This window comes from Oncorhynchus keta, chromosome 6, assembly GCF_023373465.1.
Source record: "Oncorhynchus keta strain PuntledgeMale-10-30-2019 chromosome 6, Oket_V2, whole genome shotgun sequence".
Lineage (NCBI taxonomy): Eukaryota > Metazoa > Chordata > Actinopteri > Salmoniformes > Salmonidae > Oncorhynchus > Oncorhynchus keta.
The window spans coordinates 19,504,277-19,633,064 of NC_068426.1; the positions used below are offsets into that span (position 1 = coordinate 19,504,277).

Sequence of the window (128,788 nt, forward strand, 5' to 3'; positions counted from 1 at the left end):
AATGGTATGAAAGAGCTAAATATTATGACAGAGGAGGGAAATGGTATTGAAGTTTAGAGTCAGAGTGTGGCCCTCACGAAATACCTGAGATGAGAGGAAGACTTGAAGACAGAGGGGTGAACGTGAGAGAGAAAGCTAAAGAGGCTTAAGGAACGCTTGGTTTTTACTGCTGCTGAAACTACAATTGAAACCAGTTACAGATGTGTGATAATAAATGTTAAAGAGGACAGCTAGAGAGCCTGGAGTCACCTATTTTATTACTTGGCCCCACCCACCCACCCTCCTCTTCTTCCCATCTCTCTTTCCATTTCTCACTCTCTCATTCCACCATCTATCTTTCCTCTTCTCTCTCTCGCTCTCTCTGCATAAACTGAGGAATTAATCATTTAACTTGCAACGGGAATGCAAAGGGACTACCAGAATTCCCCCTAGCCTTGATTTACTTCAGCTTCTCATTCCATTCCCTTCCTCTCATCTCTACCCATCCCACATCTACAGTTCTCATTCATACAGTATGTTCCTATGTGATGCATCTCACAGTAACTATAACACAGCTTGCATCATACATTTGTAAAGTGCATTCAGCTGCATGAACAGGTGGTACAGTATAATCTGTGGTCAGAGTTCGGGACTTTGTCCCTCTGCCCCCCCTCTCTATCTTTCTCCCCCTCTCTCTCTTTCCCTCTCCCTCTCTCTCATTGGCTTAAGATGGTATTGATCACTCAGGCCATTACTGGGTGATATTCACTTAAATTCTCAGAGATTTACTGACCCATTGACAAACACACTAATTGACAAGCGAGGATGCAGTAGCTGAGAGAGCTCCACATAACACTCAATTCATATTGACATGCCTTGGAGAGGAAACCTTAGCACTTATTGTAATACTGCATTAGACCAGTGGGTGTCAGTCCATCTGGGGCAGTGATCTGCTTCCTGCGCAACATATCCACAGGATGAGGGGCTGACACTGGTGGGACAGGTTGGAAAAGACTCTGCATCAAAAGATACACCCTGACAATATTCACACAAGGTATTTCCAACCAATGTGGAATTTCTACATTTTTTTGAGATATCCCTCTCCCACTCTTCACAAACTAATTTTCCCAAAGCAGAATTGAGTTCCAGAGAAAGAGAAAAGGGCCAGAGGCTTTTCATAATTGTATCGACAGGAAAATGAATATGATGAATGGCGTTCATTCAGCACCTCCTTGATTTATTGTCTTTTCCTCCAGGCGTTAATCGCTATGAGAGAGAGAGAGGGAGGGAGAAATAAAGGAAGAGAGGAAAGAGAAGGAGAGAGAGAAAGGAGAGTGTGAGTAGGAGAGACTACCTCTACAACCACACACACACACATTTTTTTATTTTTTTATTTTTTATTTTATTTATTTTTTTACCTTTATTTAACCAGGCAAGTCAGTTAAGAACATATTCTTATTTTCAATGACGGCCTGGGAACAGTGGGTTAACTGCCTGTTCAGGGGCAGAACGACAGATTTGTACCTTGTTAGATTGGGGGTTTGAACTCGCAACCTTCCGGTTACTAGTCCAACGCTCTAACCACTAGGCTACGCTGCCACCCCAACACATACACAAACACACACACGCACGTTCATTGAATCAGCAGCGGACTACAAGACCCAGGTTTCTCGGGTCCTTTGTAACCAACACTAACTGAGGTTTTATTGCCTGTTCGAGCCTCTGAGACCCTGTGTGGCGGAGACTAGATTAAACTTTGTTCTGGTAAAGTTAAGTGGCTCATATAATGAGGAGTCAAGCAGGACATGTTACACACAGCCTCTGACACACCAGGGAAATGGATAGTCTCAGTATATTAAGTGCGTCTTTAGGATTGCATTTTGATTCATGCAGCCAGGTCGCTCATCATCCATTGCGAAATTTGACATCCATCCAGGTAAGAAGGACATTGGGAGAATACTGCAAAGACCAGCCACTATGGGTTTGCTAGGGTGTTGTGGAGCGGCTCTGAGGGTCACGTTTTCAATCCCAGTTTTTTTCTTCCCTATCCCGAACCTTAACCTTTACCTTAACCGTTCAGAATTAATGCCTAAACTTAAACTTTGTGACGTTTAGGACAAATGTCGGATGCTGCAGTGAGACTGTGAGAGCTTGTTGATGTATGAGGCCAAAATTCATATGTTTTTCTTTCTGCATTTTCGTGAACTTTAGTTTACCTAATTGTGATTCTGTATTAAATCCACTAATCTTTCAGGTCATTCCTTAAATCCTTACTCCTCCATTCACTGCTACATCCCTCTCCCTCCCTCTATCAGAGTGCTCTGACTCCAAATGAATCCAGAGCTCATAAAGTGTGTGTTTGAGACCCATCCATCATGGTTGTGTGAAAGAGGAGAGGAGAGGAGAGTGAAACAGGACTGAAACAGGAGTGCGTGTGTGTGTGTGTGTGTGTGTGTGTGTGTGTGTGTGTGTGTGTGTGTGTGTGTGTGTGTGTGTGTGTGTGTGTGTGTGTGTGTGTGTGTGTGTGTGTGTGCGTGCGTGCGTGCGTGCGTGCGTGCGTGCGTGCGTGCGTGCGTGCGTGCGTGCGTGCGTGCGTGCGTGCGTGCGTGCGTGCGTGTGTGTACACGTATCTGCTTGCGTGTGTGATGAGGGGTGGGGGTCCTCTCCATTCCTGATATGCAAGTGTGTGTGTTCTAGAAATAGCAGCGTGTAAGTATGACAGTATGGTTGTGTGTGCCTTCAAACACAAAAAGCAGGTGATACCAGGTGATATCCTGCATTTACAAAAAAATATCAATGGAGTTCATGGCTGATCACACATATACATATAAACACACACACACACAAAATGCATAGTGTTTGGATGGACTGACAGTACCTTGCTTCTATCAGATATATTATCCATCCCTCCGTGGGGTATTTCAAGCTAAGATGAAAATTGGAGAGTTATGAGAGAGGAAAATGGAGAGAAAGAGATGGATGAGTGATATAGACAAACAAAGTGCTAAAAAAGGGTGAAATAAAGAGAGCATTTATGAGTTGGAATGAGTAGATGGAGGATGAGAGCGAAAGACATGAGAGAGATGGATGGATGAGGGAGTTGGTAGGATGCTGGTCACCCCAGGCGTGGTACTCAGATAGTGGATGGAGGCAGGAGAGACAGAGGGCAGGGCTCTCGGCTCAGTGGGCTGCTGCCCCCAGGCAGGGCAGGTGGGACAGCAGGGGGAGACTGGTGGCTCAACAGCTTGCTCCACCCTGAGGGCCCAGCAGGCCAGGAGTAAGCAGGGGGCTGGAGTAACGTCGCTGCCAAGGAGAGGGAGGCCGCTGCTGGTGGCAGCTGGTCCTGGCTCCCCCCTCCCACCAGCAGGCAGCAGGCAGGGTGAGAAGGTCAAAAGCCAGTTGTTAGGAGGACAAAGGGAGGCACAGCGACAAGAAGGGATAATCGTCTTTTATTGAGTGCCGTTGACAAGGCACACAGCGCTGGCAACACTGATACCACACACACAAACATACCATGCCCGGTGGGCGGGTGTGAGCAAAACACACACACACACAATAACACACACACACACACTAATGCACACGCACGCAAGCACACACAAAGTAACACACATTATTGGTCCATATCTGTCAGTATGACCCTTCCCCCCCTTTTGCTTTTCAACACCGCACCCCACCCCGACCCACGACCTCTCATCCCTTCTTCCTTTTTTTTCATTAGCATGGTAAGCAGCCACGCGTTCAGCCATCAAGTGAGCGGTTCTGCACTCCACAGCACTTAACATCAGAGATCTGCACCATGTCCTTCACTAACCTGTCATCTAGAACTCCCTAAATCTAACTCCCTACTTTTTATTCGATCCAGATCTAGATATACGAAAACTAATCATGAAAATGAAATCTGCATTTTCATGGAAAGCCTTTCCTTAAAAACATATGAGCTAAGAATGTATTTTCATGTCAACACTGTACATCTCACATGGTGCCTCTCATCATTCTCACTGTTTTGCTATACCATGCCTTACAGCCCTAAAACACCCCTCCCTTCTCTCCTCCATGTTCTACTGTGTTCTAGAGCTCAGAGACACTCAAACATGAAATCCCGATCTGAGACACAACCAACCCTGCATTGCTGTCATCAGTCTGCAGAGTGACGTGCTAAGCTCTCTCAGGCGACCAGGCCATTCAGCGAAACCAAAGCCATGTACCACTGTGTTAAGTAAGGTTACAGACACACGAGCAGCCATGAGGGAGACACAGAGATCGCTTCCGATTGCAGCTCGACTCCACAGAGCGTGGCGTGCTAAACTGGGCTCAATGGAGCATGGCTCTGCTGATGGGGACAAAGGGGGTTCAGCTTGGCAATGTGATGTACACACACAAACACTCAGCCCTGTAAACATGACTCACCTGTTGGTCTGTCTGCCTGTCATTCTCCACTCCACCAACCCTCGTACCCTGCCGCAACACAGAGAGAGAGAGAGAGAGAGAGAGAGAGAGAGAGAGAGAGAGAGAGAGAGAGAGAGAGAGAGAGAGAGAGAGAGAGAGAGAGAGAGAGAGAGAGAGAGAGAGAGAGAGAGAGAGAGAGAGAGAGAGAGAGAGAGAGAGAGAGAGAGAGATGCAGGGGATCTCTCCAGGGGGTAGTGGGACAGAGAGGGTGTCCATTCCCTCCCTCAGGCAGATCCTCTTTCTGCTCTTTGTTCCTTAAATACTCCCAACGAGCAGGTTACTCTGAAGCATGGCCCATTGTCTTAAACAGCTGTCAGTCACACTACCATTTATCTGTCTCCCTTCCACTGTGTAGCGATTACTTTTTTTCTTCCAGCCTCCATCATCAAGTGCAGCAGGCATTTCTGCAACACTAACAGTCAGACTGAACAAATGCTGAGGTCTGCATCCTCTTATTCCCTCTTCCTCCTCTCCCTTTGCTGTGGGGTGGTTAGAAGACTGTTAGAGGAAGACTGCATTATTACGATGTACATTAACCAGTTTTTGTCCATTGAACCATCACAGTCACTGTAATTGAATTACTCTGTAAACTTCCAGGGTAATGGTCAGCATTGTTCCTTTTCTTAACCCCGGTGACAACAGACTTGTTGCTAATCAAAATCACATTTCTGCTTTCTTGAGAAAGTTTAATTTTAGGTTCATCATTTCAGGATAAACTTCAATTTGATAACATTGGGAAACGCACTGCAGTTTTACATGACCTTTATATTCCAATTTCCCTGAGTAATTGTGGTCAAAAACATTATTTTTCATTTTATTTTCATTTAACTTTTATTACAATCAAATAACTATACACAAACAATAACATGGCACTATGTCCCTATTTGACCAAATTAGTTTGAGTACTGTCCAATGTCTACTATCAACGGGTAATCAGACTGACATGACAGCTGTAAAACAAAACAACTGGTGTTTATATTTAAAGCCTTCCCTTTGCTTTACAGCCATTCTATTTGTATTATATTTGATTAATCATACAATTAACTTAATGAATGTTTCAAAACACAAATGTAAGTATTGTTGCTGGCTACAGTGCATTCGTAAAGTATTCAGACCCTTTGACTTTTTCCACATATTGTTACATTACAGCCTTATTCTAAAATATATATATATATATTTAAATCCCTCATCAATCTGCACACAATACCGCATAATGACAAGCAAAAACAGGTTTTTAGAAATTTGTGCAGATTTATTAAAAATAAACAACTGAAATATTATATTTACTTAGGTATTCAGAACCTTTACTCAGTACTTTGTTGAAGCACCTTTGGCAGCGATTACAGCATTGAGTCTGTATTTGGGGAGTTTCTCCCATTCTTCTCTGCAGATCCTCTCAAGCTCTGTCAGGTTGGATGGGGAGCGTCGCTGCACAGCTATTTTCAGGTCTCTCCAGATATGTTAGATCGGGTTCATGTCCGGGCTCTGGCTAAGCCACTCAAGGGCATTCAGAGACTTGTCCCGAAGCCACTCCTGCGTTGTCGTGGCAGTGTGCTTAGGGTCATTGTCCTGTTGGAAGGTGAACCTTTGCCCCAGTCTGAGGTCCTGAGCACTCTGGAGCAGGTTTTCATCAAGGATCCCTTTGTACTTTTCTCCATGAATCTTTGCCTCGATCCTGACTAGTCTCCCAGTTCCTGACACTGAAAAACATCCCCACAGGATGATGCTGCCACCACCATGCTTAACCATAGGTATGGTGCCAGGTTTCCTCCAGACATGACGCTTGGAATTCAGGCCAAATAGCCCGATCTTGGTTTCATCAGACCAGACAATCTTGTTTGTAATGGTCTGAAGGTCTTTAGGTGCTTTATGGCAAACTCCAAGCAGGCTGTCATGTGCCTTTTACTGAGGAGTGGCTTCCATCTGGCCACTCTACCATAAAGGCTTGATTGGTGGAGTGCTGCAGAGATGGTTGTCCTTCCGGAAGGTTCTCCCATCTCCCCAGAGGAACTCTAGAGTTCTGTCAGAGTGACCATCGGGTTCTTGGTCACCTCCCTGACCAAGGCCCTTCTCCCCCGATTGCTCAGTTTGGCCAGGCGGCCAGCTCTGGGAAGAGTGTTGGTGGTTTCAAACTTCTTCCATTTATGAATGATGGAGGCCACTGTGTTTTTGGGGACCTTCAATACTGCAGAAATGTTTTGGTATCCTTCACCAGATATGTGCCTCGACACAATCCTGTCTCAGAGCTCTACGGACAATTCCTTTGACCTCATGGCTTGGTTTTTGCTCTGACATGCACTGTCAACTGTGAGACCAGGTGGGTACAAAATCACGTCCAATCAATTGAATTTACCACAGGTGGACTCCAATCAAGTTGTAAAAACATCTCAAGGATGATCAATGGAAACAGGATGCAACTGAGCTCAATTTTGAGTCTTATAGCAAAGGATCTGAATACTTATGTAAATAAGGTATTTCTGTTTTTTAAAACAATGTAATACTTTTTAGAACAAGGCTGTAATGTAACAAATGAAAGAAACAGTTAAAAGGTCTGAATACTTTCCGAAGGCACTGTGTAACTAGACTGCATATGCATTGGAGAAATTATTGGTGTGAACATTTCTGAGTTCCTCCATAAACTCACCTCTTCGATTGGTTTTACTCTCAGAATCTCAGGCAGATGAACAAAACATGCGTAAATGTTTGTTTTGGTTAGTTTGCATGTTGTTTGTAGTCCATTAATAAGGAATGGATGCATCATTTTTAGAGCAGATGCTGTTTGAACAACTGTGTGTGTGTGTGTGTGTGTGTGTGTGTGTGTGTGTGTGTGTGTGTGTGTGTGTGTGTGTGTGTGTGTGTGTGTGTGTGTGTGTGTGTGTGTGTGTGTGTGTGTGTGTGTGTGTGTGTGTGTGTGTGTGTGTGTGTGTGTGTGTGTGTGTGTGTGTGTGTGTGTGTGTGTGTGTGTGTGTGTGTGTGCCCATAACAGGAGTTAATTGACCACAACTTTCATTCATTACATTTACTCTTGACATTTTAGAGCGACTTAGAGTCAGCATAAGCAGCAACTGTCAACCTAATCAGTTCTCTATGTCCTTTCTCATCTGCTGACTGCAAGGAAAAGTATAGCTCTGTTCAATCCATTTCTACATTTAATTATATTGTGGTATTGACACTTGCCACCAATGGAACAATCTAACACAAGCTGTGGTAAAAAAAGGGGGGGGGGGCAATATTCACATACACACAGACACAGAAAGAAACAGAGAGATTTTTCGGTTTAATAATGTTAACATTACAGAACTGCACGTCAATGTGTTGGGTGGTAATGTATGTAATGAGTTCAAGCCAAACACACATTAATGTACATTATTATAACACATGTTGATGTCACCTCATACTGTACCTCCAGCATGCCAAACTGTGTAACCATGGGTGCACGTGTGAGACACTTATTTTCCCTTCATAGTCTCAACATATTTTGAAACCCACTGACTAATCGGGGATCAAACCGATGGATTGACCAAAATAAATTAAAAAGCATGAAATCAATCCATCTTTCAAAAAACAAATAAAAGAATAGGTGCATTCAAGATGTTAGAATAGCCTAATTACTGCGATTTGCATATGAGGGTGCGCGTGCAAGACCGCCCCTGGTGCTGTTTTTATTGCGTGTGCCTGCCTTTATCAATTTTCTCCAAGCATGGGTAATGGGAAGTCTGGCAGGCGTGCAGCTAAAGCGCAGCAGACAAGTATGCAGAAAGACTACGCTACTTTTGAATAATAAATGATGCGCTTTTATAGCGCCTCTAAAACGCCGGTGATGGTACAATATGAAAAGGCTACGATAAGTAATAGTGCATTTAGAAAGGATCTAGTATGTTTTTATTACAACGTTTTAAAAAAGCACAGAACGAGGGAGACGGAGCGCGGGAAATGGGTTGAATGAGGTGGGGTTGGAGTGAGAGATATGAGTGAGAGATATCAGTATGAATGCAATAAAAGGAATGGACGAGAAAAGAGCCGAAATTCCCTCCCAGCGAAATAACCTGCTTAATGAAAGTTTACCGTCTCTCGCTATTTTTCTGCGGCGCTCTTGTTTCCTCTTATGAAATATTAACTAGGTTTGTATATAATGCCATTTCTTAGGTTTCGGTTGACTTGGGTTTTCTTGTTGTTCTCTACCATATTATTTTCTGGCCTTTAATGGAGCAGCTTGTCATTTCGTTTACATTGTGCGTCCTGTGTGTCTTCTGCTGTGTGCAGTCAGATTGTCAAATAGTACATTTTAATGAGGGATTTGAGGTTAACGGCCGAGTATACAGAATGTGGCATGCTTTCCACTCGTATATAGAATGTGGCATGCTTTCCCCTCGTATATAGAATGTGGCATGCTTTCCACTCTGTGGCATGCTTTCCCCTCGTATATAGAATATGGCATGCTTTCCACTCGTATATAGAATGTGGCATGCTTTCCACTCGTATATAGAATGTGGCATGCTTTCCACTCGTATATAGAATGTGGCATGCTTTCCACTCCTATATAGAATGTGGCATGCTTTCCCCTCGTATATAGAATGTGTCATGCTTTCCCCTCGTATACAGAATGTGGCATGCTTTCCCCTCCTATATAGAATGTGGCATGCTTTCCCCTCGTATACAGAATGTGGCATGCTTTCCCCACCTATATAGAATGTGGCATGCTTTCCCCTCGTATATAGCATGTGGCATGCTTTCCCCTTGTATACAGAATGTGGCATGCTTTCCCCTCCTATATAGAATGTGGCATGCTTTCCCCTCGTATACAGAATGTGGCATGCTTTCCCCTCCTATATAGAATGTGGCATGCTTTCCCCTCATATACAGAATGTGGCATGCTTTCCCCTCGTATATAGAATGTGGCATGCTTTCCACTTGTATATAGAATGTGGCATGCTTTCCCCTCGTATATAGAATGTGGCATGCTTTTCCCTCGTATATAGAATGTGGCATGCATTCCCCTCGTATACAGAATGTGGCATGCTTTCCCCTCGTATACAGAATGTGGCAGGCTTTCCCCTTGTATATAGAATGTGGCATGCTTTCCCCTTGTATATAGAATGTGGCATGCTTTCCCCTCGTACATAGGACGTGGCATGCTTTCCCCTCCTATACAGAATGTGGCATGCTTTTCCCTCGTATATAGAATGTGGCATGCTTTCCCCTCGTACATAGAACGCGGCATGCTTTTCCCTCCTATACAGAATCAGAATGTGGCATGCTTTCCCCTCGTACATAGAACGTGGCATGCTTTTCCCTCCTATACAGAATCAGAATGTGGCATGCTTTCCCCTCGTACATAGGACGTGGCATGCTTTTCCCTCCTATACAGAATCAGAATGTGGCATGCTTTCCCCTCGTACATAGGACGTGGCATGCTTTTCCCTCCTATACAGAATCAGAATGTGGCATGCTTTCCCCTCGTACATAGAACGTGGCATGCTTTTCCCTCCTATACAGAATCAGAATGTGGCATGCTTTCCCCTCGTACATAGGACGTGGCATGCTTTTCCCTCCTATACAGAATCAGAATGTGGTATGCTTTCCCCTCGTACATAGGACGTGGCATGCTTTTCCCTCCTATACAGAATCAGAATGTGGCATGCTTTCCCCTCGTACATAGGACGTGGCATGCTTTTCCCTCCTATACAGAATCAGAATGTGGTATGCTTTCCCCTCGTACATAGGACGTGGCATGCTTTTCCCTCCTATACAGAATCAGAATGTGGCATGCTTTCCCCTCGTACATAGGACGTGGCATGCTTTTCCCTCCTATACAGAATCAGAATGTGGTATGCTTTCCCCTCGTACATAGGACGTGGCATGCTTTTCCCTCCTATACAGAATCAGAATGTGGCATGCTTTCCCCTCGTACATAGGACGTGGCATGCTTTCCCCTCGTACATAGGACGTGGCATGCTTTTCCCTCTTCCTTCAGTTGTTCCCCCTATTTATTCCAAGGCATTTTCAATGCCCTACATAGAAGGAACCGACTAGGTGACATATCTGTCGATGTGCCCTTGAGCAAGACCCTTAAATCCTAAATGCTCCTGTAAATCGCTATACATAATACATTAAACTAAGATTGGAGGTTTATGCAATATGCATTGGAAACAATAAATGGAAATTCTTAAAATATGCACATAAAGCAAGGGTCAGGGAGGGCTCTGGACTGGCCATGAAGGGTTATCCATGTCAACCACTAAACGCCACGGGTTGACATCAGCACTTACTAATAATCTTTAAAATATCAACTACTTCAAAGTAAACTGATTTTTCCTCGGCCAGCTCCAATCCCCTGAAGCTAATTAAACCCCACAGAGCATAATCGCAGCAGCTAGGCCCAAGGAGCATAAACGCCACGGCCAGGCCCAAGGAGCATAATCGCCGCGGCCAGGCCCAAGGAGCATAATCGCCGCGGCCAGGCCCAAGGAGCATAATCGCCACGGCTAGGCCCAAGGAGAATAATCGCTTTTACTCGGCAGATTACAAGGAGCCACTTAGAGTTTATGTCAGCAGATCTGGTGTCCTGTGCTCCCCATTCAGTTGGCGCGTGGAGTGGAAATAAAGTGTCCCACTGCCACTCTTGACCAGACGCACAAAGTAAAGCCACGAAATCTTTAAAAAATAAACAAACATGAGCTTCATTTAAAATGAATTCGCATAACGAACGAATCATTAGGATACATTGCAATATTTCTCTATGAATCAAATAGACCAAACACCAGGCCTAATTCTAACATATAGCCTAACCTAAAACATTGGCATAATAAACGGTTGCGATGCATGTCATTTTTAATAGTCTAGTTATTTTCAAACTAAAAGAAGCCATGGCTTTTACGCACAAAGCCATAGTCTACGTGCCTATCATTTTGTACATATCAGGGTTAATACAAGTTACAGGCTATCATATGCCTTCTTCATGCGTAGCCTAATATTTAGCATTGAAACGACAAGCCGCTTCGTTGGAGTGGAATTGAAACTTCATCAGCAGCCTATCAACGACTATAACTGATGCGTACATTGCCCAAATTCGACTTGCGAGTTCAAAGCTCAAATTCGCTGTTGATATATGAATCTGATCGAATCCCCGAGCTGACAAGGTAAAAAATATTTCGTTCTGCCCCTGAACAAGACAGTTAACGCACTGTTCCTCGATAGGCCGTCATTGTAAATTATGGTTTGTTCTTAAATTAACGGATTTGCCTAGTTAAATAAATAAACAATAATCAAGATAATCGCTGCCCCAGTGAAAAGCCAACGCGCAAGGTTTGTAAATAAATTCATTTAGCCTATGTTGTGTCCAATCCACGACTAGTGGCGAGTGATAATCAATTCTGCAGCCCTCAGTTGCCTCTGTATCGATGTTTCTCAATTAAGCATAACCCCGCATTCTTATTTTGCTTGCAGTGACCAATCGGAATTGACCATCGTCACCATGCCACCACCAGTGGTGTGTGGGACGATGCCAATATGATGCTTCCTTTATAGGTTTGCTGGCATGAAAGCGTTTTGTTATTGTCATTTTGTGTAGGCTTCCACTTCATTGTAATTAATAGTCCTACATTATTTTCGATCCAAAGCAAATGCATAACGTTTGTAAAATATAACCTATAAACCTATCAAAACACAAAATAGGCTATGAACTTTTAAAGTAGAAACTCAAATGATACAAATCAGAATTTGGATAAACCACTCATGTAGAACTAGTCTAATTAGGAATGCATGCATAATCATTATGCAGTGCCATTAAATCTCCTTTTATAAACCGTGTTTATGATACGATACACTATAACAACGCATCATTGAGAGTCGACTATACAGACAATAAATATATTAATGAATCCGCTACAATGTTCCCCTTTTAAGAAAGTATGTCACTTGGGAATGTTCCCATAGATCGCATTAAATTGAAAAAATTAAAGTTAATAGTTCAACCAATGATGTGGCGGAAAAGCTCCTCCAACCAATAGGAAGAGGGAAAGAGGAAACGTTATTGCGGCGGGGGTGTGGGCAGAGGACAATTGTCCCAAGCAGCGATTGCCCTGCACAGCAAAATCGAATTTAAAACTTAAAACTTCTTCAAATTTCAGATGGACGGATCCTTCAGAGCCGCGAAGGATGGTGGAAAACTCGCTGCCATAGAAGGCCATAGAAAGCATACTCCAAAACGAGCTTTAAAAGGGAAAGAGCTAGATGCTTAACCCGATATAAGCTAATTTTTAATTGTACACGTTGTTCCCTTTGCATCATCGGCTCTGACCGAGGACTGCATAAAGGGGCTGGAAAGGTTCTGGGAGCGAGAATGGAACGGGCGCCAAGCACAAGCCCCAGTGGCGTAAATCAGCCCCCACAACCTGCCCAGCATGAACCTATTAGTTTCGGCATTGACCAGATTCTTAGTGGTACCGACCAGGAAGAATCACAGAATACAACCCGGAGTGGTTCGGATACTGGCAACTCCACAAGTGGAGGAGGTTACCACCTCGATAGTCCAACTGGAGCCAGTGCAGCGCCCTTCACTTCGCTTTCCGGTTCTTTTCATGGCCTTGCATCATCATACGAGGAATCAAGTGCATACGGAGTGAACTTGACTTTCAACCCAGGAGGGGTGATACGCGTCCCGGCGCACAGGCCGCTGGCCGCGGCAGTGCCTCCTTCTATAGCCAGCGCGGTACCAGGGCTAGGGAGCATCAGCTTCCCCTGGATGGAGAGCAGCCAAAGATTCGCAAAGGAAAGATTCGCAGGTAAACTATCTCCATTCAAAGTGTATCTTACTCCAGGAGTAGCTAGGCTTAATGTCTGGGAAAACGGCCATAAAAGCACATTGGCTAGTTGGGATATAGGTCAGTAGGTCGGCCTATTGACCAGGATGTGGTCATTTCCATTTTAAATCGGTAAATTCAGGGTTTTCGTATGCTAGACTATTCTTTTTCAAAGATGCATTTTCATTTCACCCATGGAGTTGAAACGGAATGGAACTGGGACATAAATAAAGTATACTGGGCTCGTCTAAACAGTTCACCAGATGAACTTGCATTTTAGTCTAATTCTGAAACCTCTATTTTGAGGGAAAATATGTAGGCCTGGGCTACATGTTCACATAAATAAAATCAACAATAGCATCATAAAAACAAATATTTGATTGAAAAACAGATAAATAATTAAACATTTAATTATTCATCATATTATGTAATATTTCAAAGTAAGGTTTACCTCAAAGGATAAAGCCTCCACCTACATGTATATATAACCTCAATTACCTCGACTAACCGACACATTGACTCTGTACCGGTACCCCCTGTATGTAGCCTCACTATTGTTATTTTACTGCTGCTCTGTAATTATTTGTTACGTTTATTTTTTACTTATCTATTTTTTAATTAACCCGTATTTTTCTTAAAACTGCATTGTTGGTTAAGGGCTTGTAGGTAAGCATTTCACTGCAAGGTCTACTACACCTGTTGTATTCGGCGCATGTGACGAATACAATTTGATTTGACATAAAACGATACAAATACTTTTAAATGTGGAGTAGGCCTGTAGAAATACTCGCCGAATTAGGGTTGTTCTCGGTACATTTGGCACAAGTTACAATACTTGCCATTTGCACCATTAAACTAAGACACAACTTTCTTACAGGTTTACCACAAAATATAACATGCAAATATAAACTGATCACAAATATCAAATTGCAACCAGTGTAATTCGAAGAAATAAACACACATTGTAGACTCGCATTGAACAATAATTATTTCGCTTCTATTTCGATTGATTAAATCGATAGGAGGGATGCGCTTTTATCGAAATTGCTACGATACATTGCACAAGTGTTTCAGACATCTTTATATTGGCTATTAGCTACACCACTTGTCTCCCGCAACTAAACCTAATTAGTGAAGGAACAGTTGCGTGTGTGTGTGTGTGTGTGTCTGTGTGTCTGTGTGTCTGTGTGTGTGTGTGTCTGTGTGTGTCTGTGTGCGTGCGTGTGTCTGTGTGCGTGCGTGTATTTGTATTCATTAAGGATCACCATTAGCTCCAGCAGCTACTCTTCCTGGAGTGCAGCAACATTAAGGCAGTTATATACAATTTAAAATATTACATTGTTACATTTCATAACACTTTTCATAACACATTAAGCGTGTTCCCTCAGGCCACTGCTCTACTAATCACATATCTACAATACAAAATCTGTGTGTAGGTGTGTGTAGAGTGCGTGTGTTAGCGTGTGTATGCGACTGTCTGTGCCTGTGTGTGTTTCTTCATAGTCCCCGTTATTAGTGTGCGTGTTTTGCTAAATAGGAAATATTACAATTATAAGTGTATTATTATTATATAATGGGGTATAGACTAACACAATGTGCATTTATTAATTAATTAATCCATTTGCTTTTTGGATTTCTGTTTCTATTTTTTTAACTAAACGTTTACATGGAACATCTAGAGTAACTGAGAGTAGATTATTCTTATTAATAAGTTACAACTACTTATTATTTTCAACAGAAATGAATTCTAAACACATAATTGGCCAATATGGTAGCCTACTGTTTGCCTTATCCGTTATTTTATTGTCAAGTTGTAATAACATAATCGGGACACTCCAAAAAATAAAAAGAGGAGAACCTCTTCATCTGAAACATAAATGTTTCCCATTCTGTGTTCCAGTGGGTGGCCTGTAATATTTTTCAGCACCTTTGTCGACTTCTGGGGGGGAACTATGACGATGTAAAGTGTCATTAATATTGCAGGGGGGTTATATATGATTCTTTGTCCGCATTTTGTGACAAAAGCAAGAAGCTCTCCACACCAGAAATGAATTGTGAAAACATTCACCTCTTTTCATCGACATCCTCAGCATAATTAACTGTCAATGTGTAGGCCTATAAATATTCAGAATATTATGCCACTGCTACAGCAATCTGTCTGCTACTATGAACTACTATAAAAACCCATTGTATAAGAGGAAATGAAAGATCTGGATTTTGACTTGTATTTAACCATGGACTTAGACAGAATGTATCATTTTGTTCGAAAAAAAATGCTAACAGTTAAAAATATGTTGAACATGGATTTTGTTTGGATAAGAATAGCATTATCCAATGGGGAAAAATAGGCCTCTAAAGACCCATAAAACACTCAAACATTCCAGCTCTATGACAGAGAGGAGGGGGGTATATTAGTAGGTCAAACCAATGAGCTGTGAATTTATTTAGATTTTAGATCACATGTAGATATTGCAATGCGGAATGTAATGTCCTTCAACAAACTGAACACAACACAAGATCCTGTTAACCTGTGCATGACCTGCTCTCTTTGTTTGTCCAATGTCCCTTCCTCACACACCTACACACACATAGCTGCACTGACACCATTCACAGTGGCCCGGCGAATCGGTCACCCCTACCAGAACCGCACCCCTCCGAAGAGGAAGAAGCCGCGGACATCCTTCTCCCGGGTGCAGATCTGTGAGCTGGAGAAACGCTTCCACAGACAGAAGTACCTAGCCAGCGCTGAGCGGGCTGCTCTCGCCAAGACCCTCAAGATGACCGACGCACAGGTCAAGACCTGGTTCCAGAACCGCAGGACCAAGTGGAGGTGAGACACTGAGCTGGAGAAGGAGAGGGGAGGAAGAGAGATGAGGATGAGTGGTTTTATGAGTGGTTTCTCTGGAGAAAGAGGACGATCTAGTCTGGGTTTACTCTCTGTCAGTGGCTAACACAACATCAGGTACCACTTTCTAATGTCAGTTTCCAATTTTGAGAATTATAGTTTGAATAAAACTGCAATATCACCAGTAACTTAGATTTCTAATACCCGTTATAGAGGTGTGCTAAGGCCCTAGATAACTGTTTATCAATGCTAATGGTGTAACGGCATTCCTCTTCCTCTTCTGAGGAGGAGTAGAGAGAAGGATCGGAGGACAAATGCGCAGCTTGGTAAGTGTCCATAACGTTTATTTAAAGACAAACTGAAAACTACAAAACAATAAACGTGAAACGAACGAAACCGAAACAGTACCGTGTGGCAAAAAACACACACGGAAAACAAACACCCACGAAACACAGGTGGAAAAAAGGCTACCTAAGTATGATTCTCAATCAGAGACAACTAACGACACCTGCCTCTGATTGAGAACCATACTAGGCCGAACACAGAAACCAAACATAGAAAAACAAACAGACTGCCCACCCCAACTCACGCCCTGACCATAGAAACAAAGACAAAACAAAGGAACTGAGGTCAGAACGTGTCAAATGGAGACCCAATAATTCATGTGCACTCAACCTAACTGGAATATTCACACCCTTTTTGTCACTTATAACTCAGCCTCACCAACCCAACCTGTCTTTACCTTCCTTAACTGTCTACAGTCAGAACAGAAGGCTGGGGACAGTCCATGGATTGTACTTTCCCAAACACCTTTCATTCAGCTCTATAGAGTGACATTGATATTGGACTAAGTGTTTGGATCAAAGAGTTTGTGGTATATGGAAAATATCTCTTGACAGTGTTGGCGATAAAACATTCACATTTAATAACTTATCAAATATGAACTGGATCACTTGCACAAACACACTGCAGGGCAGGCTACACAATAACATGTAATGTAGGCAACACAATAAAATGTGATGTTATATCGGGGAAAGAGCATTTTTGGAACAAATGCAATAAACCAGAATACAATAAACAATGTTAAGAGAGTTAGTTTGATAGGGCTAGGTTTATGAGTTTCGTCAACTATTGTCATGGCTCTAGTTTCATCTGTTTGATTTGTTGAGTAAGTAAGATGTACTGCAGTTGGCCAACCAATTGACTCATGCCAAAACACGTTTTGCCTATAGTCTATCTTATGTTGGGTGAGGACTCCTCTATGTATGTTATGTGGCAAGAAAATGTATGTGAACCCTTTGGAATTGCCTGGATTTCTACATAAATTGGTCATCAAATTTGATCTGATCTTCGTCTAAGTCACACCAATAGACAAACATAGTGTGCTTAAACTAATAACACACACATTATTGTATTTTTTTGTCTATATTGAATACATCATTTAAACATTCACAGTGTAGGTTGGGGAAAGTATGTGAACCCCGAGGCTAATGACTTCTCCAAAAGCTAATTGGAGTCAGGAGTCAGCTAACCAGGAGTTCAATCAATGAGACCAGATTGGAGATGTTGGTTAGAGCTGCCTTGCTCTATAAAAAACACTCACAAAATTTGAATTTGCTATTCAGAAGAAGTATTGCCTGATGTGAACCATGCCTCGAGCAAAAGAGATCTCAGAAGACCTAAGTTTAAGAATTGTAGACTTGCATAAAGCTGGAAAGGGTTACAAGAATATCTCTAAAAGCCTTGATGTTCATCAGTCCACAGTGAGACAAATTGTCTATAAATGGAGAAAGTTCAGCACTGTTGCTACTCTCCCTAGAAGTGGCCATTCTGCAAAGATGACTGCAAGAGCACAGCGCAGAATGCTCAATGAGGTTCCTCACTAGGGGACGTGGGACGGTAGCGTCCCACCTGGCCAACATCCAGTGAAATTGCAGAGCGCCAAATACAAAAACAGAAATACTCATTATAAAAATTCATGAAGCATACAAGTGTTATACATCAGTTTAAAGATTAACTTCTTGTTAATCCAACCACGGTGTCAGATTTAAAGAAGTCTTTACGGCGAAAGCATACCATGCGATTATCTGAGAACAACGCCCAGCAGACAAATCATTACAAACAGTAACCAGCCAAGTAGAGGAGTAACACAAGTCAGAAATAGTGATAAAATGTATCACTTACCTTTGATGATCTTCATATGGTTGCACTCAGGAGATTCCCATTTACTCAATAAATGTTAGTTTTGTTCAATAAAGTACATGTTTATATCCAAAACCTCAGTTTTGTTCGCATGTTTTGTTCAGTAATCCACAGGCTCAAACGCAGTCACAACAGGCAGACAAAAATCCAAATAGTATCCGTAAAGTTCGTAGAAACATGTCAAATGATGTTTATAATCAATCGGACAATAACGTAGTCAATATAAAAGGTAAACAAGAAAGGCGCGCTCTCGGTCCCGCGCATGAAAAAGCTCTGGGCCACTGCAGTGTTCACTCATTCAGAGTCCTCTTACTCCCTCATTTATCAGAATACAAGCCTAAAACAATTTCTATAGACTGTTGACATCTAGTGGAAGCTATAGGAAGTGCACTTTGAGTTCTAAGTCAATGGATACTGTAATGGCTTTCAATACAAAAATACAAAAATAAAAATAAATCCCACTTCCTGGATGGACTTTTTTTGCCTGACATATCAGTTCTGTTATACTCACAGACATTATTTTAACAGTTTTGGAAACTTTAGAGTGTTTTCTTATCCAAATCTACCAATTAGATGCACATCCTAACTTCTGGGCCTGAGTAGCAGGCAGTTTACTTTGGGCACGCTTTTCAGCCGGAAGTGAAAATAGTGCCCCCTACCCTAGTGAAGTTAAGAAGAATCCTAGAGTGTCAGCTAAAGTCTTACAGAAATCTCTGGTAACATGCGAACATCTCTGTTGACGAGTCTATGATGCGTAGAACAAGAATGGTGTTCATGGGAGGACATACAAAATACGCCTTCTGGAGTGGCCTAGTCAGAGTCCTGACCTCAACCTGATTGAAATGCTGTGGCATGACCTCAAGAAAGCAGTTCACACCAGACATCCCAATAATATTGCTGAACTGAAACAGTTTTGTAAAGTGGAATGGTCCAAAATTCCTCCTGACCGTTGTGCAGGTCTGATCCGCAACTATATAAAACGTTTGGTTGAGGTTTTTGCTGCCGAAGGAAGGTCAACCAGTTATTCAATTCAAGGGTTCATATACTTTTCCCACCCTGCACTGTGAATGTTTACACTGTGTGTTCAATAAAGACATGAAAATGTATACTTGTCTGTGTGTTATTAGTTTAAACAGACTGTGTTTGTCTATTGTTGTGACCTAGATGAAGATCAGACAAATGTTATGACCAATTTATGCAGAAATCCAGGTATTTCCCAAAGGGTTCACATACTTTTTCTTGCCACTGTATCTGCATTATTATTTCTATTCGACAAAGAAAACCATAGGTTATATAGCCAACAAGTGTAACAAGCCTATTTTATGGTAATATCATTATGAAACGTAGTTTAACATATCCTAACCTAGCATTTAAGTTGTAGGCGTATTATGAAACAATTTGCAGCTAGATTTATTGGACTGAAAAACACCAACCATTCTTATATTTTTGGAAACAAGTGATTATTAATGCGATGATACTGTAGCCTAGTCCAGCTACTTTACTGACACCAGGTTGCTGTTGGAACGTGTCAAAGGTCAAACAACAAATTATAAATTAGGCCTACCAATTTGATGTTTGCAAATTTACCTAAAAATAAGGATAACACCAATATGTTACATTTTTGATAGTGCTTTCTACAAAGTATAACATATTCACTGAAAAGTTCTTGTTACAAATATTATCTGCAAGATTGTCTGCAAGAGTGGCTCCATCCTGAGTGCAATCATGTGCAATCTGGTTTTGTTTGGCAACATTGGTTAGTGTCCTCTCTGGTTCCTCCCATGTGTCATTATGGCTCATGCCAGTGTGGTGTCTCTCCTGCTGTACTGTACCAACCATGTGATAGCTGCTGACAGGTGGTTGTCATCAGTGTCCCTATTCTGATGTCTCTGGGAGCCTCACATTTTCTCTCTGTATAGCCAAGCCCTCTAACAGTGAATCTTAATAAGTGTCCTGTCTGCGTCTGTCCCTATCCTCTACCTACCCGCCCTGTCTTCGTTGCCAGGCGACAGACGGCTGAGGAGAGGGAAGCGGAGCGTCAGCAGGCCAATCGGCTGATTATCCAGCTGCAGCATGATGCCTTTCAGAAGTCCCTGAGCGACTCAGTTCCATCCGATCCACTCTGCATCCACAACTCCTCCCTGTTCGCACTGCAGAACCTGCAGCCGTGGGCTTCTGATGAAGCAGCAAAGATGGGCCGTGTCACTGCACTAGTGTGACAGGGACCCTGGACATTACACACTCTGACTTGCCCAAAAGCTTACTGACTGATATCTAAGAAACTGCACCAAGGTGACTGACCTGTGAGCAAAGTGAATTGAGTGATTTATTATTTTCCTTCCAGAACATAGCCAAAGTGAGTCTGAAGATGAAACAAAAACTCTGTAGTTTCCTACCCTGATATGATCTGGCCATACAGAACGTACGCTGCATTGGCCCTTGTGTCCGATAAGTCATGGTTGGTAGCTTATGACCTGTGGCGATGTATGCGACACACATCACTGAGCCAGCCCCACAATTCCAAATGGACATATTGACTGACTGACGCAGCACAGATTGGAACATTTCTTCCTCCCACGTCCCATCTGTTCATTCACCACTAATTACACTACCAGCTCTGTGCCCTTGCATCTAAAAGCTGACCAGTCTGCTGAGAAAATTGATGGGAAATGGAGAGAGTGAGAATACACTAATATTTTGAGAAGATATAAACATTTGTTGTTGCATGGAATCAATCTAATCATCCTCCTTTTCCATCTTGAAATAAATCTAATTGTGTCCTCTCTGGCCTGCTAGTAAGAAGGATTTTTGTATTGGCGGACATAGGCAACACTGATCCTAGAATGCCACTGAATGTAGGTACACGTACAGGCTTCAATTCCAATTTATTATCACTCTAAAACTCAATTAGGGGTCATGCAGTGGTTACATTTAAATAAGAAGGGAAACTATGAAACCAGATATCTACAAGTGAGATTTTGTAGGATCGACTGCTTACTGTTCTATTGGGGTAGTGTTTAGTTTTGTCTGGGCATCCAAAACTAGATAACCCCTACCTTCTTAAACAGGATAGACCTGGAACACTAGCAATACATATACAGTGGGGAGAACAAGTATTTGATACACTGCTGATTTTGCATGTTTTCCTACTTACAAAGCATGTAGAGGTCTGTAATTTTTATCATAGGTACACTTCAACTGTGAGAGACGGAATCTAAAACAAAAATCCAGAAAATCACATTGTATGATTTTTAAGTCATTAATTTGCATTTTATTGCATGACATACGTATTTGATCACCTACCAACCAGTAAGAATTCCGGCTCTCACAGACCTGTTAGTTTTTCTTTAAGAATCCCTCCTGTTCTCCACTCATTACCTGTATTAACTGCACCTGTTTGAACTCATTACCTGTATAAAAGACACCTGTCCGCACACTCAATCAAACAGACTCCAACCTCTCCACAATGGCCAAGACCAGATAGCTGTGTAAGGACATCAGGGATAAAATTGTAGACCTGCACAAGGCTGGGATGGGCTACAGGACAATAGGCAAGCAGCTTGGTGAGAAGGCAACAACTGTTGGTGCAATTATTAGAAAATGGAATAAGTTCAAGATGACGGTCAATCACCTGGGGCTCCATGCAAGATCTCACCTCGTGGGGCATCAATGATCACGAGGAAGGTGAGGGATCAGCCCAGAACTACACGGCAGGACCTGGTCAATGACCTGAAGAGAGCTGGGACCACAGTCTCAAAGAAAATCATTAGTAACACACTACGCCGTCATGGACTAAAATCCTGCAGCGCACGCAAGGTCCCCCTGCTCAAGCCAGCGCATGGCCAGGCCCGTCTGAAGTTTGCCAATGACCATCTGGATGATCCAGAGGAGGAATGGGAGAAGGTCATGTGGTCTGATGAGACAAAAATAGAGCTTTTTGGTCTAAACTCCACTGGGCGTGTTTGGAGGAAGAAGAAGGATGAGTACAACCCCAAGAACACCATCCCAACTGTGAAGCATGGAGGTGGAAACATCATTCTTTGGGGATGATTTTCTGCAAAGGGGACAGGACGACTGCACCGTATTGAGGGGAGGATGGATGGGGCCATGTATCGCGAGATCTTGGCCAATAACCGGGACGGGCATGAGAGTGGCATACTCGACCTGAGTCCTATGAGACATCTGGGAATGTTTGAGGCAACAGATGGATGATAACAGGATGCCTCCCGATGTATTATACTTTGTATTTGATAAATATGTAAACAACTAACTAAAACCTAATGACAAAAAAGTATTATCTTGTTTTTGCTTTGAATCACTCTCTTTATGTGTGTCATTCTATTGGTCTCCATAGCTACTGTGTTTACATATACAATGTAATATCTGCACAACATGGTCATTACACACTTCAATGCAAACTGAACTGCACCATAAAGATCCATATCACTAACGCTCTCTTGGAGACAACACATTGACCAGGGCAGATTTAGCCTATTCGACAGATCTAAGGCACTTACAGGGGGTGAGGAGATCCACAGAGACCATAAAAAGACTCTCTCCATCATAGCCCCTCTCCCTGAGTGCTGCTGACTCACATTCAGCTGACTTGTGTGAGATGGATAGGTCTGAGTTTTGTGTCCATTATGAATGTGATCCAAACAAAATGATAACATACAGTACCAGTCAAAAGTTTGGGCACACCTATTCAATCCAGGATCTTTCTTTATTTTTACTATTTTCTACATTGAAGAATAATAGTGAAGACATAAAAACTATGAAATAACAAATACGGAATCATGTAGTTACCAAAAAAGTGTTAAACAAATCAAAATATATTTTATAGTAGACACCCTTTGCCTTGATGACAACTTTGCACACTCTGACAGCAACATTCTCTCAACTATTCTCTTTGGGCTCCCAATTGGCACAGTGGTCTAAGGCACTGCATCTCAGTGCAAGAGGAGTCACTACAGTACATGGTTCAAATCCAGGCAGCATCACATCCTGCCATGATTGGGAGTCCCATAGGACGGTGCACAATTGGCCCAGTGTTGCCGGGGTAGGCTGTCATTGTAAATAAGAATTTGTTCTTAACTGACTTGCCTAGTTAAATAAAGGTGAAAGGTAGTCACCTGGAATGCATTTCAATTAACAGGTGTACCTTTATAATTTGTGGAATTTCTTTCCTTCTTAATGTATTTGAGCCAAGCAGTTGTGTTGTGATAAAGGAGGGGTGATATACAGAAGATAGCCCTAATTGGTAAAAGACCACATCCATATTATGGCAAGAACAGCTCAAATAAGAAGAGAATTTCAAGAACTTTGAATGTTTCATCAAGTGCTTTTTCAAAAACCATCAAGCCTTATGATTAAACAGGCTCTCAGGAGGACAGGGAAGGAAGACCCAGAGTTACAGTTGAAGTCAGAAGTTTACATACACCTCAGGCAAATACATTCACAATTCCTGACATTAAATCCTGGTAAAAAATCCCCCTTAGGTCAGTTAGGATCACCGCTTCATTTTAAGAATGTGAAATGTCAGAATAATAGTAGAGAGAATGATTTATTTCAGCTTATATTTCTTTCATCACATTCCCAGTGGGTCAGAAGTTTACATACACGCAATTAGTATTTGGTAGCATTGACTTTAAATTGTTTAACTTGGGTCCAACGTTTCGGAAAGCCTTCCACAAGCTTCCCACAATAAGTTAGGTGAATTTTGGCCCATTCCTCCTGACAGAGCTGGTGTAACGGAGTCAGGTTTGTAGGCCTCCTTGCTCACACACACTTTTTCAGTTCTGCCCACAAATGTTCTACATGACTGAGGTCAGGGCTTTGTAATGGCCACTCCAATACCTTGACTTTGTTGTCCTTTTAAGCCATTTGCCACAATGGCAAAGTCTGCTTGGGGTCATTGTCCATTTGGAAGACCCATTTGCGATCAAGCTTTGACTTCTTCGGGCTAGGGGGCAGTATTCAGAAGTTTGGATGAATGAGGTGCCCAAAGTAAACTGCCTGTTACTAAGGCCCAGAAGCTAGGATATGCCTATAACTGTTCGTATTGGATAGAAAACACTCCACAGTTTCCAAAACTGTTACAATAATGTATGTGAGTATAACAGAACCGATATGGCAGGTGAAAACCCGAGGACAATCCATCCAGAATTTGTTTTTCAGCTCACCACTGATAACAATGGCTGGGAATGGGGGAAAAAAGGAAGACCTCCCAGATTGCAGTTCCTATGGCTTCCAATAGATGTCAGTCTTTAGAAAGCTTCGGGTTCGTTTTTTGATTGAAGAATGAGCTAGAATGTGGTTTTTCTAAGTGGCTCCCATTTTTACATTTACATTTAAGTCATTTAGCAGACGCTCTTATCCAGAGCGACTTACAAATTGGCTGTAGTGTTTGTTGCGCGTTCCAGTGAGGGTGTGCACTTAAGTTATTTATCTCCGGTAATGGTCTCCGGTATTCTGTCTAAATTGTTATCTTTTCTTTACATATTAGGGTACCTGAGGTTTGAATAGGGACGTTGTTTGATATTGGAAGAAGTTTATTGGTAATTTAAGGGTTTCATTTGTATGCATTTTGAACGAGGGAACTGGATGGATTAGTCAAGCACGCCAATGAAACTGACTTTTTGGGATATAAAGGACTTTATCAAACAAAAGGACCATTTATGTAGATTGGACCCTTGTGATTACAACCAGATGAAGATCTTTAAGGGTAAGTTATTTATTTTATCGCTATTTCTGACTTTTGTGATACCTCTGCTTGGTTGGAAATGTAATGCTTTCTTTGTGCGGGGCGCTGTCCTCAGATAATCACATGGGGTGCTTTCGCAATAAAGCCTTTTTGAAATCTGACAAAGCAGCTGGATTAACAAGTAAAAATTTTAACTGATGTATAACACTTGTAATTTCATTGTTTAATATTACAATTTTTGCACACTGCAATTTCCCCAGATGTTGGCAAGGTGGGACAGTAGCTTCCCAATGATACACAAGAAGTTAACTTCCTGACTGATGTCTTGAGATGTTGCTTCATTCTGTCCACATAATTTTTCTGCCTCATGATGCAGAAAAATCAATTGTCTTGTAGTTTCTGGTCAGACAATGCCCCTTTTCATGTCTGAATGAGTATTAGAGTAGGCCAATAGTTTATCAACCATAAGGTATTTTGTAATGCAGACTAAGTCTGTATTATGGTATTAATTAAACTGGAACACCATCCACATCATTAATCCTTATGCTCATTAACAGCCATGCAGATAGAGGGGTCACAATTATATTGTACCATGTAGCCATCAATAAAAGGCAAGTGTTCCCCCATTTTATTTTATTGCAGATCACAATATTCCTGTGGCTAGAGAGCTGTTAATTTTACATTGTATAGCAACTCAATAGAACAGAAGTTACAAGGTCACAAAGCAAGTATGATACAATATAATTATTTATTAACTTTCAGATGACATCTTTGACACCGGTGCGTTAGCTGCTTCACTCTACCCTTACAGCAAAATATAAAACTGTGAGCATGACTTAAAACCTGATTGGACCAGTTAACATATTGTCTTATATTAAGTGTTCAATGTTAACATCTCAGACCCTGAGGAACCTACCCTCCGGAAGGGATGGACAGGAGCATCCAGACCCGACAGCTTATAGATGACATGAACAGCCATCAAGTCACTTGACCCATTTACAAACATACCCCCCAAAAAGAACACGCATGAACAGATACCTTCCAAAATGCTAGAGGGACAGGACAGTCCTTCAAAACCAACTGACCAGAATTTAAAAATGCTACATTCAAACAGTAGCAAGTATGTATTTTACACATTTACAAAATGTTATGTTCCAAGTGGGTTTTCCCAGGTCTACCCACATGAAAGCTGGAATAGTATCACCCCTCCCACCCTCTGAGAGGGTCGTGGTGCTGGTAGGGTCAGGGGCTCAGTCATTAGTTCCATATTAGTTGGTGTGCCACAGCAGTAAACCGGGGACTGGACGGGCTGCAGAAGTTTGATTGACATGGGAAGGGCCAGGAGAGGCCAGAGCAGGTCAAGGAGAAGGGTTGAAAAATAAATCAAAAAAGGTATACCAAAATATTTATTTTTTGTCTTCCACAGTCTGTCTCCACTTCCACAGTTCAGCCATTGCCTGAAAAAAGATGGGAAAAACATTTACCAAAGCATAAATCATAATGTCATAGTGAGAGCTCAGAACTTTAGAGGTACTGGCGTTTCTCACTGCTGATCAAAACCAAGTAGTCTTCATTGCTCTTCCAGGATGTTTTCCAACAGCACTATGGTTGTCATTTCACAAACTTCCAATTGAACCACATTATGTTCCAGACAGACAGGTCAAATTTCACAACGTTCCTGGGGAGCATTACCATACCTTGGTGTCTGTGACTCTGAAGCTGTTCTTCACAAAGCTCTCGAACTTGGGCTGGAGTTTAGGCAGGTTCACTCCCTGAAATAATATGACATTACTACAGGTATTCAGATGTGTCCCTTTAATCTTGTGTTCGGTCGGTCAGTCTTTTGGTTAACAGTTCTTTAACATACATCAGCTAGATCAGTTCATCCTATCTCCATTTTAGGCAAGTGTATTTCCAGATAGTATATACATCAAGACAGAACACATACACCCACCTTCTCCATAGTCGCCTTCATCTTGGCCTTCAGCTCAGGGATGGTGAGGACTGGTTTGGAGGTCTGAGGTGTTTTAGGGGTTGCTTTGGGGGTCTGGCCATTTTTGTCACCAGGCATATTTGACTGAAAAACAGAGAACTTGTTAGACAAGACATGTAACATGACTAACATGCATCAATCACTACAATACTCAGATACAGGAGTGGTCATCTTCAGTCTCAGTCTTTTGGTAAGCAGTGTTGAAAATGCATCATTAAATCAGCTCAACAAATATCATCTTTGACTAGAAACAATGTGATGGTAGGGCAGAAGATGTGTGAAGAGGACTACCTGTTTGCCAGCTGGTGTGTTGGCTTTAGGGCCCTTTCCATTCTGGGCAGGAGTCTGAGGTTTGGATGGAGTCTTCTTAACCTGAGTAAAACAGAGGTTTCTTGTGTCATTTTCAAAGGTAGAATGAAAATAGGCTAAACTAAATATTACAGGTGGACAAATAAATGCACTCACCTTAACAGGAGTTTCTTCAGCCTCACTCTCCTCCTCATCATCATCATCATCATCATCCCTAAAGAGATGTTACAAATCAACTCTAGATTAAACCTCACCATGGTCATCATGGAACATTGGTTAGTCAGTCAAACACTACACTTACTCCTCATAGTCATCCATCTTCATCTTCTTCTGTGAAGAGAAAGGGAAGGATATGGTAAGTGTCATGAGGTGAGGATGTGACGCAAGAGTAAAGAGTGGATAACATTCAGAAATGGGAATGACCCTCTTCAGTCTCAGTCTTTTGGTAAGCAGTGTTGAAAATGCATCAGTAAATCAGCTCAACAAATATCATCTTTGACTAGGGAGGCCATGCGATATTAGGGCACCAGATATATACATTTTGTAACGCAAGTTATTTCCCTGTTGTCGTGTTGGATTAAGGGCCAGTATCCGGGACCAACCTGAGATTTAAGTGCTGGTACTGATGCAGCCCTTTTCTTGGGCGTTTGTACCCCTTCCTCTTCATCATCGTCCTCGTCGAAAGTTTGGTCTCCTCCCATCACTAGTGAAAAAACAACAAGTTAACTTTGAGTAGATAGAATATGACAACTAACTTCTCTAGGATTAGGGGACAGCATTTGGAATTTTGAATGAAAAGCATACCCAAATTCAACTGCCTGCTACTCAACCCCAGAAGATAAGATATTAGTAGATTTGGATAGAAAACTCTGAAGTTTCTAAAACTGTTTGAATCATGTCTGAGTATAACAGAATGTATTTAGCAGGCGAAACCAGAGGACAAACATTCAGATTCTTTATTTTTAGGTCCCTCTTTTCAATGGGTATGCAGATTTCCAAGGGACCTTCTTGCAGTTCCTACCACTTCCACTGGAAGTCGGTCTTTAGAAACTGGTACAGGTTTTTCCTTTGTGTAATGAAGGAACTGTTCAGAATGAAGCTCGAGTGAAGAGGACTGTTAGAGGCGCGACCTGAAAGCTAGCTACAGTTTGTTTTCCTCCTGTATTGAACAGATCATCCAGCCTTCAATTTTATCTAATATTTACATTAAAAAATACCTAAAGTTGTATTACAAAAGTAGTTTGAAATGCTTTGGCAAAGTTTACAGGTAACTTTTGAGATATTTTGTAGTCACATTGCACAAGTTGGTACCGGTGTTTTTCTGGATCAAACGCACCAAATAAAGGGACATTTTGGATATATATCTACAGAATTAATCGAACAAAAGGACCATTTGCGATGTTCATGGGACATATTGGAGTGCCAAAAAAAAGCTCAAAGGCAAGGCATGAATTATATCTTTATTTCTGCATTTTGTGTCGCTCCAGGAGGGTTGAAATATGCTTGTCAGTGTTTGCTTACTATGGTGCTATCCTCAGATAGCCTCGTCTGCTTTCGAAGAAAAGCCTTTTTGAAATCTGAAGCGTTGGCTGGATTCACAACGTGGCTTTAATTTGGTATCTTGCATTTGTGATTTCAGGTTAGATTTTTACAGTAATTTATTTGAATTTGTCGCTCTGCATTTTCACAGGCTTTTGGCCAGGTGGATGCTACCGTCCCACATATCCCAGAGAGGTTAAGATTATATGAGAACATTGCCCAGCAGACAAATCATTACAAACAGTAACCAGCCAAGTAGAAGAGTTACACAAGTCAGAAATAGAGCAAATGAATCACGCGCCTTTGATGACCTTCATATGGTTGCACTCAGAAGAGATTAATTTACTCAATAAATGTTCCTTTTGTTCGATAAAGTCTCTCTTCATATCCAAAAACCTGTTTTGTTAGTGCGTTTTCTTCAGTAATCCACAGGCTCAAACGCAGTCACAACAGGCAGACAAATTCCAAATTGTATCCGTAAAGTTCAGAAACATGTCAAACGATGTTTTTATTCAATCCTCAGGTTGTTGTTAGCCTAAATAAAAGGTAAAGACACTCGGTCGCGCGCATGAAAAAGCTCTGACAGCAGGGTCCAGTCATTGACTGCTCTTACTCCCCCATTTTTCAGAATACAAGCCTGAAACAATAGCTAAAGACTTGACATCTGGTGGAAGGCATAGGAACTGCAATTTGAGTCCTAAGGAAATGGATACTGTAATGGCACTGAATAGAAAACTACAACAAAAGAATCCTACTTCCTGAATGGATTTCGCTCAGGTTTTCACCTGCCAAATCAATTCTGTTATACTCAAGACACTATTTTAACAGTTTTGGAAACTTTAGTGTTTTCTATCAAAATCTACCAATTATATGCATATCCTATCTTCTGGGCCTGAGTAGCATGCAGAATTCCAAATGCTACCCCCTACCCTAGAGGAGTTAATAAAGATACATTAAAACAAACCAAATCATTCTCTGTATTTGATATTTCAGTCTTTTGGTATGCAGTGTCGAAACCATGGCAGCACCAAAGATACCATGGGAGTAACACAGTCCTGAGATAAGCAATACTCACTGACAAGGTGCTGGCCACTGATGTGGATTGGACCAGAACCAGCCTTGAGACGGAAAACTGCTGGGGATGTGATTGCGAACCCACTAAGACACACCTGCAACACACAATTAACTGCTCAATAGGCATGAACTCCACACAAGGCCATACAACCACCATCTCCCACTCAGGGATAGAATAGAAGTGTTGACGACTGACTACTCACACTTGGCAAGGTGGAGGGTTTGAGCGCAGCTAGCACAGCCTTCACCTTCTCACCCTCTGCGTCCTGTCCTTCCACCTCCACAACATGCAGCTCATCCTTGGTGCTGGGGTCCACACACACCTAAGACCAATCAACAGGAGACAAAGTTCATAAATAGTCTATCATACCTATAACAAGAAATGGTTAAACAGAAATATTGCCATCAATTCATATTATATAAAATAAGCACCAGTAAGTAACCCTCACCATCCTTAAGTCCAGTTGGTGCTCAAAGTCATCCTCTTCTGGGTTGAAGACAACATCCTTCCCAGATTTCAACTCGCACCCTATTGAAAAAAAGTGTCAATTACATGAGGAAATACTACATTGTACCCCTTTCCCTTAGTTGATGGCGATGTTGGGCTGGGCAATTTCTTATCCTGTAATAAAAATGGTGGGTCTTCAGGCGTTTTTCCAGCCAGTAAAACGGCTGATGCAACTAATAACGACTCAATTGAAGACTATGCCATGTTGAATCACTTGCGTTCCTGGAAAAGGAAAAACCCAAACCGTTAACTTGTGGATAAGGTTGCCCATTACTAGACATCTCCCAGTTTGAGGTGACTGAGGTGAGGCCAAAATATGGGTCACATACTCACGTGGTTGGAAGAGTTGTGAGCCCTGACAAAGGGAACGTGTTCAATGCAACTAACTAGCTCTTAGACATGCTGCTATGAACATTATGCGAGTCAAACTATTTACAAAAACCACCACATGTACAATTTGGAATTCGCGTTTTATTTTAATTGTCCAATCACCATTTCAATCTGGGAGTTAATGCCACGTCTTTAACAATAACATGCCCATAACTTAATGAAAGTGGATAAATTATCACAGGTAACTAGTTAAAACAGCTTTAGCCAAAACTAGCAACTTAGGCAATGTTAACATCTTGCTGCACTGCATGAGCACGTTTCTAGACGGCCTTGTGCGCCATCTTTAAAACACGTGTTCAGACGCATGGAGGGCCAACGAGCTAGCCCGGTAGTTTGTGGAACATCGCATGTAATGTCAAATTTGTCCAGCAATGTGAACTTATCAGTCCGGCCCAACTACCACAACAAATTAAATCAACCAGGGAACCAATATGATGAAAGCATTACCCAATTTAGCGAACTACTAAAAAAAAGGTCTCAAGATGGTTTGCAAGCTAACTACTATAACACCGCCCATGTCTCGTGGATATCTACCAAGCTGACAACTGGGTACATTATTTCCATTCCCAAGCATTGCAACTAATGACATTGTATTCAGAAATCGTAACGTTATTGAACCATACATTGACGAAACTCACATCGCCCAATTAATTTTAGCTAACGAACATTAGTTACTGTAGCTAGCCATTGAGCTGGCTGTGTAGCTACCTCGTGCGATGTTGGCGTCTGATGAACAGCTCTTTTTCTTGCTAACTAGTTGACATGGATTTGAAACTATACTGAAACCACCTAATTATGTTTTTAAAAACCCATCTTACCATAGAGAAAGGTCTGTGGCCCCATTTGTTCCTCGTCCATCCCGTTCAATGTGATTACTTACAGCGGGCTCTTCCGAAATGAACTGAAATACCTCTTTCAACGCAGGCATACCCTACACGGACTCAATGGCCACACCTCCTTTCTAGATTGATGGAAGATTTTCTTTGGTATAGCCCAATCATCACAGTTATTTACTGAAAGAGGCGTATTTATAAATATTCATGATCATTAGAGACAAAGTGGAGTCGCAATTCAACCGCTGACCAGACCGCTGACGTGCGTCCGCCATCCTGCTTCTTGATTTTGTCTACCAACACCAGACAAGATCAGGACTCACAGGTTGAAATGTCAAAACGAACTCTGAACCAACTATATTAATTTGGGGACAGCTTAAAAAAAACATGTATGGCAATTTAGCTAGCTGCTTGCTGTTGTTAGCTAATTTGTCCTGGGATATTAACATCAGGTTGTTATTTTACCTGAAATGCACAAGGTCCTCCACTCCTCTACGATTAATCCCACAGTTAATTTCCAGTAATCTCTCCTCCTTCGGGCTTCTTATTTTTTGGCCTTTATATGGCGGTTGGCAGCCAGTTTTAAGGTGCACTACCAACAGGACTGGATTGTGGACCTCAGTTCATCTTCAATCACCCACATGGGTATATGCTCCTAAAAACCAACAAGGAGATGGGAGAGGCGGGACTTGCGTGTCAAGCACAACAAATAGAACAAAGTTATATTTTAGAGCCTGGCTACGCAGACACTCGCGAGCAGTGTTGGAGCAATGATTGGATAACATGTATGTGTACATTTATTTTACAAAGCTCGTACACGCTACGCAAGCGGTGTGGTCAGCATGTCAGACACTAGACATATGTGGCAGGGTCTACGGACTACAAAGGGAAAACCAGCCACATCACGGACACCAATGTCTTGCTTCCAGACAAGCTAGACACCTTCTTCACCCACTGTCAGGAAAATGCAACCAACGCAGCCCGCTACCAAGGACTGTGGGCTCTCCTTCTCCATGGCCGACATGAGTAAGACATTTAAGGGTGTTAACCCTTGCAAGGCTGCCGGCCCGGACATATTAATCTATCCCTATCCCAGTCTGCTGTCCCCACTTGCTTCAAAGTGTCCACCATTGTTCCTGTACCCAAGAAAGAAATGGTAACTGAACTAAATGACTATCGCCCCGTAGCACTCACTTCTGTCATCATGAAGTGCTTTGAGAGGCTAGTTAAGGATCATATCACCTTTACCCCTACCTGACACCCTAGACCCACTTCAATTTGATTGCCGCCCCAATAGGTCCACAGACGATGCAATCACTGTCATACTGCCCTATCCCTTCTGGACAAGAGGAATACCTATGTAAGAATGCTGTTCATTGACTATAGCTCAGCATTCAACACCATACTTCCCGACGGGCCGCCCCCAGGTGATGAAGGTAGGAAACAACAACACGACTTCGCTGATCCTCAACACTGTGGCCCCACAAGGGGCCCCTGTTCACCCATGACTGCGTGGCCATGCACGCCTCCAACTCAATCCTCAAGTTTGCAGACGTCACAACAGTAGTAGAACTGATTACCAACAATGACGAGAAAGCCTACAGTGAGGAGGTGAGGGCCTTGGGAGAGTGATGCCAGGAAAATAACATGTCACTCAACGTTAACAAAACTAAAGGAGCTGATCGTGGACTTCAGGAAACAGCAGAGGGAGCACGCCCCTGTCCACATCAACGGGACCGCAGTGGAGAAGGTGGAAAGCTTCAAGTTCCTCTGCGTACACATCACTGACGATCAGAAGTGGTCTACCCACACAAACAGTGTGATGAAGAAGGCGCAACAGTGCCACTTCAAACTCAGGATGCTGAAAAAAATTGTCTTGCCCCTAAAACCCTCACAAACATTATCACTGCCTGGTATCACCGCCTGGTATGGCAACTGTACCGCCCGCAACCGCAGGGCTCTCCAGAGGGTGGTGTGGTCTGCCCAACGCATCCCCGCGGGCAAACTGTTTATCTATGCATGGTAACTTTACAAATTACCTTGACTAACCTGTACTCCCGCACATTGACTCGGTACCGGTACCCCCGTATATAGCCTCGTTATTGTTATTTAATTTTCTTGTTACTTTGTTTTATAAAATGTCTTCCCTTTATTTAGTAAATATTTTCTTAACTCTATTTCTTGAACTGCATTGTTGGTTAAGGGCTTGTAAGTAATCATTTCACGGTAAGGTCTACCTACACCTGTTAAATTCGGCATATGTGACAAATAAAATGATTTGATACTACCTGTCCTCCAGGACACCAACAGCACCCGATTTCACAGGAAGGCCAAAAAGATAGTCAAGGACATCAACCACCTGAGCCATGGCCTGTTCACCCCGCTATCATCCAGAAGGCAAGGTCAGTACAGGTGCATCAAAGCTGGGACCGAGAGACTGAAAAACAGCCTCCATCTCAAGGCTGTCAGACTGTTTAATAGCCATTACTAGCGGGCTTCCACCTGGTTACGCAACACTGCACCTTAGAGCCTGCTGCCCTATATACATAGTCTTAGAATCACTGACCACTTTAATAATGTTTACATACCGCTTTACTCATCTCATATGTATATACTATATTCTATTCTACTGTATTTTAGTCAATGCCACTCCGACATTGCTCGATCTAATATTTATATATTTCTTAATATTATTATTTTACTTTTAGAGTTGTGTGTTTTGTTAGATACTACTGTGCTGTTGGAGCTAGGAACACAAGCATTTTGCCACACCCGCAATAACATCTGCTAAATATGTGTATGTAACCAATAAAATGTAATTTCATTTGACTGACTAACTTCATATTTTATTTAATCCAGAGATCCCTCTTTCTCTCCTCTCCCTCTGTGCACACACACACACATATTTTCTCAAAACATTTTATTGGTAGCATTTGCAATGTACAACAGAACATGAAAGCTTAAGCTCTCTCCTATCTGTCTCAGTCAAAGATAGAGTTTTGTATGAGGTGAACCTCTTTGTTACATTTTATATTCAGATTGTTTTAAGCGCTGATTATCATTCATCATTAATTACCCCTTTGACACCTGAGGCAAAAATAATTGCAACATAATCAATATATATCTATAGTGCATTTGTAAAATAGTCAAGACAACTTCACTTTTTCCTCTTTTCAAACGTTACAAACTCAACTATTCATGGGTATGATGCTACAAGCTTGGCACACCTGTATTTGGGGAGTTTCTCCCATTCTTCTCTGCAGATCCTCTCAAGTTCTGTCAGGTTGGATGGGGAGCGTCGCTGCACAGCTATTTTCAGGTTTCTCCAGAGATGTTAGATTGGGTTCAAGTCCAGGCTCTGGCTGGGCCACTTAAGGACATTCAGAGACTTGTCCCGAAGCCACTCCTGCATTCTCTTGGCTGTGTGCTTATGGTCATTGTCCTGATGGAAGGTGAACCTTCGCTCCAGTCTGAGGTCCTGATGACTGCCACCAACATGCATCACTGTAAGGATGGTGCCAAGTTTCTTCCAGGCGTGACACTTTGCATTCAGGCTAAAGAGTTCCATCTTGGTTTCATAAAACCAGAGAATCTTTTTTCTCATGGTCTCAGAGTTGTTAGGTGCCTTAAGGCAAACTCCAAGCAGGCTGTCATGTGCATTTGACTGAGGAGTGGCTTCTGCCTGGCCACTCTACCATAAAGGCCTGATTGGTGGAGTTCTGAGAGATGGTTGTCCTCAATTGAATTTACCACAGGTGGACTCCAATCAAGTTGTAGAAACAGCTCAAGGATGATCAATGGAAACATGATGCACCTTAGCTCAATTTCGAGTCTCATAGCAAAGGGTCTGAATACCTATGTAAATAAAGGTATTTCTGTTTTTTATATTTAATAAATTAGAAAACATTTCTAGAAACCTATTTTTGCTTTGTCATTATGGGGTATTGTGTGTAGATTGACGAGACAAATACATAATTTAATTAATTTTAGAATAAGGCTGTAACACAAGAAAATGTGGAAAAGGGGAAGGGGTCTGAATACTTTCCGAATGCACTGTATCTATTTGCCATAATGTACACTGAGGAGGAACTGACAAAGTCAGCACAAATTAGTAATTCGTTGAAGAAAAATTATAGTTGTTTCACATTAGAAGAATGTTGGTTTTGTCCTGTGATGAGTTTGGGGTTTTAGCTTAACTCCTGTGTCCCTCACTACACACTTCAACAGACAAGTCAAAACACCACTGACCAACACCTTTCACGTTGCGTTACACAGATGTTCATCTTCTATCATTAGTTTGATCCAGCCATCATACAAGAGGAGGTATCATCAGTCATAAACCAAGTCTATTAGGTGTATTTGTAAGCATACAGTAGAACAGGCATCAGTCAGGGACAGACACAATTACAAGGATAGACAGGAGTGCGACAGCCAAGCCAACAGAGGTACAGAGGTCACCACGACAACAGTGAAACAGAAACAACACTTAAAACAAACAAATAATGCATTAGGACAACCTCATATTTTTCTAGCATAAACACATTAATAAATAAGCAGATATGTAGATCATAGCTATCGATAAATCAATCACTGAATGAATGAGTTTAAAGGTCCAAGTCCTGGACAAACAAATGGTTGGTAGGGCGCATAGACGTAGAATCATGATTCTATTTCTATGGTAGGGAGGGAGGAATCCCTCTGGCTCAAGCATGCATCTATTTTGGCAAAAAGAACGGAGTCAAAAGAACCCAAAGTATCCCGGTGTAGTTTCAGTGTTTGACAGGTAGGGGTCAGGAGTCTTTCAGGAGTTTCCACATAGGCCTAATCGGGGAGCAGCGTATGGGTTTGAGTTTTCTCAGCTGTATCGCACTGCAGTCTATATTGTATGATCATCTGATTTACAAACCTTTACGTCACATAAAAAGGCAGAAAGCATTTTCCAGGTAATTCGTTTGCATACTCCCAGGCTCAGCAATATGACTAGCAAGTCCAGGGTTCTCTCAGCGGTTCTGGCTTCATCTGATCCATACCCAGGCAGGTAGCCAGGCAGAGACATTATTTGGCAAACACATGAATGCTGACAAGTTAGATGAGAGAGATAGATATACATCCACATTCATCCACTCTGACAGACATGCACGGATAAAGAAACATGTGTGGACACACGCACATGCGCACATGAACTCACACGAATGCACTGAAACACACACACACAATCTCTCTCATTATCGAATTCTCTCCTTCCTTCCATCGGCTCCTTTTTTACATCACATTTTCAAAGAGCTGCATGGATCTCATCATCATTTCATCCTGAGGGGAGAAGAGGAGAAAGATGGTAAGACAGAATGTTGCAGCTCGGATGGTTGAGGGGCAGCTCTCTGAGAACTGCTGGAGGATCTTGGATGGTTGGTGGCCTGGTGGTTGGGAGCTTGGGCCGGAGGCCGATAGGTCGCTGGTTCGGGTCCCCATTTTGACTTGGTGGGAGACGTACCCTTGGGTGATGTGCTTGACCCTGGTTGCTCTTGTGGGTCGCTCTGGACAAGAGCCGGTTAGATGACTGATTGTAATGTAAATTTTGAGCAGCTTCACTGCACATAGATTGTATGTTTTAATAATATTCAATAATAAAAAAAAATATTAAAATATATATATATTTAATAAATTAGCTAAAATCTATAAAAGCCTATTTTCACTTTATCATTATGGGTTATTGTGTGTAGATTTATGATAATTTGTTTTATTTAATTCATTTTCGAATAAGTCTGTAATGTAACAAAATGTGGAAAAAGGGAAGGGGTCTGAATACTTCCCGAATGCACTGTGGACACCAACAGCAATATAAAATGTATAAACATGCATGTTCTATACATACCTCCTGGCATGCGACAATGAACTCTTCTAAAGTCACAACTCCAGCTTTGTTTTTATCCATTTTCTGTGGGAAGGGAAAAAGTGAGTGAAATGTACATTTTTAGGTAAGTATGAAATTATGTGGTTTAAACTGTTGTGCCCTACTAAGGGGTAGAGTATGCATGTGCTTTATTAATATTACATTATACTCTAGGATATCAAGTCACCTGGAAAAAAGCATCCACATGCTGTTTAGGGACATCTCCCTTGAGTGCAGGGTAGGTATATTTCCCCATCATATCGTAAATGGCCCTCACAATCTCAGTCATCTCCTGAAACACATAAATACAAATGGTATTAAAACAAGATGACTTCATATGTGAATCTTTCAATACATAACTGACATGTAAATACAAACAGAGACCTCTCTGTTAATGTATCCATCGTTGTTGATGTCGTAAAGATGAAAAGTCCACTCCAGCTTCTCTCTCATAGTGCCCCGCAGCAGTGTAGACAGTCCCATTACAAACTCCTGAGAGAGTCACCACATGAGCGAGATTAAAGATAAAATACTTAGTAAAGACTGAGTGAATAAGATAGACATAATTCTACATATTCCTTCATTTAAAGCAGGGGTTGGCAACAGGTGTCCCACGAGTGATTTCTTTTGGCGCCCAAAAGTTTTTAGTAAAGAAAAAAAAAACATGTTTCTTTTTTGGGAGATTTTATTTTTTTTAATTTGGGAAAATAAAATGTTGAATTTAGGAAATCTGTTCCAAAGTATTCCCACGAATAAAAAAAAATATACATTATATGATTGTATCTCAATGTAATCAAGGAATGAATGTATTTTTATTTTCAAATACAATCTCTTTTTGGGCTTAGTTGTGGTCAATTTGCAGTGTACAAATTATTATAAATATGTCCTGGTCCCCCGTCCATCGGCTCCAACAAAAATCATTCCACGGCTGAATCTAGTTGCCTCCCCTGATTTAAACTGTCCACTGAGTAATAGTGATGGTGTTTGGTTTTTACCTCAAACTTTATCGATCCATTGTTTGTTGTGTCAAATGCATTGAAGAGATAATGAGCGTAAGTGCTGGCATCTGCAACACAACCAGATACAGGCATGAGGTTTATAATCCCATAGTAGTGCTAGTAAATGAGTCCCAAACAAGTAAGGAAGGGCATTTTATGTGTCTAAATGAGAGGTATCTGGCTGTACTGTACCTCCATGGGGGAAGAACTGGGCGTAGATGTGTTTAAATGTTTCTTCATTCACCACTCCACTCGGACACTCCTGTGGAAACCATGTGAAAACACTATTTCAAGCTAAAATAATGCAGCTTCTTCTGGGTACCGGCCAGATCAACCAATCATTTACACTCGAATGGCACCACCCATGGTTACAGAGAATTAGCGTCAATCAAATCTGACAGCTAATTAACTGGAAATTAACTAGCAATTTCCATATAACTTGTATGTGGGTGTATGTCAATGTGTGGGTGGGTATTTGAGCATTTGTGTATGTAGAGAATATATGTTTATATATATTTTATTTAAAAAATGTTTGGTTTATATGGGTAATGCAGCATGTAATTGTTGCTATGGTGTATGATAGGCTTAGTTGTTCTGGCTGCAGGCCGTACAATCTGATTAGCACCATATGAAGTGATGAAGGCGCGAAGCTAAAATCATTTACATATTGGAGTCGCATTTGAAAGAGAACAGAGCTTTGACAAACACGTGTGAAGAAGAGAATCAACATAAGCAGGAGTATACATACGTGGCAAGGAGAGAGATAGAGTAAAGACAGGCAGAAAGAGAGAGGAAAAGAAGACAAAGATAGACAGACAGTAAAGAAAGGGAGAAGGCTGTGCGTACATTCTTGAAGCCGCGGTAGAGGATCTGTAGCTCTCTCTTGGTGAAGTTGGTCTGGGCCTCCAACTGCTCCAGACCCTCAGGCCTGTGACACACCATGGTCATCTCCAACTCATCATCAATCTTGTCTAGATAGATAGAGAGATTCGTTGTGTGTTTATATAAGGGACAGATCAAATTCTTCATATTCCTTCATTCCTTCAAAATGTATTGTGGGGAGGGGCTGTTCCAACTTATGTGTCATAAAAAAATGCCCCCCCCAATGCAAAATATATTTTCATAAGACCCTCCCCTTGTACAGTAAAATAAACGGAACACCCTCCCCCCATAGAATTAATTACAGATAATGTTTACGATCACAAAAACAATAACTGTAGAAACCCTATGTTCATAAACGCAGATATCAACTTCACCACTTCAGCAAGCTTTTGTGGCACAGTTGATCCCACACAGGGCTACAGGCCAGAAGGTTGGGGGTTCGCCAACCACCAGAGATGAGCTCACTCTCTTTGCCTGTTTCTTTACACTACGATCAGAACTGGCTGCCGACAATGATCAGCTAAGGGGAAATCAGATTTTCAACATAATTATATAAAATATATTCAACACATTTTCTGACAACAGGTTGCTATGCCAATGCACCACACAACCAATAAACAAAGCATACCGATTTCGGCACTTCAATATCATGGCACTTCAAAAGTTTGGAAACACCTACTCATTCCAGGGTTTTTCTTTATTTTTACTATTTTCTACATTGTAGAATAATAGTGAAGACATCAAAACTATGACATAACACATATGCAATCATGTAGTAACCAAAAAAGTATTAAACAAATCAAAATATATTTTATTTGAGATTCTTCAAAGTAGCCGACCTTTGCCTTGATGACAGCTTTGCTTACTCTTGGCATTCTCACAACCAGCTTCACCTGGAATGCTTTTCCAACAGTCTTGAAGGAGTTCCCACATATGCTGAGCACGTCTTGGCTGCCTATTCTGTCCTCACAGGCACCTGTGAGGCCCAAATGGCATAAATGTTCCATCCTAACAGGCACCTGAGTCTGTGTAGGGATGTGATTTGAATGTGACTGAAGGAGTGGGATGGTTGTTTTGATTTATTTTTCTATTTTGTCCACCTATGGTAAATTCAATTGATTGGACATGATTTGGATAGGCATACAGCTGTTTATATGAGGTCCCATAGTTGACAGTGTATGTCAGAGCAAAAACCAAGCCGTGAGGTCGAAGGAATTGTCCGACGCAGGATTGTGTTGAGGCACAGATCTGGGGAAGGGTACCAAAACATTTCTGCAGCATTGAAGGTCCCCACGAACACAATGGCCTCCATCATTCTTAATTGGAAGAAGATTGGAACCACCATGACTTTTCCTTGAGCTGGCTGCCCAACCAAACTGAGCAATCGGGGGAGAAGGGCCTTGGTCAGGGAAGTGACCAAGAACCTGATGGTCACTCTGACAGAACTCCAGAGTTCCTCTGTGGAGATGGGAGAACCTTCCAGAAGGACAACCATCTCTGCAGCACTCCACCAATCAGGCCTTTATGGTAGAGCGGCCAGACGGAAGCCACTCCTCAGTAAAATGCACATGACAGCCCGCTTGGTTTGCCAAAAGACGCCTAAAGGACTGTCAGACCATGAGAAATAAGATTCTCTGGTCTGATGGACCAAAGATGGAACTCTTTGGCCTGAATGCCAAGTGTCACGTCTGGAGGAAACCTGGCACAATCCCAATGGTGAATTATGGTGGTGGCAGCTACATGCTGTGGGGATGTTTTTTAGCAGCAGGGATTGGGAAACTAGTCAGGATAGAGGGAAAGATGAACGGGACAAAGTGGGCCGAAGGTTCACCTTCCAACAGGACAACGACCCTAAGTACAGTGGCTTCGGGTCAAGTCTCTGGGTGTTCTTGAGTGGCCCAGCCAGAGCCCAGACATGAACCCGATCAAACATCTCTGGAGAGACCTGAAAATAGCTGTGCAGATACACTCCCCATCCAACCTGACAGAGCTTGAGAGGATCTGTAGAGAAGAATGGGAGAAACTAGAGGTGTGCCAAACTTGTAGTGTCATACCCATGAATAATTGAGGCCGTAATTGCTGCCAAAGGTGCTTCAACAAAGTACTGAGTAAAGGTTCTGAATACTTATGTAAATGTGATATTTCCATTTTTTTTATTTGCATACATTTGCAAAAATGTCTCAAAATCCATTTTTGCCTTGTCATTATGGGGTATTGTGTGTAGATGGATGAGGGAAAAAAAGGTTTTAATCAATTTTACAATAAGACTGTATCGTAACAAAATGTGGAAAAAGTCAAGGGGTCTGAATACTTTCCGATTGCACTTGCATGTCTTCAATCATTTCCAATGTCTTTGCGAGTGATGTGTCAAGGACTGTGTCTGCAGCTCTTTTCTCCCTTCTTCTCACACCCCTGCTACCACTGCTGATGCTCTGTGGCATCGGTGAGGAGCAAGCTAGTGAAGTACGTCTTTGAGGTGGGCTCAGGATAGAGATTCCCAGGTCCTGCATGGAGACTGTTTCTAATTTTGCACTGCAAATCTGTGCAGGATATGGACTGGGGGCTGATCACCAGACAGCACTGATGGCAGAGGTAGTGCTTGGGGCCAGTGAAAAGGCAATGCTGGGGAGCAGAGAACAAACCAGGTGCTGTCTCCATTCACTGGTGTTTGAGCGTTGAAAAAGAAAAGGGCTATTTAGTACACATCCAAAACATTAATGAACATTGAATATCATTAACCGAGACTACAATAGACTATATGTTGTTGCAAACAGCCTAGCTACTCAACTTTGCTCAAACAAAATTATTTATTTCTATGACAAAATGGCATTGGATCAAAAGTTGTAAAGATCTTTAGTTGAGTTGGTTGGCTTGCTATCCCTGCCTGTGTACGCTGCTAGCCAGCCAAATAGCTAGCGCTAGCTTGCTAGCTACTGTCAGCAAAATATGGCTACTCTTTTCGCCGACTACAATATAACATACAATAACATACCCCATCCTTTGGTGAAGATGGCATGTTGCTTTCAGTCTTCCCATGCTCCACATGCCAAACAAGCCAGCAGCAACATTTCTGGAGTAGCCTTTCCACCGGAATCTCCACTGCGGCCCTTGTTTCTTTTCTTTGCATTGTCGAACTTGTCACAAACTCTTCCCCAATTTTTGAACAAGCGGTTGGGTCGGACCCCAGTGTCTCCGCAATCTCCCTCCATGAATTGGCATTTACATGCTAGTCTTTATATAATGCAGTGGAGAAGGTACTTCTTTACCTCCTCAGTCAATCGATGCTCGATGTTGTCGTTTGTCATGTCGAATCCACATAGTTTCGTGCTAAATCAACAAAAAAGCAGAAACTCGTGTCAACCCTACAGTTGACCAATCAAGGACGAAGGTGAACACTTTGTACAAAATGATAAAATGCAGTACTACAGGATATTTCTTAACGTAGCTCTTTATTAGCTAGCTATAACTGGCATTTCACGTATCGCCAACCAGGATCAAACTGACGATGACCTAACCATTTGGGTGGTCTTAACCAACCATAGCACAGTATGATATGGCGGTAAAATGCATCCAATTACAATTCAGTATGTTTACACATATGAATATTACAGAAGGGGTGTAGACTTCGGCTTCCAAACTTCGGCTGGACCTTGAGAAAAAAATGTTGTGTGCCCGAACAGCCGACGAACCCTAACCAAACTCCAAAACGAACAGAAACATCGCAAAATGAAGTCATAATATATGCACAAACTGTACCTGGAAGCATGCGGCCGCCATTGAGGAGGGAGGGAGCAGGTTAGCATTTTTTTGTCATCAATCTTGTTCTGGAAGTAGCTCTGCAGACTGTCACTACCTGGCACAGCCACAAAATCAGATTTTTTTAAGCCTTAACACCGCTTAACACCGCTAATCCTAATGCCTAACCCTAACCTTAAATGAAGACCAAAAAGTAAATGTTTGGTTTCAGGAATTTTTACAATAAAGCCAATTTTGACTTTGCAGCTGGCCCATCTAGTGGAAATGACTTAGTTCTGCCTCCTGGACAAGACTCATAAACGTCAACCTGGGCCTCCTGAGTGGCGCAGTTGTCTAAGGCACTGTATCACAGTGCTAACTGTGCCACTAGCGATCCTGGTTCGGGTCCAGGGACTGTCGCAGCTGGCTGATGTTCTTGTCCCATCACACTCTAGCAACTCCTGTGGCGGGTCGGTCACCAGGTGTACAGTGTTTCCTCCAACACGTTGGTGTGACTCGGTTAAGTGGGCATTGTGTCAAGAAGCAGTGTGGCTTGGCTGGGTTTTGTTTTGAAGGATGCATGTCATCCTGAAGGGAGGGAGGAGGGATGAGAGGTATGGCAAATTGGACTCCCTCCATTGACTTGGGGAACTGTACTGATGGTAACTTTGTGCTTTGGGTGCCAGAGAGAGATGGATGTTTTGGTAATGATGTGATGAGCTGGTGTCCTGTCAGGGGGGTTGTTTATCACTCAGACAGCCTCTGGTATACTGTAGGAGAGGAAACAGACACATCAGTGCTCCTCTCAGAACAAACATTGGTGGCGTCACGCACTCCAAAAATTTGATGGGGCACAAAGTATGTGAGGAAGGCTCGAGGGTGGTCCAGGAACCCCTCCCTGTCCGTAAATTGGAGAATTTGGCATTTTCAAAAAGCTCTTTCCTGAAATCTAGAGCCATAATCATTATGCTGAATTCTATGTAAAAATACAGTTTGTCTATTTTTCTGCATATCTCAGCTGCCTAAATATGCTTCTCTGCATCGCTGCTAAAATCTGGGTAAAAGAATGAAAGGATTGTGAGTCTTATTCAGTACATTTAGTTTAGTTTTTCCAAAGTCTACCAACCTTGCCAGCAGGCATGCCAGGTAAGATACAGTAGTTAGACAAGCTACCCACTGGGCACAGACATCAATTCAAAGTCTATTCCACATTGGTTCAACGTAATTTCATAAAATGGGACCTCTCAGGGACCGTGTTGCTAGTTAGCTCTTCACTCTTGATTGATACTACTGGACTCTGTGACACGAGGTTAGCCACATACCCACCAACTGTTAGGAGAGGGAAACTGCTGAGGGGGGGAAAGACCACAGTGGAATGATAGATGTGAAGGGTCCCTGATGATGCCGCGCCCTACGCAGACACCACTTGTGCTGGAGGTCTACAATGGCAGGGAGCTGGATCAGGGACCCTTCACATCTATGCCACAAACTGTTTGCCCTCCTACCATCAGGCAGGCGGTAAAGGTCTCTACGTTCCTGCATTAGCAGGCTCAAGAACAGTCTCTTTCCAACTGAACTCTGTGGCCCGGCACTAGCCACACCCACCCACCACTTAGTACTGCCTCTCAGGGACCGTGTTGTATTACTCTTCACTCTTCATGGTACTACTGGACTCTGTGACACGGCACTAGCCATATCCACCCACCCACCACTTAGTACTGCCTCTCAGGGACCGTGTTGTATTACTCTTCACTCTTCATGGTACTACTGGACTCTGTGGCCCGGCACTAGCCATATCCACCCACCACTTAGTACTGCCTCTCAGGGACCGTGTTGTATCACTCTTCACTCTTCATGGTACTACTGGACTCTGTGTCCCGGCACTAGCCACATCCACCCACCACTTAGTACTGCCTCTCAGGGACCGTGTTGTATTACTCTTCACTCTTCATGGTACTACTGGACTCTGTGGCCCGGCACTAGCCATATCCACCCACCACTTAGTACTGCCTCTCAGGGACCGTGTTGTATTACTCTTCACTCTTCATGGTACTACTGGACTCTGTGACACGGCACTAGCCATATCCACCCACCACTTAGTACTGCCTCTCAGGGACCGTGTTGTATTACTCTTCACTCTTCATGGTACTACTGGACTCTGTGACACGGCACTAGCCATATCCACCCACCACTTAGTACTGCCTCTCAGGGACCGTGTTGTATCACTCTTCACTCTTCATGGTACTACTGGACTCTGTGACACGGCACTAGCCACATCCACCCACCCACCACTTAGTACTGCCTCTCAGGGACCGTGTTGTATTACTCTTCACTCTTCATGGTACTACTGGACTCTGTGGCCCGGCACTAGCCATATCCACCCACCACTTAGTACTGCCTCTCAGGGACCGTGTTGTATTACTATTCACTCTTCACGGTACTACTGGACTCTGTGACACGGCACTAGCCACATCCACCCACCCACCACTTAGTACTGCCTCTCAGGGACCGTGTTGTATTACTCTTCACTCTTCATGGTACTACTGGACTCTGTGACACGGCACTAGCCATATCCACCCACCCACCACTTAGTACTGCCTCTCAGGGACCGTGTTGTATCACTCTTCACTCTTCATGGTACTACTGGACTCTGTGACACGGCACTAGCCACATCCACCCACCACTTAGTACTGCCTCTCAGGGACCGTGTTGTATCACTCTTCACTCTTCACGGTACTACTGGACTCTGTGACACGGCACTAGCCACACCCACCCACCACTTAGTACTGCCTCTCAGGGACCGTGTTGTATTACTCTTCACTCTTCATGGTACTACTGGACTCTGACACGGCACTAGCCACATCCACCCACCACTTAGTACTGCCTCTCAGGGACCGTGTTGTATTACTCTTCACTCTTCATGGTACTACTGGACTCTGTGACACGGCACTAGCCACACCCACCCACCACTTAGTACTGCCTCTCAGGGACCGTGTTGTATTACTCTTCACTCTTCATGGTACTACTGGACTCTGTGACACGGCACTAGCCACACCCACCCACCACTTAGTACTGCCTCTCAGGGACCGTGTTGTATTACTCTTCACTCTTCATGGTACTACTGGACTCTGTGACACGGCACTAGCCACATCCACCCACCACTTAGTACTGCCTCTCAGGGACCGTGTTGTATCACTCTTCACTCTTCACGGTACTACTGGACTCTGTGACACGGCACTAGCCACACCCACCCACCACTTAGTACTGCCTCTCAGGGACCGTGTTGTATTACTCTTCACTCTTCATGGTACTACTGGACTCTGTGACACGGCACTAGCCACACCCACCCACCACTTAGTACTGCCTCTCAGGGACCGTGTTGTATTACTCTTCACTCTTCATGGTACTACTGGACTCTGATATTGCTTTGCAAAGTCTGATTAAGGACGTTACTCAGTTGTACATGTACATGTGTACCTCGGTAACCTCATTGCTGCTATTTCTGCATTTCAATTGCATGCCTCCTTGCACTTTCAATTTGCCTCCATTGCACATTTATACATCCCACTTAATGATATACATTGTACTTAATTGTTACACTTGTACATTTTTTGTACTCTTTTATTTGTGCTTCTGTTTAGATGCTAACTGCATTTCGTTGTACTGTACTTGTACTTGTTCAATGACAATAAAGTTGAATTTAATCTATACACTCACATGCATGTGCTAACAAAACACGCACATGTGAAACACCAACACAGCCCTATCTGGTGCAAACACAGAGACACACACACAACACACACACACACACACACACACACACAACACACACACACACACACACACACACACAATCACACACACACACACACACACACACACGCATACGCACACATAGGCCAAACGAGGGAGGGAAAGGGTGCTAGGGAGGGACATGAACATGAAAGAAATGAGACTGATGCAGGGGAAATGGACCATGTGCAAGGTGGTACTTTGCAGAGGGCGTCAGTGAGCCCCCCCCCCACCCCCCCACCCCCCTCCCATCATTCAGACTGAAAAGACTTACTGACTGCTGTACTGACCTTCCTGTAATTCCTCATGAGTCACACTGCATCACAATGGGTGTCTCTCTGTACCTCTTGGGTATAACTCCAGCAGGATATGACAAAGCTTTAATCACCCTACAGCTGTGTCTTATGGGCCCTACACACTTCACGCAAACATTAGCGACAGAGAGTTGCTTTCACATCATAGTTCTACATACTTTTGTGTGGTAATCATTTGGGAACGGACCATATATGACACTCCATCGCTCTGTTTGCGTGAAGTGTGGAGTTGTCTTTAGTGCCTAGCTCCTACATGCAGCTCCTTGGTAATAGGTCCCTTAACACACTGTGTAATCACCACTCTACCATCCTGGACACCCTTGATGGATAGGCTTTTCTTTATCCCTTGAATCCATTTGTGCAGAGGGTTAAATCCTCTGCTCATTACTGTATCAGGGAGATGTGATTTAATTTGAATCCATACTCGAACTGATCAAATGAGGATGTCAGTGAATTCAGATCACGTATCAGTACCAAACAGTGGCGGACAGTGCCGTTTAAGATGAGGGAGGACATTTTTTGAGCATAGCCTTATTTCTATTACAGCATATTGGATGACTGTCATTCAATGTAACAGTGATAGGTTTAGGCTACAACCTGATGCTAGAATTTTCCCTGTATCCATCCTGAGGTTACTACAACCTAGCCTATGAATTCAGTTTTACAACGTAGGTGCATACAGGTCGAGAGACAAATTTGAGGTGACAGACAGTGAGTGACACATGGACAGCCATTGACATTCAATACAGCCTTCCACACTCTTGCCTGCATCTAGCTGATATAGGGTGTAATCATTAGTTCAACAGTTGCAAACAAAAGTTTCTATTGGACAAATTCAGATATGTTTATCCCCATTTTGTTCCGTTTGCTTCCGTTTAAGAATCGTGTTTCAACAGAATCAGCGGAATGAATACACCCCTGATCACACGTAAACACATTTCACTTTCATAGCAGGCACGTTGTAGTCATTCTTGTATCTATGTGCTCTCCTCTTACCTCTTCACTTCGCTTGTGGACTTCAATGCACAACACATCAGCTGCTTCTCCTTCATTTTGCAATTTTTTGTTGTTGTTTAACTACTGGCTTTAACTCTCTTTGAGTCAACGACTCACCACATTTTATGCTCTACACTACTAGCTAGCTGTAGCTAATGATTTCAGTACTAGATTCATTCTCTGATCCTGTGATTGGGTGGACAACATGTCAGTGTAACGTTTTTTTGAGTCGAAGGAGAGGCGGACCAAAACACAGCGTGGTTATTATTCATGGTTCTTTAATAAAGAAACTATACATGAATAGACTAACAAAACAAGAAATGTGAAAAACCAAAACAGCCCTATCTGGTGCAAACACAGAGACAGGAACAATCACCCACGAAACCCAACACCAAACAGGCTACCTAAATACAGTGCCTTGCGAAAGTATTCGGCCAATCCGGCTTTTAACTTCTTCACAACAGTATCTCGGACCTGCCTGGTGTGTTCCTTGTTCTTCATGATGCTCTCTGCGCTTTTAACGGACCTCTGAGACTATCACAGTGCAGGTGCATTTATACGGAGACTTGATTACACACAGGTGGATTGTATTTATCATCATTAGTCATTTAGGTCAACATTGGATCATTCAGAGATCCTCACTGAACTTCTGGAGAGAGTTTGTTGCACTGAAAGTAAAGGGGCTGAATAATTTTGCACGCCCAATTTGTCAGTTTTTGATTTGTTAAAAAAGTTTGAAATATCCAATAAATGTCATTCCACTTCATGATTGTGTCCCACTTGTTGTTGATTCTTCACAAAAAAATACAGTTTTATATCTTTATGTGAAGTTAATTTACTGTGATTGCTGTGAAATTGACAAATTCTTAAAACGACTGGTGAGAATTGATCCCCCTTCTCTATCCTGGTCCAGCTCTCTTCCAATATTGGTTATTCTACTCCTCTTGTTTTAATTTCCACTTCACCTTTTGGTCAATACACTCTCTCAGTCCTTCTCACCAATCTCTCTATCAATCTTTCCCTCGCTCACTGTTGGAATCTCTGACGTTTTAGACATTTATTTTTGTCATGGAGACAGACAGATTTCCAATAATAATAATAATAATAATATATGCCATTTAGCAGACGCTTTTATCCAAAGCGACTTACAGTCATGTGTGCATACATTCTACGTATGGGTGGTCCCGGGAATCGAACCCACTACCCTGGCGTTACAAGCGCCATGCTCTACCAACTGAGCTACAGAAGGACCACACAGCTACAGAAGGACCACATGTTTTGAACACAGGCACTAATTGAATACATGTATTAAAAAGATGAACACATAAACCAGCAAAGTGCATGCCTAAGACCTCCTCCTAAGTAAACCAACATTGGTAAGGAGAGCTTCACTGAATGCGTGTGTGGCTGGCTTATTGTTCTGTGTCTTTATCTACTGTCGGCCTGACTGAACAAGATTTACATCATGGATACTGACAGGCTATTTACTATAAAACTCTACAGCATACACACACCCCAGAAAGCCCTTGCCCTGCTGCAGATAACTAGCTACTCCTATAACACAAACAGGCACACACACTCACACCACGCATACCAGTAATCATGAAAAAGAGTACAGAGGACAACCTGAATAACATCAGTGAATTACTTATAGAGTAACTAACACAGAGCTAGGGAAAGGGGAGAGAGATAAAGTGGGAATGAAAGAGGATGAAAAGAGGGTAGGAAATAGTGGGTGGTAGGACAGAGTGAATGTGTGAAAAGGAGGCAAGCTTTAGTGATGAAGAAAAAAAGAGGGAGAGAGTGAAAGAGAGGAGAGGACGACACAAACACATGGAGGCAGAGAACAATAGAGGAATCCAGTTTACACTCGTAGAAAAAAGGTTTCCAAAAGGGTTATTCGTTTGTCCCCATAGGAGAACCCTTTTCGGTTCTAGGTAGAACCCTTTTGGGTTCCATGTAGAACCCTCTGTGAAAAGGATTCTACCTGGAACCAAAAAGGGTTCTCCTATGGGGACAGCCAAAGAACCCTTTCAGGCTTCTACTGTAGATAGCTCCTTTTTTCTAAGAGTGTTTGGAAGACGGGACAGGGATGAGAAGAACCGGGGGGAAGATTTAGACACAGTGAATGAGAACCTCATCAGACCGAGCCCAGCAGGATGGTGAGGGAACATACCTTCATTCTGCTCAGCCTGGTTACATGGAGAAACCAGCTTGGCCTTTCAATACTAACATGGCCTCAATACTTTTATCCTACACAACTACAATACTGACACAACTACAGTCTGATTACTAATGCACAACATAGCCTATGGACAGAGCTTCAAAACTACACATCACTGAAAAATAAACCCAATTAATTGAAAGACAAACATTCCCATTACTGAGTCCCTTGGCAACAGGACCAAATAAAACCTCTGTGGAAATAGGTCTGGACACAGGTTTGTGGGTAAATCAGACAGTCAGAGAGTGTCAGAGATGAGTACATAATGAGTAAGGGTCTAGATCTCCAAGGCGGCACAAGGTGACTGTGTATCTGACATGCTATAAGCACCGCTGTGTCACACACTCCATCTCTCCTCCCCAGTAGAAAACAAGCTGTCTGAAGGAGGTTTTTCTCTCACAAACTGTTGAAGGGTGTGTTAGTGATGGTGTGTTAGTGATGGTCAAATGATTTACTATGTGTTTTGCCAAGTGGTTTTTGAGATGAATCTGAATATATCACTGCGTCTAATCTCTGGGAATCAAGGTCACATGATCAAAACTAACATCAGCCCTAAACACTGACAGGATTTGAATCAAGGAGATCGATCCTCCTAGTTGATTGCTAATGAGATGATGTATGCATGCAGAATTGGCAACCCTAGCCCCAAGCCATAACTAATATATGTGGAAGGACCACCAATTACTTGGTCCGCTCACATATAGCATTCAAATGTTTTAGATAGTCAACAGTTTGGAAATGGTCACGGTGTGTGTCCCCCCCCTAAAACAATTGAAAGTTGGTATAGTAGATTGGATAGTGCATCATCAGTTTTACTCTGGTCATGTTAGTCATTGCATAACTTAGAGAGCTATTTAGAACTTGTCAAAAATGTCCAGATCAAGAAGCAATAGCTAGGATTTTTAGCCTATAGATTTTGCAGTAACGTCCGAGTCACTCAAATATTACATGAATACACATTAGACAAGGACAAATATAGAAATGCAAGAAAATTAGCTTAAAACTGCAAAATGTTCTCTGCAACCCCATGACAAAATTTGTCGAATTGCAGGAAATAAGCCTTAAACCTGCTATTTTTTTTTATTTCTGCCAACAAGAGGGGTGTGAACAGTTTGTGTCATGAACAGTGCTTGTGCCCATAGAAATAGATGTGGGCCGCAGGATCTTTTCCAACGCTGGAAGGGGGGACTGTGTGAAAAAGTTTGGGAACCCTGCTCCATAACATAGCTCCCTAACTTCATCATCCATCCAAAAGGCACCACAGAGTATCGTTCACATTCCCCTTATGCCCCCACAACCCTGCAGTCTCCATGACAACGGCCCTCTCAAGCATACGGAAAGGAAGAGTTATGAGATGTGAGCAGAGTGCTAATGTACATGTTCACACACAAACACACCCACACACACTCTTTATCTACCGAGTACACATGCATGCGTATCTGTGCACACACAAGCAAGAGCTCACGCACGTACACACACTGTAATGAAAAATCATTGAGTCATGGGCAGTGATTCTGGACCCTGTCTTTCTCAAGGGCATCTCTCAACCATGACTGTGGTACAGCCACGTGCACCACAGCAAGAAATGACACATATTTCACAGAGGTCTCCCCTGATCACTGTTCCTCAGTCTCTGTTTAAACTTATGTGTTAGCAATGCTATCCATCTCTCTCTCATTTTCTCTGTTAGTCAGTCTCACTTTTTAATTTTCTCTGTTGTGCCGTCCCCTGATTTCTCATTTTGTCCACACTTGTTAGTGTACAACCATTAGGGCAGCACGAGTGGAACTCATTCCTCTATGTTTGTCTATCAGCAGTAATGGAATTAATTTATGTGGGACTATTGTACTTTGTTTGCCTCCTTATTGTCTTATCTGTCTGTCTATCTATCAGACATATTAGAGAAGGTAAACGTTTGTGAAGCCCACAAGTATAATGCAATATAATGTTGCAAAGAAAGCAGTCTAAGACTTGTTCGAAGCAAGAAGATCTCCCTTATATTGTCATATTATCATCTCATTGTGATGAGTTATGATCTGAATCGATAATCATTGACCATCAGATTTAAACAATGAAGTCACAGAGAACGATCCAATAGATTATAATATCATATCATTGTACATACCAGCTTTAAGTATGTACTATAGAGACTGAGACATGTCACAGCCATGCTGATGGTTATTCCCTCAGTCATGAGTGTGTAGTTCAGGTGCTCTATTCTGTTTGGTTGTCCCTCTATGTGTCTTGTCTTTCTAGTTTGTTGTTCTCTGTCTCCCTGTCCTTGTCTCTCTGGTCTGTCTGCTTGTCTGTCTCTCTGGTCTGTCTGTCTGTCTATCTCTCCTGTCTGTCTGTCTGTCTGTCTGTCTGTCTGTCTGTCTGTCTGTCTGTCTGTCTGTCTGTCTGTCTGTCTGTCTGTCTGTCTGTCTGTCTGTCTGTGTTGTGTCTGTCTGGTTGACGTACCTCTGGACGGTCGTCTCCTCTGCTTGGTCTGCATGGTCAAAGTGCCCACCACTGCGCCCATGTTGTTGCCGTGAAAATCTGCTTGTTCAAACAAACGACTGAGCAGTCCTCTTCTCTCTATTTATCTTCCCTTTTCTGTCCTTCTCCCTCCCTATCTCTCTGAATAAGCCCCTGCCCCCCTCTTGTCTCGTCTCTCAACGTTGGGTCTCTCTATGGTGGTGCCCCTGTTCCTTTACCGTCGTTTCTGTGTGAATGAAATATAGCTCAAATTCTCCTTCCCCAAACGTACACAAGCTGCTCCTGCTTCTCCATGCCCCTCCCACCCTTCTCTCCACTCCTCGGTCACCGCTCTCTCTCTTTCCCTCTTTTTCACTCTCCATTCTTCCTTCCTTCCCTCTCCCTTCCTCCATCCTTCCCTCCCACCCCCTCCCTCTCTCTCCACACCCTGTTGTTATGCAGTGTCCATAACTGTTGCTGTGCTCACACCCCCATACAATGAATGGTATGGATGTAGAGTATGTAAGGCTGAGAGTGTTCCATACTGTCCACATTTCACTATGGTGCTGCATCTTCTCTCCATATGACCTTCCCTCCATGTCTACCCTATGACAGAGTGGAATATCTAAAGCTAAGTGGGCCTCTCCTCCTGTTACCTTAGAGCTCTCTGTATTTCTAATCCACTAGCACACACACACACACACACACACACACACACACACACACACACACACACACACACACACACACACACACACACACACACACACACACACACACACACACACACACACACACACACACACACACACACACACACACACACACACACACACACACACACACACACACACACACACTGCATGATTGCTTCGACATATGGCAGTGTCCTGCCTTGGTGTTGCATGTCAGAGCAAGAACAGCATGTCAGAGCCAGCTAAGAGGGATGAGGAGGGGAGATGTGGATTCTTCATTTCATGAGAAAAATATAATGAAGGAACTTATAATGACGACTGATTTTATGTAAAAAACATACACACAATCCCATGCACCCACCCACACACAGAGTTGTGTATGCATGTACGCACGTAAACAAACACACGCGTATGCATGCGTGCACATGCTGTGTGTGTGTCTCAGAGGGCAGCCCAGTCCTCCAGCTGGAGTGTCCTTCTCTGTCTCTAATGGTCTGTATAAATAGCTGTTTGTTTTTGGCCACCTGCTTGTCTGACGTTTGTTCTCATTAAGTCCCATTAAGCCGTCATTGTAAATAAGTATTTGTTCTGAAATGACTTGCCTAGTTAAATATAGGTCAAATATATTTTTTATTAAAATACAATTAAGTGAGAGGGTTGACATGACCCCAGAGAGAGAGAGAGAGAGAGAGAGAGAGAGAGAGAGGAGGGAAAGTGGAAGGAGGGATATGGGAAAAGAAGGAGAAGGAGGGGATATATCTGAGAGAGCAGAGAAAGTGGAAGGAGGGATATGGGAAAATAAGGAGAGGGAGGGGATATATCTGAGAGAGCAGAGAGAGAGAGAGAGAGAGAGAGAGGAAGGAGGGATATGGGAAAAGAAGGAGAGGGAGGGGATATATCTGACAGAGCAGAGAGAGAGAGAAAGTGGAAGGAGGGATATGGGAAAAGAAGGAGAGGGAGGGGATATATCTGAGAGAGCAGAGAGAGTGGAAGGAGGGATATGGGAAAAGAAGGAGAGGGAGGGGATATATCTGAGAGAGCAGAGAGAGAGAGAGAGAGTGGAAGGAGGGATATGGGAAAAGAAGGAGAGGGAGGGGATATATCTGAGAGAGCAGAGAGAGAGAGAGTGGAAGGAGGGATATGGGAAAAGAAGGAGAGGGAGGGGATATATCTGAAAGAGCAGAGAGAGAGAGAGAGAGAGAGAGTGGAAGGAGGGATATGGGAAAAGAAGGAGAGGGAGGGGATATATCTGAGAGAGCAGAGAGAGAGAGAGTGGAAGGAGGGATATGGGAAAGAAGGAGAGGGAGGGGATATATCTGAGAGAGCAGAGAGAGAGAGAGAGAGAGGAGTGAGAGTGGAAGGAGGGATATGGGAAAAGAAGGAGAGGGAGGGGATACATCTGAGAGAGCAGAGAAAGTGGAAGGAGGGATATGGGAAAAGAAGGAGAGGGAGGGGATATATCTGAGAGAGCAGAGAGAGAGAGAGGAAGGAGGGATATGGGAAAAGAAGGAGAGGGAGGGGATATATCTGAGAGAGCAGAGAGAGAGAGAGTGGAAGGAGGGATATGGGAAAAGAAGGAGAGGGAGGGATATATCTGAGAGAGCAGAGAAAGTGGAAGGAGGGATATGGGAAAAGAAGGAGAGGGAGGGAGGGGATATATCTGAGAGAGCAGAGAGAGAGAGAGGAAGGAGGGATATGGGAAAAGAAGGAGAGGGAGGGGATATATCTGAAAGAGCAGAGAGAGAGAGAGAGAGAGTAAGGCGGGATATGGGAAAAGAAGGAGAGGGAGGGGATATATCTGAGAGAGCAGAGAGAGAGAGAAAGTGGAAGGAGGGATATGGGAAAAGAAGGAGAGGGAGGGATATATCTGAGAGAGCAGAGAAAGTGGAAGGAGGGATATGGGAAAAGAAGGAGAGGGAGGGAGGGGATATATCTGAGAGAGCAGAGAGAGAGAGAGGAAGGAGGGATATGGGAAAAGAAGGAGAGGGAGGGGATATATCTGAGAGAGCAGAGAGAGAGAGAAAGTGGAAGGAGGGATATGGGAAAAGAAGGAGAGGGAGGGATATATCTGAGAGAGCAGAGAAAGTGGAAGGAGGGATATGGGAAAAGAAGGAGAGGGAGGGAGGGGATATATCTGAGAGAGCAGAGAGAGAGAGAGGAAGGAGGGATATGGGAAAAGAAGGAGAGGGAGGGGATATATCTGAGAGAGCAGAGGGGGATGTTCTTCAAGTCAAATCAAAACTTCACATCCTAATTAATTATAAGAAAACAAACTTTTCCGAGGACTGAGATTCCAATTCCTCCCAATGATGGTGAATTTCTGGCTGCAGAGCACATTGCGGCCTATTATAGACTAATACAGTCTTTCCTCTGCACATGGCGGGATTCTAATCAACCCTATCTCTGTTGCATTCGAGTGGTGAATATTGTTTTGCATAACTGTCATGGTTCTACATGCTGTGGGAATATATAAGTAACTGCATTATTACGATGGGCACAATTAGTATTCAGAGAGGGGGAATAGGGAGAGAAGAGAAATAGAGAGGGGGTAATATCAAATACAATTTTAATTGTCACATGCACCAAATACAACAGCTGCAGACCTTACCGTGAAATGCTTACTTACAAGCCCTTAACCAACAATGCAGTTCAAGAAATAAAGTTAAGAAAATATTTACTAAATAAATTAAAGTATTAAATAAAAGAAAAAGTAACACAATAAAATAACAATAACGATGGTATATCGTATAACAGTGTCAATGTGCGGGGGGTTAGTCGAGGTAATTTGTACATGTAGGCATGGCAATTTGAACACAGCCCTTAATGAATGACTGACCATCTGAATTCTTTAGCAATACAAGACCATCGTTTGACCATCGCTTAATGAGAGGTCTGGTTAGCAGATATCACTGAATTTGTTCAGGAAATGTGTCATTCTAATGCATGTAGGCATGGGGTAAAGAGAAAATGCATAGATAATAAACAGCAGTAGCAGCAGTGTCAATGAAAAATAGTCCGGGTGAAAATGTAATGAATTGTTCAGCAGTCTTATGGCTTGTGGGTAGAAGCTGTTTAGGATCCTTTTGGACCTAGACTTGGAGCTCCGGTATCACTTGCCATGTGGTAACAGAGAGAACAGTCCAAGACTTGGGTGACTGGAGTCTTTGACAATTTTTTGGGCCTTCCTCTGATACTGCCTAGTATATAGGTCCTAGATGGCAAGAAGCTTGGCCCCAGTGATGTACTGGGCCATACGCATTACCATCTGTAGCGCCTTATGGTCGGATGCCGAGCAGTTGCCGAACCAAGTGGGGATGCAACCTGTCAGGATGCTCTCGACGGTGCGGCTGTAGAACTTTTTGAGGATCTGTGGACCCATGCCAAATCTATTCAGTCTTCTGAGGGGGAAAAGGTGTTGCCGTGCCCTCTTCACAACTGTCTTGGTGTGTTTGGACCATGATAGTTTGTTGGTAATGTGGACACCAAGGAGCTTGAAACTCTTGACCCGCTCCACTACAGCCCCATCGATGTAAATAGACTGACTAATGGACAAAAAATGGGCTTTTCTTTCAAAAACAAGGACAGTTCTAAGTGACCCCAAACTTCTGAACGATAGTGTATGAGCGGTCACTCTGGGGAAGATGTCGTCGATGCACTTATAGATGAAACCGGTGTCTGAGGTGGTATACTCCTAAATGCCATCGAATGAATCCCGGAACATATTCCAGTCTGTGCTAGCAAAACAGTCCTGTAGCGTATTAATCTGCTTCATCAGACCACTTCCGTATTGAGCGAGTCACTGGTACTTCCTGCTTGAGTTTTTGCTTGTAAGCAGGAATCTGGAGGATATAATTATGGTCAGATTTGCCAAATGGGGGGCGAGGGAGACTTTTGTATGCGTCTCTGTGTGTGGCGTCTCTGGTTGCACATGTGACATGCTAATAGAAATTAGGTAAAAAGGATTTCATTTTGCCTGCATTAAAGTCCCCGGCCACTAGGAGTGCCACTTCTGGATGAGCATTTTCTTGTTTGCTTATGGCCTTACACAGCTCGTTGAGTAGTAAGTAGTTTGAAAGACTGAATCCCCTCTGGGCTTGAATTATGTGTAGGAGAAAAATGAGGAAATTCAGAGCCTACCAAACCTAGGCAGCTTGTGTCTGATTCTTAACACTCCATTAATAGACAGTCCTCTCACAACCACTACAACCCAGTCTATTTAGTCCTTAAACCTGTTACGGCTAGACGTTCCGCTAGCGGAGCGCGAAATTCAAATTAAATTATTTTAAATATTTGACATTCATAAAATAAAAATAAAAATAACTTCTTGTTAATCCAGCCACCATGTCAGATTTCAAAAAGGCTTTACAGCGAAAGCAAACCATGTGATTATTTGAGGACAGCGCCCCATCATACAAACACATGAAAATCATATTTCAACCAAGCATGTGCGACATGAAAGTCAGAAATAACGATATAATTCATACCTTACCTTTGAAGATCTTCTTCTGTTGGCACTCTAATATGTCCCAGAAACATCACTAATGGTAATTTTGTGATTTATTTGGCTATCTTGATTCAGAAATACACCGGTTCCAACTCGCCCAACATGACTACAAATGATCTAATAAGTTACCTGTAAACGTGGTCCAAACATTTCAAACAACTTTCCTAATCCAACTTTAGGTATCATAAAACGTAAATAATCGATATAATGTAAGACAGAATATACTGTGTTCAATAGCAGACAAAATTAAAGTGGAGCAAACTCCAGGTCGCGCGCACCAAACAAAAGAGTCCACTTGGCTTGGAAAGTACAGCCGTACTTCTTCATTTCTCAAAGGAAAAACATGAACCAATTTCTAAAGACTGTTGACATCTAGTGGAAGCCATAGGAACTGCAACCAGGTGCCTGGATGGTTTGTCCTCTGGGTTTCGCCTGCCAAATAAGTTATGTTATGCTCACAGACATTATTTTAACAGTTTTAGAAACTTTAGAGTGTTTTCTATCCCAATCTGCCAATTATATGCATATCCTAGCTTCTGGGCCTGAGTAGCAGGCAGGTTACTTTGTGCACACTTTTCATCCGGACGTGAAAATACTGCCCCCTATCCCAAAGAGGTTTTAAACAGGCAATCAAAATCAGGTTCCTCACTAAAGAAGTTAATATGAACCAGGCATACACAGAAACAAAGAAATGACTCAGAAGCATGCAACAGCACCCCTATCTTCATTTTGAGACAGACAGACAGACAGACAGACAGACAGACAGACAGACAGACAGACAGACAGACAGACAGACAGACAGACAGACAGAGAGAGAGAGAGAGAGAGAGAGGGGATTTAAAATTCCCACCAGAAAGCTCCAGGGGATTTGAATCAAGGGCTTCAAACATTCTTAGGGGTTTTGTGTTTTTACCCAGAATTTCTAATCCCATTAACTCTGTACCAACAGCGTAAATTCTCTCTCTCTCTCTCTCTCTCTCTCTCTCTCTCTCTCTCTCTCTCTCTCTCTCTCTCTCTCTCTCTCTCTCTCTCTCTCTCTCTCTCTCTCTCTCTCTCTCTCTCTCTCTCTCTCTCTCTCTTCAGACATCTGTATCCTCTCAGCCCCTATGTACCCGCCTCCCCCTACTGAAGTTACCCCCCTCACTATTAGACATGTACAGTATTCACTTGATCATGTACAACCCCAACATAAGCCTATTTCTTTCTCTTTCTCTTTCTCTTTCTCTTTCTTCTCTTCTCTTCTCTTCTCTCTTCTCTCTCTCTCTACTCTCTTCTCTTCTCTTCTCTTCTCTCTCTCTCTCTCTCTCTCTCTCTCTCTCTCTCTCTCTCTCTCTCTCTCTCTCTCTCTCTGTGTGTGTATATGTATTGTAAAAAATCTCCCATTGTTTAGAGTGCATTCCCTCTCAATTGGGCAAAAACAAAGTCCATAGATACATCAAATGGTTAAATTATGCATTCATTCTATTCCATGAACACTACTGGGCAGGCTGTTGACAACTATGATGAGAAGAGATCCAACAGACAACTACCCTTGATATCAATAGCTAATACATTCAGTATTCCCTTTACATCAGTTTGTGTTATGTCCTTGGACTCTGTCAGATGCCCTTTGTACTAATCTCAGTACTGACAATAGATCAGTGTTGCTCCACTAGTTTGAAACACTGTCATGTACAGTATGTCAGCATAGCCAGTAGAAGTAGATGATCAGGCAGTGTTAGTATAGCCAACCATCTGATAGACAACAGGTTACACACAAGCTAACGTTAGTCTCTTAGTTACTAAAGTAAGAATGTTTTAAGTCTGTGTGTGTGTCTGTGTGTGTGTTTTTGCACTTGTACGCGTGGGTTACTTTCTAAATGTAATCCATTAGTTACTAGTTATTTACCTGTCCAAAATTGTAGTCAGTAGAGTATCTTTTGTATTACCCAAACTCAGTAACATAATCGGATTACTTGCAGTTGCTTTTGGATTACTTTCCCCTAGAAGAAGACAAAAAGGGTCCATCAAACGCATGTGCTGTGTCATCATAGTGGTCTCTGACTTGTGGTCAGACTCGCTCAGGTGGAACAAACTTAAACCTGCACCTTTTTTCAACGCTGAATTGAATGTCATTGAAAAAACAAAGCATCATAATGTATTTTTTCGCAAACATCCTTTCTGAATTTAAAAGGAATCCAAAAAGTAATCATGTAGTTTTCTGTAATCTTACATGTGATGAATTATACCCCAACCCTGTGTGAGTGTGTGTGAGTGTGTATGCATGGAATGGATTGCATGGTACGTGAGTCCCTGGTTGAGTTGAAACAGAATCTTAGCAGACATGCAGTAGCATTTAATGAAACATCAAGGCATGAATATTCATGGTTGTGTAACCATCGGCCTCTCCCACCATTCTCATACTGTATCTCCCATTCTTATATCTTGTTTACAGCCTCTTCCCTTTTTTCTGTGCTTTCTATCACCCCGGTCTCTCTCCCTCTCTTTCTTCATTAAAAACAGCTCACAGCCAATAGTAACAATTAAGAGATAATGGTTTTTGAAAAAGCCGATCAGTAACACTTTGATAACTGCTCATAGAGAAAAGACACAGAAACACCAGCACAACTGTTTTGAACACACTCACAGCAGCCTCATACTGTATTAAACAAACTTACAGCAGCCTCATACTGTATTGAACACACTCACAGCACCCTCATACTGTATTAAACAAACTTACAGCAGCCTCATACTGTATTGAACACACTCACAGCACCCTCATACTGTATTAAACAAACTTACAGCAGCCTCATACTGTATTGAACACACTCACAGCACCCTCATACTGTATTAAACACACTCACAGCACCCTCATACTGTATTAAACAAACTTACAGCACCCTCATACTGTATTGAACACACTCACAGCACCCTCATTCTGTATTAAACACACTCACAGCACCCTCATACTGTATTAAACAAACTTACAGCACCCTCATACTGTATTAAACACACTCACAGGACCATAATACTGTATTGAACATACTCACAGCACCCTCATACTGTATTAAACACACTCACAGCAGCCTCATACTGTATTGAACACACTCACAGCACCCTCATACTGTATTAAACACACTCACAGCACCCTCATACTGTATTAAACAAACTTACAGCACCCTCATACTGTATTGAACACACTCACAGCACCCTCATACTGTATTAAACAAACTTACAGCAGCCTCATACTGTATTGAACACACTCACAGCACCCTCATACTGTATTAAACACACTCACAGCACCCTCATACTGTATTAAACAAACTTACAGCACCCTCATACTGTATTGAACACACTCACAGCACCCTCATTCTGTATTAAACACACTCACAGCACCCTCATACTGTATTAAACACACTCACAGGACCATAATACTGTATTGAACATACTCACAGCACCCTCATACTGTATTGAACATACTCACAGCACCCTCATACTGTATTGAACATACTCACAGCACCCTCATACTGTATTGACACACTCACAGCGCCCTCATACTGTACTAAACCCACTCACAGGACCCCCACACTGCATTAAACATACTCACAGGACAATAATACGGTATTGAACACACTCACAGCACCCTCATACTGTACTAAACCCACTCACAGGACCCCCACACTGCATTAAACACACTCACAGGACAATAATACTGTATTGAACACACTCACAGCACCCTCATACTGTATTGAACACACTCACAGCACCCTCATACTGTACAAAACACACTTTCAGAAACCCAAAACTGTATGAAACACTCACAGGACACACTCAAAGAACCCTGATACTGTATTAAACAAACTCACACGCCGTCATACTGCATTAAACACACTCACAGGACAATAATACTGTATTGAACACACTCACAGCACCCTCATACTGTATTGAACATACTCACAGCACCCTCATACTGTATTGACACATTCACAGGACCCTCATACTGTATTGAACACACTCACAGCACCCTCATACTGTATTAAACACACTCACACAAATTACCTCCTCTAAAACAAATGCAAACAGTCCGCTCACATCAAAGTTTACATTTGTGTAAAGACTAATGTCCTGAAACCTCATAAACAAAATCAATGATCAATAAGTGAACAGGCTCTAATCAAGCCCTGAAATCGGTCTCTTGGAGAGTGCTGCGCTATTGACTTGGTCATTTCACATAAACTCACATACGCACACATATGCACGTACACACACACACACACACACACACACACACACACACACACACACACACACACACACACACACACACACACACACACACACACACACACACACACACACACACACACACACACACACACACACACACACACACACACACACACACACACACACACACACACACACACACACACACACACACACACACACACACACACACTTCCATGTATATGATAATACATTCTCATACCTCGTCTTCTGTAGTCAACCTGTTTGGTGTGCATGGGGAAAGTCCCCAGCACAACCCCCATCTCAATGTCTCTTCCTCTTCTCAAGATTTTTGAGTTCTCTACCTCTCTCCGTCCCTGTCTTTCTGAGTTCCTCTCTGTAATTCTGTTCTCTATACCTCTCAGTCTCTGTTGCTCTAATACACAAGTGCATGCTCCTCTCTGTTGTAAAGCATTGTCTTTGTTTCAAAAGTCTGTGATCCTCACTCTTCCTCTCTCTGACTGGTTTTTCTGCTCCCTGAATCCTCCTCTCTAGTTCCCCCTCCTTTACTATCTTGTGGATTTTCACATATGCACTTTCTGCTGGGATGCACATTTGATTAACACAGTTTGTACTTCTCTCCTTCTCGTCTCAATTCTTCAGTGCCCACTATCTCATACAATCCCTAAATACGTGAAGGAGACGAGATTATTGTTAAACCCTTTTTTGTGGTAAATCAATGGTTTCTCTTTCCCTCCTAAGAACCCTTCCACCCTCATCTTTCGTTCATGAAAGTCAACAGCACTAATAAACACAACATACAGTACTTGGAAAGTTGGCCAACCGGCTCATTCAAATGCAACAAACTACACCGGTACTTTATAATGAAAAGTTGAGAGTAGATTAATTAACACATCCCAGAATGCTCCTGACCATGTCCTGCCCTTTGTCTCCACACAACTGTCCCACACTAGCTATTGTATGTATCTGTCAGGGATGCGAGTCGAACATGCCCAGTGCTCTTCAGACACTGAGGAGAGATCAGGGCCCTTATCCATAAAGCGTCTCAGGGTAGGAGTGCTGATCTTGGATCAGTTTTGAATTTTAGATCATAATGAATAATGTTATTTGGACAGATCCTAGGTCAGTACTCCTACTCTAAGACTTTTTTGTGGATACGGGCCCAGAGCTGAGAAGATTAAATATAGATTAAATTAGATAGTTAATTAGAAACCTCTGGGAGGATGGTGAAAGGATGTTTTAATCTGTGTATCACTGACTAAATCTCCCCCTACAGGGAGAACAGAGGGATCACATAGGACAATACAGTGGAGATCGGAGTGCACTGGAAGGGACAATTAAAAACTACAACATTTGTTCACTTTCTCGCTTTGTCGTCGTCCTTGGATGGTGTAATGATGTGTGGGAGAAAAGGTTATGAGTTGGTAGAGACAGTTTAAATTAGGGAAAAAGATGTCTCCACGTAGAAAGGGGAATAGAGAAACTCATGATCTGACGAGAAAATATCCTCCGAAAGAGAGGAGGGAGTGCTGGAGATCAGGGGGAAATGATGAGACTTTCCCCTGTCTATGTGGATGGTACTGTCAGCTGCCATAACAAGCCTCGGTGATGCTGGGCCTCAATCGAACCCCCTTTAATCTGTCCACACAAGAACCCTCATCGTTTCATCTTCCTGTAACTCTCCCCCGCACTCCCTCATTTTAACCTTAACATCCATCCCTCTCCTGCTCTGCCCTCTTTTTCCCTCTCGTCACACCGGGTCCTGACAGAGAGGAGAGGACACCAACCAGCAAAGAGGAGTTAGGAGGAGAGGAGGATAGAGGAGAGGACACCAACCAGCAAAGAGGAGTTAGGAGGAGAGGAGGGTAGAGGAGAGGACACCAACCAGCAAAGAGGAGTTAGGAGGAGAGGAGGGCAGGGGAGAGGACACCAACCAGCAAAGAGGAGTTAGGAGGAGAGGAGGGCAGGGGAGAGGACACCAACCAGCAAAGAGGAGTTAGGAGGAGAGGAGGGTAGAGGAGAGGACACCAACCAGCAAAGAGGAGTTAGGAGGAGAGGAGGATAGAGGAGAGGACACCAACCAGCAAAGAGGAGTTAGGAGGAGAGGAGGGCAGGGGAGAGGACACCAACCAGCAAAGAGGAGTTAGGAGGAGAGGAGGGCAGGGGAGAGGACACCAACCAGCAAAGAGGAGTTAGGAGGAGAGGAGGGCAGGGGAGAGGACACCAACCAGCAAAGAGGAGTTAGGAGGAGAGGAGGGTAGAGGAGATGACACCAACCAGCAAAGAGGAGTTAGGAGGAGAGGAGGGCAGGGGAGAGGACACCAACCAGCAAAGAGGAGTTAGGAGGAGAGGAGGGTAGAGGAGATGACACCAACCAGCAAAGAGGAGTTAGGAGGAGAGGAGGGCAGGGGAGAGGACACCAACCAGCAAAGAGGAGTTAGGAGGAGAGGAGGGTAGAGGAGATGACACCAACCAGCAAAGAGGAGTTAGGAGGAGAGGAGGGTAGAGAAGAGGAGCCTGTATATCTCTCTCTACGTTCCCCCTCATTTCTTAATATTGATTTACACGCGTACTTGACACTTGATAATTTACAACCCCAACAAAAGCCTATTTCTCTCTCAACTTTACAATAATTTGCTTTATATGCACACACAACACACCACCAGCATATACATATAAATACATTAAATCATACAGAACTATCAAATCAAATCAAACTTTATTTGCCACATGTGCCGAATACAACAAGTGTAGACTTTACCCTGAAATGCTTACTTTCAAGCCCTTAACCAACAGTGCAGTTCAAGAAGAAGAAAATATTTACCAAGTAGGCTAAAAATAATAATAATAGTAATAATATAAAGTAACACAATAAGAATAACAATAACGAGGCTATATACAGGGGGCACCGGTACCGAGTCAGTGTGTAGGGGTACAGGCTAGTTGAGGTAATCTGTCCATGTAGGTGGGGACGAAGCATATGCATAGGTAACAAACAAATTCAGAGTAGCAGCAGTGTACAAGAGGGGTGGTCCTGGATGGCAGGAAGCTTGGCCCCAGTGATGTACTGACCGTTCGCACTACCCTCTGTAGCGCCTTACAGTCAGATGCTTAGCAGTTGCCATACCAGGCAGTGATGCAACTGATCAGGATGCTCTTGATGGTGCAGCTGTAGAACCTTTTGAGCATCTAGGGACCCATGCCAAATCTTTTCAGTCTCCTGAGGGGAAATAGGAACAGGAACTTGAAACTCTCGACCCGCTCCCCGTAGAGCCCCGTCGATGATAATGTGGGCCTGTTCGGACTTTTCCTGTAGTCCACGATCAGCTCCTTTGTCTCGCTCACGTTGAGGGAGAGGTTGTTGTCCTGGCACCACACTGCCAGTTTTCTGACCTCCTACCTATTGGCAGTCTCATTGTTGTCGGTGATCAGGCCTACCACTGTTGTGTCGTCAGCAAATGTAATGATGGTGTTGAAGTCGTGTTTGGCCACGCAGACATAGGTGAACAGAGAATACATGAGGCGATTAAGTACACACCCCTGAGGGGCTCCCGTGTTATCGATCAGCGTGGCAGACGTGTTGTTGACTACTCTTACCACCTGGAGGTGGCCCGTCAGGAAGTCCAGGATCCAGTTGCAGAGGGAGGTGTTTAGTCCCAGAGTCCTTAGCTTAGTGATGAGCTTCGTGGGCACTATGCTGTTGAACGCTGTGCTGTAGTCAATGAACAGCATTCTCACATAGGTGTTCCTTTTTTCCAGCTGAGAAAAGGCAGTGTGGAGTGTGATTGAGACTGCGTCAGCTGTGGATCTGTTGGGGCAGTATGCAAATTGGAGTGGGTCTAGGGTGTCCGGGAGTAGGCTGTTGTGTGAGCCATGACCAGCCTTTCAAAGCATTTCATGGCTATCGACGTGAGTGCCACGGGGCAGTAATCATTTAGGCAGGTTACCTTAGCTTCCTTGTGCACAGGGACTATGGTGGTCTGCTTGAAACATGTTGGTATTTCAGACTTGGTCAGGCAGAGGTTGAAAATGTCAGTGAAGACACTTGACAGTTGGTCCGCACATGCTCTGAGTAAATGTTCTGGTAGTCCGTCTGGCCCAGCGGCTTTGTAAATGTTGACCTGTTTAAAGGTTTTGTTCACATTGGCTACCGAGAGCGTTATCACACAGTCATCCAGAACAGCTGGTGCTCTCGTGCATGCTTCAGTGTTGCTTGCCTTGAAGCGAGCATAAAAGTAATTTAGCTCGTCTTGTAGGCTCGCGTCACTGGGCAGCTCGAGTCTGGGTTTCCCTTTGTTGTCTGTTTTCAAGCCCTGCCACATCAGACAAGCGTCAGAGCCAGTGTAGTAGGATTCAATCTTAATCCTGTATTGACGCTTTGCTTGTTTGATGGTTCATCTGAGGGCATAGCTGGATTTCTTATAAGTGTCCGGATTAGTCTCCCACTCCTTGAAAGCAGCAGCTCTAGCCTTTAGCTCGATACAGATGTTGCCTGTAATCCATGGCTTCTGGTTGGGACATGTACAGTGGGGCAAAAAAGTATTTAGCCACCAATTGTGCAAGTTCTCACACTTAAAAAGATGAGAGAGGCCTGTAATTTTCATCATAGGTACACTTCAACCATGACAGACAAATTGAGAGAAAACAATCCAGAAAATCACATTGTAGGATTTTTAATGAATTTATTTGCAAATTATGGTGGAAAATAAGTATTTGGTCACCTACAAACAAGCAAGATTTCTGGCTCTCACAGACCTGTAACTTCTTCTTTAAGAGGCTCGTCTGTCCTCCACTTGTTACCTGTATTAATGGCACCTGTTTGAACTTGTTATCAGTATAAAAGACACCTGTCCAGAACCTCAAACAGTCAAACTCCACTATGGCCAAGACCAAAGAGCTGTCAAAGAACACCAGAAACAAAATTGTAGACCTGCACCAGGCTGAGAAGACTGAATCTGCAATAGGTAAGCAGCTTGGTTTGAAGAAATCAACTGTGGGAGAAATTATTAGGAAATGGAAGACAGACAAGACCATTGATCATCTTCCTCGATCTGGGGCTCCACGCAAGATCTCACCCTGTGCGGTCAAAATGATCACAAGAACGGTGAGCAAAAATCCCAGAACCACACGGGGGGACCCAGTGAATGACCTGCAGAGAGCTGGGACCAAAGTAACAAAGCCTACCATCAGTAACACACTACGCCGCCAGGGACTCAAATCCTGCAGTGCCAGACGTGTCCCCATGCTTAAGCCAGTACATGTCCAGGCCCGTCTGAAGTTTGCTAGAGAGCATTTGGATGATCCAGAAGAAGATTGGGAGAATGTCATATGGTCAGTTGAAACCAAAATATAACTTTTTGGTAAAAACTCAACTCGTCGTGTTTGGAGGACAAATAATGCTGAGTTGCATCCAAAGAACACCATACCTACTGTGAAGCATGGGGGTGGAAACATCATGCTTTGGGGCTGTTTTTCTGCAAAGGGACCAGGACGACTGATCTGTGTAAAGGAAAGAATGAATGGGGCCATGTACCGTGAGATTTTGAGTGAAAACCTCCTTCCATCAGCATGGGCATTGAAGATGAAACGTGGCTGGGTCTTTCAGCATGACAATGATCCCAAACACACCGCCCGGGCAACGAAGGAGTGTCTTCATAAGAAGCATTTCAAGGTCCTGGAGTGGCCTAGCCAGTCTCCAGATCTCAACCCCATAGAAAATCTTTGGAGGGAGTTGAAAGTCCGTGTTGCCCAGCAACAGCCCCAAAACATCACTGCTCTAGAGGAGATCTGCATGGAGGAATGGGCCAAAATACCAGCAACAGTGTGTCAAAACCTTGTGAAGACTTACAGAAAACGTTTGACCTCTGTCATTTTCCACCATAATTTGCAAATCAATTCATTAAAAATCCTACACAGTGATTTTCTGGATTTTATTTTCTCATTTTGTCTGTCATAGTTGAAGTGTACCTATGATGAAATTGACAGGCCTCTCTGATCTTTTTAAGTGGGAGAACTTGCACAATTGGTGGCTGACTAAATACTTTTTTGCCCCACTGTACGTACAGTCACTGTGGGGATGACGTCATCGATGCACTTATTGATGAAGCCGATGACTGAGGTAGTGTATTCCTAAATTATTATTGTAACTTTATTTCATCAAGGAACACAGACTGAGACAAAGGTCTCTTTTACAACTGGACCCTGCGTATACATGTTTACACATACAGTTTATGTACAATGATTAAGAAACTACACCAAGACAAACAAAACAATCACAGATAACACAAAAACATACAGCAGCAGATTATTACATTTACACACAGGTTATTCCCCTAACAGGTTATTCCCCTAACAGGTTATTCCCCTAACAGCACAAGAACTTGCATTACCCGAAACAGTTACAGGCAATACAAAAATAAAAATCCTCCAATGAATGTTTAAAATGGGGGACTGGGGGACAAGAGTCTAGGCAGGCTATTCCATAGGCAAGGATCTTAACAGGCAAGGATCTTAACAGGAAAAGGCAGCCATACCCAACTCTGTGGAAATCGCATGGGCCTCAAGTGTAATCCTGGTTTTAGGAATTCTAATTCTAATTCTAATATTGTTGAGTGATGAAAAATGAGAAGGTAGTTTATTCAGAAGTGCTTTATAGACAAACACGAGAGCATGTTGTTCTCGTCTCATGGACAGCGAAGTCCAACCCACATTTTGATAAAAAACACAGTGGTGAGTTCTGTAGCTAGCACCCGTAATAAAGCTAAGTGCGCAATGATAAGTAGCGTCCAGCGATTTAAGTGTTGATGCCGTAGCATGCATGTAGATAATATCCCCATAATCTATAACAGACATCAAAGTAGCTTGCACAATTTGTCTTCTATTTGTAGAGGACAAACATGTCCTGTTTCTATGGAGGAAGCCTAGCTTGATTTTTAGCCGTTTACAAAGTTCATCGACATGCATTTTAAAACACAGTTTATCATCCAACCATATCCCTAAGTATTTATATGCAGAGACCTGATTAATTCGAGAACCATCTAAGCTTGTCAGTGCAAGTGTATTTTCAACCAACTATTGAACCTATTATAAATCATAAAATGTGTTTTCTTTGCATTTAAAACAAGTTTCAGTTGTATAAAAGACCCTTGTAATATCTTAAAATCTGTCTCCAATAGTGATATGCTTGGTTGAAGCGATAGAGTACATGACAGTGTTATCAGCGTATAAATGAATTTGACACTTTCTTATCTCATCACCGATATTGTTTATGTAGAGAGTGAACAGTAATGGACCAAGTATAGAACCTTGTGGGACCCCTTTAACCAACTCCAATGTCTCTGACTGGATGCCGTCGACTGTAACAGCCTGACTTCTATCATTTAGATAGTCATGAAACCAACGACAGGCATCCAGTCCAACGACAGCTTACCCAAAAGTATTGCATTGTCTACAGTGTCAAAAGCTTTAGACAAATCTACAGGATTCATCATTGGATGAATTCCGGAACATATTCTAATCTGTGCTAGCAAAACAGTCCTGTAGCTTAGCATGCGCGTCATCTGACCACTTCCGTATTGAGTGAGTCACTGGTACTTCCTGCTTTAGTTTTTGCTTTGAAGCAGGAATCAGGAGGATATAATTATGGTCAGATTTGCCAAATGGAGGGCGGGGGAGAGCTTTGTATGCATCCCTGTGTGTGGAGCAAAGAGGGTCTAGGATTTTTTTCCCTCTGGTTGCACGTGACATGCTGGTAAAAAGGTTTGCCTGCATTAAAGTCCCCGGCCACTATGAGCGCCATAAACATGAGATCACCATGCCATACACATCTTGCTCCAGCTCCTAACAGAGAGCATCCTTCACTTCTCATCAATCAAGCACTCCTCCCACCTCTCCCGCAGACATCTATATCCTCTCATCCCCTCTGTACCCCGCCTCCCCTCCTGAAGTTCCCCCCTCATTATTAGACATGTACAGTATACAACCCCAACAAAAGCCTATTTCTCTTTCTCTCTCTCTCTCTCTCTCTCTCTCTCTCTCTCTCTCTCTCTCTCTCTCTCTCTCTCTCTCTCTCTCTCTCTCTCTCTCTCTCTCTCTCTCTCTCACACACACAGTCTGAACATTTTCTTTTCCACATCCTTTCAATTCAAAATCTCTCTCTCTCTCTCTCTCACACACACACACACACACACACACACACACACACACACACACACACACACACACACACACACACACACACACACACACACACACACACACACACACACACACACACACACACACACACACACACACACACACACACACACACACACACACACACACAAATTATTTAAATTCAAATGATTCCCCATTCCTATAATATACTATTTGTTTAGAATATTCTCTCTCATTAATGGTATTCTACTGTCTGACATAACCACTGATAGGACAGGAGCACATTGCCATCTGGTGGCAAAATTAGATACAATGAGTCTCACCAGAGAAAAAGCAAAGGAGAAGAATGTATTGCTCTATTTCCTTCACATTTTGAAAACTCAGGTTTCTGTATTTGAGAGTTGAATATCTAATAGATCAGTGTATCACTACCAAATCTGTTGATATTTTAAGAGGTGCATTACAATGAAGCATACATACTCATCACATAAAGCACATAAACACAGAGCACACACACCGGTACACAGAAAACACACAAACACACACAGTGTAGCAGTGCCTGTAATAAGTTGTTGTGGTGCCAATTCATGACCAACAGGTGGCAGCATTGTAGACAATAGCAATTAAGGTTGAGACCTCTTCTATGATACGCTACTCCAAATATGGCCGTATCCGATATAATCAATTTGTGGCGTTAATGACGAAATAATTCCAGCCCGTGCAATTGTTGTGCTTATTTAATATATTATTGTCGGATTCTCATTAAATAATCTTTGTTGTGGCGAAAAACCATGGCTTAGATAATTCACTTAGACTTAATTTCCAACATTTAGATACAGCCTAACTGATAAAACTGCACAGTTTTGATTTGTAAAGTTCAAATAGAGTATAGTCTTGCAATCGCAATATGTAATCAAATGTAAAATATAACAATATTCTATTTAATCATATATCGACCCATTATAATAGCTTTAATCATCCTCCTGTCATCATCACATCAAGCCAATGATCTCTCATTTCCTTATGATTGAATGGAATACCGGAAGTACAACAAATTAACTGACGTAATAGAACACAAAGACTGCATTTCTTCCCTCTATTTGTCTCATTCTATACTACACTATATAATTGTGTAGTGTACCTTTCCATACCATACTATAAAGTACTATACTATACCATACCGAATCGAGCCTAGTGCCATACCCTCCTGTACAATCCCCATAATTAAATAACACCTATGTTTGAGCCTACAACTAGGAACAGAGGTGAGAAATGGGCAGTGAGATCTAGTCAATGACAGGATCAGTATCTGAGAGTGGGGAACCATCAAAGCCCTCTACGCCCTCAGAGAGGGCCTTAGGATGGATACAAATCTGTATGTATTTTTATATATTATAATTTAGTTTTCCATTGATTTAAATGTTTTTTTTTTGTCTTAATTGTAATGGTCTTCTTATTGAATTTCTTCAGTTTGTGTTGGAAAAAGAAGACATTGACTTCAATTAGAGCAGCATTTTGGAATGACAGTAGATTCAACCAATCACAAATTGTCTTGTAATAGGTGGGATAATTGTATGATGCCTCAAGGCCTAAGTATAAGTCACTAATTCAGAGCCAAAAGCGAGCATTATCTTGTTTTCTCACGCATAAGCCTAGCTAACTGGCTAGCTTTTTGCAGTGAGTGTATGTAACGATGGCGATGGCAAATGCAGAGAGAGTAATCGAGGACAACGGGGTGGCTAAATTGTTAGCATTGCCCTTTTCAAGACTAACTTTTTATGAAAAGTTCAATCTTATACAGACTGGGAGACCAACTCCTGCAATGCCTATTTGGTGCAACGAGAAAAGAGTTTTGAAAGGTATTTTCAAGTTAATAATTATGAGCGCATCCGTGGATAACCGGCCGTGAGCTGACAAAAAAGCTTACAGTTGGAATTGCTTTCTCTTCAGCACTGATAATAGCTCAACCTGGACAACTGGTTTCAAAGATTTAGCCTGTTTGACAAAGTCAGCACTTCGACACAAAAACTCAACTTCACACCTGCGAGCTACAGTGAGTTTGGGGAAGCAAGAGTAGACCTTCTTAACGAGCAGTGGTGCAATGAGACACTTGTCCACAATGATAAAGTCAGGCACAACAGGGAGATTCTAAAGTGCCTTATTCATACAGTTGTGTTTTTAGGCAAGCAATAATTAACATTCAGAGGACATGATGAGGGTAAAGAATCCGCTAAATAAGGGAAATTACTTGGAAATACTGGATTTCTTGGCTGAGTATGACAGCACGTTAAACTGCCATTTGGCTACGGCTACCATGTTCACAGGTACTTCCAGCTAAATCCAAAATTACCTGATACACACGGTCGTGAATTTAATGATAGATGCCATGAAGGAAGAATTGAAGAAAACCCCCTTTGTGACCATCCTGGTTGATGAGATGACAGACATCAGCAATGTAGCCCAAATGCCTTATGTGTTGCGTTACACTACCGATGGTGGTGAGAAAAACCTTGGAAGGTGTGTCCAAACTTTTGACTGGAACTGTATATATAAACAGTGCCTTGCAAAAGGATTCATCCCCCTTGGCGTTTTTCCTATTTTGTTGCATTACAACCTGTAATTTAATGGGATTTTTATTTGGATTTCATGTAATGGACACAAAATAGGCCAAATTGGTGAAGTGAAATGAAAAAAATTACTTGTTTAAAAAAATTCTTAAAAAACAACATGGAAAAGTGGTGTGTGCGTCTGCATATGTATTCACCCCCTTTGCTATGAAGCCCCTAAATAAGATATGGTGCAACCAATTGCCTTCAAAAGTCACATAATTAGTTAAACAAAGTCCACCTGTGTGCAATCTAAGTGTCACATGATCTCAGTATATATACACCTCTTCTGAACGGCCCCAGATTCTGCAACACCACTAAGCAAGGGGCACCATGAAGACCAAGAAGCTCTCCAAACACCTGGGACAACGTTGTGGAGAAGTACAGATCAGGGTTGGGTAAAAAAAACAACAACTTTGAACAACCCACAGGGCACCATTAAATCCATTATTTAAAAAATGGTAAGAATATGGCACCACAACAAACCTTTCCAAGAGAGGGCCGCCCACCAAAACTCACTGACCAGACAAGGAGGGAATTAATCATAGAGGCAACAAAGAGACCAAAGACAACCCTGAATGAGCTGCAAAGCTCCACAGCGGAGATTGGAGTATCTGTCCACAGGACCACTTTAAGCCGCACACAGAAGAGTGGCCATAAAATAGTAATTGCTTAAATAAAAAAATAAGCAAACACGTTTGGTGTTCGCCAAAAGGCATGTGGGAGACTCCCAAAACATATGGAAGAAGGTACTCTGGTCAGATGAGACTAAAATTGAGCTTTAGGGTCATCAAGGAAAATGCTTGGTCTGGCACAAAACCAACACCTCTCATCACCCTGAGAACACCATGTCTACAATGAAGAATGGTGGTGGCAACATCATGCTGTGGGGATGTTGTTCATTGGCAGAGACTGGGAAACTGGTCATAATTGAAGGAATGATGGATGGCGCTAAATACAGGTGAATTCTTGAGGGAAGCCTGTTTCACTCTTCCAGAGATTTGAGACTGGGGCGGAGGTTCACCTTCCAGCAGGACAATGACCGGAAGCATACTGCTAAAGTAACACTCGAGTGGTTTAAGGGAAAACATTTTAATGTCTTGGAATGGCCTCGTCAATGCCCAGACCTCAATCCAATTGAAAATCTGTGGTATGACTTAAAGATTGCTGTACAACAGCAGGAACCCATCCAACTTGAAGGAGCTGGAGCAGTTTTGCCTTGAAGAATGGTCAAAAGTCCCAGGGGCTAGATGTGCCAAGCTTATAGAAACATACCCCAAGAGACTTGCAGCTGTAATTGCTGCAGAAGGTGGCTCTACAAAGTATTGACTTTGGGGGGTGAAGAGTTATACACACTCAAGTTTTCTGTTTTTTTGTTTTATTTCTTGTTTGTTTCACAAAAATAATATTTAGCATCTTCAAAGTTGTAGGCATGTTGTGTAAATCAAATTATACAAACGCCCTGACAAAATATCTATTTTAATGCCAGGTTGTAAGGCAACAAAATAGCGAAAATGCCAAGGGGGTGAATACTTTTGCAAGCCACTGCATATAGTTGAAGTCGAAAGTTTACATACACCTTAGCCAAATACATTTAAACTCAGTTTTTCACAATTCCTGACAGTTAATCTCAGAACAAATTCCCTGCTATGGTCAATTAGGATCACCACTTTATTTTAATATTGTGAAATGTCCGAATAATAGTAACCCATTTATTTAATCTTTAATTTCTTTCATCACTTTCCCAGTGGGTCAGAAGTTTACATACACTCAATTCGTTTTTTGGTAGCGTTGCCTTTAAATTGTTCTACTTGGGTCAAACTTTTCGTGTAGCCTTCACCAAGCTTCCCACAATACGTTGGGTGAATTTTGGCCCATTCATCCTTACAGAGCTGGTGTAACTGAGTCAAGTTTGTAGGCCTCCTTGCTCACACATGCTTTTTCAGTTCTGCCCACACATTTTCTATAGGATTGAGGTCAGGGCTTTGTGATGGACATTCCAATACCTTGACTTTGTTGTCCTTAAGCCATTTTGCCACAAATGTGGAAGTATGCTTGGGGTTATTGTCCATTTGGAAGACCCATTTGCGACGAAGCTTTAACTTCCTGACTGATGTCTTGAGATGTTGCTTCAATAGATCCACATAATTTTCCTACCTTATGATGCCATCTATTTTGTGAAGTGCACCAGGCCCTCCTGCAGCAAAGCATCCCCACAACATGATGCTGCCACCCCTGTGCTTCACGGTTGGGATGGTGTTCTTCAGCTTGCAAGCATCCCTCTTTTTCCTCCAAACATAATGATGGTCATTATGGCTAAACAGTTCTATTTTTGTTTCATCAGACCAGAGGACATTTCTCCAAGATCTTTGTCCCCATGTGCAGTTGCAAACTGTAGTCTGGCTTTTGTATGGCGGTTTTGGAGCAGTGGCTTCTTCCTTGCTGAGCGGCATTCAGGTTATGTCGATATAGGACTCGCTTTACTGTGGATATAGATACTTTTGTATCTGTTTCCTCCAGCACCTTCACAAGGTCCTTTGCTGTTGTTCTGGGATTGATTTGCACTTTTTGCTGCAAAGTACATTCATCTCCAGGAGACAGAATGCGTCTCCTTCCTGAGCTGTATGACGGTTGCTGGTCCCATGGAGTTTATACTTGCATACTATTGTTTGTACAGTACCTTCAGGCATTTGGACATTGCTCCCAAGGATGAACCAGACTTGTGGAGGTCTACAATTTTCTGAGGTCTGGGTTGATTTCTTTTGATTTTCCCATGATGTCAAGCAAAGAGGCACTGAGTTTGAAGGTAGGCCTTTAAATACATCAACCGGTACACCTCCAGTTGACTCAAATGATGTCAATTAGCCTATCAGAAGCTTCTAAAGCCATGAAATCATTTTCTGGAATTTTCCAAGTTGTTTAAAGGCACAGTCAACTTAGTGTATATAAACTTCTGACTCACCGGAATTGTGATACAGTGAATTATAAGTGAAATATTCTGTCTGTAAACAATTATTGGAAAAATTACTTGTGTCATGCATAAGGTAGATGTCCTAACTGACTTACCAAAACTCTAATTTGTTAACAAAACATTTGTGGAGCGGTTGAAAAACTAGTTTTAATAACTCCAACCTAAGTGTATGCAAACTTTCAAATTCAACTGTATATATATATATATATATATATACAGAGAGTAGAGGAAGAACAGGTTGAGCAGTGGGGAGTGGGGAGGTGTATCATGTAGAGTGGTGGGGAAGGTGGGGAAAGCAGAATGGGGACTGGGGAGGTGTAGAAAGCAGAGTGGGGACTGGGGAGATGTAGAATGCAGAGTGGGGACTGGGGAGGTGTATAATGCAGATTGGGGACTGGGGAGATGTAGAATGCAGAGTGGGGACTGGGGAGGTGTATAATGAAGAGTGGGGACTGGGGAGATGTAGAGTGGCGGAGAAGGTGTAGAAAGAAGAGTGGGGACTGGGGAAGTGTAGAATATAGAGTGGGGCCTGCAGAGATGTAGAATGCAGAGTGGGGACTGGGGAGGTGTAGAAAGCAGACTGGGGAGGTATAGAATATAGAGTGGGGCCTGCAGAGATGTAGAATGCAGAGTGGGGAGTGGGGAGATGTAGAATGCAGAGTGGGGACTGGGGAGGTGTAGAAAGCAGACTGGGGAGGTGTAGAATGCAGAGTGGGGGACTGGGAATGTGTAGAAAGCAGACTGGGGAGGTGTAGAATGCAGAGTGGGGGACTGGGGATGTGTAGAAAGCAGACTGGGGAGGTGTAGAATGCAGAGTGGAGACTGGGGAAGTGTAGAAAGCAGAGTGGAGACTGGGGAGGTGTAGAATGCAGAGTGGGAACTGGGGATGTGTAGAAAGCAGAGTGGGGGACTGGGGATGTGTAGAAAGCAGAGTGGAGACTGGAGAAATGTAGAATGCAGAGTGGGGGACTGAGGAGGTGTAGAAAGCAGAGTGGAGACTGGGGAGGTGTAGAATGCAGAGTGGGGGACTGGGGAGGTGTAGAAAGCAGAGTGGAGACTGGGGAAATGTAGAATGCAGAGTGGGGGACTGGGGAGGTGTAGAAAGCAGAGTGAAGACTGGGGAGGTGTAGAATGCAGAGTGGGGGACTGGGGAGGTGTAGAAAGCAGAGTGGAGACTGGGGAAATGTAGAATGCAGAGTGGGGGACTGGGGAGGTGTAGAAAGCAGAGTGGAGACTGGGGAGGTGTAGAATGCAGAGTGGGGGACTGGTGCGGTGTAGAATGCAGAGTGGGGGACTGGGGAGGTGTAGAATGCAGAGTGGGGACTAAGGAAGGGTAGAAACTAGAGTGGGGTCTGGGGAGATGTAGAATGCAGAGTGGTGGGGAATATGTAGAAAGAAGAGTGGGGACTGTGGAAGTGTAGAATATAGAGTGGGGACTGCAGAGATGTAGAATGCAGAGTGGGGACTGGGGAGATGTGGAATGCAGACTGGGGAGATGTGGAATGCAGAGTGGGGACAGGGGAGGTGTGGAATACAGAATGGGGACTGGGGATGTGTAGAAAGCAGAGTGGGGACAGGGGAGGTGTGGAATTTAGAGTGGGGACTGGGGAAGTGTAGAATGCAGAGTGGGGGACTGAGGAAGGGTAGAAACTAGAGTGGGGACTGGGGAGGTGTAGAAACCAGAGTGGTGACTGGGGAAATGTAGAAAGCAGAGTGGGGACTGGGCATGTGTTGAAAGCATAGTGGGGACTGGGAGGTGTAGGAAGCATAGTGGGGACTGGGGAGGTGTAGAATGCAGAGTGGGTACTGGGGAAGTGTAGAAACCAGAGTGGGGACTGGGGAGGTGTAGAAAGCAGAGTGGGGACTGGGGAGATGTAGAATGCAGAGTGAGGATTGGGGACGTGTTGAAACCAGAGTGGGGACTGGGGAGGTGTTCAAACCAGAGTGGGGACTGGGGAGGTGTTGAAACCAGAGTGGGGACTGGGGAGGTGTTGAAACCAGAGTGGGGACTGGGGAGGTGTTGATACCAGAATGGGGACTGGGGAGGTGTAGAAACCAGAGTGGGGACTGGGGAGGTGTTGAAACAGAGGTGGGACTGGAGAGGTGTTGTAACAGAGTGGAGACTGGGGTGGTGTAGAAAGCAGAGTGGGGGACTGGGGATGTGTAGAAAGCAGAGTGGGGGACTGGGGATGTGTAGAAAGCAGAGTGGAGACTGGGGAGGTGTAGAAAGCAGAGTGGAGACTGGGGAGATGTAGAATGCAGAGTGGGGGACTGGGGAGGTATAGAAAGCAGAGTGGAGACTGGAGAGGTGTAGAATGCAGAGTGGGGGACTGGGGAGGTGTAGAATGCAGAGTGGAGACTGGGGAAATGTAGAATGCAGAGTGGGGACTAAGGAAGGGTAGAAACTAGAGTGGGGGGAGATGTAGAATGCAGAGTGGTGGGGAATATGTAGAAAGAAGAGTGGGGACTGTGGAAGTGTAGAATATAGAGTGGGGACTGCAGAGATGTAGAATGCAGAGTGGGGACTGGGGAGATGTGGAATGCAGAGTGGGGACTGGGGAGATGTGGAATGCAGAGTGGGGACAGGGGAGGTGTGGAATATAGAGTGGGGACTGGGGAAGTGTAGAATGCAGAGTGGGGGACTGAGGAAGGGTAGAAACTAGAGTGGGGACTGGGGAGGTGTAGAAACCAGAGTGGTGACTGGGGAAATGTAGAAAGCAGAGTGGGGACTGGGCATGTGTTGAAAGTAGAGTGGGGACTGGGAGGTGTAGGAAGCATAGTGGGGACTGGGGAGGTGTAGAATGCAGAGTGGGTACTGGGGAGATGTAGAATGCAAAGTGAGGATTGGGGACGTGTTGAAACCAGAGTGGGGACAGGGGAGGTGTTCAAACCAGAGTGGGGACTGGGGAGGTGTTGAAACCAGAGTGGGGACTGGGGAGGTGTTGAAACCAGAGTGGGGACTGGGGAGGTGTTGATACCAGAATGGGGACTTGGGAGGTGTTGAAACAGAGGTGGGACTGGAGAGGTGTTGTAACAGAGTGGGGACTGGGGTGGTGTAGAAACCAGAGTGGGGACTGGGGAGGTGTTGTAACAGAGTGGGGACTGGTGAGGTGTTGATACAGAGTGAGGACTGGGGAGGTGTTGATACAGAGTGGGGACTGGGGAGGTGTAGAAACCAGAGTGGGGACTGGGGAGGTGTTAAAACAGAGGTGGGACTGGAGAGGTGTTGTGACAGAGTGGGGACTGGGGTGGTGTAGAAACCAGAGTGGGGACTGGGGAGGTGTTGTAACAGAGTGGGGACTGGTGAGGTGTTGATACAGAGTGAGGACTGGGGAGGTGTTGATACAGAGTGGGGACTGGGGAGGTGTTGAAACCAGAGTGGGGACTGGGGAGGTGTAGAAACCAGAGTGGGGACTGGGGAGGTGTTGATACAGAGTGGGGACTGGGGAGGTGTTGAAACCAGAGTGGGGACTGGGGAGGTGTTGAAACAGAGGTGGGACTGGAGAGGTGTTGTAACAGAGTGGGGACTGGGGTGGTGTAGAAACCAGAGTGGGGACTGGGGAGGTGTTGATACAGAGTGAGGACTGGGGAGGTGTTGTAACAGAGTGGGGACTGGTGAGGTGTTGATACAGAGTGAGGACTGGGGAGGTGTTGATACAGAGTGGGGACTGGGGAGGTGTAGAAACCAGAGTGGGGACTGGGGAGGTGTTGTAACAGAGGTGGGACTGGGGAATGGGGAATGGGGTGGTGTAGAAACCAGAGTGGGGACTGGGGAGGTGTTGATACAGAGTGGGGACTGGGGAGGTGTTGAAACCAGAGTGGGGACTGGGGAGGTGTTGAAACAGAGGTGGGACTGGAGAGGTGTTGAAACCAGAGTGGGGACTGGGGAGGTGTTGATACCAGAATGGGGACTGGGGAGGTGTAGAAACCAGAGTGGGGACTGGGGAGGTGTTGAAACAGAGGTGGGACTGGAGAGGTGTTGTAACAGAGTGGGGACTGGGGTGGTGTAGAAACCAGAGTGGGGACTGGGGAGGTGTTGATACAGAGTGAGGACTGGGGAGGTGTTGTAACAGAGTGGGGACTGGTGAGGTGTTGATACAGAGTGAGGACTGGGGAGGTGTTGATACAGAGTGGGGACTGGGGAGGTGTAGAAACCAGAGTGGGGACTGGAGAGGTGTTGTAACAGAGTGGGGAATGGGGTGGTGTAGAAACCAGAGTGGGGACTGGGGAGGTGTTGATACAGAGGTGGGACTGGAGAGGTGTTGTAACAGAGTGGGGACTGGGGTGGTGTAGAAACCAGAGTGGGGACTGGTGAGGTGTTGATACAGAGTGAGGACTGGGGAGGTGTTGTAACAGAGTGGGGACTGGGGAGGTGTTGAAACAGAGGTGGGACTGGAGAGGTGTTGTAACAGAGTGGAGACTGGGGAGGTGTTGTAACAGAGTGGGGACTGGGGTGGTGTAGAAACCAGAGTGGGGACTGGGGAGGTGTTGAAACAGAGTGGGGACTGGGGTGGTGTAGAAACCAGAGTGGGGACTGGGGAGGTGTTGTAACAGAGTGGGGACTGGGGTGGTGTAGAAACCAGAGTGGGGACTAGGGAGGTGTTCAAACAGAGTGGGGACTGGGGAGGTGTTGTAACAGAGTGGGGACTGGGGTGGTGTAGAAACCAGAGTGGGGACTAGGGAGGTGTTCATACAGAGTGGGGACTGGAGAGGTGTTGTAACAGAGTGGGGACTGGGGTGGTGTAGAAACCAGAGTGGGGACTGGGGAGGTGTTGAAACAGAGTGGGGACTGGGGAGGTGTTGTAACAGAGTGGGGACTGGGGAGGTGTAGAAACCAGAGTGGGGACTGGGGAGGTGTTGATACAGAGTGGGGACTGGGGTGGTGTAGAAACCAGAGTGGGGACTGGGGAGGTGTTGAAACAGAGGTGGGACTGGAGAGGTGTTGTAACAGAGTGGGGACTGGGGTGGTGTAGAAACCAGAGTGGGGACTGGGGAGGTGTTGAAACAGAGTGGGGACTGGGGAGGTGTTGTAACAGAGTGGGGACTGGGGAGGTGTAGAAACCAGAGTGGGGACTGGGGAGGTGTTGAAACAGAGTGGGGACTGGGGAGGTGTTATAACAGAGTGGGGACTGGGGAGGTGTAGAAACCAGAGTGGGGACTGGGGAGGTGTTGTAAGCGGAGGAGAGGAAAGGAGAGTGGTCCAGGATGTACTGTTTAGAAGGCTGAGTCACAGTGAGCATGTCTTGAAGGGCAGAGTCAGATGACTGAGAAAGAGAGCAGTGGGGGGTAAGAGGGAGGGGTGTTGAATATGTAAAGGTCAGGGATAGAATGTAATGGAGGGGGGAAATGGGCTTGCTGTGGTCCCACACCACACCCAATGGGAAATGATTCCAGGTCTTTTAGCTAAACTCACCCAAGTGTATGATAATATACATGATCAGACCTTATAACCTTCATATAAACATAGATGTGAGTGTATCAAGGTGTGTGGGCCCATGAGAGTTTTGCATGTGTTGTGTGTGTCTGCGTGCGTAAGACTCTTCATTGTGTTTGCCTGTTCGTGAGAGAATGTGTCTGTATCTCTGTGTGTGTCCAAGCGTGTGAGTCTGTTTTCAGTTAGTGCTACTATGGTCTCTCCAGAGAATCGCCCACCTTTACCCATACTCCTCTGGGAGAGAGCTGAGTGATTGGGCAGAAGATGCAGTCAGCAGCACCACTCTTGTTGCCCTCACTCCCACTTCAATGTTTCGCTTCACTCCCTCAAGCTTCCCCCAAAAATAACTCTTAACCATAACCATGGTAACTGATACAGCTCAAGCATGTGTATGGTAATTAGCTTGGTATTATTTTATTTATTAATTCAGTTGTTTAGATATGCCTGAGGAAATCAGATCTGCCACAGTCCAATGGACAGATTTTCTAAAAATAACACTTCACGACTCCAAGGGATGTAATTTGTGCGATTAGAAAGTTAGATTCTACCCACACAGACAAGGCTCTAACTCTTCTAGCTCCACAATGAAATAGGGTGCAGGCCAGGCAGCAGGCTGTTAGCCAGCCTGCCAGTTTAGTGGAGTCTGCCACTAGCACAGTCAGTGTAGTCAGCTCAGCTATCCCCATTGACACCGTGTCTGTGTCTCGACCTGGGTCGGGCAAAACTAAACATGGCAGTGTTCGCCTTAGCAATCTCACGAGGATAAAGACCTCCTCCATTCCTGTCATTATTGAAAGAAATCGTGATACCTCACATCTCAAAATGGGGCTACTTAATGTTAGATCCCTTACTTCAAAGGCAATTATAGTCAATGAACTAATCACTGATCATAATCTTGATGTGATTGGCCTGACTGAAACATGACTTAAGCCTGATGAATTTACTGTGTTAAATGAGGCCTCACCTCCTGGTTACACTAGTGACCATATCCCCCGTGCATCCTGCAAAGGCGGAGGTGTTGCTAACATTTACGATAGCAAATTTCAATTTACAAAAAAAATGATGACGTTTTTGTCTTTTGAGCTTCTAGTCATGAAATCTATGCAGCCTACTCAATCACTTTTTATAGCTACTGTTTACAGGCCTCCTGGGCCATATACAGCGTTCCTCATTGAGTTCCTTGAGTTCCTATCGGACCTTGTAGTCATAGCAGATAATATTCTAATTTTTGGTTACTTTAATATTCACATGGAAAAGTCCACAGACTCACTCCAAAAGGCTTTCGGAGCCATCATCGACTCAGTGGGTTTTGTCCAACATGTCTCTGGACCTACTCACTGTCACAGTCATACTCTGGACCTAGTTTTGCCCCATAGAATAATTGTTGTGGATCTTAATGTTTTTCCTTATATAATCATAGACTATCGGACCACCATTTTATTACGTTTGCCGTTGCAACAAATAATCTGCTCAGACCCAACCAAGGAGCATCAAAAGTTGTGCAATAAATTCACAGACAACACAAAGATTCCTTGATGCCCTTCCAGACCCCCTCTGCCTACCCAAGGACGTCAGAGGACAAAAATCAGTTAACCACCTAACTGAGGAACTCAATTTAACCTTGCGCAATACCCTAGATGCAGTTGCACCCCTAAAAACTAAAAACGTTTCTCATAAGAAACTAGCTCCCTGGTATACAGAAAACACCCGAGCTCTGAAGCAAGCTTCGAGAAAATTGGAACGGAAATGGCGCCACACCAAACTGGAAGTCTTCCGACTAGCTTGAAAAGACAGTACCGTGCAGTACCGAAGAGCCCTTACTGCTGCTGCTCGATCATCCTATTTTTCCAACTTAATTGAGGAAAATAAGACCTATCCGAAATATATTTTTGATACTGTTGCAAAGCTATCTAAAAAGCAGCATTCCCCAAGTGAGGATGGCTTTCACTTCAGCAGTAATAAATTCATGAACTTCTTTGAGGAAAAGATCATGATTAGTAGAAAGCAAATTACGGACTCCTCTTTAAATCTGCATATTCCTTCAAAGCCTGAGTCTTCAAAGTCCTGAGTCTGCACAACTCTGCCAGGACCTAGGATCAAGAGAGACACTCAAGTGTTATCGTACTATATCTCTTGACACAATGATGAAAATAATCATGGCCTCAAAACCTTCAAGCTGCATACTGGACCCTATATTACAACTAAACTACTGAAAAAGCTGCTTCCTGTGCTTGGCCCTTCTATGTTGAACATAACAAACGGCTCTCTATCCACCGGATGTGTACCAAACTCACTAAAAGTGGCAGTAATAAAGCCTCTCTTGAAAAAGCCAAACCTTGATCCAGAAAATATAAAAAACTATCCGCCTATATCGAATCTTCCATTCCTCTCAAAATTTTTAGAAAAGGCTTTTGCGCAGCAACTCACTGCCTTCCTGAAGACAAACAATGTATACGAAATGCTTCAGTCTGGTTTTAGACCCCATTATAGCACTGAGACTGCACTTGTGAAGGTGGTAAATTACCTTTTAATGGCATCAAACCGAGGCTCTGCATCTGTCCTCGTGCTCCTAGACCTTAGTGCTGCTTTTGATACCATCGATCACCACATTCTTTTGGAGAGATTGGAAACCCAAATTGGTCTACACGGACAAGTTCTGGCCTGGTTTACATCTTATCTGTCGGAAAGATATCAGTTTGTCTCTCTGAATGGTTTGTCCTATGACAAATCAACTGTACATTTTGGTGTTCCTCAAGGTTCCGTTTTAGGACCACTATTGTTTTCACTATATATTTTACCTCTTGGGGATGTCATTTGAAAACATAATGTTAACTTTCACTGAGGATGACACACAGCTGTTCATTTCAATGAAACATGGTGAAGCCCCAAAATTGCCCTCGCTAGAAGCCTGGGTTTCAGACATAAGGAAGTGGATGGCTGCAAACTTTCTACTTTTAAACTTGGACAAAACAGAGATGCTTGTTCTAGGTCCCAAGGAACAAAGAGATCTTCTGTTGAATCTGACAATTACTCTTAATGTTTGTACAGTCGTCTCAAATAAATCTGTAAAGAACCTCGGTGTCACTCTGGACACTGATCTCTCTTTTGACGAACATATCAAGACTGTTTCAAGAACAGCTTTTTTCCATCTACGTAACATTGCAAAAATCAAAACCTTTCTGTCCAAAAATGATGCAGAAAAATGTATCCATTATTTTGTTACTTCTCGGTTAGACTACTGCAATGCTCTACTTTCCGGCTACCCGGATAAAGCACTAAATAAGCTTCAGTTAGTGCTAAATACGGCTGCTAGAATCCTGACTAGAGCCAGAAAATGTGATCATATTACTACAGTGCTAGCCTCCCTACACTGGCTTCCTGTCAAGGCAAGGGCTGATTTCAAGGTTTTACTGCTAACCTACAAAGCATTACATGGGCTTGCTGCTACCTATCTCTCTGATTTGGTCTTGCTGTGCATACCTACACGTACGTTACGGTCACAAGACGCAGGCCTCCTAATTGTCCCTAGAATTTCTAAGCAAACAGCTGGAGGCAGGGCTTTCTCCTATAGAGCTCAATTTTTATGGAATGGTCTGCCTACCCATGTGAGAGACGCAAACTCGGTCTCAAACTTTAAGTCTTTACTGAAGACTCATCTCTTCAGTGGGTCATATGATTGAGTGTAGTCTGGCCCAGGAGTGTGAAGATGAACGGAAAGGCTCTGGAGCAATGAACCACCCTTGCTGTCTTTGACTGGCCGGTTCCCCTCTTTCCACTGGGATTCTCTGCCTCTAACCCTATTACAGGGTTTGAGTCACTGGCTTACTGGTGCTCTTTCATGCCGTCCCTAGGAGGGGTGCGTCACTTGAGTGGGTTGAGTCACTGATGTGATCTTCCTGTCTGGGTTGGCGCCCCCCTTGGGTTGTGCCGTGGAGGAGATCTTTGTGGGCTATACTTGGCCTTGTCTCAGGATGGTAAGTTGGTGGTTGAAGATATCCCTCTAGTGGTATGGGGGCTGTGCTTTGGCAAAGTGGGTGTGGTTATATCCTTCCTGTTTGGCCCTGTCCGGGGTATCATCGGATGGGGCCACAGTGTCTCCTGAGCCCCTCCTGTCTAAAGCCAGTATTTATGCTGCAGTAGTTTATGTGTCGGGGGGCTAGGGTCAGTTTGTTATATCTGGAGTACTTCTCCTGTCTTATCCGGTGTCTTGTGTGAATTTCAGTATGCTCTCTCTAATTCTCTCTTTCTCTCTTTCTTTCTCTCTCTCGGAGGACCTGAGCCGTAGGACCATGCCTCAGGACTACCTGGCATGATGACTCCTTGCTCTCCCCAGTCCACCTGGCCGTGCTGCTGCTCCAGTTTCAACTGTTCGGCCTGCGGCTATGGAATCCTGACCTGTTCACCGTGCTATCTGTCCCAGGCCTATTATTTGACCATGCTGGTCATTTATGAACATTTGAACATCTGTGCCAAGTTCTGTTATAATCTCCACCCGGCACAGCCAGAAGAGGACTGGCCACCCCTCATAGACTGGTTCCTCTCTAGGTTTCTTCCTAGGTTTTGGTCTTTCTAGGGAGTTTTTCCTAGCCAACGTGCTTCAACACCTGCATTGCTTGCTGTTTGGGGTTTTAGGCTGGGTTTCTGTACAGCACTTTGAGATATTAGCTGATGTACAAAGGGCTATATAAATACATTTGATTAGATGGGTTTATTAGTCACATTCATCAATGTAATCACAGGGTACAGTGAACTTCTTTTGCTCCGAGCTCCAACAGTGCAGGTAAGTAAATCAGAGGGACTGCATCTTAGTGCTAGAGGCATCACTACAGACTCTGGTTCGATCCCGGGCTGTATCACAACGGGAGTCCCATAGGGCGGTGCACAATTGGCCCAGCATTGTCCGGGTTTGGCCGGGTTAGGCCGTCATTGTAAATAATAATTTGTTCTTAACTGACTTGCCTAGTTAAATAAAGGTTAAACAAATAAATAAAAAATAAATGCAATTAGTGTCCATTGAGGTGTGGGTGCAGGGTGCAGTGCCTTCAGAAAGTATTCACACCCTTTGACTTTTTGTTGTGTTCCAGCCTGTATTTAAAATGGATTCAATTTAGATTTTTTTGTGTGTCACTGGCCTACAAACAATACCCCATAATTTCAAAGTGGAATTATGTTTTCTGATTTTTTTTACAAATTACTTAAAAATTTAAATCTGAAATGTCTTGAGTCAGTAAGTATTCAAGCCCTTTGTTATCGCAAGCCTAAATAAGTTCAGCGTAAAAATATGCTTAAAAGTCACATGGACTCACTCTGTTTGCAATAATAGTGTTTACCATTATTTTTGGATGACTACCTGCTCTCTGTACCCCACACATACAATTATCTGTAATGTCTTGCAGTCGAGCAGTGAAATTCAACCACAAAGACCATGGAGGTTTTCCAATGCCTCACAAGGAAGGGCACCTACTGGTATATGGTGAAAAATATAAATAGCAGGCATTGAATATCACTTTGAGCATGGTAAAGTTATTAATTACACTTTGGATGATGTATCAATACACCCAGTCAATACAAAGATACAGGCGTCCTTCCTGACTCAGTTGCCGGAGAGGAAGAAAACCGCTCAGGGATTTCACCATGTGGCCAATGGAGACTATAAAACAGTTACTGAGGATGGATCAACAACATTGTAGTTACTCCATTGTAAAGATTGATTGTAAAGAATTGATAGTCGTTGGGCCAAGGAGGTCATAAGTCATTTTAAGAGTTTATAGTACCCCCGCTGCCATTGAATGTAATACAGGCTTATAAACATAGAGGGGGAGGAGGGGGTGTCATAGTGATTTGCAATAGCAATAGACATATAGCAATAGACCACATTTATGTGTCATTATTATTATTTAAATATGTGTGTTTAATTTGAAAGCTCAAATGGACAGTGAGCACTGAGCAGTGATGTCTAATGGGCCAAACTAAATACTTTCTCTGACTTTTATCAGAGAAGATGGGGTCATCCTGCAGGTGGTTTTTGAAACGAATTAAATCTTTGTTAGAATCCATTGAGTCTAAGTTAGGTAGGGTTTCCTCCAAGGTCGAGAGAGAAGTACCTGTTGTACACTCCAGTCGCTAACAAGCTAATTGTATCTGTGGTCTCTCTCTCTCTCTCATTTTATCACTCCATTGCTCAATATTTCGATAACTTTTCCCTCCTCTCATTCCACCTGCTCTCTCTGAGTGTTTCTGTGTGTGCTGAGTGGATGACTGGTGTAGCAGAGGAGCAGTCCCATGGCACTCCAGCTAGTCCCTGCAGCCTGCTGATAGGAGGAATCCCAGCCGGCCCCTGCAGCCTGCAGATAGGAGACACCCCAGCTAGCCCCTGGCAGTTAGGAGGCACCCCAGCCAGACCCTGCAGCCTGTAGATAGGAGGCACCCCAGCCAGCCCCTCCAGCCTGCAGATATGAGGTACCCCAGCCAGCCCCTGCAGCCTGCAGATACAGTGGAAGGCACCCCTCCCAACCTCATGCAGATAAAAGGCACCCTAGCCAGCACCATGCAGCCTGCAGATAAAAGGCACCCTAGCCAGCACCATGTAGCCTGCAGACAAGAGGCACCCTAGCCAGCATCATGCAGCCTGCAGATAAGAGGCACCCTAGCCAGCACCATGCAGCCTGCAGATAAGAGGCACCCTAGCCAGCACCATGCAGCCTGCAGATAAGAGGCACCCTAGCCAGCACCATGCAGCCTGCAGATAAGAGGCACCCTAGCCAGCACCATGCAGCCTGCAGATAAGGCACCATAGCCAGCACCATGCAGCCTGCAGATAAGAGACCCTAGCCAGTCCTGCAGATAGGTGGCCAGCTCCCAAGCCAGTCCTGCAGATAGGTGACGGCTGTAGGTTCACTACAACATCAGGTCAGGTCCTATGTTTATGGCTGAGGTCAGGCTCTGATGCACCCCAGGCATACCACACAGTTTCAGCCCAGTCAAAACACAAATCACGACGCCAGGACAGCAGAAATCCGGAGACACCTGAAACCCCACAAACCTATGTAAATACCTGAATATGGTTGTCACAATAATCTTGTTCTAAATGACTTAAATGTAAATGTAAATTATTTACTCATTGTGTAAATACCTGAATATACACAATAATCTTGTTCTCATTATTTACTCATTGTGTGAGGAAAGAGAAGAGGTGGAAGAGAAGGGTGGTAGTGTTGTGAGCCTGAAAAAAATGTTTGCTGGATCTAATGTTACATTTACATAAGACACTGCCGGAGAAAATTTGGCATCAGAACATTCCAACTGTGCCAATGAGAGAAGAAAAAGTATTTGTAATGAGAGGATGAAAGGACAGAGGGTACAGTAAAAAGGAAAGATACTGGAACATAAGGAAATCAACAGGAGAGAGTTGGAGGGAGAGGGTGAGAAAGATAAAGAAGCCTGAAATGGAAACGGTAAAGAACATCTTGTAAACTGACACTTCAATTGTGTCTTTAGCCTCAAGGAGAGGGTAGTGAGAGGAAGGTCTTAGTCCTGCATGAATTCAGGTTTAGAATCCACACACGCACACACTGAAACATATATGCACACACACATACACACAGATGCGCACACGCGCCCCCACACCCACTGCTTTGCACAATCCACAAAGGCAGCGCAGGCACAAAGACAAGCTTATGTTGAAATATCACATTGAAGGCTGATACAGCATTAAAGTAAAAGTAATGTGGCCACACACACACACACACACACACACACACACACACACACACACACACACACACACACACACACACACACACACACACACACACACACACACACACACACACACACACACACACACACACACACACACAAATCCCCGAAAGGTAAAAAGCACTCAGGTAACAATGCTTTTCGCCAGAGCGTGAGGGAATGGTTTTACTTCTGGTTTTACTTCCAAAAGGGCCAGATTGATCGATTTTCAAAAAATTTCAAGCACTTTTTCCATTTTCCTCCAGTCCTTACAGTACCACATAGATCTTACTGTACCACATAGATCTTACAGTACCACAAAGATCTTACAGTACCACATAGATCTTACAGTACCACATAGATCTTACAGTACCACATAGATCTTACAGTACCACATAGATCTTACAGTACCACACAGATCTTACAGTACCACATAGATCTTACAGTACCACATAGATCTTACAGTACCACATAGATCTTACTGTACCACACAGATCTTACAGTACCACATAGATCTTACTGTACCACATAGATCTTACAGTACCACATAGATCTTACAGTACCACATAGATCTTACTGTACCACACAGATCTTACAGTACCACATAGATCTTACTGTACCACACAGATCTTACTGTACCACACAGAGCTGTAAAGCAGGGTGAAAAATAAGAGAGAAAGTCTTGTTTTTGCTCACTGTAAAATACCATCAAACAGAGACACACCATTCCACGATAGGCCATGCTAAACCGACCATGCTAAACCGACCGTGGCTCCTAGATTAGGGTTGCCATGGGACACTGGGAAACAGCTCACAATTAGCATATTTTCAATGGCTGATTGTAACTGTTGCAGGCCATTTCTGTGGACTCTTTTTTCAGTTATTGAGTCTCTTTGTCCATGTGTGATAGTTTTTGCTCGTGTGCAGGTTTTTGCTCGTGTGTCTACACACACACACACACACACACACACTATTGGCTTCTAGGATTCAGGGGTGGCAGTTAGCCTAACGTTGGACCAGTTACTGAAAGGTCGCTGGGTCGAGCCGACTAGTTGGAAAATATGTGGATATGACCTTGTGCAAAGGCTTGAGTGCAAAAATTAGGTAAACGACCTCTCCCTCAACGTCAGCAAAACAAAGGAGTTGATTGTGGACTTCAGGAGGAACCAGGTTGGGCACTCCCCCATCCTCATCAACATTGCCACTGTGGAGAGAGTCAAAAACATTTATCCTGCCCCAACCTCCCAATCGAAACTTATCATTGTTACAGCTGTAAATATGTACAGTTTCTTTCCTTCTTAATGCATTTGAGCCAATCAGTTGAGTTGTGAGAAGGTAGGGGTGGTATTCAGAAGATAGCCCTATTTGGTAAAACACCAAGTCCATATTATGGCAAGAACAGCTCAAATAAGCAAAGACAAAAGACCGTCCATAATTTCTTTGAGACATGAAGGTCAGTCATTGTGGAAAATGTCAAGAAATTTGAAAGTTTCAAGAGAGAGACAGAGAGACTCTGACAGTAGTGCCAGGAACTGGCCAGCCTTTATGCTTAGTTCTCAACACTTGCATTACCAATCATCAAACCAAAACTGTCAGTTAGAGGGACTGCTCAACTACCACTGAGTGTTATCAGGCCCTGTCAAAAAGTCTTAGCTCCAGTGAAATGTTCACAATTGTGGTTTAATTGAACTGCCATCTAATACTGCCTGGTTCATTTGACAGTGATGGATTGGCTAGTGTAGATTTAGCAGCCCAGAGAAAGTGAACAGGTCGTTCTCACTTTTTCCAGCCTGTGATATCATTGAGAACATAGACTAATGGCCAGCGTCTGAATGATTTGATTAGTCTCCATTGAAGAAGCTCAATAAAAGGGTGCTGAACCTGAGGAGCCAGAGCCCGTGCCTCCAGCCACTCTCACAGCCTTCTGCAGACACCAGGTAAAGCAGGCAGTGTGTGAAGAAGAGGACGATAAAGTGGACAATAGAGGAGCTTTATTAGTCAGAGTGGTCAAGTGCTGTATATAGAAATAGAGCAGCATTTAGCTATCTGTCAGGTCTCCCTGAGCTGTGTTGCCATAGTGACACACCATGCAGTGCTTTTCTGCTGATGTGGGGATAGGAGGTGAGGGATAGAGAGACAGCAGGCCACTGACACCAGAGGGAGATACAATCAGATAGCTGTGTTAAGGAGGTAAGGAGAGAGGAAAATGCAAGGATAAAGGACAGGCGTAGGAGAGGACCTGGTGAAACAGGAGGGGGAGGTAGAGAGTAGAGACACAGAAGTTGCCTAGGGGGAGTAAACAGAGGATACGCCAGTGTCACAACTTGAGTTCATCACTTAGTTCCTCAGGGGTGATGACGGGGCAACAACGGGGCATCACTGGATGGATGTGACACCACTGTTCACTACTGTCAGCCTCAAGCTTGACCCAGCACCAAGCTAATGTCACTGTTACCCTAGCTAATGTCACTATTACACTAGCTAATGTCACTGTTACCCTAGCTAATGTCACTGTTACCCTAGCTAATGTCACTATTACACTAGCTAATGTCACTGTTACCCTAGCTAATGTCACTGTTACCCTAGCTAATGTCACTATTACACTAGCTAATGTCACTGTTACCCTAGCTAATATCACTGTTACCCTAGCCAATGTCACTATTACACTAGCTAATGTCACTGTTACCCTAGCTAATGTCACTGTTACCCTAGCTAATGTCACTATTACACTAGCTAATGTCACTGTTACCCTAGCTAATATCACTGTTACCCTAGCTAATGTCACTATTACACTAGCTAATGTCACTGTTACCCTAGCTAATGTCACTATTACACTATCTAATGTCACTGTTACCCTAGCTAATGTCACTATTACACTAGCTAATGTCACTGTTACCCTAGCTAATATCACTGTTACCCTAGCTAATGTCACTATTACACTAGCTAATGTCACTGTTACCCTAGCTAATGTCACTGTTACCCTAGCTAATGTCACTATTACACTAGCTAATGTCACTGTTACCCTAGCTAATGTCACTGTTACACTAGCTAATGTCACTATTACACTAGCTAATGTCACTGTTACCCTAGCTAATGTCACTGTTACCCTAGCTAATGTCACTATTACACTAGCTAATGTCACTGTTACCCTAGCTAATATCACTGTTACACTAGCTAATGTCACTATTACACTAGCTAATGTAACTTTTACCCTAGCCAATGTCACTGTTACCCTAGCTAATGTCACTATTACACTAGCTAATGTCACTGTTACCCTAGCTAATGTCACTGTTCTAGCTAATGTCTAGCTAATGTCACTACACTAGCTAATGTCACTGTTACCCTAGCTAATGCTAATAGCTAATGTCACTGTTACCTAGCTAATGTCACTGTTACCCTAGCTAATGTCACTATTACACTAGCTAATGTCACTATTACACTAGCTAATGTCACTGTTACCCTAGCTAATGTCACTATTACACTAGCTAATGTCACTATTCCACTAGCTAATGTCACTATTCCACTAGCTAATGTCACTGTTACCCTAGCTAATATCACTGTTACCCTAGCTAATGTCACTATTACACTAGCTAATGTCACTATTCCACTAGCTAATGTCACTATTACACTAGCTAATATCACTGTTACCCTAGCTAATGTCACTATTCCACTAGCTAATGTCACTATTCCACTAGCTAATGTCACTATTACCCTAGCTAATGTCACTATTACACTAGCTAATGTCACTATTCCACTAGCTAATGTCACTATTACACTAGCTAATATCACTGTTACCCTAGCTAATGTCACTATTCCACTAGCTAATGTCACTATTCCACTAGCTAATGTCACTATTCCACTAGCTAATGAAAAAAAGTAGAAGAGCTAAAGGAGTGTTAGTTGAGGAGGGTGCAGTACCTTTAGTGAGGGTCCCAAAAACGAGTCTGCGTAAAGACTGGATGAACTTGAGCACCCCCTGTCTGCAGCGGCAGGTACAGCCAGCCATCCTGACACAGAGACAGAGAAAATCCCTGGAGACAATCTGCCACTGTCCTTCTCACCCACAGTAGAGTAGGCAAAATAGTCTCTCAAAGGGTCCTTATAGGAGAGAGGAATGCCTCCTTCAAAGTGTTGATAGGAGTCTAAGGTGGAGAAATATATCCAGTGGTTCCTTACACGCGAAGTAGGTATCCTTTGAAATGATCCTGGTAGAAAACACAAATCTTCTTGACAAGGTCCTTAGAGAAGAGATTGGATCCTCACTGGGAAAACTGTGAGGAAAGATGCAGTCGCGTGTAAGTTAGAGGTACCTGTCTTCTAGCCTTTCTAACATTGATGCATTCAAACTCAATAATTTACTCATTTAGACAAACACTCACTTAATCACTTATACATTCAATCACACACTCACTAATACACTTTCTCACCAACACTAACCCACCCTCCCACCCACCCTCCCACACACACACACACACACACACACACACACACACACACACACACACACACACACACACACACACACACACACACACACACACACACACACACACACACACACACACACACACACACACACACACACAAAACAGCCAACAAGTGACACAAAGAGATGTTGGTAGGTAAGAAATACTCACACCTCCGTCTCTCAAACTTTTAAAAGGAAAAGTTGTTTTCTGCTGTCGGATGAGAAGGGAAATATGAATAACCATCGTGGAGAGCCGAGTGCACTGCTGAAAGTTCCCTGTGTCCATGGAGATGACGAGTACCTCCTCTCCCCTCCTGTCCTCTGTATTTATGTCTATTTGATCACCCTCTATCTCCCCCTTTCTGGTGTGTTTCTCTGCATGTCTCTGTGGACAGCCAACGGGGTCTCGCTCTGTGTGTTGGCTGGTCCTCTCTGGGCTGCTTGTAAGCTGGAACCCTGCGGCTGTGCTGTGCTGCTGTGTAGTGTAGCTGTGTAGCTCTGTTCCAGGACAGATCGCTGCAGCAGAGAACCCCAGCCACCACCCGACCGCTTGTGTTCTCTCTCTCTCTCTCTCTCTCTCTCTCTCTCTCTCTCTCTCTCTCTCTCTCTCTCTCTCTCTCTCTCTCTCTCTCTCTCTCTCTCTCTCACACATACACACTCTTCCTACCCCACTCTGGTGCATACCCAATTGCAGATGAGCCTCCAAAAAACGGACATCCCTCTGCTCCATCTTCCCCTTCCACCACGTAATCTCTTTTTTCTTTATTTCAATTTATTTTAAGTGAGCCTTAAGCCACTGATTATTATTTGCAGTCATTGGGTTAATACGCCAGCCAGCTGCAGGGATTGTGACTGCTAGAGGAGGACGTCACTGAGATGACAGTACACTCTTAGAAAAAAGGGTTCCAAAAGGATTCTTCGGCTGTCCTAATAAGATAACTCTTTTTGGTTACAGGTAGAAAGAACCCTTTTGGGTTCCATGTAGAACACTATGTGGAAAGGGTTCTACATGGAACCCAAAATGGTTCTACCTGGAAACATAATAGTTCTATCTGGAACCAAAAAGGGTTCTTTAACCTGTTAGTCCTATAGGGGCAGTATTTCATTTTTGGATAAAAAGACGTGCCCGTTTTTAGCGCAATATTTTGTCACGAAAAGATGCTCGACTATGCTTGGAATTGATAGTTTTGGAAAGAAGACACTCTGACGTTTCCAGAACTGCAAAGATTTTCACTGTGAGTGCCATAGAACAAAATCTACAGGCAAAACCAAGATGTTTGAGCGACCAGGAAATCAACAGGATTTCTGAAGGCACGTTTTCCATGATCGCCTTATATGGCTGTGAATGCGACAGGAATGAACGGACACTTCCTATCGTTTTCCCCAGGTGTCTGCAGCATTGTGACGTATTTGTAGGCATATCATTGGAAGATTGACCATAAGAGACTACAATTGCCAGGTGTCCCGCACGGTGTCTGCGTGGAAATTGGTGCGCAAAAGTCAGGTACCAGTATTTTTCCATCCGAATCAGAGAAGAATGCACGCTTCCAGGGACGGCATTTCAATGAAGAGATAGATATGACAAAACACCTTGAGGATTGATTCAAACAACGTTTTCCATGTTTCAGTCGATATTATGGAGTTAATTCGGAAAAAAGTTTGACGTTTAGGTGACTGAATTTTCGGTTAGTTTCGGTAGCCAAATGCATAGTAACAAAACGGAACGTTGTGTCCTACACAAGCATCTTTCAGGAAAAACTGGACATCTGCTATGTAACTGAGAGTCTCCTCATTGAACCATCTGAAGTTCTTCAAAGGTAAATTATTTTATTTGATCCCTTTGCTGGTTTTTGTGAATATGTTGCGTGCTAAATGCTAACGCTAAATGCTAAGCTAGTTATCACCACTCTTACACAAATTATTGATTTTCTCTGGTTCTAAAGCATATTTTGAAAATCTGAGACGACAGGATTGTTAAGAAAAGGATAAGCTTGAGGGCAGGCATATTTATTTCATTTCATTTGCAATTTTTAGAAATTGCTAATGTTGCGTTATGGTAATGAGCTTGAGGCTGTAGTCACGATCCCGCATGCGGGATGGGGCGGATTAAAAGGTTCTCCTATGGGGACCTTTTAGATTCTAGATAGCACCTTTTTTTCTAAGAGTGAAGTAGGATGAGTTATTGGGATTATTGTGTGAAGAGGCTGTGGAAGGACGGGATAGAGGGATGGATGGAAGGCTGGAAGGGGGAAAGGTGGGGAATAGGTATTCCTATTCTTTCATCCCCCTCCTCTCCCCTGTAACCATTCCCCAGGTCGTTGTTGCAAATGAGAATGTGTTCTCAGTCAACTTACCTGGTAAAATAACGGATAAATATATATATTTTTTAAAGGTATGAGGTCAGACGATGATATGCTTTTAAAAAGCCTTTCACATTTCTATTTGAAGTCCAGATTAGTGTTGGGCCTTGCTGGGTCCATTGTACGAGTTTCAGAAGTCGATTATCCCCACGGGAAGGCACATCTCACATTGCAATTACTGAAGCCATTCATATGACTACTATTTATTGTATAATAATATCACAACCAAACACTAATAGCATAACTGTATATTGGGGTAGGTTGAGCAGAAACATTCAGCCAGGATTAGGGTTGCAAAGGAGGGTAAATTACTGGAAACTTTCAAAGTTTACTAGTAAACTACCATCATTTTGGTAACTTTCAAGGATTTTAGGTAATTTATCACGAGACATCTAGTGGCCATTTTTGTGACTTTAGATTATCAACAAGTGTCTGAAATTATATCTGGCCCTCTGTGTGTCCTCTGTGTGTCCCTGTAAAAGGTATGGAATAATGAAATAAGATCATTCTAAAATAAAAAATAGAATGACAAAAGCTGTAAAACATTACCCTACATATAAACTATCAACTTAGTGAATACCATTGGTGATGTCACGTTCTGTCCATCGTTCGTATGTGTTTTCCTTGTTTTAGTGTTGGTCAGGACGTGAGCTGGGTGGGCATTCTATGTTGTGTCTGGTTTGTCTATTTCTATGTTTGGCCTGATATGGTTCTCAATCAGAGGCAGGTGTTAGTCATTGTCTCTGATTGGGAACCATATTTAGGTAGCCTGTTTTGTTTTGGGTTTTGTGGGTGATTGTTCCTGTCTCTGTGTTTGCACCAGATAGGACTGTTTAGGTTTTCACTTTTCTTGTTTTGTATAGTCTGTTCATGTATAGTCGTCTTTATTAAAAACATGAATAACCACCACGCTGCATTTTGGTCCGCCTCTCTTTCACCAGAAGAAAACCCTTACAGAATCACCAACCAACCAAGGACCAAGCGGCGTGGTAAACAGAGGCAGCAGCAACAGCAGCAGCAGGAGAAGCGACAGGTGCAACAGCAGCAGCAGCAAAGGCAACAGCAGGAGAAGCAACAGAGGCAGCAGCAGCAGTGGGAGAGGCTGCACTATTTGGATAAATGGACTTGGGAGGAGATCCTTGACGGAAAAGGACCCTGGGCAGAGCCAGGGGAATATTGCCGCCCCAAAGCCGAGCTGGAGGCAGCGAAAGCAGAGAGGCGGCATTATGAGGAGCTAGCACGGCAGAGCGGCTGGAAGCCCGAGAGGCACCCCCAAAAATTTATTGGGGGGAGGCACAGGGAGAGTGTGGCAGAGTCAGGAGTCAGACCTGAGCCAACTCCCCCTGTTTACCGTAAGGAGCCATGGATGGAATTGGAGCTGTTGGCGAAGCAGAGTGCTGAGTCTGAGAGTGTGGAGGATGTATTGGACAGAGTAGAAAGAAAGCTGTTGGTTTGGCATAGTATGCACGGCATACCAGTGCCAGCACCACGCATCAGGCCTACAGTGCATCCCGCCTGTCCAGCTCTGCCGGAGCCTTCCTCCTCTCCAGTGCAGCCAGAGTCTCCCGCCTGTCCTGGCGCTGTCAGAGCTACCGCCCCTCATGCCAGAGGCGCCAATTTAATTTAATCTGGTAACAATTAAACATAGTTAGTTGATTAGATAAATACCAGTCTACAGATGAATTAAAGTAAAGTCACGACACTAGAATGAGATTCACTTACTATGATCTCTCTCCCTCTCTGCTCTGATAGACATGAACCTGAACTCTCATCTCTCAAGCGTTGCACTTAATCATTTATTTAGACTCTATGCTGTAGGCCACCGAAAGAGAGATGGGCTTTTGGCACGAGTGCATGAGCCATCACCAGTGAATGAGCTGTGCATCATTGGGTGAGTCAGTGAAACTGGAAAGCATTTTTAGGACTATCAATTCCTTCTCATATTGTAGCCTACAATACGTGTCCACACACCTAGCCTAGGCTATTGATGGACTCAAGACAAGGTTGTTTTTATTGATCTCTGATTCTCAGTTTGTCAGTGTCAAAGTAGCCTGATATATCGACCATTTGTGTTGTATTAACAAAGATTCTGCCAAAGTATCCAGTCATGTAAAAAGATGTAGAATGGCATGAAATGCATTTATAAAAGGCCAACATTTTCCCGGACATTATGCTACTAAAAATGTTTCCCATGTGTGCCACTTCTGCAAGTTTCTCTACTCTACTGCTCTGTGACACTACGCAAATGCGATGATTTACAAATTAAGCACTGCTCAGTCATGCCCACAGGCACATGCATGGACAAATATAAACACTATCGCATAGAAACACACTCATAAAGCCATATACTCTATACACACATGTGCACCTAAATACCACGTTAGCAACCTGCTTTATAATGATACGCAACAAACACAGGTATAGCCACCTATCACTAAATGTAAACAACAGAGAGAGTTCTGGCATGTAGGCTTTGTGTAGTGTCTGTCTTGCCAGTACAGCTAGAGGCACACAGCTGCATACCAGGATAGCAATAACTCTTTCAAAATAAACAATATACCTGCCACATAATAAAGAGAGAGAGAGAGAGAGGGGGAGAGAAAGAGAGGGAAAGAGAGAGAGAGAGCGAGAGAGAAACAGAGCGAGAGAGAGAAAGAAAGAGCGAGAGAGAGAAAATGAGAGAGAGAGAGAGAAATAGGCTTTTGTTGGGTGTACATGATCAAGTGTATACTGTACATGTCTAACAGTGAGGGGGGAACTTCACGAGGGGGAGGGGGTACATAGAGGATGAGAAGATATAGATGTCTGCAGGAGAAGGGGAGGAGTGCTTGATTGATGAGAAGTGAAGGATGCACTCTGATAGCTGGTTTAAAAATAGATAGGCTTTAAGGGGTCTAGTTTCCTGAATTTCCGCCTGACTGACGTGCCCAAAGTAAACTGCCTGTTACTCAAGCCCAGTAGCCAGGATATGCACATAATTGGTCGCATTGGATAGAAAACACGTTGAAGTTTCTAAAACTGTTAAAATAATGTCTGAGACTGTAACATAATTGATATGGCAGGCAGAAATCCAGGCAGGCAGAATTTTGTATTTTTTTGCCCCCAGGCTCTTATTATGGAAACCTATTGTTTCTATGTAAATTAATCTCCCAGATTGAAATTCCTATGGCTTCCACTACATGCAACAGTCTTTATTCAAGGTTTCAGGCTTGTTTTTGAAAAATGAACAAGTATTTTATTTTTTTGTGAGAAGAGCACCGGAACAATATCAGTCTTTCGGCGCGTGCTAACTAATTTTTTTATGTTTTATTTGACCTTTATTTAACCAGGCAAGTCAGTTAAGAACAAATTCTTATTTTCAATGACGGCCTAGGAACAGTGGGTTAACTGCCTGTCCAGGGGCAGAACAACAGATTTGTATCTTGTCAGCTCAGGGTTTGAACTTGCAACCTTCCGTTTACTAGTCCAACACTCGAACCACTAGGCTTTCTGTCCTATTGGACATACTACTTTCCATATGAAATATTATAGTTTATTTACATTTTAGAGTACCTGAGGATTAAATAGAAATGTCCTTTGACTTGTTTGGATGAAGTTTAGCAGTAGCTTTTTGGACTCCTTTGTCTGCATGTTGAACGAGTGGATTACTGAAATCAATGGTACCAACTAAATAGACTTTTTGGGATATAAAGTAGGATTTTATCTAACAAAACGACCATTCATGTTGTAGCTAGGACCCTTGGGATTGCAAACAGAGGAAGATGTTCAAAAGTAAGGGATTTATTTAATCGCTATTTGTGATTTTATGAAGCCTGTGCTGGTTGAAAAATATGATGATGTGGGGGCGCCGTCCTCAGACAATCGCATGGTATGCTTTCACCGTAAAGCCTTTTTGAAATCGGACAACGCAGTTAGATTAACAAGGATTTAAACTTTTAAATGATATAAGACACTTGAATGTTTGATATTAAGATTATTTACTTGAATTGTGCGCCCTGCAATTTCACCGGATGCTGTCAGATTGTGTCCCGCTAGCGGGATACCTATCCCTTAAATGCAGAGAGGGTGAGTGAGAGAGAATGAATTGACAGTATAGCAAGTTAGTAACAAACACATTATCATCACACTCGCTAAGACTGATACCACTCATTATGATACACTGTATATCACATGCATAACTCATAATACACTATCTGTCAAAATGATTACCTGCACCTATTTCACTCCAAATCAAACACTGTGTATCAGCTCAGTTCACACTCAATTAAAACCAGATCCGTGAACTGGAGCAAGAGATGTATGATACGGTGATCTCATGTTCGCATTAAATGTGTAAGATAGTTATGTGTGATCTAATGTATTTATCTGTGTATGTATATGCTGGTGGTGTGGGTGTGTGTGTGTGTGTGTGTGTGTGTGTGTGTGTGTGTGTGTGTGTGTGTGCGTGTGCGTGTGCGTGTGCGTGTGCGCGTGCGCGTGCGTGCGTGCGTGCGTGCGTGCGTGTGTGTGTGTGTGGGTGTGAATAACACTAATTAGTGTAAAGCTGATTGATCTTGGTGTGTTGATATTCGGGAACCAGCCTGTGATGTTTGAAGTTAATAAGCGGCTTGTAATGATGGATTTGTTCTACAGCCTCTCATCATGTACTCATTATGCTTTTAAAGGCCCTCAGCAGAAAGCGAACTCTGGAGCAGACTTAGTTCAGCATCCTGATAGCATGATAGGCTCTCCAGGTCCCACTGTGCCACTACAAAGGTATTGCTTAATTACATAGTGGTGCTAACACTGCACAATGACGTGCAGTACAAAAGCTCCCTGGGCACCAAGTGTGGCAGCCCCCCGCACCTCTCCAAAAGGTTTTCACACACTGTTGCTGGTATTTTGGCCCATTCCTCCATGCAGATCTCCTCTAGAGCAGTGATGTTTTGGGGCTGTTGCTGGGCAACACGAACTTTCAACTCCCTCCAAAGATTTTCTATGGGGTTGAGATCTGGAGACTGGCTAGGCCACTCCAGGATCTTGAAATGCTTCTTACGAAGCCATTCGTTCGTTGCCCGGGCGGTGTGTTTGGGATCATTGTCATGCTGAAAGACCCAGCCACGTTTCATCTTCAATACCCTTGCTGATGGAAGGATGTTTTCACTCAAAATCTCACGATACATGGCCCCATTCATTCTTTCCTTTACACGGATCAGTCATCCTGGTCCCAAAGCATGATGTTCCCATGCTTCACAGTAGGTTTGGTGTTCTTTGGATGCAACTCAGCATTCTTTGTCCTCCAAACACGACGAGTTGAGTTTTTACCAAAAAGTTATATTTTGGTTTCATCTGACCATATGACATTCTCCAAATCTTCTTCTGGATCATCCAAATGCTCTCTAGCAAACTTCAGACGGGCCTGGGCATGTACTGGCTTAAGCAGGGGGACACGTCTGGCACTGCAGGATTTGAGTCCCTGGCGGCGTAGTGTGTTACTGATGGTAGGCTTTGTTACTTTGGTCCCAGCTCTCTGCAGGTCATTCACTAGGTCCCCCCGTGTGGTTCTGGAATTTTTGCTCACCGTTCTTGTGATCATTTTGACCCCACGGGGTGAGATCTTGCGTGGAGCCCCAGATCGAGGGAGATTATCAGTGGTCTTGTATGTCTTCCATTTCCTAATAATTGCTCCCACAGTTGATTTCTTCAAACCAAGCTGCTTACCTATTGCAGATTCAGTCTTCCCAGCCTGGTGCAGGTCTACAATTTTGTTTCTGGTGTCCTTTGACAGCTCTTTGGTCTTGGCCATAGTGGAGTTTGGAGTGTGACTGTTTGAGGTTCTGGACAGGTGTCTTTTATACTGATAACAAGTTCAAACAGGTGCCATTAATACAGGTAACGAGTGGAGGACAGAGGAGCCTCTTAAAGAAGAAGTTACAGGTCTGTGAGAGCCAGAAATCTTGCTTGTTTGTAGGTGACCAAATACTTATTTTCCACCATAATTTGCAAATAAATTCATTAAAAATCCTAAAATGTGATTTTATGGATTTTTTTTCTCATTTTGTCTGTCATAGTTGAAGTGTACCTATGATGAAAATTACAGGCCTCTCTCATCTTTTTAAGTGGGAGACCCTGCACAATTGGTGGCTGACAAAATACTTTTTTGCCCCACTGTATGTGTGTCTTTCGTAGGGGTTGGGTTAAAAGAAAAAGTCAAATTTCGGGTGGCCCTTGTGTGCAATTGACCAATAAAATGATCATAACCTTAATCAGCCTATTTATTGTCCCATTTGGTACGTCATTGTGCAACGCTAGCCTAAATCGAACTCTGCCATAAATTTGCTAAACCTCTTCATGCAGTGTTGCCACTTTGCTCCCTGTGCAGTAAAAACAATCCTTCTAAAAAGGCAAACAAACGGTAATGCTATTATTTGACTGGAAAGCACTGCTGCTATGTCGAAAATGTATGAAGTCAGGAGCAGCTGCACCTGCATTACAGTACACTATACAGTATAACAACTACTGTAGCAATTCTACATTATAGAATAACGCTAAATAAACAGTATCCAAAAGTACCCAAAACCCCATCTTCAGTCGGCACCAACTAAGCTGCTGCTGCTGCAGTATTTCCACCCCATAATAACAGCCCATAAGTGCTATTACCACCTCATTAAGAAACCCATTACATAAACAGTGGCACATGTGGTCTTCCGTCAGTGTCTTAGTCTTAGTCTTTTACTCAAGTATGACAATTGAGTACTTTTTCCACCACTGCCTGTGGCCAGGTCAACCCAGATATTTTCACCCACTCTGTTCAAACCATTGGCATTACTACAATTCTTATGGGGTCAGAACACACCACCGGGAAGTGTTAATGTTAATCATTCTCTATTTTTAAAGCCAGATATTAAATCAGAGATACAGTGCCTATTAGCCCGGAGCTGAGAAGAGCTCAGGGTTTAGAGGCCAACAAAGGAGGATGAAACTACAATTTCTGTACTTCTGTTGAACACAGAGGAAATGGCTCTCACCCAGAATAATAAATTGGGTTATTTGGACTTAATGCTGAATTGCCTTTTGGTCCCCTGTCATACAGAATATAAAACTCTGTCCTCAGTATCCCTGGCAGTAGGTAGCATTGTGAAGCTACAGATCCAGAGGGAATGGAGTGACATGTAGGTCAAAGGACGGCAGGTTAATGAAAGATGTTACGAGACACACTGGCTCCCTCCTTGTTCCAAATTTAGAGTGCCCCCTCTGCACAGTCAGAAATCTCATACACTGAGGATACATGATCTCATTTGAGCTGTGTTAGTAAATGAGAGTGTAAGTGCAAGTGGGAGGTGGACTTTGTGGATGTGTGTATTGTAGGCCTTTAGATGCAAAGAGAAGAAGCTCACTCAGGTGTGTCTAAGTCTTCACCTCTTGGGATTGGGGTCAACAAGTGGCCAGCTGACATTATTGGAGTGAGAGTGGGAACAGATGTAAACTCAGGGTTTGCCGCAGTGAGAGACCAGGGCAGAACAGTAGGGGCTCTAGAACACACAGCTACATAGACTACTAGATGTGTTGTGCTCTGCTGAATTACTGTTTCAGAATGCAGCTAGCGGTGCAGGAGGGTGGCTCTCTGAGGCAGACAAGTACAGATGAACCTGAGCAGTGGGAAGGGGAAATAAAGGATGGTCACCAAGCGAGATGCCCTCAATCTCACACAAATGATCAAGGAACCTACCAGGAACAACCCTAAATCCGTAACCATCTGCACCCTCAAAGATATCATCCTGACCAACTTGCCCTCTAAATACACCTCTGCTGTCTTCAACCAGGATCTCAGCGATCACTGCCTCATTGCCTGCGTGCGTAATGGGTCCACGGTCAACCGACCACCCCTCATCACTGTCAAACGTTCCCTAAAACACTTCAGCAAGCAGGACTTTCTAATCGACCTGGCCCGGGTATGCTGGAAGGATATTGACCTCATCCCATCAGTAGAGGATGCCTGGTTATTCTTCAAAGTGCTTTCGTCACCATCTTAAATAAGCATGCCCCATTCAAAAAATGTAGAACTAAGAACAGATATAGCCCTTGGTTCACCCCAGACTTGACTGCCCTTGATCAGCACAAAAACATCCTGTGGTGTTCTGCATTAGCATCGAATAGCCCCCGCCATATGCAACTTTTCAGGGAAGTCAGGAACCAATATATTCAGTCAGTTTGGAAAGCTAAAGCTAGCTTTTTCAAAGAGAAATTTGTTTCCTGTAGCACTAATTCCCAAAAGTTTTGGGACACTGTAAAGTCCATGGAGAATAAGAGCACCTCCTCCCAGCTGCCCACTGCACTAAGGATAGGAAACACTGTCACCACTGATAAATCCACGATAATTGATCATATCAATAAGCATTTTTCTACAGCTGGCCATGCTTTCCACCTGGCTACACCTACCCTGGTCAACAGCCCTGCACCCCCACAGCAACTTGCCCAAGTCCCCCCCGCTTCTCATTCACCCAAATCCAGACAGCTGACGTTTCAAAAGAGCTGCAAAATCTGGATCTCAACAAATCAGCTGGGCTAGACAATCTGGACCATCTCTTTCTAAAATGATCTGCCAAAATTGTTGCAACCCCTTTTACTAGCCTATGCAACCTCTCTTTCGTATCGTCTGAGATCCCCAAAGATTGGAAAGCTGCCGCAGTCATCTCCCTCTTCAAAGGGGGAGACACTCTAGAACCAAAATGTTATTGACCTATATCCATCCTGTCCTGTCTTTTCTAAAATCTAAAGCCAAGTTAACCAACAGGTCAACAAACATTTAGATTCCCACCATACCTTCTACACTATGCAATCTGGTATCCGAGCTGGTCATGGGTGCACCTCCGCCATGCTCAAGGTCCTAAACAATATCATAACCCCCATCAATAAAAGACAGTACTGTGCAGCCGTCTTCATCGACCTGGCCAAGGCTTTCGACTCTGTCAATCACCTCATTCCTATCAGCAGACTCAATAGCCTTGGCTTCTCAAATGACTGCCTCTCCTGGTTAATCAACTACTTCTCAGACAGAGTTCAGTGTGTCAAATCGGAGGGCCTGTTGTCCAGACCTCTGGCAGTCTCTATGGGGGTGCCACAGGGTTCAATTCTCGGGCCGACTCTTTTCTCTATATATATCAATGATGTTGCTCTTGCTGCTGGTGATTATCTGATCCACCTCTATGCAGACAACACCATTCTGTATACATCTGGCCCTTCTTAGGACACTGTGCTAACTAACCTCCAAACGAGCTTCAACGCCATACAACACTCCTTCCGTGGCCTCCAACTGCTTTTAAATGCAAATAAAACTAAGTGCATGCTCTTCAACCGTTTGCTGCCTGCACCCTCCCGCCCGACTAGCATCACTACTCTGGACGGCGCTGACCTAGAATATGTGGACAACTACAAATATCTAGGTGTCTGGTTAGACTGTAAACTCTCCTTCCAGACTCACATCAAGCATCTCCAATCCAAAATTAAGTCTAGAATTGGCTTCCTATTTTGAAACAAAGCCTCCTTCACTCATGCTACCAAACATACCCTCGTAAAACTGACTATCCTACTCATCCTTGACTTCGGGGATGTCGTTTACAAAATAGCCTCAAACACTCTACTCAGCAAACCGGATGTAGTCTATCACAGTGCCATTCGTTTTGTCACCAAAGCCCCATATACTATCCACCGCGACCTGTATGCTCTCATTGGCTGGCCCTCACTACATATTCTTCGCCAAACACACTGGCTCCAGGTCATCTATAAGTCTTTGCTAGGTAAAGCCCCGCCTTATGTCAGCTCACTGGTCACCATAGCAACACCCACCCGTAGCACGCGCTCCAGCAGGTATATTTCACTGGTTATCCCCAAAGCCAACACTTACTTTGGCCGCCTTTCCTTCCAGTTCTCTGCTGCCAATGACTGGAACAAATTGCAAAAATCACTGAAGCTGGAGTCTTATATCTCCCTCTCTAGCTTTTAGCATCAGCTGTCAGAGCAGCTTACCGATCACTGTACCTGTACACAGCCAATTTGTGAATAGTCCACCCAACTACCCAACCCCTATATTATTACTTACCCTCTTGCTCTTTTGCACCCCAGGATCTCCTCTTTTACATCATCATCTGCACATCTATCACTCCAGTGTTACTGCTAAATTGTAATTTATTTAGCCTCTATGGCCTATTTATTGCCTTACCTCCCTAATCTTCTAAATTTGCACACACTGTACATAGATTTTTCTATTGTTTTATTGACTGTGCCGTTTGTTTATGTGTAACTGTGTTGTTGTTTTTGTCACACTGTTTTGCTTTATCTTGGCCAGGTCGCAGTTGTAAATGAGAACTTGTTCTCAACTGGCCTAGCTGGTTAAATAAAGGTGAAATAAAATCAAAAATCAAATCAAAGATCAGGAATCTTATGATGGTAAATATGTATGTAGCTAGCATGATGTTTGTCATGTTGTCATTACTTAATCATCCAAAGTAATCCCTCATCTTGTCATGAAAGGGATGGAAAGTGGCAGAAGGCAACAGCAGCCTCCTCTCACTGTGACTGGACACAAAGGAGGAAAGTCATAAATAATGCTCTAAGTTTGTGCTTCAACAGACTTGCAATCGCTGCTGGATGGCCTTGAAGTTCAGAGCTGTTGGGAGAGCACAGAGAGGGAAGGTTGGTGCTCTAGAACCGTCCCTCATTGGCTAGCTCATAAATTCACAACATAGTGATCAATATTAATAATTACATATGCTCAAAACACACACTGAAAACAAAGTATCTAGATTCAAGACTATAAATGGACCATGGCACTGCAGTTAAGCATAGCAAAACAAGACATTTGAAAAACAAGCTGTGCATGTACAGTATGTGAATACGTATTGAAGTCCCTTCATCGGCAGGACCTTCAATTTCTCTGTTCCTTGTTCATCCTCCACACAGCCCCTGTCTATACTCTCTGTCTCCCCCACCCTTCCTCCCTTCCTCCAGCCTTCCACCAGCCTTCCTCACACCAGGAGGCCTGAGTCTAATTGGAGAGGGTGAGCAGAGAAACTCTGACTCTCTCCTGTCCTCTGAATAGATTCATTAAAAAATAAAATAAAACACTCCAGGCTGCACATATCCATGAAACTGACAATTAACAAGGTTGCAAACACGGTGGGTGGCAGTGGAGAGTAGGTAAAAGGGAGAACAGATAATGCTGAAAACCTGCATGGAAATTACAGTGTTTTTCCCCATTTTAATGGCTATGCAAGTTGCCACCAAGGTTTTCAGCAGGTTACCTGCAGACCCTGTGATGAGGCACTCACAGACAGACTGTAGTGAGAACAGAAACTACAGTAAAACTTCACTCTGGTATTTTTACACCAATTTAATCAGATCTGGGTTCTGGACCCTTTCTGATATGAATCAGCGCTGTTTTTTTTGCCTGTTCATGCAGCTTTGCTCTACCTCTAAGTTCTTCTAGACCCCAACCACACTGTTCAAACATGGATGGACTATGATCATGACAACCGTCAGAGGATTTAAGCCAGCAGTGGGTTGTTTTTGGTTTGATTGGTGGATTATTCATTCCCTTGATGTTCCTTGCGATGATTTGTGCCTCTCACGAACAGGAATACAAGTCTGTTTTCATTGTCTTAAGTGCAGGAGTCATAACTGTAGATAAAATACTGTTAGTATCTATTGTACTGTTTCCAGTGGTGTAAAGTACTTTAAAGTACTACTTAAGTTATACTACTCAGATCCTTTCTCCTCTGCCTTGTCTCCCTCATCTCATAATTATGCTCAGATGGTGGTGGGAAAAGTATCCAATTGTCATACTGAGTAAAAATAAAATATACCTCAATAGAAAACGGATCAAGTAAAAGTAAAAGTCAACCAGTAAAATACTACTTGAGTAAAAGTCTAAAGATATTTGGTTTTAAATATTCTTAAGTATAAAATGTAAAAATAAATGCTATACATACTTTCAAATGCAAACTAGACAGCACAATCTTTATTTTTAAAATTTACAGATAGCCAGGGGCACACTCCAACAAGCAGACATAATTTACGAACAAAACATTTGTGTTTAGTGAGTCCACCAGATCAGAGGCAATAGTAATGACCACGCATCCACTTAATAAGTGCATGAATTGGACCAATTTGCTGTCCTGCTAAGCATTCAAATGTAACAAATACTTTTGGGTGTCAGGAAAAATGTATGCTAGTAAAAAGTAAATATTTTCTTTAGGAATGTAGTGGAGTAAAAGTAAAAATTGTCTAAAATATAAATAGTCAAGTACAGATACCCCAAAGCACGACCGTAGGAGTACATCAAAATATTTTACTTAGTTACTTTGCACCACTGTGTCATGACGTTGGCCTCTTTGGGTATAGCAAGCCCATCCCCCTCTCACTGCCTCCCCCTTTCCTCCTTCAACTAGGTTACTGTGGTCAAAGAGATGTCGTAAATTCCTGAGAATCTCCTCATGGACACACAGTATAGAGAGAGTAGATTTTCATGGAGAACAAAGGAATTCCTTCCACCTCACAGAACTTGAGGTACGAACAAATCTCATGTTCCGGAGAAAGTATAAAAGATCGGTGAAGAATCCAGCTACGAACTGGTCCGTTTGTCACAACTTGGGGAAGCTTATGGCCACATTACCATAATGCAGATATGAGGTTTACATCTAATTGTTGTATAAGATGAATGAGTGAGTATGATACTGTTTGTATAATTGTGTAATATGATTTTGGGCTGTTTAATGAAGAAAAATACAATCCTCATTTGATTTGAACTAAATCAGAGGACCGCCCCTGAGTCCAGTTAGGGTCAGACATCCTGGGACAGCCCTCTTCGGCCCTTCGATTAAAACCCTCACTCGGGTTTTCGATCAGCAGACCGAGCTTACATCAATTACGAGATGGCTAAAGGTTGCAGACCATGATTCTCTCAATCAAGGGAGGACAAAATGTTGCAGACCATTGCTGAATAATTTAACCATACCACGTGGTTAAACTCTTAGACTATCGATACCAACAGAATAAGAACAAGTCTTTGATATTAATTACTAGTCTGCAGCTAGGAATTCGAAATCATTGAACGCGAAGAACAACAACCTCCGAAACATCCATTCTATAACAAATCTCTGAACAATCCCCTCTAACCACCACCGAGAGAGACGTACAATTCTACAAAAGAAATGAACTTTTCACCAGCGATCAAGACGACACACTGAGCATAAATATATATATTGATTGCAATTGTTCCCGAATGAGTGAGCGTTCATGTGCAAAGGATTAGCATTTCAATTGTTATAATTATCGCTCTGTAGTGACTTCTTAGTCGACCCCCACTTCCGCTTTTGTCTAACAAGCCACCATGCCGGTTTAGCCCACATGGGCACATTCTCCGATGTAACCACATTTACCTTGTTTGTTTATGCATTTCTGTGAATTACTTAGTTAGTAATAAATAAATAATTTAAGTGTAACAGCGTTCTTCTATCTCCTCCTCTGATGAAGAGGTAGAACAAGGATCGGACCAAAATGCAGCGTGATGGTGATTCATGATATATTTTAATAAAGAAAAAACTATACATGCAGAGACTACAAAAGTAATGAAATGAAATAATGAAAACCGAAACAGCCCTATCTGGTGCAAACACAAAGACAGGAACAATCACCCACGAAAACGCTCACAGAATATGGCTGCCTAAATATGGCTCCCAATCAGAGACAACGATAATCACCTGACTCTGATTGAGAACCGCCTCAGGCAGCCATAGACTAATTAGACACCCCACAAAACCCCAAGACAAAAAACACACCACAATAACACATGTCACACCCTGGCCTGACCAAATAAATAAAGAAAACACAAAATACTAAGACCAAGGCGTGACAGAACCCCCCCCCCTAAGGTGCGGACTCCCGGACGCACCTCAAAACCATAGGGAGGGTCTGGGTGGGCGTCTGTCCATGGTGGCGGCTCCGGCTCGGGACGTGGACCCCACTCCATTAATGTCATAGTTCCTCCCCCTCGCGTCCTGGGATAATCCACCCCCCCGCCGACCATGGCCTAATAGTCCTCACCCAGAACCCCACTTGACTGAGGGGCAGCTCGTGACTGAGGGGCAGCTCGGGACTGAGGGGCAGCTCGGGACTGAGGGGCAGCTCGGGACTAAGGCAGCTCGGGACTGAGGGGTAGCTCGGGACTGAGGGGAAGCTCGAGACTGAGGGGCAGCTCAGCACTGAGGGGAAGCCCAGCACTGAGGGGAAGCACAGCACTGAGGGAAAGCTCAGCACTGAGAGGAAGCTCAGGCAGGTAGTTGGCTCTTGCAGATTCTGGCTGGCTGGCGTATCTGAAAGAGTCTGGTTGACTGGCAGATCTGGAAGAGTCTGGTTGACTGGCAGATCTGGAAGAGTCTGGCTGACTGGCGGATCTAGCTGCTCTGGCTGCTCCATGCAGACTGGCAGCTCTGGCTGCTCCATGCAGACTGGCAGCTCTGGCTGCTCCATGCAGACTGGCAGCTCTGGCTGCTCTATGCAGACTGACAGCTCCGGCTGCTCTATGCAGACTGGCAGCTCCATGCAGACTGGCAGCTCTGGCTGCTCTATGCAGACTGGCAGCTCTATGCAGACTGGCAGCTCTGGCTGCTCCATGCAACCTGGCAGCTCTGGCTGCTCCATGCAGACTGGCAGCTCTGGCTGCTCCATGCAGACTGACAGCTCTGGCTGCTCTATGCAGACTGGCAGCTCCATGCAGACTGGCAGCTCTGGCTGCTCCATGCAACCTGGCAGCTCTGGCTGCTCCATGCATTTTGACAGCTCTGGCTGCTCCATGCAGACTGGCAGCTCTGGCTGCTCCATGCAGTCTGACAGCTCAGGCTGCTCCATGCAGACTGGCAGCTCAGGCTGCGCTGAACAGGCAGGAGACTCCGGCAGCGCTGGAGAGAAGGAAGGCTCTGGCTGCGTTAAACAGGCGGGAGACTCCGGCAGCGCAGGAGAGGAGAAAGGCTCCGACAGCGCTGAACAGGCGGGAGACTCTGGCAGCGCTGGAGAGGCGAGGCGCACTGTAGGCCTGATGCGTGGTGCTGGCACTGGTGAAGCTGGATAGAGAACACGCACAGGAAGCCTGGTGCGGGGAGCTGCCACCGGAGGACTGGTGTGTGGAGGTGGCTCTGGATAGACCGGACCGTGCAGGCGCACTGGAGCTCTTGAGCACCAAGCCTGCCCAACCTTACCTGGCTCGATGCCCACTCTAGCCCGGCCAATACGAAGAGCTGGTATGAACCGCACCGGGCTATGCACCCGCACTGGAAACACCGTGCGCTCCATAGCATAACACGGTGCCTGCCCGGTCTCTCTAGCCCCCCGGTAAGCACAGGGAGTTTGCGCAGGTCTCCTACCTGGCATAGCCATACTCCCTGTGAGCCCCCCCCCCAATAAATTTTTGGGGCTGACTCTCAGGCTTCCATCCGCGTCGTCGTGCTGCCTCATCATACCAGCGCCTCTCCGCTTTCTCCGCCTCCAGTTCTTCCTTGGGGCAGCGATATTCTCCAGGCTGAGCCCAAGGTCCTTCACCGTCCAGTTCGTCCTCCCATGTCCAGTCCTTCTCTCGCTGCACCTTAGTGCGGCTACACTCCCCTGGTTTAGCCCAGGGTCCTCTCCCGTCGAGGATTTCCTCCCAAGTCCAAAAATTATTGTCGCGCTGCTCCTGCTGCCGCTGTTGCCTGTTACCACGTTGCTTGGTCCATTTGTGGTGGGTGATTCTGTAACGGCATTCTTCTATCTCCTCCTCTGATGAAGAGGTAGAACAAGGATCGGACCAAATTGCAGCGTGATGGTAATTCATGATATATTTTAATAAAGAAAAAACTATACATGCAGAGACTACAAAAGTAATGAAATGAAATAATGAAAACCGAAACAGCCCTATCTGGTGCAAACACAAAGACAGGAACAATCACCCACGAAAACGCTCACAGAATATGGCTGCCTAAATATGGCTCCCAATCAGAGACAACGATAATCACCTGACTCTGATTGAGAACCGCCTCAGGCAGCCATAGACTAATTAGACACCCTACAAAAACCCAAGACAAAAAACACACCACAATAACCCATGTCACACCCTGGCCTGACCAAATAAATAAAGAAAACACAAAATACTAAGACCAAGGCGTGACATTAAGACAATTGATGTATGGATGACTCATAGTGAAGACTGGGTTCGTGCAGGTAGCCAACAATTTACGACGTTTGGAATGAGACTAACGTGAGGTAAAGTAAATAATTCATTAATTCAAAGACTAATTGATCAGATAAAATATCTGAAAAGTTATTTAGGAAATGATAACTTTGTAATCTGAATATTTTTCCTTGGTGCCCCAACTTCCTAGTAATGCCCCGACTTCCTAATCGCGTAATAACTCATTACAGAGAATCTTTGATAAAACCTATCAGTCTTCAGTTAATGATAGTAAAGACACGACAACTGCTAAAAGATTATGTATATATGAACTACATATTGACACATCCAGCCCAAAGGGGAGGTTTTAAAAATGATATTTTTAGTTGCCTAAGTACCGGAGAATGTCTTTAAAGATAGTCCCTTTGTAAACTCTTCCCCAAAACATAAGACTAATGCATCACACCTCAGTGGTTCCGTTGATGTTCAAGTGAAACAGCCCACTAAGTCTAGCATTGCAGTGAAATCTTGACGTGTCCTAAGCACATCTACAGTATAACCCTCTATGATAACTTTCTATTCTCATCTGTTCCTAAATATCTGTGTATGAGTGTAATATCATGTCCATCTTTACCCTCCCTAGTAAACCTTTCTGGACTGCTCTATTCCTTCTCCTATCGCTCACATTTCAAATTCTTCCCTGCTTCTAAAAACCTTTAAAAATATAACCTCAAGAGATCTCCTGGTAAAATAAAGATAACAATTCTTGTATCTTTCCTTTCCCTTCACCTGCCATCCATTACCTTCACCCTTTTCATCATTACTGTTCTCCGTTCAAGCCCAGGATTGTTAAAATTAACTTATTAATGTAGTATTGCAGGGGTGCTTTAGTGTGTTTTTGTTTTCCATTTAGTTGGGTGTCAAAAACACATATTTGACCAACATATTTGACCAATGTAAGATATGTTAATTGTGTAGATAGTTCTCTAAGAAAACCAAAGCCTCTATCATAATCCGTTCCAAAGTTATTGGAGGTTTCACCCTTGTAGAATGGCCAGAATTAGGGTGACTAAATCAATGGAGGCCAGAGAAAAAGTGCTCAACCTGACAGGCTCACTTTCCAGTTAACCTCGTCGTTTTTCTTCTCGAATCTGCCGGACATAACACAATATAGAGGTAAGATGGATATCGATGTAACGGGATTCTTCCTGGGAAGGAGAGGCGGACCAAAATGCATCGTGGTTATAATTCATGGTACTTTAATAATGAAACTATACATGAATAAACTACAAAACAAGAACCGTGAAAACCCGAAACAGTCCCGTGTGGTACAAACACTGACACAGGAGACAACCACCCACAAAACCCAACACAAACCAGGCTACCTAAATATGGTTCCCAGAGACAATGACTAACACCTGCCTCTGATTGAGAACCATATCAGGCCAAACATAGAAATAGACAAACTAGACACACAACATAGAATTCCCCCTCAGATCACACCCGGACAAAACAAAACATAGAAACATACAAAGCAAACTATGGTCAGGGTGTGACAATCGATTCTGAGATATTTTTTATTTTACGCTTTCATATTATTTCGAAATTCCTGTTCTTTTCCGAAGATCTCTCACAAAAGCATGGTAAGAACAAGCTTTTTATTTTCAAAGCAGATTACAATTAAATCAGTTTGTGTCATGCAAATTTAGCTTTGAAGACAAAATGTAAAATCCTCAAAAGTTGTTACAAGAAATCTGCTCCTCTGTGTGTCAAGTGTCAGTTGTGCAATGTAGAAAATAGTAAAAATAAAGAAAAACCCCTGAATCAGTCTGTGATCTAAAACTTTTGACTGGTAGTGTATTTTTAAATGTCTGCTTTTTAAATTGAGCTGAATCTTTATGAAGCGACTGTGCTTTTCACCTCCGCTTTTCCCCTTTGTTCCCCAAAGGAATCACCATAATGGAATATTGCTGCTTTGGCATTCACACAAGCACGTGTCATGACGTTGCCGTCTTTGGGTACAGCGAGCACTATTTCCCCTCCCTCTGCACCATGCCCCTACCTCTGCCCCACCCCCCCACCTCTGTCTCCCACACCCAGGCTGCTGTGGTCAGAGAGGTCGTAAATTCCTGAAGGAGAATCCTGCCTCAGGGCCGACTCTATAGAGAGATTGAGTTTTCATAGAGAGAACAAAGGATTTTCTTCCACCTCACAGAATTGGAGGTCTGAACAATATCTATGTTCTGGAGAATGTAGAAAAGATCGGTGAAGAATCCAGCTACGAACTGGTCCGTTTGGTACAATTTTGTGAAACTCATGGGAGACAATACGGCCACATTACCATTACACTGTTTATACAATAGCCTCAGTTATGAGGCCTACATCTAATTGTTGTATAAGATGAATGAGTGAGGATGATACTATTTGTGAAATGATGTGATGCTATGTAATGATGTTGATGTGAGAGAATTGTATTTCTGTTTAAAGTTTCACTAAGTCATTGGCACGCCCCCAGGGGCACAGACAGGACCTGGCGTCATGAGACAGCCCTTTTCTATGTTCCGAATTAAAAACCCCACCTGGGTTTTCTATCACCAGACCAGCTTACCTCGATAACGAGAGGGCCAAGGTTTGAGACCAGACCAGTACCTCTATCACAGAGGGAAATAATGTTTAAGTAGATTGCTGAATCCTTTAACCATCTCACATGGTTAAACTCTTAGACTATCGATACCGACAGAATAAGAACAAGCCTTTGATATTAATTACGAGTCTGCAGCTAGGAAATCAGTATCATTGAACGCGAAAACAGACAACCGCAGAAACATCTATTCTATAAAGACATGAATGAATGTCACTCTGAACTATCCATTCTAACCAGGACAGAAAGAGAGAGAGCGGACAAACTCTCCAACAGAAACAAACTTTTCAAAAGAGATCCCAATGACACACTGAGCGTAAATATATATATTGATTGCAATTATTCCCGAATGAGTGATCGTTCACGTGCAAAGGATTAGCATTTCAATTGTTATAATTATCAACTTTGTAGTGTCTCTTATCTTTCGCGCCCTTGTCAGTCCCTCTGTCTAACAAGCCGCCATGCTGGTTTAGGGCACTAGGGCACACTCCCCTATCATTTCTTTGTAGCCATATCTACTTTGTTGGTTTGTGTTATGCATTTCTGTGAATTACTTAGTAAATAAATTATTTTAAGACAATTGATGTATGGATGACTCATAGTGAAGACTGGGTTCGTGCAGATAACCAACAATTTACGACGTTTGGAATGAGACTAAAGTGAGGTAAAGAATAATTCATTAATCAGAAGACTAATTGATCAGATATTAAAATATCTGAAAGTTATATTAGGAAAATTAGAACTTTGTAATCTGAATATTTTCCTTGGTGCCCGACTTCCTAGTTAATTACAGTTACATGATTAAGTAGTTAAATCACAGAATAATACTTTTTGATAAAGATAAGTCTTCAGTTTTAATGATGCCAAGGACACGACACATGCCAACACCCACTTCCAAAAACACACACCCACATCCACACACATGCACACGTACAAACACTTACTCCCAATTCATAAACAAAATTAAGTAAACACAAATTCAACAAACGCACGTACCAACAGATATACATCATCTATACATGAAATGAGGCAAACACTTACTGTATCTTAACAATTCTGACAGACACCAGGCAAAGAAACTGCAATCTGTGGAGGCCATCCACTTAACCAACTGGATCAAGAACCGTAACAACTTCTTAGTTTGACAACTGCAAGGTAAGGGCTTTGCACTAGATCATGTGCTGTATAGATTATATATACAAAATAAGAATTGTTCTTATCAGCCTGACATCAGCATTTGGTTGGGTCTTTGTGCCATGCAAGGACCTATGCATTGATGAGTCCCTGATGTTATGGAAATGTAGGCTGGCGTCCCGTCAGTATATTCCCTCCAAAAGGCACAGGTTTGGGGTCAAGTTCTTTGTCATGTGCAACGTGAAGACTGGATTTGTCCTGGACATTATAGTCTACACACGGCCCACTACTGACATCCAACATATTGAGGGGCTTGGGGTGTCCGGGTCCACGGTGATGACCATGCTGGATCCTCATCTCGGCAAGGGACACACTCTGTACGTGGACAATTGGTACAGCAGTCCCACACTCTTCCAGCACCTGCTCTCCAACAGCAAAGGTGCCTGTGGCACAGTCAGATCGAACAGGAAGGGGATGCCGGCATTCGGATGCAGGAAGATGCAGAGAGCGGAGGTGGAGCTCAAGGAGAACGGTCAACAGCTGGCAGTAAGGTGGCATTACAAGCGAGACGTCCATGTCCTCTCCACTGTCCATACAGCAACCATGTCGGCCACAGGGAATGTGGACCACCTGACAGGAGAGAGAAACATCGAACCAGACTGTGTGCTTGACTATAACCTCAAAATGGGGGCAGTGGATAAGGCAGACATGATAAACAGCTTTGTGGAATGCACTCGGAAAACGACCAAGTGGTATAAGAAGATATTTTTCCATCTGATCGACACTGCTGCCCTCAACGGCAGCATAGTTCACCGCCAACTAATGATGATTACTGAACAAGGTATTTTTGTATTTTTGTATTTTTGTAATTGGATGTACAGTTCACATACACATACATTATGCAATTATAGTGACAATATCTCACCCACCTACCCACTGCCTCATCATCCTCTCCCTTTCCTCATCCTCCCCATTCCCTCATAGGTAAAGTAATTACCTACCAAAGTATAGAGAAAACCTCACGAGAGACCTGCTGGAGGAGCACCACACCCCTCGGGGCCCATCCACTGGGGGTCGCCCTGCTGCGGACAATCCCTTATGCCTCACTGCATTGCATTTTCCCTGCAAAGTCCCTCAAACTGCTGCTCAAGGTAGTCACACACGGAGGCACTGCAAAGTCTGCCTGTCTGCCACCAGGAGAAGTAAGCAGAGGAAGTTGACAAAATACACGTGTTTAGCTTGTGATACACCTCTATGTATTTCGCCATGCTTTGAGGAGTATCATATGCTCAAGCACTATTGAGCACATCTGCAGCAATAAGTGACTGACTGACCTGACAGGTGATTTGACCGGTGACCTGCCATGATACTATGCCTTTAGAGGTGGGGGTGGAAATGCAGTTGTTGTTCAATCACTGCATGAATATTAAATATGGGTTATGCATATTCAGTTTATTTTTCCTCTAGTAAAACAAGTTGTTGTTGGACCACCACCAATACTGCAATAAAATAGATGACTATTACATATTGGCCTATGTGTTTTCTCGCTGTGTTTTCATCTAGTAAAACTGTTCAGGAGTGGACACTAGCATACAAAAGCTGTCCTCAATCTTCAGCTCCAAACATGTCCAGCTCCTGTTATGATATTGGTAAATCCTGTTTGTGGTTTCTGAAAGTACAGAATAAAGAGGAATTATACAATATAAGGATATAGCAATAAAACAATATTACAAAAAAGTAACTAAATAAACACTGCTATAAAAGAATATATTGCATTGACAAAATCCCAAATTGGAGTTATAACAGTAAGAAACTTACCTTTGAGCTCCACACAAGGGGGCAAGACAGGACAGAACAGAGCTATGCTGAATAGACCAAATAAACAAACCATGGTCATATTTTTTATTTATTTAAAATTAGGCAAGTCATTTAACAACAAATTATTATTTACAATGATGGCCTACACTGGCCAAAAACAAAAATGCTGGGCCAAATGTGCACTGCCCTATGGGACTCCCAATAACAGCCGGTTGTGATACAGCCTGGATTCAAACCAGGGTGTCTGTAGTGATGCCTCTAGCACTGTGATGCAGTGCCATAGACAGCTGCGCCACTTGGGAGACATAAGGCCAGGGTAGCTTCAAAATACAACACAAGCTAATACTTCTCTGACGCAATTAGCATTTTTTTTACAGAGCTAATAGAAGAATGTATCTAGCTACATAAGCAATATTGAATACAACACCATAAATGTTTAAAAAATGAGTAACGTTACCTTGAGTGTCCACGGTTATAAGGAATATACACAAATATATTATGCTCCATACATACGGTGAGCTACAGTAGAAACGGCATAACATGACATACAGAAACTATTGTAACGTAATAAGGCACTTACTTTGATAGAAACGCAGTCTGGATTTGAACCAGGGAGTCTGTAGTGACGCCTCTAGCACTAAGGTGATGTGCCTTTGATCGCTGCGCCACTTGGGAGTCATAAGGCCGGGATAGCTTCAAAATACAACACAAGCTAATACTTCTCTGACCCAATTAGCATTGTTTTCCAGAGCTGATAGAAGAATGTAGCTAGCTAGCTATTTTTTTATTTTTTTATTTCACCTTTATTTAAACAGGCAGGAAAGTTGAGAACAAGTTCTCATTTACAATTGCGACCTGGCCAAGATAAAGCAAAGCAGTTTGACACATACAACGACACAGAGTTACACATGGAGTAAAACAAACATACAGACAATAATACAGTAGAAACAAGTCTATATACGATGTGAGCAAATGAGGTGAGATAAAAAAAAAGCCATGGTGGCAAAGTAAATACAATATAGTAAGTAAAACACTGGAATGGTAGAGTTGCAGTGGAAGAATGTGCAAAGCAGAAATAAAAGGTGCAAAGGAGCAAAATAAATAAACAAATAGAATAAAATAAATACAGTAGGGAAAGAGGTAGTTGTTTGGGCTAAATTATAGGTGGGCTATGTACAGGTGCAGTAATCTGTGAGCTGCTCTGACAGCTGGTGCTTAAAGCTAGTGAGGGAGATAAGTTTCCAGGTTCAGAGATTTTTGTAGTTCGTTCCAGTCATTGGCAGCAGAGAACTGGAAGGAGAGGCGGCCAAAGAAAGAATTGGCTTTGGGGGTGACCAGAGAGATATATATACCTGCTGGAGCGCGTGCTACAGGTGGATGATGCTATGGTGACCAGCGAGCTGAGATAAGGGGGGACTTTACCTAGCAGGGTCTTGTAGATGACATGGAACCAGTGGGTTTGGCGACGAGTGTGAAGCGAGGGCCAGCCAACGAGAGCGTACAGGTTGCAATGGTGGGTAGTATATGGGGCTTTGGTGACAAAACGGATGGCACTGTGATAGACTGCATCCAACTTGTTGAGTAGGGTATTGGAGGCTATTTTGTAAATGACATCGCCGAAGTCGAGGATTGGTAGGATGGTCAGTTTTACGAGGGTATGCTTGGCAGCATGAGTGAAGGAGGATTTGTTGCAAAATAGGAAGCCAATTCTAGATTTAACTTTGGATTGGAGATGTTTGATGTGGGTCTGGAAGGAGAGTTTACAGTCTAACCAGACACCTAGGTATTTGTAGTTGTCCACGTATTCTAAGTCAGAGCCGTCCAGAGTAGTGATGTTGGACAGACAGGCAGGTGCAGGCAGCGATCGTTTGAAGAGCATGCATTTAGTTTTACTTGTATTTAAGAGCAATTGGAGGCCACAGAAGGAGAGTTGTATGGCATTGAAGTTGCCTGGAGGGTTGTTAACACAGTGTCCAAAGAAGGGCCAGACATATACAGAATGGTGTCGTCTGCGTAGAGGTTGATCAGAGACTCACCAGCAACAACAAAAGCAGCTACATAAGCATTTTTGATTATAACACCATAAAGGTTATTAAATGAGTAGCGTTACCTCACGTGTCCGCGGTTATAAGGAATATACACAAAAATATTATGCTCCATACATACAGTTAGCTACAATAGAAACGACATACAGAAACTATTACAACGTAATAATTGATAGAAACGCACCCATTTCCAAAGATCGCACACATTTCCACAGATCCTGCTCTGACGGGAGATGCGCAAATGTCTGCAGACTTGAACTGCACAAACAATTGGGAAGTGCTTGGGGAATTTTGTCCGGGTCAGAAATGTCCCAAAAATGAAATTGTCAGCAAAAGTTAAAATGACTATTTTTATGTGAATGAATGAGGAGGCAAAACACACATCAAATTCAAACTGTTCTTAGAAAATAAAAACTTGTTCGAAAATCATTTGAAATTGAAGTTGAAATAGCTTATAAATAAAAACAGGCTTAAATTCCTTGGTTTAATGTAATTAATGATTAAATGTACTGTTGCGTAACAATCACATTCTGGAATGGAGAGAATGTTCTAACATCAGGGGCCAAAAAAACCTCATGCTGGGGTGACCGTTAGAGATATTTGGAACTCACGCATGAAAGGGTTAACAGGACAAGGTGGCCCTGTGCCCCCTATGGGCATGACGCCTCTGATGACGCGTCCAATATGACTGCATGATTGAACTGTTTCTCAGTAAAGACACAGAGGACATTTGTGATGTAAATGTGTTAAATTGTCAGTGGAAGCTGAGCCCTTGACCAGAAAAGGGACTTTGCGTGAAGAAAAGTTTGCCTCCTAAACAGCAGAGCAATGAGTTTTACCATCATAGTCCTGTAGCTCAGTTGGTAGAGCATGGCGCTTGTAACGCCAGGGTAGCGGGTTCGATTCCCGGGACCACCCATACGTAGAATGTATGCACACATGACTGTAAGTCGCTTTGGATAAAAGCGTCCGCTAAATGGCATATATTATATATTATCATTAATAATGCAAACTTTCACAAATACAGTGAATCTACAGAATGCAGTCATACAGGAAGGAAGCTGCTGGGGACACAGAGGACACGCACGCCTGCCTGCGGTCACACGCATACACCAAGAGATTCATTCACACAGGCATACAAATATACATTCACAATACACCCAGAGAGACATACACACACTGGATTGGGACCCATTATGTAAGCTGGCTCTGTATGGAGACACCGAGCTTTTAGACCACATTCTGTGTCTCACTTCACTGAACTGGGGAAATGCTTAGTCAGTCAATGCAGGAGACTGCTCTTTCACTCCGTCTAATTTCTCTGTCTAGAAAAGCTGACAATTATTCCTCAGACAAGGTTACCACCACAATAACCTTTCCTTGTCACCGACAAATACCAACAGTTCATTGAAATATATGAAGTGTTTATATTATATTTATAAACCCAAACACACACACTTCTTTCATGACCTGAGGTGGTTCACACAACCCTGTCTCCCAGGAGAGGAGCACTTTACCAAGAGAGTCAGGGTAAAAATAGCACTCAAAAAATAGCCAGCCACACTGTCAGAACAAGTACCAGCATATCATACAGCATATCACTAATCCAGTCAAACCTCCTCTTTGAAGGTTTGCTTTAAGCAGCTTTTGTAAAGTGTGTAGCTATTATGAAAGGTAGATACAACTGAAATGAGTGTTAATTGGATCAGTTAGAGGAAACTAATTGAATGGTGAGCAAGAAGAAAGAAAGATGAAGACATTAATATATTAGATGGGAGAATGAGTCTTTGCACAAAGGAGTGAGAGAAATAGAAAAGTCTTGGGGGTTGTGTAGAGTAAAACCATAGTCGTATTATTAAACACATTTCAAAAGAGAGGAAGCTCATATACATGACTGAGTTGATTTGGCAAACAGCCAACAGCCAACCCTTCCCTCCACTATCCATCAACTGCACGAACTGCAACTGCCAGCTCAACTGGATGAGCAACGAGCTGGAGGGAACGTCGCCAATGACAGATAGAGCTGGAGTAGGAAGAAAAGCAGGGAGACAATAAACAAGAAAAGAAAGTGTAGGACAATATGATAGTTCACCCCAGTTTAACGTTTTAGAGTTGAAATTTGGCTTTGAACTTTCATCAACTTTCAAGTGACTGGAAAAACAGATGTAGAGTTACTGTCTCCTGCTATGAAGACACTAATCTGCATGGCACTAAAGAACAGATTTATGACACAGCATACACTGCGACTGAAATAAATAGAGCACATACATCATCCATACACTAAGGGGGTAGACACACACAATCTGTGCCAGCAGCAGAATCCACCATGAGTGTGCCAAGCCCCACACTGAGAGCGCTTAGAGGAACCTGGCCCCCGGATCTCCAGCCGCTTCCAGGAGTATAGCAGTCAACGGTGTGTGGCATTATGGGATGTGACAGAGACAGTGGGAGGCTAGAGAAAAGAGGGATTTCTGGGGCAACAAAACCATCCAGAGAGCTGCCTTATCACCAGACACACACTTAACATTTGCACACACACTCACGCTGTAACGGTTGTCGTAGGTGGAAGAAGGTGAAGAGGACCAAGGTGCAGCATCGTATGTGTTCATGATCAATTTAATAAAGAAACTGAACACTAGAACAAAAAAACAACAAAGCGGAACAAACAAAACAGTTCTGTCTGGTGCAGACACACAAAGACAGAAAACAACTACCCACACCCATAGTGGGAAAACAGGCTGCTTAAGTATGGTTCTCAATTAGAGACAACGACCACCAGCTACCTCTGATTGGGAACCATACCAGGCCAAACACATAGAAATACAAAACCTAGACCACAAAACCTAGAATGCCCACCCCAACTCACGCCCTGACCAAACTAAAACAGAGACATAAAAAGGAACTAAGGTCAGGACGTGACAGTACCCCCCCAAAGGTGCGGACTCCAGCCGCAAAAAACCTAATCCCATAGGGGAGGGTCTGGGTGGGCATCTGTCCGCTGTGGCGGCTCTGGCGCGGGACGTTGGTGCCCACTTCGGTGGCGCCTTTGGAGAGGCGACCCTCGCCACCGACCCCGGACTGGGGACCATTTCAGCGGGCCCCGAAAAGACGGGAGACTCTGGCAGCGCCGGAGTGAAGGGCGACTCTGGCAGCGCCAAGGTGAAGGGCGGCTCTGGCAGCGCCGGAGTGAAGGGCGGCTCTGGCAGCTCCTGACTGACGGGCGGCTCTGGCAGCTCCTGACTGACGGGCGGCTCTTGCAGCTCCTGACTGACGGGCGGCCCTGGCAGCTCCTGACTGGAGGGAGACTCTGGCAGCTGGAGGGAGACTCTGGCAGTGCTGGACAGGAGGGAGACCCCTGCAGCGCTGGACAGGAGGGAGGCTCTGGCAGCGCTGGACAGGAGAGAGACTCTGGAAGTGCTAGACAGGAGGGAGACTCTGGAAGCCCTGTACAGGAGGGAGACTCTGGCAGCGCTGGACAGGAGGGAGACCCTGGAAGTGCTGGACAGGAGGAAGCACCTGGAGGGAGGAGACGGAGAGACAGCCTGGTGCGTGGGGCAACCACAGGAGGCTTGGTGCATGGAGGAGGCACCGGATGGACCGGACGGACCGGACCTTGGAGGCGCACTGGAGGTCTCGAGCTCCGAGCCTGCACAACCTGTCTTGGCTGGATACTCCCCATAGCCCGGTAGCCCGTAGTGCGGGGTGGAACAGACCGCACTGGGCTGTGCTGGTGATTATGTGGATATATTGAAGCAACATCTCAAGACATCAGTCAGGAAGTTAAAGCATGGTCGCAAATGGGTTTTCCAAATGGACAATGACCCCAAGCATACTTCCAAAGTTGTGGCAAAATTTCTTAAAAACCTGTTTGGGACAGGCGTGCCGCTAGCGGGACACCTCGACAACATCCGTTGAAATTGCAGTGCGCACCATTCAAAATACAGTATTATAAATATTTAACTTTCATAAAATCACAAGTGTACTACATCAAAATAAAGCTTAACTTCTTGCAACTTCCAGCTGCTGTGTCATATTTCAAAAAGGCTTTACGGCGAAAGCAAAACATGGAATTGTCGGAGAACAGCGCCCAGCACCCAAAACCATACAAACATTTTCCAGCCAAGTAGATTAGTCAAAAAAGTCAGAAAGAGCAATAAAATTAATCACTTACCTTTGATGATCTTCATATGGTTGAACTCACAAGGCTCCATGTTACACAATAAATGTTTGTTTTGTTCGATAAAGTCCCTCTTTATGTCCAAAAACCTTTGTTTTGTTCAGTAGTCCATTGGCTCAAAGGCGGTCACAACAGGCAAAAATCACCAAAAATCCAAATAGTACCAGTAAAGTTCATAGAAACATGTCAAACGATGTTCATAATCAATCCTCAGATTGTTTTTTGTCTATATAATCAATAATATTTCAACCGGACAATAGCGTCGTCAATATTAAGGAAAAACAACGAAAGGCGCGCTCGCACCAAACAGCTCTGGGACTTTCCACGGTTCACTCATTCATAGTAGTAATTCCCCCTAATTTTTCAGAATAAAAGCCAGAAACAATGTCTAAAGACTGTTCACATCTAGTGGAAGCCATAGGGAACGCAATCTGGGTCATATCCCTTTCAATGGATAAACACCCATTTCAAAATAATGGTACTTCCTGGGTGGATTTTAGTCAGGTTTTCGCCTGCCATATCAGTTATGTGATACTCACAGACATTATTTCAACACTTTTGGAAATGTTAGTGTTTTCTATCCAAATCTGTATGCATATCCTAGCTTCTGGGCCTGAGTAACAGGCAGTTTACTTTGGGCACGCTTTTCATCCGGTGGTGAAAATACTGGCCCCTTTCCCAAGCAGGTTTTAAGGACAACAAAGTCAAGGTATTGGAGTGGCCACCACAAAGCCCTGACTTCAACCCTATAGAAAATGTGTGGGCAGAACTGAAAAAGCGTGTGCGAGCAAGGAGGCCTACAAACCTGACTCAGTTTCACCAGCTCTGTCATGAGGAATGGGACAAAATTCACCCAACTTATTGTGGGAAGCTTGTGGAAGGCTACCCGAAACATTTGACCCAAGTTAAACAATTTAAAGTCAATGCTACCAAATACTAATTGAGTGTATGTAAACTTCTGACCCACTGGGAATGTGATGAAAGAAATAAAAGCTGAAATAAATCATTCTCTCTACTATTATTCTGACATTTCAAATTCTTAAAATAAAGTGGTGATCCTAACTGACCTAAGACAAGAACTTTTTACTAGAATAAACTTTTGTAAAAATCTTGTATGTAAGTTGTATGTAAACTTCCGACTTCAACTGTATATAATATAGCCTTGTTATTGTTATAATTTTGCACGCCCAATTTTTCAGTTTTTGATTTGTTTAAAAAGTTTGAAATATCCAATAAATGTCGTTCCACTTCATGATTGTGTCCCACTTGTTGTTGATTCTTCACAAAAAAATACAGTTTTATATCTTTTTGTTTGAAGCCTGAAATGTGGCAAAAGGTCGCAAAGTTCAAGGGGGCCGAATACTTTCGCAAGGCACTGTATATACAAAGAAATGTAAATTTGAAAAAAATGTAATAAGAAACGAAGTGCAGCTAGTTTGTAGTCTTTCCAGCTTCAGTTCGAAGTGATTGTGTTAGCTGTATTGTTGGATAGCTCCAACAACACAAAAAAAGTGTCCTGACGAGAGAACACATTTTCTATACCAGGCGACATCGCGCTTAGCGATTAGCTCATTGTTATGGACGTGTCCAAATAAATGTCACTAGAAAACAGCTTAAACAAACGCAAATGCAGCTACTGTTGTTACTCTGGCCGTACTGTTTGATGTGACTATCATGACACAAGGTGAGACCCAGATGCAGACACAGGAGGCAGATGATTGGAGTCTTACAATATGTATTAATCTAATAGGGTAAGGCAAGAGAATGATCATGGACAGGCAAAAGGATCAAAACCAGTTCAGAGTCCAAAAGGTACCAAAGGGCAGGCAGAATCAAGTTCAGGGCAGGCAGGATAATCAGGCAGGCAGGAAAGTAGTCCACAGTCAAGCAGGTGTCAAAATCGGGGAAACTATCATAAGAGAATAGCAAAAGGAGTACGGAAAAAACACAGAGAGACAGGAAACACAGGGATAAGTACACTGGGGAAAATAAGCAACACCTGGAGGGGGTGGAGACAATCACAGGAACAGGTGAAACAGATCAGGGCGTGACAGTGACTGTAAGTTAGTTGGCTAGCTAGCAAGCAAGGGATAAGAACGTTGGCAGCCAGTATGGGAATGGAACATTTAGAACGAAGGACATTGATACAGAACAAAACGTCTCCGGCAACCGAACCAATAGAACAAATGACCTGCCGGCTTGGGTAGCAACCCTGGATTTGTGTCGGGACCATATATTGTGGAAGGATTAAATAGTATAAATACATGTATAAGTACATTTTATGAAAATATTTAAATCATTATTTGAATATGTTGGTAACCCGTTGTATAACATTTATAAGCTGGTGTTTGGAGGATACACTGTCACAATTTTCCGGTCCTCGACTTGGTCTCTGGCTTAACAACACGTGACAACATATCCTCCAAACACCAGCTTCTGAGACATTATCACTTCATTAGACATGTTGTAAATGCAACAAGTACTGATATTGTATCATATAATAGCACTCTCAGCAGAGAGAATATAATATACGGTATGTGTCAAAAAGTGATTGATGAGTTATTTCTGTGTCTTATGTTTATGTCCTTTTAAGAACATCCTGTCCAGATGTCCTCATGCTATTTAGGGTGTGCTTAAGTAACATAATAGTGCAGCTGTTTCTTCGAAGTAAAGCAGCAATAGCCTGATGATTGGTGTGTAGTGACTTTGTAGAAACTGAAATATAATGTGTTTGAAAAAATGTGAAGCAGTTGGGAATTTTTCGAGTGAACTTATGGAGCTGCTGGGTAGTGACCTTGTAAAATGAAAAGTAATTTTCCGGGGCCGGTCTGCCTGAGTATAAGTAAGTGTTAGACTTGTCCTGTGACAAGTCTAACACAGCTCAACCACAAAAAAAAACATGTCTCCTCGACCAATTCTAGGTGTATTGTGTCCTTCATGTCTGGGTCACAATGAGAACACCATTGATGACATTCTTTGTGATGCACCTGATTGTTTTAATGGTGTGCTTGATATGATGAAACAAGTGCAGCAGTTTTTCCACCATTGTGAACATTTATGAAGATGGTCCCTTCTGTACTCAAGACATAACTTGGGGATAACGGCAAGGTTGATCTATCATGGAAAAGAGAACATAAAAAATCTGGAAGGCCCTGGAGATCCAGCGTGGAAGAGACCATGTCTGAGGCCCTCACAGCTTGAAGACGGGGATTTGGGTTACAATAGGCCTTGTTTTTCTCTTCTCTTGATTTAAATATGCATATAAACATGTATTGTGTAGTAATGTGTAGTATTGTTTAATAATAATTGTAATATGTATGCATTTCGGTACTAAAGATATTTAAATAAAATTGTATTTACCTTCATTGAATGAAATATCTCTTACTGTCACGATAGTCGTAATAACATTCGGACTAAAGCGCAGCGTGAAATCGGTTCGACATTTTATTAGAAGTGAACTGCACAAAAAAACAACAAAGAGCAAACTACACGTGAAGCTATGGAGTGCTCACAGGCAACTACACATAAACAAGATCCCACAAAACACAGTGGGGAAATGGCTGCCTAAATATGATCCCCAATCAGAGACAACGATAAACAGCTGCCTTTGATTGGGAACCATACCAGGCCAACATAGAAATAAAACAACCTAGATTACCCACCCTCGTCACACCCCGACCTAACCAACATAGAGATTAAAAAGGCTCTCTATGGTCAGGGCGTCACACTTACTCTGGCTCTCTGTCTCACCTCAAAGTATGTGTGTGTGTGTGTGTGTGTGTGTGTGTGAGGCCGGGTGTCAAGTTACACGCTAGGAGAGAGAGAGAGTGAGAGAGGTCACAGACCCAATCTTTCCTACAACAAAACAATAATTGTAATATGCATGCATTTTGGTACTAACATTTTTGAAGAAATAATAATTTACTTTTAATGATCTCTATTCATCTGGTCGTCTGTCTCTCATCAAGTTTGTGTGTGGGTGTGTGTGTCAGGGTTTTCCTGTGGTGAAGGAGAAGCGGACCAAAATGCAGTGTGGTGGTTATTCATGTTCTTTAATAAAGGAACTAGACATGAAATAACTAACAAAACAATAAATGTGCGAAAACCTAAACAGTCCTATCTGGTGCAAACACAGAGACAGGAACAATCACCCACAAACACAGTGAAACCCAGGCTACCTAAGTATGATTCTCAATCAGAGACAACGAATGACACCTGCCTCTGATTGAGAACCATACTAGGCCGAAACATAGAAATACCCAAAACCTAGTAAAACAAACATAGACTGCCCACCCAACTCACGCCCTGACCATACTAAATAAATACAAAACAAAGGAAATAAAGGTCAGAACGTGACAATGTGTCAGGTTACAACCAGAGAGAAACATACTGAAAACATTATTTCTACGAACAAAATACATTTAGAATCTTTCCTACAACCAAATAATAATTGTAATATGTATGCATTTAATTACTAAATATTTTGAAGAAAATAAAAGGGTTTTTAAATAATTTACATTCAATGAAAGAAATCTCTCCTCCAAGAGGTGTCTGTCTGTCCGTCTGTCGAGAGAGAGAGATCCCTGAGCAAAACCGTATTTTCATGAACAAAATACATTTTAAAAACAATTTTTCTTATAGCAAAAAATAATTTTACATATAAACATTTAATGCGTACTAAAGTGTAGTATTATGTGTTGATAATATGTATGATTTATATAGAT

At 43.3% G+C, this 128,788-nt stretch overlaps 3 protein-coding genes across 10 annotated transcripts; 1 reads left to right on the forward strand and 2 right to left on the reverse strand.

Annotated features, from left to right (window-relative positions):
* Positions 1 to 12,502: 12,502 nt before the first annotated feature.
* LOC118385653 (T-cell leukemia homeobox protein 3-like) lies at positions 12,503 to 22,548 on the forward strand. Its single transcript, XM_035772873.2, has 3 exons — positions 12,503 to 13,211; positions 15,822 to 16,059; positions 20,282 to 22,548. Exons 1-3 carry the CDS (start codon positions 12,770 to 12,772, stop codon positions 20,493 to 20,495), a joined length of 894 nt encoding a protein of 297 aa, XP_035628766.1. The 5' UTR covers positions 12,503 to 12,769; the 3' UTR covers positions 20,496 to 22,548.
* Positions 22,549 to 25,708: 3,160 nt separating this feature from the next.
* LOC118385176 (nucleophosmin-like) lies at positions 25,709 to 31,773 on the reverse strand. 4 transcript variants are annotated; one of them, XM_035772082.2, is made up of 11 exons: positions 31,611 to 31,773; positions 30,344 to 30,423; positions 30,098 to 30,217; positions 29,896 to 29,989; positions 27,884 to 27,984; positions 27,583 to 27,608; positions 27,438 to 27,495; positions 27,264 to 27,344; positions 26,934 to 27,056; positions 26,677 to 26,751; positions 25,709 to 26,436 (listed from the first exon to the last, which is right to left on the reverse strand). In XM_035772082.2, the coding sequence occupies exons 1-11, from the start codon at positions 31,648 to 31,650 to the stop codon at positions 26,386 to 26,388; spliced, it is 849 nt and encodes a 282-aa protein (XP_035627975.1). In that variant the 5' UTR covers positions 31,651 to 31,773; the 3' UTR covers positions 25,709 to 26,385. The 4 variants fall into 4 exon arrangements, with proteins under 4 accessions (XP_035627975.1, XP_035627977.1, XP_035627974.1 ...); XM_035772084.2 differs by having other exon boundaries at positions 27,438 to 27,488; positions 27,582 to 27,608; XM_035772081.2 differs by having other exon boundaries at positions 27,583 to 27,611.
* Positions 31,774 to 35,953: 4,180 nt separating this feature from the next.
* LOC118385177 (Kv channel-interacting protein 1-like) lies at positions 35,954 to 94,249 on the reverse strand. 5 transcript variants are annotated; one of them, XM_035772086.2, is made up of 10 exons: positions 43,152 to 43,272; positions 42,388 to 42,722; positions 41,707 to 42,056; positions 39,360 to 39,484; positions 38,706 to 38,775; positions 38,511 to 38,581; positions 37,900 to 38,007; positions 37,703 to 37,807; positions 37,498 to 37,560; positions 35,954 to 36,935 (listed from the first exon to the last, which is right to left on the reverse strand). In XM_035772086.2, the coding sequence occupies exons 3-10, from the start codon at positions 41,903 to 41,905 to the stop codon at positions 36,888 to 36,890; spliced, it is 789 nt and encodes a 262-aa protein (XP_035627979.1). In that variant the 5' UTR covers positions 41,906 to 42,056; positions 42,388 to 42,722; positions 43,152 to 43,272; the 3' UTR covers positions 35,954 to 36,887. The 5 variants fall into 5 exon arrangements, with proteins under 5 accessions (XP_035627979.1, XP_052377028.1, XP_035627978.1 ...); XM_052521068.1 differs by lacking the exons at positions 41,707 to 42,056; positions 42,388 to 42,722; positions 43,152 to 43,272 and adding exons at positions 93,163 to 93,515; positions 93,884 to 94,249; XM_035772085.2 differs by lacking the exon at positions 43,152 to 43,272 and having other exon boundaries at positions 42,388 to 42,866.
* Between the last annotated feature and the right edge of the window lie 34,539 nt (positions 94,250 to 128,788).

What these genes read in the sequence shown, in the direction of transcription:
- LOC118385653 (XM_035772873.2), top strand. Translation starts at nt 12,770, where the DNA reads ATGGAACGGGCGCCAAGCACAAGCCCCAGTGGCGTAAATCAGCCCCCA. An exon ending in CGCAAAGGAAAGATTCGCAG is followed by an intron (nt 13,212 to 15,821) that starts GTAAACTATCTC and finishes ACACACACATAG; the next exon opens with CTGCACTGACACCATTCACA. An exon ending in AACCGCAGGACCAAGTGGAG is followed by an intron (nt 16,060 to 20,281) that starts GTGAGACACTGA and finishes CTTCGTTGCCAG; the next exon opens with GCGACAGACGGCTGAGGAGA.
- LOC118385176 (XM_035772081.2), bottom strand. Translation starts at nt 31,650, where the DNA reads ATGGACGAGGAACAAATGGGGCCACAGACCTTTCTCTATG. An exon ending in CAGTGGCCAGCACCTTGTCA is followed by an intron (nt 27,985 to 29,895) that starts GTGAGTATTGCT and finishes TTTTTTCACTAG; the next exon opens with TGATGGGAGGAGACCAAACT. An exon ending in TACCAGCACTTAAATCTCAG is followed by an intron (nt 27,612 to 27,883) that starts GTTGGTCCCGGA and finishes TTCTCTTCACAG; the next exon opens with AAGAAGATGAAGATGGATGA.
- LOC118385177 (XM_035772086.2), bottom strand. Translation starts at nt 41,905, where the DNA reads ATGCAGGACCTGGGAATCTCTATCCTGAGCCCACCTCAAAGACGTACT. An exon ending in TCTACCGCGGCTTCAAGAAT is followed by an intron (nt 38,776 to 39,359) that starts GTACGCACAGCC and finishes TGGTTTCCACAG; the next exon opens with GAGTGTCCGAGTGGAGTGGT. An exon ending in ATGTGGATGCTTTTTTCCAG is followed by an intron (nt 37,561 to 37,702) that starts GTGACTTGATAT and finishes CCCTTCCCACAG; the next exon opens with AAAATGGATAAAAACAAAGC.